Source organism: Leptodactylus fuscus, chromosome 5 (genome assembly GCF_031893055.1).
Source record: "Leptodactylus fuscus isolate aLepFus1 chromosome 5, aLepFus1.hap2, whole genome shotgun sequence".
Lineage (NCBI taxonomy): Eukaryota > Metazoa > Chordata > Amphibia > Anura > Leptodactylidae > Leptodactylus > Leptodactylus fuscus.
The window spans coordinates 96,436,086-96,580,264 of record NC_134269.1 but is presented as its reverse complement, the minus strand read 5'-3'; the positions used below and the strand labels follow the sequence as shown (position 1 = coordinate 96,580,264).

The following is a 144,179-nucleotide window of genomic DNA, read 5'->3' as shown; positions in this document are numbered from 1 at the left end:
AAATTAGGGGCTTCGGCTTATATTTGGGTCGGCTTTTACTGGAGTATATACGGTAATACAAATGTTTCTTATCTCATCGTAAGTTGACATGCTGTAAATTTAGAATCCACATTACAGGTCAATTTATGTAAATATGCCAATACAGATTTTTCCACTGTGAGTGCACAAAAAGTGCTAAACTCTCATCTACTTTTTCTGTCCACTATTCCACAGTGCAAAATCTGCATTGTATACATCGTTTGCAAAAGTACCCTAAGGCTAAGGGATACACAAGTGTCAACATTACAACATATTCCTGTTCCAGAAAAGTAAATAAGAATTTATTCTCTCATCCACACCTATGCAGTATTTGATGTCTATAAGCATGGAGACACATAGATCTACATAGCAATTATAGAAATAAAACTTTAAAAAAAAAAAGTTAAAGGGGTATTCCCATGCATATAAGCATTTTTAAAATTTGTAGATAATTAAAAGTTAAATATTTTTGCAAATATAACTAATAAAACATTTTGCAGAGTTTTAAAGATTTTCTCTATATATCTTGTGGTCACAAATTGTTGCTGTGATTGGTTGCCAATGGATACGAACATGAATGCAGGAACTTTCTAAGGTCAGAGAATCAGCCATGATTTCCTTATTGTGCCTGGGATATCTTCTAATGTTTGTAGTGTCCTTGTCTGATAACCCAGGTACAATAAGAAAATTATGGCTGGGTTCCTGACAAGTCCAAGACCACAGAAAGCTTCTGCATTTGTGGTCGTATCTGTTGGCAACCGATCAAGATAACAGACTGTCACCACTAAGATGGATAGAATTTTTAACTACTTACCATATATACTCGAGTATAAGTCGACCCAAACATAAGCCGACCCCCCTAATTTTACCACAAAAAACGGGGAAAACTTATTGACTCGAGTATAAGCCGAGGAAGGAAAATGCATGACATTCTGTTTGTGCTCATGTTAATCCTAGCCGGCTTCAGGCCTATATGGAAATATCCCAGATGTCACGTGGTCTGGGATATTACCATATAGGTCCAAAATCCTGTTGTAGTAGTAATAGCCTGTTACTGCTAGAACAGGCTTTGGGCCTGTATGGCAATAGGCTGTTACTGCTACCATAATGCTTTGGGCCTGTATGATAATGTCCCAGACGTCTGAGGCATTATCATATAGGCCCAAAGCCTTATGGCAGCAGTAGCAGCCTGTTGCCATACAGGCCCAAAGCCTGTGCTGGGGCATTATCATACAGGCCAAAAGCCTTATGGTAGCAGTAGCAGCCTGTTGCCGTACAGGCCCAAAGCCTGTGCTAGCAGTAACAGGCTATTACTACTACCACAGGCTCTGGGCCTATATGGTAATATCCCAGACCACATGACATCTGGGATTTTACCATATAGGCCTGAAGCCAACTAGAATTAACATCGGATCCCGGAGAGGTGAGTAAAACTGTTTATTATTTTCTCTCACCTCCCCTGGGGCTCCGATTATTATACTCGAGGGTCTGAAAAGACCCCCAAGTATAATAATAGCGGCAGTGGGATCGCGGCTGGGGCTCGGGCCTACTCACTGCCGACCTCTGCGGCCTATAGTATAAGGTGACGCGGGGGCCGGCAGTGAGCAGGCCCGGGGACAAACAAACATTAAGTTCTCATACTTACCGACCTCACGCTGCTGCTCCCGTTGCCGCCACTGCTCATCTTCTCCCACGGTTGCTTGTCTTCTCCCGCGGCTGCTCCTGCGTCTCAGCGTAGGGGGCGTGATGACGTTGCCTGTGCTGAGACGCAGTAAGATGTCATCAACATACGCCGGGTGCGGGCCTGATCTAACGTGGCCACATCACCCGCTGTGTGTTGTAGCCGGGGGAGGGGGCCGGGACTGGAGCGGAGACTCGCTGCAGCGAGTCAATACGGTCGAGTCAATTACCGTAGTGACTCGAGTGGTAATTTCACTGGTCCGCAGTAAAAGACATCTGTGGGAGGCCGCTGGAACAGCGCTGCTGCCAATAGGTGGTTGGTGAGGCAGCATTGTCTCCAGGGCCGCTTAAGATGTTTCCAAGGCAGAGAAGATGCTCTGGAAACATCTTGGGGCGGTCCTGGAGGCAGCGCTGCCTCACCATTCACCTATCGCTGCTCCAGCGGCCTCCCACAGATGTCTTTCACTTCAGACCAGTCATGTGACATTTTCAATTACCATATTGACGTGAGTATAAGCCGAGGCGCACTTTTTCAGCACAAAAACTGTGCTGAAAAACTAGGCTTATACTCGAGTATATATGGTATATTTGCAAAAATGTTTAACTTTTAATTATTTACAAATATAGATCTATTAATATTATAAAAGTGAAAGTTTGTGAGTTTGGATGTTTGTAGGTTTGTGTGTTTGGATGTTTGTTCCTCAATCACGCAAAACCCGCTCCACCGATTTGGCTGAAATTTACCACAAACATAGTTACTACACTGGATTGCGCAATAGGCTACTTTTCATCAGAATAGCGCACATACGTTTTTCCCAGGACCCCCACAAAACCCAAACTCACATCACTATCCTGCAATCTCACACACTTTAGACCATAGCTAGCCACAAAATTCATATTACCCTCTACAGCAGAGGTCAGCAACCCCTGGAACACATGCCAAGAGTGTCACTCCTGCCATATTTCACTGGCACACCAGCAGCACAGGACCTGCAAGAGTTAAATGAAGTCCGAGCGTCCCTTCAGTGCTCTGCTAGAGCTGAGGCATAAGGACACTCCCCTTTGAGAGGGGTGCAGGAAACCCAGGGGGTGGAGCTTAATCACTCAGGGCTCTGCCTGCTACAGTGATCCTGCCGTCTGCATCCTGCAAAGTCTGCCCGAGGAGGAGAGGAAGCTGCTAGCAAAATGAAAGTAACAAGCACACAGGTACATAGGATTACTATTCTCATTAATGTCAGGCATTTGGGGTTATTAGTGTAGTGTTAGTAACTCCATGTGCCTCACATTAATAGGAATAAACCCCATAATGTCCCTCATATTAACCCCTGTGTGCCTCACATTAATAGGAATTAACCCCATCATGTCCCTCATATTAACCCCTGTGTGCCTCATATAAGGGTTACTAATATGTGTGACATATGGAGGTACTAATAAAAGACCTCAATAATGAAGATACTTAATTATTATCTCCAAGTCTCTCACATATTAGTAACTCTCACACAAGGGTTAATGTGAGGGACATGATGGGGTTAATTGCTATTAATAAGAGGCACATGGAGTTACTAAACTGTCATGCACAGGGCCAGACTTTTATCTACAATTGGTCCTGTATATTTCAATGGGCCCAAACACATAGATCCTGTTTTTGCCGCTGTGTGTCCGGGACAAATTGAGCTGTAAAATATAGAGCAGGTCCTATATATGTCCTATACCTTTCCTACACCTGTCCGTATTTGCAGCCCTGTCAATTTATTTTTAATCTATAGGTCAGTGAAAACCATATCCGTGCCATTTCTGTGCAGGAGGCCTAAGGCTGAAGCACCACGTTACGTTAACACAGAATTACCCGGCGTCCCTTCACATAAACTAGAACTCAAGATTGGCGCCCCTGCTCTACTCATGCGTAATCTGGATGCACCCCGATTGTGTAATGGCACGAGGCTACGTGTCACACAACTAGGAACAAATATCATTGAAGCCACTATTCTTACAGGAGCAGCTAAAGGTGACAGTGTGTTAACCCCACGCATTCCAATTATACCAAATAATTTCCCATTTCAATTCACACGACTACAATTTCCCCTTAAATTGGCTTTTACAATGACCATTAATAAATCCCAAGGACAAACGCTGAAAGTAGCAGGAATACATTTGGCCACACCAGGCTTCTCACATGGACAACTTTATGTGGCTTGCTCAAGAGTATCCTGTGCCCAAAACTTACATGTACTGGCAGAAAATAACAAATCATACAATGTCGTATATCGAAGTATATTCACTTGTAATACCTCTGTCCAAAAGACACTATGTACAGTTTCTCAGAACACCCTATATATAGCAGCTGAAATACAAATTACATTCAACACAAACGTCTCATGTATTCTCAGAATTACAGCTAAAACAAGATACAAAGTTACATGTCATATCCCATCCCTTATACACAGTACGAAAACCTTACCCGTGCCTGTATTTACACACTTCTACAATCACTGCAGACGAAGTCGCGGGTACCAGCTAGTATGATTATATTCATGGGAATACTCCTTTAAGGCTATGGTCTCACGTATTGAGTCACTGCCAAAAAACAATGCAGGAAAAACCGTAGTGGAAACGCATTGCAGTTTTTCCTGCATCGATTTTTCACAGCATTTTCCGTTTTTCTCCAACATCGGTCCTATATACAGTAAATGTGTGTCTATGATGGGAAAATAATGTTCCTTTTCATTTTTTTTTTTTTTTTTTTTTTTAACATTAGGAGTTTTATTAACCACTTCCGGACCGCCCATAGACTATATACGTCCGGGAAGTGGTTGCCTAGTTCTGACAGGACGTACCTGTACGTCCACCAGAACACAGTAGCTGCACGGAGATCGTGTAGCTGCTTTCACTAGGAGCCGGCTTTAACTTCAGCCGGAGCTCCCAGAGAGAAGACAGGGCAGATTTATTACCTCCCCTGCCTTCTCGATCGCTGTGTATACAGCACTCAATGAGCGCTGTATACACGGCTATGGACGCAGCCATAATTCAGCTGCCCTCTGACCCGGCAGACACGTGATCCGCTGGGAGCAGAGTTTTACCAGGGCTGCCGGGTCTCCTGTATCTGAGGTTAAATGTAGCAGCCCCAGTTATAGGAGAAATCAGCCTCCAGTCCAAAAAAATAAGTGATCAGATGTCCCCAAAGGTCACATGGGGTATGGGGACACAATCTGAAAAAAATAAATAAATATATATATATATATATATATATATATATATATATATATATATAATAAAAAAGTTTTAAAAAAATGTAAATAAAATAATAATAAAAAATAAATAAATAATACGCTAATAAAACGCCGTTATTAAAGGTTATAGCCCCACCCCCGACGACACCATACAAAATAAAAATTACCGTAACGGAGAGGAAAAACTATATTATAAAGTTTTTCAGTGACACTTTGTGTTATTAAATTTAAAAAAAAATAATTGAAAACCAGACACAATTTCCCTCCTATTTTGTTTATATTTTCCCAGATATAAAAAAAATTAAAACACATTCGAAAATAAAGATAACATAAAAATAAAGCCCTATATGTCCCCGAAAAAAAACGCAAAAATTAGTTGACTGAGACATACGGGAAAAATGTTACAGCCCTCAAAACCGCACATACAAAATAAACCTAAAATGTGTCTGGTCCTGGACCACAAATTGGCCTGGTACTGAAGTGGTTAAGGTTTTGTTTAAGAATAGAAAACAAATCAAACAAGGTGCCTACAGAGGTGGCATATAAGAGGAGGACAGGGGAGCAGAGGGGAGGGTTGGTGAGAACAAGGAACATCAAGCAGGAGGCAGGGGGGAATCACAATTGTTCACTTTTTTTTTTTTTTTTCAGACTATAAGAAATATGACTTCTAGTAAAGATTACTACTCCTTTGTCAATGGCATCACACATCTGGATTTCTCTGGGAACAATGTGCCATGCAAGCTTCTTCTGACTGGTGACACTGCATTCCCAGTTCTTGTGAATCCTCAAAATCATGTCCTTATTGCTGCCTCAAAGTATGGAAAAGGCCGAATTGTGGTAATGTCCCATGAAACATACATAGACCAGCTTTCATTTATGGATTTTGTGAAGAACGCAATATCCTGGCTGAAACCATCCTCAGAAGCAGTCATTGGTGTTGACACAAGCTTCAAGAATTTGAAAGAGATACTCTCAGCTTCTGGGCACAAAGTTGAGCAGATTTCTGGTTTGAAGGATAATTTAGGAGTCCTTTGTACAACTGGTTATGAGGACAGTCAAGCTAAGGAGATTATCTCATTTTTGAAAAAAGGAGGTGGTCTTCTCATTGGAGCTCAAGCCTGGCACTGGTCCTATACACACAAATCAGAAAATGCTTTGATTCATTTTCCTGGAAATAAAATAACTTCTGTTGCTGGAGTGTATTTTACAGACACTTATGGAGAAAAAGGACGTTTTGATATCAGCAAACAGATGCCATTGACACCATGGAACAATAAGTGAGTACACACAGATCACAAATATGATCCTTCCTTCATTCTTCCCTTCCTGTTTCCTATTAAGTTCTGTTAACATTTCTGAGACTAATAAGGGAGTTAGGGGTAGATACTTGCACCTATTAGTATAAATTATGTCAAAATATACCTTGCGAGATGATTATATCCACTAGCCGCTACGTTCCGGCTAGTGGACATATAGGCGCGATGTGATGACGTCACATCATCACATCGCGCCTACAGGTCTATTAGTGAAACTGCAGAGCGCGGCGGGGGAGCGTTGGATGGTGAGTATAAGTGTTTTTTTGTGTGTTAAAGAGGACCTTTCACCATTTTGCCCACAGGCAGTTCTATATACTGCCGGAAAGCTGTCGGCTTTCCCGATGTGGGCCCGGTGTGAAGAGCTTACGGTCCCGGTACCGTAGCTCTTCTATGGTCAGAAGGGCGTTTCTGACAGTCAGTCAGAGACGTCCTTCTTCACAGCACAGCCAATCGCGCTGTACTGTGGAGCGGGGAGGAATGCCCCCCTCCCTCCCTGATAATGCTCGTCTATGGACGAGTACTGCAAGCAGATGGAGGGGGCGTTCCTCCCGGCTCTCACAGCACAGCGCGATTGGCTGTGCTGTGAAGAAGGACGTCTCTGGCTAACTGTCAGAAACTCCCTTCTGACCATAGAAGAGCTACGGTACCAGACCGTAAGCTCTTCACACTGGGCACAGATCGGGAAAGCCGACAGTGTGCTGAACTCAGCGCACTGTCAGCTTTCCGGCAGTATATAGAACTGCATGTGGGTAAAATGGTGAAAGGTCCTCTTTAAACATTGAGGTGGAATGAAGGTGCTCATGACACTGGGGGCAGACGAAGGGAGGGGGGAGAACGGCATGACACTGGGGCAGAAATGGAGGGACATGAATCTGGGGGCAGAGATGGAGGGACATGAATCTGGGGGCAGATGAAGGGTGTATATGTAACTGGGGGAAAGATGGAGGGGGGACATATAGTTTACGGGTGACTCTAGGAGGATTATACTGTGTGCGGGCACATGAAAAATGAATGGGCGGAGTCAACATAAAAGTGGGTGGAGCTAAATTTGCCGCGGTGCGGCCCGCCGACTGGCTGGGATCTTGCTCTGCGGCCCACATGCTGAGTTGAGTTTGAGACCCCTGTCCTAGAGGATCCAGTAATATTATTGTAAGTGTTATTTCTCTGCCACTGTTTTTCAGACTATGTTTAGACTGTTTTATGACATTAAAAAGGAGATCTTGAGTTAGGGACTTCATCGATTGAGTCAGAAAACATAGGGGCACGACACTTGTAGTACCCTCCTGTTCCTTTGTTTCTGACACTTCAGAGAATGTTTAATGTGGGGCCCCAAGTCGCAAAAACGCAGCATTTTACAATCCCTGCAAAGTGAATGGGATTGACATAGACACTGACAGACACTGCAGAAAAATACATGCAGCGGAAACACTGTGATTTCCAAAGCCATCTTAGTTTCAGAAATGACATCATGTCATTAATACCTATGGAAATACCAGCTGTTTCCCAATAGACATAATGGAAACAAAGTTTCCTCTGCAAACTTTCTGTAAAAAGTGCAGCAGGAAAAAACGCGATTTTACAGATTTTTGCTAAATCCACTTGTTCAAAGATGTGGCCCCGGGATATTTTATATTTAAATTAGCTCTTGTTCTCCAAGTAGTCAATAACCTTTTATTCTCATATAGCACAAAAAGAACTTCCCTATACACATGCATCAGAAGAAGTAAACGGTTACAGGTTTCTGTTAGGGAACAAAAGCTAGTTCACATTGGATAGGCCATCAATATTTTTGTCATAGAAATCACTTTAACTATTACTTATACTGCATACTATATCATTAACAAATTATTATTCCACACTTGCTTGCTTTCACTCCTTGTGAAAAAAAAACAAAATTATTCAAAAAATTACTTAAGCCCAAAATGGTACCAATAAATATTGCAGCTTATTGCACAAAAGAAACAAGCCTTTTACAGTAAAGATGACAAGTTAAAATTAAAGTTTTTTGATGAAGGCGCAACAAAAATTACTTTTTTCCATAAAACATAATATTATTTGCAAAAGCAAAATATAAAAAGGGCTATGAACAGTTGGCATTACCATATTGTAAGTTCATGTATTGTTTGTACTGAACGATAAACGTTAAAGAAAGCAGAATTGCTAAATTATGTGCACCCCAAACTAGTGCCATTAAAATATAGAGCTTGTTCTGCAAAAGAAATGAAAAACATTTCTAAAGTTATAGCTCTTGGAATAAGGCGATGCAAAATTTTCTTTGTTCTTTGGCCCAAATTAGGTCATTACTGAATCAGTGATTCTAGGTTGACACTAGAAATGTCTCTCCCTCGCATAGACTGTTTGTTAGAGGACCAGAACAATGGATAGGCAGACTTCTAAATAGCGGTTACATACAGATCTCTTTGGACACCATTCACTATAATAGGGTCTGTTGGGTGTCCATCGTTTTTAAAACTGTAACCGATGGAGGAAAAAATCCTCAGTGTAGGACTTTTTTCCTCTATCGATTTTCTGTGGACACTGCAAAGAAGTCTCCAGCGCAGATTTCAGTACATGTCTAACTGCTCTGTTTAGCTTTTTGCTAAATGTATGTAATTATTCTTCCTCTACAGTGTGGACTTTTCAACAGAACTAAAGATTCTTCTTGAAGGTATCTCCAGCCTGAACATCAGTGGGGACAGCTTTCCTTCAGAACTTCTGCTTCATGGACCACTGACTTTTCCAGTTGGAATGACTGATGACTATAAATGCTTTGTTGGCGCTGCCTTTTATGGCAGGGGACGTGTCGTTGTTGAGGGACATGAAACATTTGTAACTAAACCTGAACTTAAGACTTTAACTATAAATATTGTTTCTTGGCTAAGTATGGGTAAAACAGGAAAGATTGGTATCAGTAAAGAATTGAAGGACCTTGCTCGGATCTTGCAGAACGAAGGCTTACCATGTGTAGTGTCTGATTTGGTTCCAGGTCTCAGCATCTACTGCTGTACATCTTATGATGATAAAGAAATAGAAACAATCCAGCAGTTTGTGGCAGAGGGAGGAGGTCTTCTAATTGCTGGGCAGTCTTGGAGCTGGTCCGTATCCAATCCAGATGTTATTTCTCAGTATCCTGGCAATAAAATCCTTAACAAGCTTGGAATCACCATTCTGAATAAGACAGTTAAAAGAGAAGACTATAAAGCATTGAATCCTCAGGAAACAGCTAACACCTATCACTTCCTCAGAGCATTGCACCCATTCTTGAGGCATCTTAAGAAAGGGGATGAGATAAAACCACCTCTGTGTTCCTGGCTGTCACAGCTCAGTAGAGATGCGTCAAGTTTTTTAAAGTTACCATCAAGTCCTCTTATTTCAACAATACAGCAAGAGCTTTCAGCAAGGGTTCAAGAATGTAATTTACCCGATGTCAGTAAAAAGAATCCAGTAAAATCCTGCTCTATAGATGGTTTTATCATATCTTTGGTCCATGACGTCACCTGTCTGGGTCATCCAGACAAAGGCGGTATAACATTACAAATTGATGCTACAAATCAAGGTAATACATCTTTTAAGCCAAGGCTGTATAACCTAAGTAAGGCTTGAAGAGAACCTACCACCATGAAAATGCAGTCTAATCTGCAGGCACCATATTGTAGAGCAGAAGGAGCTGAGTAGATTGATGTACAGTTTTGAGGGCTAAGATTCTGTATAAAGCTCTGTTCCCACAGAGTAGCACGCTGCTCATTCTGACACATAAACACATGTCAGAGTGAGGCGCTTCAGAACAGATCCCATTGACTTCAATTGGTGCTGGCTTACGTGTGCTACACATTGAAATCAATGGGAGGCTTTGTAACCCGTTGATTTCAATGTGTAGCGCGTGTATGCCGGCACCCATTGAAGTCAATAGGACCTGTTTTCAAGCGCCTCGCTCTGACACGTATTGACGTGTCAGAATGAGCGGCACGTTACTTCGTGGGAACAGAGGCTACCTTGTAATTTCTCCATTTTTAGTTCAGTGAGCAGCCCTAAGAATGACTTAGAGCCCCCATGAATGTGCATACAGAAATAGCTGTCAATCACTGTTAAGACCACCCACTGCCCTCAATTATTCCCTGTAAGCAGAGAAAGAAAAGCAAAATAAATGGGAAGTTATATAGAAACTTTTCCACATAACTATATAATAATCCTCTCAGTTTTTCCTGCTCTATAATCTGCTGCCTGCAAATTACACAGCACTTTCATGGTGACAGGTTCCCTTTAAGGGTGTTGTTCAATTTATTTTAAAAGAGAACCCAAAATGATGCATTTGATTTTGGGTGTCATATTAGTATAATGCACAGTTCCAGGAACTGATTAGGAGTTATAAAACAGCCATGGAACAAGTCACTTCAACCTACACATAACCATGGGGAGTGTGGGCTCAAGTCTTTCTTACTTCCTAATAACCTATACATTTCCTAGTACAAGAAGGTCCCCAGCATGGCACTCTATAGATCTTGGTCCCCAGCATGGCTTTCCTCTTTTTCTTAGTCAATAGCATGGCTCCCCATCTCATTCCCAGACCCTAACTTGGCTCTTCTTTACATTTCCCCCCTCCATTGCCAAAATTGACCCCACTTGGAGGCCAAATCTGAACTTTAAGGATGAGACCCCACTTTTCAGAAAAAAAACAGCTTTTTTTGTTGCAGATTTTGAGCCAAAGCCAGAGTGGATTGATTAGAAGGGAGAAGAATAAGAACTTCCTATATATTTTCTGTTACCGTTAAAGCCACTCTTGGCTTTGGCTCAAAAAAATGCAGCAAAATCTGAAACAAAAGAAAAGCAGCTTTTCCACAATGTGAGGTCTTAGCATAAGGTCCAACTTTAACATAACACCCATTTTTGATGGCAAATTCCATAGAGTATAATGGGAGAAAAATCACTAGAAAAAATGTTTTTTAAGAGCAGGGTTTTCTCAAAGAGGTTGTCTTCTGGGGAGGCTCCACTGTATTTTATAGAGCTATATCAACCTTAAAGAGGTTGTCTGGAACCCCCATGAATCAGCTGTTTTAAGCAGGCCATGTAATTTCTACTTCACAGGCCATTGGCCACAGGCTAACTCCCATTCAAGTGAATGAAACAAACATTTAAGATGGGAATATCCCTTTCAAAAAATGACTAAGATTCTGTAACAAAACTAAGATATTAAAAAAGGCTCTTAGCAGTGTCTACAAAGAAACATATCAATAGTCAATACTGAAATTAGATTATTTTTTCCCCGAGTTTGTTACTTTAACAAGGTGCATGTAGATAGGTAAAGGAACAAAGGCCTACCAGCCACATAAACTAAGGTTGTTTACTGAAAAAGCTGTAACTCTCAACAATGACTATGAATGACTGATTATCAACCATCATAAAAATATCAAAGGAATTAATAGAAGAATGTGTTTATTGCAGATCTGAGGATGTAAATTCCTTTTCTTCTAATTAATTGAGGACAGATGCAAACTATTGTACCTTATAGATATTAACCTGCCTTTCTCTAGGTTAATATTGTAGTAGAACAGGCTGATTTTGTACCTTTTTAATTGCTCAGAATGTATTCTGGATTCTGCACTTTCAGTAAATAGTGGAGAAAAGTCTTGGAAGCCAGGTACTTCATGTAGTATTACATGGCGGCCATTTCGATGTATGGCTATCCATGTAATATTAGGACAGATTTAGTGTGCCAGAGAAGAAGCTACTCTCTGTTCTAGCTTACAGTAAGTCATCGTGTGTGCCTTATTCACTTTTTTAAATTTGCTAAATGTAGCATGCATCCTCTCCATAAATCAGAGAAAGCTAAAGAAGTTATATACATTATTTAGTGAGCAGACCATTTTAGTTGTGTGCTTGTAGTGAGATATCTTTCTTTATTTTGTATCCAGGTAAAGATGCATGGAGAAGTACTGGACTCTACCTGCCTCCTAAAAAAACAGCAACAATTACATTTCCAGCGTCAGTTGTGGGGAAAGGTCTCCAGGTAAAGGATTAATCTTATTTACACTCCAATTTTTTATGCAAGAGCCTAAATCCAACCATAACCATTAGATTTTGGACAGTTGTCGTGTGACCATCTGATCAATGATGGGATCACTCAAAAAAAAAAAAATATCCACACATCAACATTAAAAACCAGCTGAGCGAAAATCATTGATATTTTTGCTAGACAGCTAACTGAAAATATCTAAAATTGTATTTTCACAGCGAATCATCAGCGAAATGGCTGAAGTAGACAATTTTGGCCTACAAGGATCTAAGGCCTGGTTCACATCTGCATCGGTAATCCATTCGGGGAGTCCGCATGGGGACCCCCCCCGAACAGACTAACGAACGCATAGGCAAGTGGTGTGCAGTGAAAGCACACGGACCCCATAGAATAAAATGGGGTCCGTGTGCTTTCCGCACGGTCTCCACATGAGTCATGCGGACAGGCAAGTACTTCACGATTTACTGTGACATATGACTCGTGCAGAGACCATGCAGAAAGCACACGGACCCCCTTATAGTCTATGGGGTCCATGTGCTTTCACTGCACATCGCTTGCCAATGCGTTCAGTAGTCCATTCGGGAAGTCTCTCTGCGGACTTCCTAAATGGATTACCGATGCAGATGTGAACCAGGCCTAATGTGTTTGAGTAGCTAAATTTAGACCTGCTCAGTGTCAGACTACGGGCTCCTTCACACGAAGTATACACTGGCTGATTATGAACGTGTAAAGGTTCCGAATCAGCGGCGTTTAAAACAGATCCCATTGCTTTCTATGGGAGCCGGAATACATGCGCTCCCCATAGAAATGAATGGAAAAAAGCAGCCCATTCATTTCTATGGGGAGCACATGTATGCCGGATCCCATAGAAAGCAATGGGATCTGTTTTAAACGCCGCTAATTTGGAACGTTTACACGTTCAGAATCAGCCAGCGTATACTCCGTGTGAAGGGGCCCTAAGGTTCCTTGAGCCCATGAGATAATATTGAATAGTACCCTTCACATTTGGGTATCTTCTGTCAGACCATGTGGTAGTGCCTGTGCCCACTGGATGATTCTCTGGTAGGCCAGTTCAACACTGGACATGCTAACTACCAGCAGACCCATGGAGATCAAACAGCTAAGTTTACCGACATAACTACTGCAAAGAAAATTATGTGTGATACAACAAAAGTGCAAATGATTTAGGGATGTGTGGAAAAATACTGCAAAGAGTGCTTTTAAAAACAGAAGTGTTTATTTATATAGTTGTTTATTTTATTCAATTAACCTAATGCAAAGTAACTAAGTAAAAAAGAAATCTAAATCACTTCAATATTTGGCATGACAACCTTTTGTCGTCAAAACAGCTTTAATTCTTCTAGGTACTCCTGCACAAATTTAAAGATAATACTTTTCTTGGCACTGCCTATTGTGATACATTACTTTTAGGTTAAACCAAGCTCTATAATATATTAAAAAGTTAGCTTTTACTTTGTTTAAAAATTTGTGTCAAAGTCTTTTCAGCTTCATAAGATCAGGGATATTACTTGTGTTGTACCTTATGAAGCTCCAACAGCTTTAGAATGTGTTGTTTTGAGAATTGCCAACTAAAGCAATTTAGTAGGATATTGACAGCTTTGGTATAACTGGAAAAATCTGCAACGTCGACACACAGAGCCAAGAAAGGATCATGTATTATTTCATCAGTCACCAGTCTCTGATCTCACCAGGTCTGATCTGCAGCTCATATCTACCTGTGCTTAACAGCTGTAGGTGACCATACTCGCATTATTACCTCTAAACATAGGAACAGTTTTTAAAAATACCTTAATGTGACTCCATTTTTCTTTGTCACTTTTCAAAACAGCATTGTAAAAATAAAGTAAACTAGATGTATTCTGCGATTAGACTGTCATATGTAGTACATTAGTATTAGTCTTATAGCCTTCTTATTTATTGCAGATACAGGTTGGTTGTCATTCAGATGACCTGAGCTCAAAAGAAGAGTTGTGTCGTGCTCCAGTGGTTATACATAGAGAAAATGTTGTTACTCAGACTGTTGTCATATCCTGTATCTTTGGAGGACTTCTGTATGTTATTGTCAAGAAGAAAAGTCAACTAGGAATTGTTCCAGTTACAGTGTATGGAGCAGAACCAGCACCAACATTTATAAAAGGTAAGTAAGGTTTAGTTGGCTTCACTATTGATTTAGTTTTTGTGCAGTTACACATATACTTCTTACTTCAGTTTTAAAGCCATACTTTAAAAGAGAGGATAACTGAGCTGTGAGAGAAGAGGGCTCTGGAGAACTTGTCACTCCCTGCTCTGTAAAGAGGAAAGGGGTCTTCAACCAACCTGTCTTGCAGAGCAGGCCAGGGGTGTAGGAAAAGATCTGTAAACATTGGGGCGCTGGAATAATTTGATATACACACATGGACAAAATTGTTGGGACCCCTCATTTAATGAAAGAAAAACCCACAATGGCCCCAGAAATAACTTGAAAATGACAACAGTAATAATAAATAAAAATTCTATTAAAATGAAAATCAGACATTGCTTTTCAACCATGCTTTAACAGATTTTTTTTAAATAAAACTCATGAAACAGGCCTGGACAGAAATGATGTTTCCCCTGAAAATAATGTGACCAAAGGGACATGTTAAATCTTGGTGTGTCCACAAATTAGCATCACAGGTGTCTACAATCTTGTAATCAGTCGGTGGACCTGTATATAGGGCTACAGATACTCACTGTGCTGTTTGGTGGCATGGTGTGTATCACACTCAACATGGATTAGAGGAAGCGAAGAAAAGAATTGTCTCAGGAATTTACAAAGAAAATTATAGACAAGCACGTTAAAGTTATAAGACCATCTCCAAGCAGCTTGATGTTCCTGTGACTACAGTTGCACATATTATTCAGAAATTTAAGATCCATGGGACTGTAGCCAACCTCCCTGGAGGTGGCCAGAAGGACAAAACAAAAAGAAGGATAATATCAATGGTAACAAAAGAGCCCAGAAAAACTGCTAAAGAGATTAAAGGTGAACCTCAAGCCCAAGGAACATAAGTCCGTCGTTGTTTGAGCCAAAGTGGACTACATGGGATACCAAGGAGGACACCATTGTTGAAAAAAAAACCCATAAAGAAGTCAGACTGGAATTTACCAAACTACTTGTTTACAAGCCGTAAACCTTCTGGGAGAATGTCCTATGGACAGATGGAAAAAATCAAACTTTTTGGCAAGGCACATCAGGTCTATGTTCACAGACAGAAAACTGAAGCATATCTTGAAAAGAAAACTGTCCCTACTGCGAAACATGGAGGAGGCTCTGTTAAGTTCAGGAGCTGCTTTGATGCATCTGGCACAGGGTGTCTTGAATTTGTTCAGGGTACAATGAACTCTTAAGACTATTAAGGGATTCTAGATAGAAATGTGCATCATGGGCAACAAAGCAAACAAAAAGTTTGGGTAAAAATCATGCGAATCATGCAGATAGAAAAGTAGATGATGAACTACTTTCCTGTCCACACGATCCCTGTGGAGACCTGGCAGTAAGCACACCGAACCCATTATAGTCTATGGGGTCAGTGTGCTTTTACTGCATCAGCGTTTGCACTTGCGTTTGGTATTCCGTTCGGGGGGTCCCATTGCAGACTTCCCGGACGGAATCCAAACGCTGATGTGAACGAGGGCTCATCTCTAATTCCTTTAAGGATTGTAACTATAAACACCAGTGCATTTTTGTTTTCTTTGTCCTCCAGGTCAGACCAACCTTTCATCTTGGTTAAATACTATTCGCAAATACCCAGCTCCTTGGGCCGAACTAATAACAGAGAATATTATTTTGACTGTTCCCTCTGATGCGATTCGTTCATTGGATGATCCAGAAGCTTTGTTGTCTGAATGGGACAAGATAATGACTGCAATAGCTGAACTTGCAATGATTCCTAAAACTTTTGTAAATCCTGAAAGGATTGTCACGGATGTGCAAATCTCAGCAGGTAAGAAGGTGCCTTTGAGAGAACATTCAGATAAGATATTACAGTCATATTTGTGTGTGTCCTGATAAGTAACATGCCAGTAACCTGATACGAAGAATAAAGTGCTACAATTAGATGGCAGCTGCATTCTCTTCCCTGCACTGATCTTAAATAACAGTATCCTCCATGTATTAAGGAAAAGAGGGGTGTCAAGGAGCAGCACCCCAGGGCAGGGACTGGTAGTGGCTAAGGTAGTGGGGGGTCTGTGTAGTTTGCACTGCTATGTTATATCTATTGTTCTGTAAGAATTCTATTTTGATCAACCATAAATGTTTGATAGATTTAGCTCTCCAGAGAGGAGCGATCTGTGACAGAAAGGGTTCCTAAAGGCATACCAAATTCTCTCTGTTCTTCTCTTCATAATTGTTCCATCCTCACCTGTACAAACTCCTGCACCACATTGTACAGCACCAGACACGTGTCTGCTCATCATTACCTGCTCCCGTACTCTTGTCATTCTGTGTTAGCATGGGTAGGGATAAATTTTGTGTGCTTGCGATTGACAGCTTATCCGCCAATCAAGCCTGGGACGGGTTCTGGACTTCCGTAAACTGGCCATCAGCCTATACATGGTTGCTGGCTATTATGTCTCTGAACTTGCTAAGTGTTTTCACTTGCTCTTGTATTGTATTCACTGACCTCTGCTTTTTTGACTACTCTTTTGGATTGTAATTTGGTACTGTTTTGTCCCTCTGGTATTACCCTTGGCTTGCGAACTACTCTTCTGTGTTGTGTTGTCTTGTCCTGTTCTGTGTATTACTTATATAGAGTAAGGTTTGTCGTCCACTTGCCCCTGTCATTAGGACAGTTGTGGCAAATAGGAACACAGAGTGGGTAGCGTTTTAGGCCTCATTATATCTGCCTTCTCTTTCCCTAGCAGCATTATTTGGGAATTACCTTGGGGCAATTCAAACAATAATACTGTAGTCTTCAATGCTCTCTCACCATTACCCTTAGATACCCAATCTGACTCAAGGGCACCGATTTTGTGCATTCCTGTTTTTCACAGCATTTATTTAGCTATAGTTTACAAAACACCCCCAAGATTTAGTGTTTCTTACAGTTACATTGTTATTCATTTTCTGAAATTCCTTTATTTCACTGTAGGAGAGATGCATGCTGGATACCCAATAATGTGCCATATACCAACAGCAACTGAAATAACAGATCTTAAGATAATAAAAAAGGGGGGAATATGGGGGCCTATACATGAACTTGGTCACAACCAGCAGAGAGGAGGATGGGAATTCCCTCCTCACACCACAGAAGCCACATGTAACCTGTGGTCAGTATATGTACATGAAAATGTACTGGGAATCCCAAGGGATAAAGCTCATTCTTCACTGAATCCAGCAAAAAGGGATGCCTGTATCAGAGAGTATTTGAAGAATGGAGCAAAGCTAAAAGACTGGGAGGTGTGGACAGCACTAGAAACTTATCTCCAGGTAAGACATAGAACCAATTTGTGGTTAACACTTAAGCAGGAATGTGTGCTCATCCTGACCACATTCCACATTATATCAGATGCCAAGGTAGGTCTAATTTACTAGTAGGGATCATTGTCTAGATTAAATCATTATTATGTCATATTCTAAACAATTTGGGTCACATCTTAAATGCCTGTGTTGGCAGTTTTGTAAATGAAATAGTAATATATAAGCTGATCCATAGTGCAATATCAGTCTTCCAAATAACACAACAGACTACAGTCTGCCAGGAGTAAGTAGAAAAGTCATGTAAAATTAGGTCACACAAATCTAAAAAGCTGCTAAGGCTAGGTACCACCATCGTTTGAAGTACGTTTGGGATTTCTGCCCTTGAATCTGCTTGAGAAATGCAGAGAGAAAAGTCCTGCAAGCATTTTTCAGCATTTTTCAGGTGGAAACCCAGCAAGCCCCTTTATAGTCTGTGAGTAACCACTCTTTAAACGGGTTAGCTTTCTGTTTTTCGAGTCTCCAAGCAGACCCAAAGAGCGGAAATCTGAATGCGAGTATGAACCTAGCGTCAATGTCTGCAGGGACATTCAGCATTAGGTCGAAAACCACAAATATAAGCTACAGCAATATTTGACATGCTGTGTTTTAAAACAGTCTTTGTACTGTGGGTTTTTATGCAGCATGTGGATGGGATTTTGACATCCACTATGCTGTAACTTCAATTTGACATGGGTTCGCTGCTGGCAAATTCATGGTGACTAACCTGTGGCAATTTTGCTGCTTTGTGCTTGAAAAACCTCTCAATATCAGATACAATATATTAATAGGGATTGCCAGCAAACCCTTTTATGCTTTTGCCTGAATCCAAACAGCAGCACTGGCATACTGAGGCCAACTGCACCTCTGGTCATGCTGGCAGGCAATAAGCTGAGGTTTAATTTGTCACATCCCTTAATTAATCCTATTGGTGGAAACGCGTCAGCCTGTATTAAATCCAGATGAGCAAAACCCCCGCACTGTCCTTGTTAGGACAATTAGCTTAACCTCTAGGCCCACTACGACGTAACTGTATGTCGTGGACAGACTTTAATTAGCCCACCATGACGTACAGTCACATTGCGGCTACCGGGACTTTTTCTTGCTGCTATAAGGGCAGAGTATTGGGAGCTCAGCTGTACCCGGAAGCTGAGACTCCCGTGTCACCAACGAGGGACCACTAAAAGCCTTCCCTAGCTGGTGATTGCTGTGATCTGTACAGACCCACCATTCACGGTGCACAACTCGCTGCAGGGCTTGCTATCATAGCTGACAGTGCCCTGGAACAAAGAGATCAGAGTATCAGCTGTTTGAAACAGCTAATACTGTGATCTGAAACGCCGAGGGACCTGTCACATACTTACCTAGCTGGTGATTGCTTGTGGGGCTTGCTGTGTCTAACTCCCAGTCAGATCAGAGTATCAGCTGTTTAATACAGATATTTTGATCTGACCAGGAGTTATAACAACAAACCCCACAAGCAATCACCAGCTAGGTAAGTATGCGGGCCCCGGCGTTTATCCCAGAGGCGCTATAACCCCCCGGCATCCGATGTTATATTACAGCGGATGCCGGTTATGTAAAGATGATAGTGGCCACTCTGCTGCAAAGTAGCCGCCCAAGCAAATGCCCGTGATCAGAGTCCACTCTGATTGCGGGAATTACTACTTCTATGACCCTCTTCCCCCTCTCCTCCCCTCCCCAGGGGGTCCTCATGCGGACTCCTTGCGGACAGGACACATAAGCTAGTGTGAACCGGCATAAGACAGCTAAGGAATACCGGTTAGGCCTGGGAGTTATGATTTATCTAGGAAATATATTATAGAGCGTAGGATTTGTATACTATGGTTGTACAATCTAGTTATTTGTGTCCATCATTAAAGGGGTTGGCCACTTTCAGACCAATGTTGACAAACAAATGTACAATAAAAAGATATACAATTTTTCAATATAGTTTCTGTAACAATTCCTCACGGTTTTCTAGATTTCGTCTTGCTGTCATTCATTCTGTTACTTCTAGTGGATAAAACTCTGACCATGGTCATGTGATCTACGGTCCATGGTCATGTGATGAGCACACAGGTGCACAGCGGATTACTAGGCAGATGTCTGATTATTGTGCTGTGACTATAACGAGCGGCACCTGTGTGCTCATCACATGACCATGGACCGTAAGTCACATGACCATGGTCAGACCTTTATCTACTAGAAGTAACAGAATGAATGACAACAAGCAGAGATCTAGAAAACCGTGAGGAATTGATACAGAAAGTATATTGGAAAATTGTATATCTTTTTATTGTATATTTGTTTGTCAATATTGGTCTGAAAGTGGCCAACCCCTTTAAGCCAATGCTGCAGTTTTGGTCCAAGTAAAAACATAAAGGGGCTTCCTGGCTCCCGCTATTGATATATGCCATTTGGAACATTGGTGCATTGAGAGACCACAACATTATTTGTTCTGTTTGAGTTTGATATCTTTTCTCTCTATGAACCTTGCTCACAGAGTGTAGGTCTATTTTTGGTGAGTGTGTCCTGGACTAAAATATTATGACACTACTCAGGCATTATTTTGGAATGACTAATAAAAGTTGCATTTTAGTTACCACTTGTTTTCTAGAAATTGACTTTTATGTGAATTGTATATATAAAGTAAGGTGACACTACTCAAACAAACAGTAGCCTGCATAGGGGTGATGAAAAACTTGGCACTCACCCTCTGCGTTAAAAGTCCAAACTTTATTGTAGAAGTCCAAATAAAAATATATGGGAGGAGGCAAGCTCAATCAGAGAGAGCAACAGCTGTTTCGTGCTGTTTGGCACTTTATCAAGCTCATTGTAGTCTCTCAAGGTGTGCTACCTTCTACTTATAGCAAGTTACACAGCAGTAAACCAAGACACACTGATTATTAACTCTTTCTTTGCTATGATGCCTGTTAGCACAGAAGAAACACCTTCATAAAAACAAATTCCATAGTGATCAAAAAAGATTAGGCATTAGAAATTCTTCTTTATAATCTATATTGTACACAGCATTGAATAGTATTTTTTAATTGTTAACACATCCTTTAATGTATGCAAAAAACTTTCAAAAACAGAGTATGGAATCTCTAAACTTTGATTTTTATTTTGAAAACTATTCAACCAATCAGCATAAAGCCGACAGTAAACTCCTCCTACTATGGGAGTGTGTAAATAGCAGACCTGAATGAAAACCACTAAACAAGACATCTATAAATAAATGTCCTCTTTGAATAGTATACTGTGTATACAGTATACTGTGTAACTTGCTATAAGTAGAAGGTAGCACGCCTTGAGAGACTATACAGAGCTTGATAAAGTGCCGAACAGCACGAAACAGCTGTCACTCTCTCTCATTTAGCGTGCCTCCTCCCGTATATTTTTATTTGGACTTCTACAATAAAGTTTGGACTTTTAACGCAGAGGGTGAGTGCCAAGTTTTTTCTACCATTATATTTTATGTGGATTGGTCTAGGGTCTAGGAGGAATATAGTTTGTTCCAATATAACTACCCCTCAGAGTAGTAAGTTGTTTAAACATAAGAAACTATAAACAATTTCCTGATATAAATCTGGAAAAATCTTTTCATCTTTACATATTCTCATGGTAACAGTCAGCATATACTCTATGGCCTATACTCCCTACATACATTTGTTGAGTTAGCAAGATCTGCATGGGAACAAAAGGAAATTTCTAATCAAGATCTATATCCTTTAAAAGTATAAGATCACCAAACTAAGGAAGTGTTCACACTACCGTCAGTGTCCGACAGCTAGTGTCCGCTGCTAATGTCCGTTCAAAATCTTGCGCGGACATTAGCATCGGACACTAGCTGTGTCCGTGACATTTTGCATTGATTTAAATGGATATCGGGTGCGTTCTTTTACTATCCATGGGTGTCCTTAACTGTCCGTTCCCAAAGTTGTCCGACTTCTCAAGCGGACAGCAAAAACCTACATGTCGGGTTTTGCTGTCTGCTTGAAAAGTCGGACATTTTTGGGAACGGACAGTTAAGGACACCCACAGACAGTAAAAGAACGCACCCGATATCCATTTAAATCAATGCAAAATGTCACGGACACAGCTAGTGTCCGATGCTAATGTCCACACAAGATTTTGAACGGACATTAGCAGCGGACACTAGCTGTCGGACACCGACGGTAGTGTGAACGCCCCCTTAGAAATCAGAATGACTTCCATGTTTGACTCTTTAACCAAATATTTGTATGTTTAGGTCATTTATTAACATTATATGAAAAGAGATATTCGTATCTCTGCAGTGGATATGTCATAAATATGTTATACATGCTGGAACTATGTCTGGGACCAGCACCTATCTTGAGAACAGGAGTCCATGATACCCATCTTGTGGCCAGTGAGAATGGACTGGAAACGGTGCATCCAGGGATCTCTTCATTTATGTCTGTGGGAGTTTTTAAAATATCTGAGGCTAGCTGCTCTATCATCTGTTATCAGTGCCTTTACCTTTAGTACTGATAGTAGTCAATAGTCAAGTATTTCCTAGCACTGTGCCACTAACACGAAAGTGCTAGGGACCACCCAGTATTCTACTGACTGCTATTAGGTGCCAGAAATAACAATACAGTCATGGTAATTGTCATGTTTTTTGGCACAACCCATCATGTTTTCTACTTTTTCAGCTACAAGAGGGCTTTGGTTGGGACCCTTTCAAGCGCCTTTTCTCGGAGTATCAGATGATGTCCAATGTGAGCAGTGAGAACAAAGGCAAGATGAATCGCTGGGCAGAGAAATTCTCTCAAGCAGTTAATAAAAACCTCGCCCCATTCTTCCAGACCTGGGGATGGCCCATTGATGAAGCAACCAGACAGAAATTGTCCACCCTGCCTGATTGGAAAGAAAACCCCATGAAGACCTATGTTGGGTCCAAGTAAATTCATTAGTCAAAATTGCAAGAGTCAGGTTTGAAAAGGGAAGTAATAAAAAAAAAAGTTTCTGCTTCTTTTTATTAAAGAAATCAGCCACAACATTCCGGTTTATGACCCTATTAAATGGACACAAATTCCTCACACAAAACACATTCTGCTTGATAGGTGCATATGAATCCATCCATTGTTCCCCAACAAGAGATTGTACCTATTGGCTTAATCAGAATTTATAAATATTTAAAGGTAAAAATATAGAGACCCGTGATTTTAGATATCAAATTTTTACAACTTTGAGAGCAAATTTTTTAACACCCCTCCTAGTAAGCGTGCTTCAGTTCATCAATATTTCTAAAATACCTTGTGATTCCACATTATCTTGATAGGGACTCTAATTTGAATTTCCGAAATACCTGACAACAGGCTAGTGTGCCAGAACTGGGGCTCATACAGCAGAGGACAACTTGGTATAGCAATGCTAGGGGCTGGCTGGTGTAACTGAGTTGCAGGGAACAAGAGTGCTGTAGTAAAGCCTGTATATTCAGGCGGTGCCCCACCAGCTATACTAATGTAAAATAACCCAGGCTTGTGATATTATCTATGAAATATTAACAAGAAAAACAATCGTGAGTATGACAGTATAAAAGGAATATATTACACATCCAGTCTTGGTCAATAAACTTGTCATAATTTTATTTATTACATCATACACATATATAAAAGATGGACATTAGAAGGGGAATCTACAAATACAAACTGACTGGGTAAAAGTGAAGTGCGACAGATGGTACGTGGTCCCTTTAAGTATTTACATACAATGGAATGTACATGGATTAAGCTAATGCCAGAAAGGACCTCAGCACTGGGGTCCTTTATACACCGTGTGTGGACATTATATACACATAGCAATAGTATCAATAGCCGCTGAGGTATATATCATGAGTGGCCACTAAGTTATACACATTACCACAACAGCTCAAAGAAAATGCTAGAAGTTTAAAGTTACCATGTGGTCCAATATATGTCTCCTATCCTTTAAAGTAATAGCATTGATACACACACATTGGTGACTATAACAAGATAAGTTAACATGTATCCTATACCACTATATACAGGCTTAATAGCACTGTGGCTTACCCATGTTGCCAATAGGAGGCACTCACTCCCCAGTACAAGACGCGCGTTTCGGCTATGCAGCCTTCCTCCTTTGTATTTGTAGATTCCCCTTCTAATGTCCATCTTTTATATATATGTATGATGTAATAAATAAAATTATGACAAGTTTATTGACCAAGACTGGATGTGTAATATATTCCTTTTATACTAAGTGTCATACTCACGATTGTTTTTCTTGTGGATATTTCATGTGTATGGTGAGGACACAGATTTCTTTAGGGCTTGGTATAGTTTAAAGGAACCCATGCATTTACGCATATACTTTAGGTTGCTTATTTTTGGTTGGTTGTCTATCTTGTGATATTATCTAGTACTATGAGCTTGCCTCCTCACTTCCAGTCATATCTTAACTGAAATACCTTTTTCTTCCTGTACTATGAATATTTACTCAATGTGCTCAATAAAGGACATAAAGGTTACAACTGTTTGGGAGTTATCAGTTTAGTAGGATTGTGTTTGTCTATCATGTAGAACAATGATGTTTTATTAGTAATCACTGCAGAAATCCAGATAATTCCAAAGGGGTGATTGTATGGGATTCCTCCAAGGACGGTCAGACATACTGATATGGAATTTAGATTGTAAACCCTATGCCTGGGATAATGACCCAGCTGCAGGATATGCTGGTATTAAGTAAGATAAATAAGTAACTAAATAAATAAATAAATAAGCGTTCACTTACACTTGCCTGTAACAATAAATGATTGTACAAGAATGACCTTATGGTCAGGGATGGGATGCAGCCAGTTCTCCCTGGTTCGGCAGATCCAGTTGTTAAAACTACAATCAGATTATACAACCATGAGAAGAGAAGCTCTGACCCACTTCTGTAGATGGTAGAGCTGGAAACCACAGGCTTCCTGCCGTACCACTTTTTGACTTGAAGGCCGCCGGCTACATTGGGCCTGTGACCTACAAGCTGCAGGGATTGAGAGATAAGTATATTAGTGTATGTACCTGTTCCTCCTGCTATGTCCTGCTCCCAAGAACAGGCTGGGTGAAGACAAGAAGGTACTAAGTACTAAGCAAATTATCTTGTATGGGGGACATTATACTGTATGAGGGCTACTAGATCGGGACAATATCCTGTATGGGGGCCACTATATGGGGCATTATTGTATGGGAGCCAATATATGAGGACATTATCCTATATTATTGACAATATACTCTACGGGGGCTACTCTATGGGGACATTACTTTATGGGGGCCACTACATGGGAGACAGTATGCTCTATGTTAGACACTATATGCTGTTCTGGGATAGCATGACGACCAGTAATGTTAATATGCCAGGAGCCAGGCTGTTCAGTCACTGAACAATGTGTAGCTGTGGGTTTAGGTACTGTAGCACATTGTACAGCTGGTGAACAGCACAGCTTCAGGCATACTGGTAGCTGCGCTATATCAGAACAGCTGATCAGCAGGGGTTCTAACTGTCAAACCCCTACCGATGTAATATTATTGGCCTACTATTATTGGACAACAATAGTATAAAGGTGGATAACCCATATAATATAATGGACCCATATTTTATATTTTTTATTTTAAGGGGGACAGGAAAAATTATGGGAGACAAGAGGCACTGTATGGGCATGACTTTGTGCTAAAGGGGCTTGGTCTTTCTCTAAGCTGTATTTTAATTTAGTGTTTAATATACCTTTCAACTATGGGACATATTGTCAGTGGCTATCTTTTCTCTAACAGTTGTATTAAAAAACTTGCAACGGGTATGTTAATCCTTTCCACGATTGCACAGTAACACAGCAGAAAATTACACTCAGTGGCCAAAAGTCACAGGAAGGCATGTCCCAGTGCCGGACCAAAAACCCCATATGAACTTAGCCACAGAGTTTTTTGGCGAGGATTTTGGCAAGGAAAAAATCCGCTTCAGGAATTAGGAAATGTTTTTTTCCTCCAGCACAGTGTATAGACCTTGAAAAAAACCAAGCAGTTTTTACCAATACCACGTGGATTTTCCGCCTCCCATTGAATGCGGAGGCCGCCTCAGGTTCCAGACCAAAATACAGGTAGCTGCGACTGGTTGCCGGTGCAGTGCACTGGCATCCGGTCGCGCACTCTGTTCCGGATTGGGTCCAATGAATGGGCCTAGTCGGGAGAAGGGAGTGTCTTCAGGCCGAATTGCAAGGCGAATCGGCCTGAAGAATGAGCATCCCGCTTCTTTTTCCGGGAGCCGGGACAAACCGGCTCCCAGAAAAAAGAACTGACCAGCTCCCATTGATTTCAATAGGAGCTGTCTTTTTAGTCAGGATTTTGAGGCGGATACGGCCTTATACAGCCTGGAAGAAACTCAGTGTCACAATGCAGCTAGTTTTGGAATATACCATGGAACATGCAAAAGTGAATCCACCTGTGTTAAAACACCTGGGTGAAACAAGAGGTGTAACTTGAATCTCCTGGCCAAAATGCAAAATCTGTAATGAGGCCTGACATACTTTGTACCATTTAAAATATTAGTATATTTTATGTGGCAAAGAGAGGGTTGGGGTCCCCTCAGAGTCCATGGCCTTGTCCCTGTACCCCCTTTAGCAACGCCCTTGAGTGCAGTTACTGTACCACGTTACACAATGCACCTGCAAGAAAACACATTAATCAATATATGGCATTTACATGGCAATACAGCGGTCATTAAACAGCAAACAAATACCATAATATACTGCTACACAGGGTTTGCTAACGTCTTGGCCAGGGATACAATATACTGTATGGACATCTACAGTAGCCTACCTAAGATTGCAAAACTAAGGAGGTTATTCTTTACCTCTTTACGGCTGAGGCCCCACGTTGCGAAAATGCAGCTTTTTTTGTTGCAGATTTTGTTACAGTTTTTAGAGCCAAAGCCAGGAGTGCATTCAGCAGAAGGTAGAAGTATAAGAGCTTCCTATATATTTCCCATTTCTGTTGCAGTCATTCTTGGCTTTGGCTCAAAAAACTGCAATAAAATCTGCAGCTGAAAAAGCTGGTTTTCTGCAACATGGTGCTTTAACCTACAGGAACACAAACAGAAACATAGGGATATTACCTATAAAACAATGAAGTTACACTTGTTATTGGGCCCCATAGTAGAATAGAACATGTACCATTTTCATGTCAAAAGCGTGTGCCCTAGCAGACTCAGCCACATTTCAGATATAAGTTGTTTTTGTGGATGATATTTAACATGCAGTCTGTATATTTACTGAGAAACCAAAGGCTATTTTAATCCTGCAATTTGCATGGCTTCTCCACCTAAGCCCATTGAGACATGGAGCACTGAAAAACACTGCATAACAGAAAGTTGCGATTCACTGTAAAACAACTTTTAGACTAAGGTCCCACATAGTGGGGCGCAGCAAAAAAGCACTGTGGAAAAAAACATAATGGTTTTTCCGGCAGCGCTTTTCTCAGAAAGTCCTCTGCAGACGTTCTGCTTTCATTATACCTATAGGAAAACTGTTGAGTGTTTCGGTAGGTACTGCATAATAGACATCCTGTAATTTCCAAAACTGCAACTGTTTTTGAAATCGCAGCGTCTCTGTTGCACATATTTTTCTGCAATACGTGGATGGGATTCACATGAAAAATGCTTCGGTTTTTAGCCACACTGTTTACGCTACATGGGGGTCTGGCCTTACTCAGAATCTATAACTTTACAGAAATAAAGTATAAAATATATAATAAAATATAATTGCCTCTTCCTTAGGAACATAAGACTATTACCTACTGTTAGGGAAGTAAAAACTTTGCTATACCATGAATTGCACCAAGTGACATATTCTGAATACAAGTTATTTTGCAGTGATCACTGCGGCTTTTTGAGCCAAAGCCAGGAGTGGATTGAACAAATCGTAAAAGTATAAGAGTTTACTATATACACATGTGGACAAAATTCTTGGTGCCCCTCATTTAATGAAAAAAAGAAACAAAACACAACGGTCACAGAAATAACATGGATCTGACAAAAGTAATAATGAATAAATATTCTATGAAAATGAAGAAATGAAATTCAGACATTGCTTTTCAACCATGCTTCAACAGAATTTTTAAAGAAATAAAACTCATAAAACAGGCCTGGACATAGATGATGGTTCCCTTAAAGTAGTTTTCCCCATCTCCTTGTTTCAGCTTTGCCTGTAATGCCTGTGTCTCACTTTGTGTATTTCTCTCCCCCCCCCCCCCCCTGCTGAACAGGACAAGCAGATGCAGATCAGTTATTATACACATACCTGTACAAAAGGGACTTGGTGTTATCTGTGCGTTTGCATAGAGAGATAACAGACTTTGCTTTATCAGAAAACTGCAATTAGCTGAAGGATTGCTCTGCTGGGACTGAGTAAGTGATGTCACTTGTCCTATCTTCCAGGTCCGTGGTTATAGCAACGCTGTGTAAATAATGGGAGGAAAGAGGTCACATAGCAGGCAAAGAAAGCACAATTTCTAAAGCAATGTATTTAGGAAAAGTCTTCAATTTACATAAGCTACCAGTATAGATAGGATCCTTGATATGGGACAACCCCTTTAACTTAAAATTTAGTTGCACAACCTTTTGAGGCAATCACTGCAATCAAACGATTCCTGTAACTGTCAATGAGACTTCTGCACCTCTCAGCAGGTATTTTGGCCCACTCCTCATGAGCAAACTGCTCCAGTTGTCTCGAGTTTGGAGGGTGCCTTTTCCAGACGGCATGTTTCAGCTCCTTCCAAAGGTGCTCAATAGGATTTAGGTCAGGGCTCATAGAAGGCCACTTCAGAATAGTCCAATGTTTTCCTCTTAGCCATTCTTGGAGTTTTTAGCTGTGTGTTTTGGGTCATTATCCTGTTACAAGACCCATGACCTGTGACTGAGACCAAGCTTTCTGACACTGGGCAGCACATTTCTCTCTAGAATCCCTTGATAGTCTTGAGATTTCATTGTACCCTGCACAGATTTAAGACACGTGCCAGATGCAGCAAAGTAGCCCCAGAACATAACAGAGCCTCCTCCATGTTTCACAGTAGGGACAGTGTTCTTTTCAATATACGCTTCAGTTTTCTGTCCGTGAACATAGAACTGATGTGCCTTGCCAAAAAGTTAGATTTTTGTCTCATCTGTCCATAGGATATTCTCCCAGAAGCTTTGTGGCTTGTCAACATGTAGTTTGGTTATTATTACTTTTGTCAGATTCAAGTTATTTCTGTGACCATTGTGGGTTTTTCTTTCATTAAACAAGGGGTACCAACAATTTTGTCCACGTATGTAGTTCTCATTTCTTTTGTAACCATTCTTGCCTTTGGTTAAAAACATCGCAACAAAATCTGACACACAAAAAAGTAGTGTTTCCACAACGTGGAGTAGTGGTCACACATGTATACAACCACTTCATTCACACAGACCATTCTCTAACCACCTATATATCTCTAGATAATGAGTGCATATGACTGTTCATTTCTGCCCGGGCTCTGTCTATTTCTATCAGCATCTGTTATCAGGAGACTGTTGGCAGATTATCGTATGCAGCAGGATGTGACTTTGCTCTATATACATATATACACATTTTATATTTTGATGATTCTTTTACTATACAGTTACATATACAGTTTCTTACACAATCCATAAAGCACCTTTATAGGATAACTGAACTGTGCGCCCTCTAGTGGTGTGTGAATGAATCACAGACTGTTCTTACTGCGTCTGCCCCTCAGCACAGCTGCTTGTTCATTCACCAGAAACAGAACACCACTGTGCAGTAAGAAAAAAAAACTTTGACTTCCTCATTTCCAGTGACGTTGTAGTCTGTCCATGTTTTAGTGCCATGTCATGCAGTGCCCGCCCAGATACATTTGCACACTGTGTATGATCACACCCATCTCTACAGTAAAATCTGCGTTGGTGCTATGTTGGCACAGTGGGTGTAGCTTTATCTGTATTCTCTTTGTTGGCCTTCTGCAGTGACAGGTATGTATGTTACTACAGGAGTTATATAACATGTAGTGTAATATCCTTTGTATATTACAATTTATAGTATGTAGTAACTAAATATGTTTTATAATACTCATGAGACTGAAATAATAACGGGGTAAAGATGATTCTACTCAATAGAGAACTTGTTACATAGTATAAATATATAGTGTATACTGGGTTATCCTGAAACAACTCTATTCTTAACCAGTTCTCTTCACTATTAGCATATATTTGTAGGCATGCACTATATACATTCATACAACCCAACCGTGTAAATGTTCAGTGCTTATTTAATATGACGTTAACATATCGTACAGCACAGGTACTAATGACACCCCCTAGGCTACACATTCTTCTGCAATGACGAGTTTTATCATAAGGGGGCCTTGTCATAAGCTGGCTCTATTATAGGGCCATTTTAGCCAGTTTTGCAATAGACAAGTGTGCTACAACATGCACACTACTTATCTCATTAATTTATGGATGACAGAATATGGTGCCTCCAAGAATTTTTTTAAAGTTTTTTTTTTTGAGGTGTTAAAACTTAACAAAAACAACCTAAATTTGCTAATTCTAATGACCTGCAGAGTATATGTAACATGTCCTTTTGCTTGTACACTGAATACTGTGCAAAAAACACCCAGAAGAAAGTGGCGCAAATTCAGTTTTTCTTTAATTTCATCCCATTTTTATTTTTTTCCAGCTTTCCAATACATTGTATAGAATATTAAATGGTTCCATTATGAATTAGACTTTGTCCTGCAAAAAGTAAGCCTTTATACAACTCTGTAAATGGAAAAGCTAACAATTAGAGATGAGCGAGTACTGTTCGGATCAGCCGATCCGAACAGCACGCTCCATAGAAATGAATGGATGTACCTGGTACTTCCGCTTTGATGGCGGCCAGCCGCTTAACCCCCCGCGTGCCAGCTACGTCCATTCATTTCTATGCGAGCGTGCTGTTCGGATCGGCTGATCCGAACAGTACTCACTCATCTCTAGTAACAATGGATTTTTTTGTTTTTTGCCTTTTTCTAACAGCAATTACAAATCAGTTTGGTTGGTCCAGGCCTTTTCTGTTCCGTTCTTGGCAGCCTGTTACTGAAGTAGATTTACTATAGCTATTGAACTGACGTCCTGTACATACCATGAGAAATATCAAAATATGCCTCTCTTGTTTTATAGAGTGTAGACAATGGCTGCTGATGAAGATTATCACTCACTGCTTCAAGGTATCAGTAGCATAAATTTCTCTGGGGGCGCTATACCTTGCAGACTTCTCTTGACTGGTGACAGTGCTTTTCCGGTATTGACAAGTCCTGGGAAACATATCCTTATTGCTGCCTCTAAGTATGGGAAGGGTCGGCTTGTGGTCATAAGCCATGAGGGTTTCTTGAATGTCCCACAATTAATGGATTTCCTAAAAAATGCAATATCATGGCTGAAACCTTCCTCGGAAGCTGTCACTGGTATAAATGGCAACCTAGGTATTTTGGAACAGACATTGTCTGCATCCGGACATAAGGTTGAAAAGATCTCTGGTCTGAAGAAAGATGTAGGAGTGCTTTGTATGAATGGATATAACGATAGTCAGGCACAGGAAATAGTCTCCTTTGTAAAAGATGGAGGAGGTCTTCTCATTGGAGCTCAAGCTTGGTACTGGGCACAGTGCCACAAAGAAGACAATGTTCTGTACAAATTTCCTGGGAACAAAATGACATCTGTTGCTGGAATATATTTCACTAGTCAATATGGAGAAAAAGGAAATTTTAATGTGAGTGAGAAAATACCATGGTGCCCCTTCTACAAAGCGTAAGTACTATTCCTTTACGCTATTTATAATCATCTAGAAAAGTATATATTTGTTGCATGTCCTAATCAGAACTAAAATTATACTTTTTATTTATTTGATTTGATTTCTTTACACAGCGCGAGTTTTTCATCAGACTTAAAGCATCTTTTGCAAGGTGTCAGTAATATGGACATTGGTGGTGTTTCCTCAGAACTTCTCCTTCATGGACCACTGACCTTTCCAATTGGTCTGACTGGCAGTAACCAGTGCTTTTTAGCTGCAGCATATTATGGCAGAGGACGTGTTATTGTGGGGACACATGAAGGCTACCTACTTAGACCACAGCTCAAAACCTTCTTGCTCAATGCCGTCTCATGGCTGGATATGGGAAGAAAAGGGAAGATTGGTGTCAGTAAAAGCGTGGAAGGGTTTGCAAAGACACTACAAGCCGAAGGCTTGCAATACGTAGTGTCTAGTTTAGTCCCTGATCTCAGCGTGTATTGCTGTACATCATACTCTGATGCTGAGGCAGAAAAGATCCAGCAGTTTGTGGCAGAAGGTGGAGGTCTTCTCATTGCCGGCCATGCCTGGTACTGGTCTTACTCTCATCCAGATGTGCTTTCACAATATCCAGGCAACAAAATCCTCAATAAGCTTGGAATCAGCATTTTAGAGAGAACAATTCCACAGGGCATTTACCCGGTTTTGAATCCTCAGGTAGAGGATACTACTTATCATTTTCTAAGAGCAATCGGTGAACTCTTAAGTGATTTGAAGACCGGAGCTGAGCTAAGACCAGCTTTGAGCTCTTGGCTGTTGAATCTCAGACAAGATGGTTCTACCTTCTTGAAGTTGCCAGCCAGTCCTCTTATTTCATCTTTACAGGAAGAACTGGTACGCCTGGTACATGGCTGTGGCGTTCCCAAAGTCAGTGAAAAGTGTCCAGCAAAAAACTGTTCAAAGGAGGCTTTCATGATGTGTCTGGCCCAAGAAGCTTGCTGCTTGGATAAACTTCATGATCTAGATTGTGATGATGGCATATACAGACCGCCTATAGCTGTGCAGATTGATGCCACAAACCCTGGTAGAGTACTTTTCTCATAAGTAAATATATATTGTATATTTACCTTAAAGTAGGTGTGAATGTTTACTGTAAGGACCTGTTCCCACGAAGTAACGTGGCACTCAGTCTGACACATAAAAACGTGTCAGAGTGAACGCTTCAAAACAGAATCCCATTGACTTCAATGGGTGCCGTCTTATGCGCATTACATATTGAAGTCAATGGGATTCTGTTTTGAAGCTCTCACTCTGACATGTGTTTACTAGAGATGAGCGAGGACTATTCGAAACTCCCGTTTCGAATAGCACGCACCCATGGGAATGAATGGACGCAGCCGGCACGCAGGAGATTAAGCGGCCCGCCGCTTCCATTCATTCCTATGGGTGCTTGCTATTCGAAACGGGAGTTTCGAATAGTACTCACTCATCTCTAGTGTTTACTTGTCGTGGGAACGGGCCCTAATTGTGAACATTGTTGCTGTTCTTCCTTTGGTGAAAAGAGCACATATGAGCCCATTGTAATAATCCCAGGCATGCACTGCAGAAACAACACAAATTAAGATGTATTAAACAGATTTTATTGCAAACATTTTTAGCAAAAAACCTGACATATGGTAATTTTATGTCAGTTTTCACTCACGCTTAGTGTGTGTGCATTATGTTTAGTCTAGGTCATTAGACTTGCGGTTGTGTCAGGACTTGCAGCCATAGTACAGGCACAGAAATGCACATGTATTGTACTCATTTGGGATTGGCTAATGGCTGTGTGCATGCAGCTTGTACAGTGGCACACAGTCTCCATGGAGTATATTTTGGAGCTCCATACAGTACAGTCAGCATTGTTTTCAGCAGAATTTACCTCTATACATCTGACATGTGTATTCCGTGCTCAGGTCCTGATGCCTGGAGAAGTACTGGACTCTACTTGCCTCCTCTGAAAACAGCAACACTTGTGTTTCCAGCCTCAGCAGTGGGTAAAGGTCTTCAGGTAACCTCCAGGAATGCCTTTGTTCTATCCTGCGATTTGTAGCCAGTTATTATTCCTATCCCCCTATTATTTTTGTATTGTGAAAGTATGAGTTCTATGCTGTTATATTTTTAGTAGTCTTACAGAATATTTATTGCAGGTACAGGTTGGCTGTCACTCAGATAACCTGAGTGGTGCACAGCAGTTTTGTCGTGCACCAGTGGTTGTGAACAGGAAGGGTGTTGTTGATGAGAAGGTTTCTATATCCTCGGTCTGGGGTGGACTTATATATATTTTCGTCAAATGCAAGACTCAACTGGGCAGCATAGCGATTTCAGTGCAAGAAGTGGAACTAGCGCCTTTGTTCATAAAGGGTGAGTATAGAATGCTCTTATTTCTCTAAAATGTCCCAAATAAATGGTAGAACATGTCTTCTTACACCGCGTTCACACTTATATCTTGACCTGTCTGGCATAATTCTGCCTAAATCCCCAGAAAAACGGCATAGGGATGGTTTGCTAGTGATCAGTTTAAAACCCCATTCATTTCAATGGGTTTTTAAAGCAAACTGCCAGTGTCTGTATGCAGCCTCTCTGCCATGAAACCATTTCTTTGGCACAGACACAAAGTTGGACATGCAGGACTTTGTGTCCATGCATACAGACACCACGGTTTCATTTAAAAACCCAGTGAAATGAACATGTTTTTAAGCTGACTGCCAGTAAGCCGTCCCTATGCAGTATTTCTGGGGATTTAGGCGGAATATGCTTTGAAGTCTGCATTATTTCAGTGGGCTATCTGGGTTTTTTCCGGATAGCATACTGACCCATTCATTTATATGGGTCCATACATAGGAACGTGAAATTCAGTCTGGGCCAACAGTCCGGGCTGCAAAATATGGAACAGGCCCTATTCCTGTCCAATTTAGCATCCCTACTTCCGCGGTTCCTATTCATTGAATCAAAGGGGCCATGGAAGCATGGCCGATGCACAGGCGGCAAACAGATAACATCATTCATGGCTGCTGGTTAACACATGGTCATGTGCAACCAACTTAAAGGCCATGTCAATGAACTTCCATGAATGGTGCTGCTTGTAAATAACCAAACAGTGGTTCCTTTATCTCGCACCCAATATTAATTTAACATCTATTCCATTTTCTTTGCCACTTCCAAGATGCTTAGAGCCACATTATAAACTAGGATGTAGATTTTACCAAAAAAGGAGAAAACGGCCTACTTACGCAATTTCAAGTGGATCCAAAGATATTGACATAACACAATGCACTTGATGTAAACTTCATGGTCGGAGGTAAACAATATAACCGTGAATTGGAAAAACATCCAGCAACCAAGTCCAAACATGCTTGAATGAAACATAGCTTTTAATGCAGCATATATAAAGTGTCCATCAGATAACAAACATAGCCATGTGGAAAAGTAAGTTTGGACTCCGGTTGCTGGATGTTTTTCTAACTCATGGTTTCAGTATGTAGATAACCTGACTTCACTAGACTGTGTTCAGTTTTGCATTATAGACTTAATTTGGAATCTGCAACACACTTTCAGATTTAATAAGAAGAATTACCTTGTATGCAGTGAGTTCTCTATGCAAAATTTACGTCACCCTGCAAAACTCCATAAGGCTGAGGCACAAATGCCGCGATTTGGCAAAAATCACCTTGTTTTACATTAATTGCAAAGTAGATGGGGTTCTGGAGATTACCGCTGGAGGTTTTCATATAGGTATTATGAAAGCAGAAAGTCCACAGAGGAAAACTCTGAAGACTTTCAGTAAAAAGCACTGCAGGAAAAAACGCTAAGTGTTTCCGCCACGGTTGCTCCTGCAGTGCTTTTTGGCAACAGCTCGCTGTGTGGGTCCATAGCCTAAAATAACACAAGTGATGTGAAATTCATAACTCTTTTTAGGTAAGACTGACCGTTCATCTTGGGTGCAAAAAATTCGAAACTACCCATCTCCTTGGGCTGAGCTCATGACTGAAAACCTTATCATAACTGTACCCTCTGATGCAATCCGTACCCTAGAAGATCCAGATGCTTTAATGTCTCAGTGGGACAAGATAATGGAAACAATAGCTGACCTTGCTGTAATTCCAAAGAAGTTTCCCCGTCCAGAAAGATTTGTTGTTGATGTGCAGATATCCAACGGTAAGTAGGATGAAATCTCTCATGTTTCTCACGAAACGCAATTTTTTTTTTATTTTTGATGTTCTGTCAATAGGTTACAACAATGAACAGGATTCTTGAATTTATTTATTTTTTTAATTTTCTTAATGACGTTATATAGAGTTGTTTTAGTAGCACGAGGAGGATCTTGTATAATATTAGGCAAGTGGTTTCAAATGTTATGGCTAATTGTTGTATTTTCTTATATAGTAATTAAAAAAGAACTCAAAGACTGGATATTGTTGGCCTATCAGTAGGATAGGCTATCAATATTAGATTGATGGAGGTTCAACATTCAAATCAATTCAAATGAATGAAGGGTGAGCTGCAAAGACATGGCAACGACACAGTTTAAGCTGTCTGCTTCTGGCTCTGTGTAACGTGCTAAGAACAGCTGATTGGTGGGGGTGCCAGGTGTAGGACACATACTGATTAGATATACAAGACCTATCCTAATGATAGACCATCAATAACCAGTTTTGGACATCAGCACTCCTGCATGGCCACCTCTCAAATCAAAAGGATAAGTAGAACCCCCTCATTCCTAGCAATAGCTGTTAAATTGCCACTATTATGACTTTTTTCATGTCTAAAATTGTTAGTTTGAAAGCCTCTTTAAATTGCCCAGAATATATTGATTTTACAGTACCCAATAATGGAATGCTGTTTTAATTCATAACTACAGGTTGGATGCATGCTGGATACCCCATAATGTGTCATTTGCCTACAGCATCTACTTTAGTAAGCATTGAGAATATAAAGAAAGGACTATGGGGGCCTATACATGAACTTGGTCACAACCAGCAGAGAGGAGTATGGGAATTCCCTCCTCACACCACAGAAGCCACATGTAACCTGTGGTCTGTATATGTACATGAAACTCTGCTGGGAATCCCAAGGGATAAAGCTCATCCTGCTCTCAACCTAGAAGCCAGAGGAAATAGAATCAAGGAGTATCTGAAGAATGGAGCCAAGCTTGATGAGTGGAATGTGTGGACAGCGCTTGAGACTTATCTTCAGGTACCATAAGTAATGTTTTACAATAATACTAAACGTAACATATAGCATATGTCACTTAAAACTTAAAATGCCAATAGTGTTTGTTTTTTTTAACTTCTGTTGCATCTGTTACAAACTAACAGTCGTGTTCTCTGTTTTATTACTGTTGCAATATGTATAGTAACTTACTTTATGTTGTTTCTACTTCTTCAGCTACAAGAAGGCTTTGGTTGGGAAGTATTTAAAAAAGTTTTTTCAGAGTACCACACAATGACAAATGTCAGTAAAGACAAGAATGTCAAGATGAATCTTTGGGCAGAGACGTTCTCTCAAGCAGTCAATAAAAACTTGGCTCCATTCTTCAAAGCCTGGGGATGGCCCATTGATGACACAACAAACACTAAACTATCTGCATTGCCTCAATGGGATAAGGATCCTATGAAATCTTATGTCAATTCAAAATAAACCTAAAACTTCAGAATGTCTGAAAATGAATTGGACACTGCCATTTTATTGTTTATCAGTATGAGTCTTTTTGGAAATGAGCAGTGGTCATTGTTTTGAATACCATTGACCACTGCCTTTACCATTACATTGTTGTACCCAAGCATCCCCAAATATATTGTAAGAGCACCCTTAATAAAGAATATTGGTACAAAAATTCCAGCCTCAATGTAACACTTCCTAGGGACCTGATAGCACGAGGAGTGATCTAAACCAGAGGACTCCAATATCCCTATTCCTTAACACAGCAGGCACCAAGTAAAACAAAGATTGGATAGTGTCAGCAGTTTCCCATATAAGCTTCTCTAGTCGGTGAACAATTGCTTAAAGGAGTCCTTTCACCACCTCCACCAATTCAAGTTCTTACCATCTATAGGTGCTGCTGCACAGACTCCAAGACACCTGCAGCGCTTTTCACAAAGTCCACAGGGGTTTCTTCTGCAGACTTTCTGCTTCAATTATACCTATATGGAAACCACTGGCGTTTCTGTAAGTATAATTGACACACTGTCATTTTCAAAAACAGTGATTTTTTTTTTTTTATATTTTATAGTCATACCTTACCTCTCCTATAAGTGATCACAGAACTGTTCCTCTGGCCCTCTCATATTTCAGTGGTCACATAAAGACCAGCCTTCCTCTCCTTTAAGTCACATAAAACTTTCCTTTAGTACTATCTTGTGTACTCACCTCCAAGAAATCTGCGATGTGCCTTCTGCTTGCAGAAAAATGGACCAACAGACAACTTTTTGTACCTAGCTTCCTATATAGAGAAAAATCTTTAAATGTGCACATGTGTGTGCGTGCGTGCACATGGACACGCACACTATTGTAGCATAAGCCTAATAGGATGTTGACACACCTAATCCATTCACTTCCAAGGTGTGTCTGTTTGGAATCTTAGAAGAAGAGCTATGGTTATACCATATGCAAATCATTATTTTTCGCTAGAAAAACCATTCTTACAACCCTTAGCTCGCTTATTGCTTAGGCGAGGAGGACTGCCACTAGTTCCCAAGAACTCTACTACATTTTGGACATTTGTATTATCCTTATGGCTGTATTGTGTATTGTATAATACATTATACTGTTTGGTTGGGATTGCAATATTGCCCTGTATCTCCTCCATGTTCATCTCCTATACAGGTCATGCTGTTTTTTTCCTTTTGGACTACCATGCTTAGACTTTTCTTTAGGGTGCCAGCCCATGGAGTTGACGACAGTCTCAACTCTGCAGAAGGAGGGAGAAACAGTGTGTGAGAGCTACTTATAGCTGAGGGAGGAGGGGGTATAGGTAAAACACAGACAATTCAGTTTATTCCTTCCGTCTACAAGGCCACCTATGCTGGACTCTCCATCCTGTGTATTACTTCACCACCCTTGTCCACTCACAATGTAACTGCACAAGGAGAGTGCATAAAACCTCCTTACCTTTTGCTCACTACAGCCTTCCTGTTGTAAACTAAGCCAACTGAGTGCTCCATGCAAAGTTTGCATGTTATGGGTATGTTATTTTTACTTGTCCTGACTCCAGATCTCTGTGCCTGGACATAATAATGCTATTTCTTTCTAACTCTAGCTTAGATTGCCAGGCTGCTCCTCTGACCGGTTGCTCTGTCTGTATGAGATGCTGTGACTGTTCTGGTGTGTCAGCACCCCTCTTCCCACCTTCCTAATTTCTACCAGGGCATATGCACCGTGTTTGGTCTCCCAGTGTTGGATTACATTAATGTAAACACAGCAATGGGGTCCCAACATCGTGCTTAGGGAAACCATCTAGTAAGCCTGCAGTAAATGTAATCCAAACTGTGTTATTTCTATTGTCTATTGTTTGCCCAAATGTTATCCCTGAGTTAATTACATCAAATAATCTTGTAAAACTAGTTCAGCTGGCAATAGTCTTTGCTAAGAGACTTCAGACAATGAGCATCTTGTTATAGTTACAATATATATTTAGAAATATTTTGACATACCTATGGTTTACTCGCCACAATTTTATATACAGTGTAGTGACTATAATGAAAAAGTAACATGTTTGGCACTCAATTTGTGCTTCAGGTAACATTGTGTACCTTTTCTATTAAACTTTACTAGTTTTAATCCTTATATGGAAAAGAATTTATAAACTTTGACAGTGCGTTTCACCTTTTGACTGTTTGAGAACAGAGTAGCCAGTGTATTACAGGACATTATGTCACTTGAAGGCATACATAACTATACTGCTTCAAGTCCCTCAACCAGCCCACTGTTCAGGGCAGTAAATGTGGCCAACACCTGAACCATGTGAATGCATGGTTACCTATACAGCCCCAGAATTGGATAGGTGTTGGCAGGAAACTGTGAATCTTCAGTGTGTATCCCTTGTTGCGGTGAGTTGAAGCTTGAGTGCAAGATTGTTACAGATGCATGCACATTGCATACTAGTACAGTGCGTGAGAATTATTTATGGTAATACAGGTATTTAAAAAAACAAACAAACTATGAGATATACCTGACTACATAATGTGCACAATTTTAGAAAATACACTTTGAAAACTCTGCCATAGACTGAAATACAGTTGTACAAGTTATCTAAAGACAGGAGCTTCAAGCCTGCTGGGGGCTGCTAATAAAACAAACAAAAAGTTAACCTCCCCCCCCCCCCCCCCAAACCCCAGTGTCTGTGTGTTTTTTCTGTGTGGTGTTCACACAAATCATGTGGAGAGAAAAGTGCTGCAAGAAGTACTTTTTTCTCCGCATGATTTGTGCGGACACCACGCAGAAAACGCATGGACCCCATAGACTATAATTTTCTTTGCTAAGCCAAGCGGACTCCCCGAACAGCATACTGAACGCAGATGTGATCCAGGCCACAGCTACAGGCATATAAAAATATCAAAAAAGCTGAACCACCATTTATGCCTCACATGTAAATTAGAATAAAAATTAATCAAAATATCAGTCATTCCCCAAAATGGTATAAATAAAAAGTCATCTGGATCTGCTATATATATATATATATATACTCTTTATGTGTGTAAATGTTTACAACTATAGCAATTTTGCTAATATTTCTTCGCAGTAAGAGGTGTCAATCATTTTGTGTGGGCAGAGGAAGTCACAAGCTTTCCATGTGTGTCTTGGTGATGATAAACCAGCTTTTTACATCACAATCTTAAAATAAATCAAATAAATCATATCAAATCTATATTTCATCAAACACAGCATAGGAGACCTGACAGAGGTGCCATAAATATTTAATCACAGCGGATGAAAGAAGGGACACGACATGAAATATTATAGTATCCAATGCAGGCAAATAAGAGTTTAGATATGTGGCCTATGTGGAACAAATGTCATAGTTTTTACAGTTACTTGCCTGATGTTCTAAGAACTTAGAATAATCCCTAAAGTTTTCTCACATGCAATACATGTTTATTTGGCTGCATTATGAATCTTCATGTGTCTGACCATTGAAGACTTCAGTCCGAACCTCTTGCCACATTCTGTACACATGAAGAGCTTCTCTCCTGTGTGTATTCTTTGGTGTACAATAAGGGATGACTTTCGGGTGAATTTTTTCCCACACTCTGAGCACAAGAAGGACCTTTCTGTAGACTTAGCTCTCTTTAGTATTTGATCAGATCCATTCCAAAGATCTCCTCCTGAATTGTGACTATTTAGCACATTTAATATGGGTTGCTCTGAATGGATTCTGTTTTCATCTGCTTTCCCTGAACTGCCTTCAGTGATAGATTCTGAAATGTCAGGCTCATTTTCCCAGGAAGGAGTAGACAGATGTGTGCATAGGTCTTCATTATTCTGGCTCTTGGTGGACTCACCATCTGCAAAAACCAAAAACTCACAATAGTTCATTCATATGTTTGTATGTCAATATTCAAGGCTTACACAATTCACTTTAATATCGACCATTAAAGAAAATAATTTTAGCATTTTCAAACCAAATGCAAACCTGTAGTAGTATCTGCTTTCCATCCTTAACCCCTTAAAGATGTTGTCCTGTATTGATGACCTATAATCGGCATGGGTGTCAAAAACCCAGGACCCCTCTGACCAGCCATTTGAAGCTGCTCAGCATTCACAAGAGCACCATGACCCACTCACTGTTTACATCTCACACCATTTATTTTATAGCAGCCGTGCCATAATATTACAGACTTGTCCAATTCACTTTTATGGGATGAGTGAGGAGGACTGGTCATTAATAAATATAACTGTACAACCCCTTTAAAGGGAGTCTAACCCCCAAGTATATTCAGCTGCTACCTCCACATTACAGTTTAAACAATATACCTTTCTTACTTTTGTAAATTTGTATAAAAGCAACTTTGAAGTTATAACTTTGTGTGGGCCTTGATCTCCTGTGACTCAGGTAAGATAGGTGATATCATATGAGTGGGAGGATTAACTCTTACTATACAGGGTGGTACAGGCAGAAAAGGTAGGGGTCTGAGTAGCAAAAACAGTGCTCCAGAGAGCTGAAGGCCCGCCCCCAGTGCACCAACTTCCTCAATTGCAAAAGACTTCAAAGTTGTTCTTCTCCAAATCTAGAAGTGACATACATAACATCGGCATGTTGTTTATCAGTGTACTTGTGGTCTGTAACATGACTGTGAAACTTCCTTGGTGGACTCACTTTAAACCTCTCCCAACATCCTGGATGCTGGGTCTTTAAAGATGGAGACTTCTCTGCTTACTAGCCACCAGGTCTCCGCTGTTTTGCATGAAAAGCGCATTAGATGCCAAATACAGGAAAATAGAAGCAGAATGCAGTTCTTTTTGATGTTGCAAGGACTTATTTTTCAAATAGTACAAAGTATGATATGTGTGGTGCACCCAAGCAATAGTCTTTGCCAAAAGTGGTTCCTGGTCACAGTGTTTGGGAACCACTGTTATAGAGGAATGTCCCTCACAAACAAAAAGGACAGTATGCATAGCATAAATATGTCACAGGATATCTAGTCTGGATAAAGTAGTGGTCTTTTGGGGTGTTTCTACTGTACATGTCAGTATTTATGTACAGATACAGTATTGGTTGCATTTCAACATTACATTTTACTACATTAGATGCCATTATTGTGGTACCAAACATTGTTGCCTCCATGCTTTATGGAAAGTTTTGCATTTAAACAAGAAGTACATGTAAAGAAGTAAATGCCAAAGAGGCTGGACTTGCTTTTTATCTGTCTGTAGCTCAGTGCTCCCTCTCTATGCCCTGTACTGGTATTAGTAGTTACTCACCTGCAGAGGGAGTTTCAGAAGTCTCTTGTTTTATATTTAGTGATCCTTCTTGTATGTTCTCTTCAAATTGTGGATCAAAATAGTCCCTTAAAGAGGACCTTTCATGATTTTCATGGTAAACACATGGACCCATTACAGTCTATGGGGTCTGTGTGGTTTCATTGCTCACCGCTTTTTAATGCGTATAGGTTTCATCAGATTGGGCACAGGCAGTTCTATATACTGCTGGAAAGCCGACAGTGCGCTGAATTCAGCACACTATCGGCTTTCCCGATCTGTGCCCCTGGTGAAGAGCTAGCGCTGTGCTCTGAGACCGGGGAAGAATGCCCCCCTCCCCTCCTGATAATACTCGTCTATGGACGAGCTGTGTGAGCAGAGGGAGGGGGCGTTCCTTCCCGCTCACACTGTACAGCGCTATAGGCGCTGCTTGTACAGAAGGATGTTCCTGACAGAGTGTCAGAAAAGCCCTTCTGACTATAAAGCGCTACGGTACTGGCACCGATAGCTCTTTACCCGGGGCACAGAGTGGGAAAACCAACAGTGCGCTGAATTCAGCGCACTGTCGGCTTTCCAGCAGTATATAGAACTGCCTGTTCCCCAAACCATGAAAAGTCCTCTTTAAAGAGGACCTTTCACCATTTTGCCCACAGGCAGTTCTACACTCACCGGCCACTTTATTAGGTACACCATGCTAGTAACGGGTTGGACCCCCTTTTGCCTTCAGAACTGCCTCAATTCTTCGTGGCATAGATTCAACAAGGTGCTGGAAGCATTCCTCAGAGATTTTGGTCCATATTGACATGATGGCATCACACAGTTGCCGCAGATTTGTCAGCTGCACATCCATGATGCGAATCTCCCGTTCCACCACATCCCAAAGATGCTCTATTGGATTGAGATCTGGTGACTGTGGAGGCCATTGGAGTACAGTGAACTCATTGTCATGTTCAAGAAACCAGTCTGAGATGATTCCAGCTTTATGACATGGCGCATTATCCTGCTGAAAGTAGCCATCAGATGTTGGGTACATTGTGGTCATAAAGGGATGGACATGGTCAGCAACAATACTCAGGTAGGCTTTGGCGTTGCAACGATGCTCAATTGGTACCAAGGGGCCCAAAGAGTGCCAAGAAAATATTCTCCACACCATGACACCACCACCACCAGCCTGAACCGTTGATACAAGGCAGGATGGATCCATGCTTTCATGTTGTTGACGCCAAATTCTGACCCTACCATCCGAATGTCGCAGCAGAAATCGAGACTCATCAGACCAGGCAACGTTTTTCCAATCTTCAATTGTCCAATTTCGATGAGCTTGTGCAAATTGTAGCCTCAGTTTCCTGTTCTTAGCTGAAAGGAGTGGCACCCGGTGTGGTCTTCTGCTGCTGTAGCCCATCTGCCTCAAAGTTCGACGTACTGTGCGTTCAGAGATGCTCTTCTGGCTACCTTGGTTGTAACGGGTGGCTATGTGAGTCACTGTTGCCTTTCTATCAGCTCGAACCAGTCTGGCCATTCTCCTCTGACCTCTGGCAGCAACAACGCATTTCCGCCCACAGAACTGCCGCTCACTGGATGTTTTTTCTTTTTCGGACCATTCTCTGTAAACCCTAGAGATGGTTGTGCGTGAAAATCCCAGTAGATCAGCAGTTTCTGAAATACTCAGACCAGCCCTTCTGGCACCAACAACCATGCCACGTTCAAAGGCACTCAAATCACCTTTCTTCCCCATACTGATGCTCGGTTTGAACTGCAGGAGATTGTCTTGACCATGTCTACATGCCTAAATGCACTGAGTTGCCGCCATGTGATTGGCTGATTAGAAATTAAGTGTTAACGAGCAGTTGGACAGGTGTACCTAATAAAGTGGCCGGTGAGTGTATATACTGCCAGAAAGCTGACAGTGCGCTGAGTTCAGTGCACTGTCGGCTTTCCCGATCTGTGCCCGGTGTGAAGAGCTTACGGCCCGGTACTGTAGCTCTTCTATGGTCAGAAGGGCGTTTCTGACAGTTAGCCAGGAACGTCCTTCTTCACAGCACAGCCAATCACGCTGTACTGTGGAGCGGGGAGGAACACCCCCTCCCTCCCTGATAATGTTCGTCTATGGACGAGTACTGTGAGCAGAGGGAGGGGGCGTTCCTCCTGGCTCTCACAGCACAGCGCGATAGGCGTTGCGAGGCAGAAGGACATTCCTGGCTGTCAGAAACGCCCTTCTGACCATAGAAGAGCTACGGTAGCGGGCCGTAAGCTCTTCACACCGGGCACAGATCGGGAAAGCCGACAGTGCGCTGAACTCAGCGCACTGTCAGCTTTCCGGCAGTATATAGAACTGCCTGTATGCAAAATGGTGAAAGGTCCTCTTTAAGGATGATGCATTTGGCTGTAGATACCCAGTAGCACAAGGCTGCAGGTTCTGTTGTAGACTTGATTCTTGTTCCTTCATTGAAGGCACAGTAACATCACCTTTATGTGCACTCAGAAACTGCTGCATGTTAGATTGCAATTGACCTAAATAAGATTAAGACCAAGTTACAGCAGCTTGTTGCTTAAGAAGACAAATACCACTGATATAATTTGGAAGGTACAAAACTGTGTATGAGTTGCAAACAGCCTTCCTAAATATAAGGTGGTCATACACATTAGATGTAAATCAGCTGAAATTTGGCAGAAGAGTGAAAATAAAGTGTATGGAAACATGCCAGCCCTCCACTCACAGCCTCCATAATCAGTGGCAGATTCCACCCTGATTTGGCTGATCGGTAGGGATCCTGGGTGTTGGACCCTAACTGATCAGCTGTTCTGATCCCTCTCTTCTTTTTTAAAGTTCCCACTTAGACCCTCCAAGATAACAGAAACACATTTGTTTTTTCTAATATACTTTAGCACATTACTTACCGATATGATTCTCTAAGTGTAATAACAGATCGCAGTATCGACTAAAATATATGCCACATTCTGAGCAGACATTGAGCATCTGCCCAGTGTGGGCCCTCAGATGTCTTACTAGGGAGGATTTAAAGCTAAACCTCTTCCCACAGTATGTGCATATAAAACGTTTCTCTCCAGTGTGTATTCTCTGATGGACAATGAGAGATGACTTGCGAGTAAAATTTTTCCCACACTGGATACAGTGGTAGGCCCTTCTGCTGCTCGACAACCTTGGCTTGCAAACGGAGTCATCAATTTCAGATTTCACTACTGTCTCAGATTCTGTGGCTCTTGACACCGCACTATACATGTCTTGACGCTTTGTTTTTTTCAAGATGACTTCTGGTGAAAGATTGCAATTGTGTTCTGCTTCTAAATGAGGAATATTAGAAACTGCATCAAACTCCAAATTTGTATCACTGGACAATTCACTGTTACCTGAAAAGCAATCAGAACATTGTTGACTACACTTCTTGCTTATAAAAATCAGACAGCTAGGCAGATATCTAATCGACAAAACAGCATTCTGACACCTATCATTGCATATTGACATGTCCCTTTAACCATATAGCTGATCACCAGGTCAATTTCATTTAAGAAAGACTGCCAGCAATCGCTAAAATTGGACCCACTGGACAAGAAACTGTTCTATCACTTATCAGGGCTCAGCAGCTGAAGATAATATGCAGAGAGAGGGAGTGAAGAGAATATCGATGACCAGGAACAGAGACTGAGTCATTACTCTGACCAGAGAAGTGGTCTGCAACCTAGGAAACAAGTTATGAACATTAAGGAGACATATTTAGCTGTATCTGGCAAATGGAGCAAGATCGATAAAGCAATACATTGAGAAAAACACTTTAGTAAGCTTAAGCTACAGGTCTGCATATGAGATAGGAATAACCCTCAGCATTTTACACTATATGATGGTTAGTTTCTATAACATGCTATAAGAACACTCACGTATATGCGCTTTGTGATGTCTGATCAACAGATGTTGCTCCGTGAAGTGTTTTCCACATTCCAGACATACATGAGACTTTGCTGCACAGCTGTCTCTTATACGTTGGCTCAGTTGGTCTTGGCTATCAGGATCGTGTCCCGGTTCTGATCTGGGATAAAACCTCTCTATTTTATGTGCCCTCTGATGAAACAAAAGTTGTGAAGCTCCACAGAAACGCTTCTCACAATGAGGACATTTATAGGGATTCTCTCTCCTGTGGACTTTCTGGTGCTGGAAAAGACTGGGGTAGCGATTAAAGCTCCGACCACAATCTGAACAGATATTGAGCATTTTTGGAGAGTGAGTTCTAATGTGTCTGACCAATGACGACTTCAGGCTAAACCTCTTGCCACAATCTGTGCACATGAAAAGCTTCTCTCCGGTGTGTATTCTCTGATGTACAATGAGGGATGACTTCCGTGTGAAGCATTTTCCACAGTTAATACACGAGATGCATTTTGCCTCTTTCCTGACTTTCCAGTCTCTATCATTTCCATATTTAATGACAATATAACTCTTTTTATCTATTCCTGGATTTGATCTCTCCGTGACATAAGACTGTTCTTGTTTGGGAGCTTCTGTGTCATCTTTATAAACAGCAGAAATACTGCAGGTTGTTCCAGATTTGGTATCCATGTTAGAAATACTATTGCGGGTATTAAATAGACAACTGTTACCTAATGGCACAAAAAAGGCACATGTTCAGAAAACGATGGCCAATATTCTTAGGGAACACGTGTGATATATGAAATATTTCTGTAGACATTAATTACTGTGTAATTGCTGAATAAGTCATAGTAGAAAAAGGTTGGCATGTCGGGGCGACACGGTGGCTCAGTGGTTAGCACTGAAGCCCTGCAGCGCTGGAGTCCTGGGTTCAAATCCCACCAGGAACAACATCTGCAAGGTATTTGTATGTTCTCCCTGTGTTTGCATGGATTTTCTCCCATTCTACAAAGACGTACTGATAGGAAAAAAAATTAAAAAAATATACTTTGTGATTGCTATATGGGGCTCACAATCTATATTTTAAAAAAAAAAAAAAAGGTTGGCATGAGCATAAGTAGCCGGCATCTACTAACAAGGCCTGGCAAAAATCACTGTCTTCACAAGCCATCTACCAGATATTAGGAATTGAGTGCCAATGAGCTAGGACTCACTGACAATGGACATCTGATCAGTGTTCATGTTCATAATGTCATTGATTTATACATTTCCAGTAATAACAACAGGGGAACTGCACAATACTAATTTTTATAAAGGGTACTTATGGAGACTACAAGTATTCTTCAGAAAGGGGAACTGACAGATCCTCTTTAGTACTTATTAGAATCAATATACATAACAGAAGTACTCACTGCTACACAACCCTAAGGTAACACAGAAACACTCATATATTAAGTTAGCAAGCTACTATCTTCTTGACGTGCTTCTGTTTTTCCCCAAATATACAGGTTCCCAGTTTCCAACATAGGTGCAAGTCCAAGAGGTGGACCTACATGTCTTAGACATGTATGGTTATGCCATAAATGTCCAAATTGGAACTACCCCATGAAAGGATTTAGTGACACAGTGCAGCTTTAGGCTGAGTTCACACAGGGTTTTTTGGTCAGGATTTTGACGCAGAATTTGCGTCAAAATCCTGACCAAAAAAACCCACCTCCCATTGAATTTTAATGGAGCCGGTCACTTCCTTTTTTCGTGAGCAGTTTGTTCCCGCTCGTGGAAAAAGGAAGCAACATGCCCTTTCTTCAGGCGGATTCTGCAGCTGTTTTAGCCCCGGACATCCGCCTTGTGACACCTCCCTCCTGACTAGGCCCATTCATTGGGGCCTAATGCGGAGCGGAATGCTGTGACTGGTTGCCGATGCATTACGCCGGCATCCAGGCATGGCTAGCCATTTTTTGGTCTGGAATCTGAGGCGGCCTCCGTGTCAAATTCTGGACCAAAAACCCCTGTCTGAACTCAGCCTTATGCTAAAGCCCCGGAAATGTAGCTTTTTTTGTTGCAGATTTTGTTGCGTTTTTTGTGCCAAAGTCAGGAGTGGATTGAGCAAAAGGTAAACGCAACAAAATCCGCAACAAAAGAAGCTGTGTTTCCGCAATGTGGGTCCCTAGCCTTAACGTGCCTTTTTCCTTCTTTTCTAGTGATTATAATGTCTTTGGTATCTTTAGAGATGTCTCTTCTAATTCGATACACTGCAGTGTCACTTAAATTCTCCACAAAGGATTATGTGTCACAAACATTTCATGACTAGAATATACATTAGATAATACTTAACCTTTATGGATCCTCTGATGTCTTATAAATGCAGTACGACGTTGAAAGGACTTTCCACATTCAAGACATGTATAGGATTTTTCTGCAGTTTTATCCTTGACATGGTTATTCACTTTGTCTAGAAAGTCAGGGTTTCCAGGTTCTGATTTTGCATAAGATATTTCGGCTTTATGGTTTCGCTCATGAAGCTTTGAAGTTTGGGAGAAGCTCTTCTCACACTGAGGATACTGATAGGGTTTATGTCTCCTGTGCACCTTCTGTTGCTGGAGCAATATTTTTGGAGAGTGAGTTTTCATGTGTCTGACCAGAGAAGATTTGAGGCCAAACCTTTTGCCACATTGTGAGCACATGAATTGCTTCTCTCCCGTATGTATTCTCTGATGGACAATAAGGGATGATTTCCGTGTAAAGCTTTTTCCGCAGTCAATACACAGGACACGTTTTTCTACTTCATGAGTGTTTTTCTTACCATAAAATGACCCATCTTTCGTCTGGTCTACGCCATTTCCTGACTGCAAGGATAGGGGTATATTACAGTCTTCATTTACAATAGAGGGCATGTCATGTGTGACTCCATCATTACTGATAGTGATGTCAGCAGTAGCAGGTTCTAGGACAGAGGAGAAATAAATGTTAACTTCCAAAAGTAAATACAAAGTGGGAAAAAGCCACACTGAATCTGAACAATTTCAGTATAAGTTTACAAACTATACATGACCTAACGCTAGGTGATATCATGCAAGACACTGCCCTTTCTCCATAAGAATAGTACATTAATAGTTTTTACTCTGTTATAAAAGGGTTGGGTTATTAATATCAGATCTGTGGGGGATGACAATCCTAACATTCAGCTGTCAGTTTAGTCCATATTATAGCGACTCTGCCTGGTAATGCCGCTTAATATTATTTTGAATCTGAATGGGACTGAGCTGCAACTTGGCAATCTAACCAATGAATATGGTGTCAATGGCCTGAGAAGAGGAAGCAGCCGGTCAGCTGACAGTCAGGAATTCTGGAGCCTTAAATGAAGACTCTCTGCTGTATCCCTGGCTGAACAGAGGTGAATATACATATTTTCTTATTTTAACCCCCTCTACAGCAGAAATATAGTTACTTGGGACATCCCTTGAATATCTTCTATGAGCAAACCTAACCTATATGGAACACACTGTGAACGGTATTCTGAAGCTTGCTATGTCTAATAACTTGCACACTGCAAGGGCCAAGCAATGCAAATTTTTCATAAAAACCTGTTGGAAAATTAGTTTTTAGCACAAATATATGTAAGGCTACATTCACACTTGCAATTGAGTCTCCATGAAATCCTGAAATCGGCGGATGAAAACGTCCCGTAGAACTTTGTAGATCTTATCGGAGAAAAAGAGTTGTTTTTTTCATCAATACTGTTAAAAACTTTAGTTGTTTTTGTGTATATAAATCTTCCTTGGCTCGCCATCATCCTTCATAAATTTCTAGGGACAGATTTCAGTGATGAATTGGGTAGTTTGGGAGAAAAGGGGATAAGGAAAGAGCCTGATAAATGAAGAAAAGAAGCATTTTTTTCTGATACAATATATTATACAGTTGTGCCTAGACAATGATAATACGTGAAATGTGTAATGCAGCTGGCTGGTGCATCTCAGAGTGCCGTAGGGTGCAATCTTATAGGATTTTTGCATCAATGTAATGTAGAGAATTAAAATGAAAGATATTTGCAAATATACATAATGAAAAATGTTGCTGAATTTTTCTTGATCAGTTGCCAATGGGCATGACCATGACTGGATAAACTTTCTATGGTCTGGGACCTGTCAAAAACCCAGACATGATCTCCCTATTGCAGCCAAGTTATTAGGCATGGTCACTACATACATGAGAAGGTAAGTCGGCCACAATAAGGAAATCATGGCTGAAGTGTCAGACTGCAGAAAGTTCCTGCGTCCATACCCATTGGAAACAGATTGTCACCACTAATATGGTTAGAAGAAATCTTTTAAAAAGCTGCAAGATGGATATTCATGAGAAACCCCTTTTACATGTCCAGTTCCTAATTCTTATTATTCCCTACTCACCATTGTGCAATCTCTGATGTCTCATTACAGCTCTATTCCCTTTAAGGTACATCCCGCACACTAGACATAAGATATTCTTCTGCGTGCTACCTTTGGCCAGATCCTTCCCATTTTCAGTACAGTCAGATTTATCAGGCTCTGGATCCTTTTTGTGAATTTTTTGATGAACTAGTAATTGTGATGCCCAAGTAAAACTTTTCTCACAGGACGGACATTTATGGAGTCTTCCCTTTCTATGAACTTTCTGGTGCTGGAAAAGACTAGGATAGCGACTGAAACATTTGCCACATTCAGGGCAGATTTTTTGTGACTTCGGGGTGTGAGTCCTCATGTGTCGAACCATAGAAGACTTGAGGCCAAACCTCTTCCCACACTCTGAGCACATGAAAAGCTTTTCCCCTGTGTGTATTCTCTGATGTACAATAAGGGATGACTTCCGTGTAAAGCTTTTCCCGCAGTCCATACAATGACATGGTTTGTGGTCATTGGAAGGCTTCTTACTACTTCGAGCAGTTTGCTTTCTGGTGTCAACTACATTTTCATATTTCCCAGTTACTTCTTCTGTCTCTTGTACAATATCGACCTTTTCTTTATCCATTTCCAGATGCCTGTAGCACTTATAACTATAGTAGTAAGCATATGACTGTCAATGTCCAATGCTCTGCTCCTCCACTGTTCATTCTTGTCATATTTGTATATAGAGTATTCTTCTGCTGAAATCATAATTATTATATAATTAGAATAATTCAGCCTATTTGTTTCAACAGATATTCAACAGAATATGTCTAAGTATAACAATGCTCACAAGGTACAGGAACACCGCATGCAAACAACCAGTCAGTCTCTATATACTGTACATATCATACCAGAGAACACAGGTTCATCTCAAGGAAAAGCTCAACAGTAAGGTGTAATAATAATTTGCATACTGCAGAAAACCAGGAATACCACCGAGACGGCGGCGTGGAGAAGACTTCTAAAGGTAGGAGAAGAATAGCCTTTCTTAAGGCTATTCCTACATGTTAGTCTTAAAAAATGTGATTCTAATGATAGAATCCCTTTAGTCTTAACTGCAACTTAGAAAATGTCCTCTTTCATACAACACCAGAATCAGGTTTCTGCATTTTCTAATGCCCTAGATATAACTGTTTGACCCTCCCCCATCTTCATTACCTTCAAGAATGTACACAGTGAAACACAGGAGCAGCTGTCAATAGAGAAACAAAGGGATTTCACAGAAAGGAGACACAATTTGTTAATAAAGTATATTACAGAATTTATTAATGAAACAAATACTGCCAGAACATTAGAAGTTGTTCAAAAGGTTAGGCATATGTTAATTATAAGGTATTTGTTACATAGGAAAGCAAATATTCTTTATGCATTTTCTCTGCTGCAACCCTTATATTGAAGCCCTTCCTATTAACCCCTGAAATCAAGATGATATACATAATGTCAAAGAGGTTATCCGGTTTCTGACACATCTCATGTTCACATTTCTATCTGATAAAAGGTTCTACCCTTAATGTAATTCCCTAAATTTATATCCGATCATGTTACCATTACAGACATGGACAGTGAGGGATTATTAAATGAGTTGTTGGGAAACTTCTAGTTAAGGCTGGATTCAAACTAGTGTTCGCACTCCATTCAGGAATTCCGTCTCCAAATCAGGACTTTTCTGTCCGAATTTTTCGTGTTGTCCCCATTGTAGTCTATAGGGTCCAAGGGTTTCCATGGGTAAGACTGGGTTTCTATTTTTCGAGTTCCCAAGTGTACCCAAAGAACGGAAACCCGAACGCTAGTGTGAGACTAGCGTAACTTACTTTGGCCAGCAGGTTTTTCAGGCAGGACCAGGGGGTTCTGGGTATTTACCTATGTTATGGGGCTGGCTTTGTTATAGTCTGCCAACCACCATAGCACAAGTAACTAACAACCTGTGAAAAGAAGACAGGGGGAAGGATGCAGAGCAAACCAGGGAATAGTTCTGGTCAAGTGAACCAGGGTCTGAACCAGTTTGGAGCATCCCCTCCCCCCAGTACTGCGTGAAGAAACCACCGACCAAAGTTAGTTAAAGGGTTTTCCAGTTTTAAAAAAATATGGGTCAACTGGCAGGATTCATCAATACTTAATATATAGTCATATATATATATATATATATATATATATATATATATATTTTAATATATATCATTGTTTAATATATATTCTGTTTAAATTCAGACCCTTTGCTCTGATTTATTTTCAGGTCAATGACCACAGAGTGATGTTTCATTTGCAAGCACAATACTGCTCCCTGTGAGCAGTTCGGCCAGCAAACAAAATGTAACGTTAGGTAAATAAAACTCAGCATGAAACCTCAGATGTTGGAGTGATTTATTACCGGTGATTTCACTGCAGGGGAGAGTGGAAAATAAAGCCAAGCAAGGGGTGCACAAGGGAACAGTGAGTATGTAGCACTGCTGTGTTTGTATTTGCAGATAGTTTTTGGAAGCTAGCTAGGACAGTCCCTTTAACATCTCCTGGTTGTCTGTATGACTTGGTGGTGGTGTACCCTGCATATCTGCTTATAATGGAGTGGGCTGGGGTCAGTGCAGAGTACAGCATTCTCTACACTACACCTATAGACAAGAGTGAAGCCCTGCACAGGTTACAGGCAGTATACACTGCTCCTATATCATGCCTGTCGCTATATGTGCGTGCTAGCCGCAATCACTACAAACCTCAGTCTCCTCTCCCGCACAAGTAACCGGATTATTTACTTCCGGGTAATGCAGCAAGGGCTGCTGGGAGATGTAGTTCGGCACGACGTAAAGTAAAAGACAGGACAGGACTCTAGAATGACTATAGGCGGTCTGTTCAGTACTACAGCAAACAGCTACAGCGCCAGGGAGGGCAGTACTGAGCAGCAACAGCAGGTCATAGAGGAGACCCTGAGAGAAGCTTCCGGAATGGGGCCGCCCTCCACCAACCAATCAATAGCAAGACTGTAAACACCGTTTGGCATGACTTTGAGTTAAAAAAAAAAAAAAAAAAAAGTGTCATGTGACCTCTCGTGATCATGTGACTTTTACGTCATACCTTCCAAGAGCAAGTCCGTTCTAGACGTGACCGTGAGCGTCCGTCACATAATATGTTAGCGATGACTGCCAGGAGAGCTGTGCCCTGGGGACTGGGTGCAGGCTGGGCCTCTGGGGTGCTGCTGCGGCAGGTCAGACACACATCTTTATAACGCTTGTGCCCGGTTACCTAATCCTTCCGGGTGTACCGGCCACATAACTAGGAAAACGTCGTATAACATTGGGGCAGAGCAGTCGGGTTTAGCTTCAGCTAGCAGCTGTTTTCTGAGAGATCGCACATGAATGCTCCTATAGAACAAAACCCAAGTTGGAAATACCGGGGCAAACAGACAGTGGTTCACATGGAGGAATTGGGAGATAATATTGAGGCAGATTCTACCTCAAAATCAGCTCCAAATTCCACCTGTAATCTGTTTCCTGTACATCTCAATGATAGGCAGAGCAGATTTATTATACCTATCAGAAAGAATAAGCGTTCTGCACATCCTGAGGGCGCATTCACATGGAGCAATCTGCACATCCTGAGGGCGCATTCACATGGAGGAATCTGCCATGTTCTTGGAGGTGGATTCCAGTCAGAATCAGCCTTATATTGTTTTCGGGTATGTTCACACGGCGGAAAATGTTTTACGTCTGTGAACATACAGCGCAGCTAGCCACGGCAAAATGCTGATGCAATGAATCGGTAACCTGTCGTGGCATTCTGCTCCGGATTAGGCCCGAATGAATGGGCCTAATTGGGAGGGAGTTTCATGCCGCGGAATCTGCGACAAGATAGTGGAAAAATTAAGCAAGCGGCTCCCATTGAAATCAACAGGAGCTGTTTTTGGCAGTGGATTTTGAGGCAGATTCCGCGTCAAAATCCACTGCCAAAAAAACTCCTTGTGAACTAGCCCTAACATAGCTGCTGGTTACCAGTTAGTCTGAATTTAGTATCTCCCGATTAGGTCAATTCATTTGGGCCTAATCTGGAGCGGGATGCCGATGCACTGCATCTTTCGCGGCTAGACATGCGCTATGTTCACACACGGAATCCATTTTCTGCCATGTGAGCTTAGCCTTAAACTGAATCTACAACCTCCCCAAAATGTCACCACTAAATTACAGCGTATGTTACAGTGATAAACAATATAAGAGAGAGGAAGTTCAGATGACTGTTCAACGGCAACCTTTGAGATATCCTGTTTATCCTGTCACATTAAAGAGGACCTTTCATGGTTTGGGGCACAGGCAGTTCTATATACTTCTGGAAATCCGACAGTGCGCTGAATTCAGCATACTGTTGGTTTTTCCCAATCTGTGCCCCTGGTGAAGAGCTAGCGGTGCCGCTACTGTAGCTCTTCACTAACAGAAGGGTGTTTCTGACGGTCTGTCAGGAACGTCCTTCTTCCCAGCAGCGCCAATAGTGCTGTACTGTGTAAGCGGAGAGGAATGCCCCCTCCCCTCCTGATAATGCTCGTCTATGGTCGAGTACTATTAGGAGAGGGAGGAGGTGTTCCTCCCCGCTCACACTCTACAGCGCTATAGGCGCTGCTGTGGAGAAGGACATTCCTGAAAGAGTGTCAGAAACGCCCTTCTGACTGTAAAGCGCTACAGTAGCGGCACCGCTAGCTCTTTACCCGGGACACAGATCGGGAAAGCCGACAGTGCGCTGAATTCAGCGCAGTGTCGGCTTTCCAGCAGTATATAGAACTGTCTGTGCCCCAAACCATGAAAGGTCCTCTTTAATAATAACAACACTGTTCCGTTATATTTTTGAGCACATGTGAACTACCATAAAGCTCTCATTATTTCATAACTATGATCAGTAATGTTCACCAGTAACCTTTATATCAATCAATAGTATAGGCTTCTTTCTTCATATATCTGGCTCTTTTCCTCATTGCCTCCCTGATAAACTGATATACACTCCAAAATTTCTGCTGAATACCGTCTTGCTAGAACAAAACAGAAAGAAGGTCACAACTACTAGTCTGGGGAGAGATAGGAGTGAATAGAAGCCCAGTGACATGGAGACATGTGCAGATAAGAGTCATCTTTGTATTCCACTCCATGCGTTCATTCATATTAGCAGGGCTGTGGATTTGGAGTCTTGGAATCAGAGTCGGGACCAATTTTGTGTGGAGTCAGAAAAAAGTTATCAACTTTGGCTTCAAAATTAAATGATTTAGGTAGAAAATTCTTGGTTAGCCATAGCACATTTCACTTGGGAACTTGATAGAGTTGTTTGAGACAGACTGACTTCTAAGGGGACCATGTATTAAATACAATAACATTATGCTCTGTACATACATTAAAAAATGGATTAGTAGATGACCCACTGATTCGTTTTTAGAATATACGGCATGTTTGTATGTGTATTGAATAATGATGTACCTGTATAGTGCCAGAATGTATTTATTGAAGCTCATATATTTGACAGGTCAGCTCTTTACCGAACTATTCTTTTCCTAAAGAGGTAAAAATTGTGGAAGTGGGACCGAGGGACGGACTGCAGAATGAAAAGGTATTTGCCATCCTTCATTTTTATAATTCTTATGCTTGTTATTAATGAGGAACATATAAAGCATTTTAATTTTAGCTGCGTGTACTATTTTACTTCTACTTACACTTGCTGAGAATTATGTATCTCTTAATATTTTGCAGTCTCTTGTTCCAACTGAAGTTAAAATCCAACTGATAAACATGTTATCTGAGTCTGGACTACAGGCAATAGAAGCTACAAGCTTTGTGTCTCCAAAATGGGTCCCACAGGTATGTAGAAAAAAAATCATAAAGGGTTTGTCCACTCCAGAAACTTTCTCTATTACCTGATGGCTGAAGGATATAGTAGCAGTGTTGCAGGAAAAGTGCGTCATCACACTTCACAATATAATAATTGGGTGTCTGTAATCCATGGATAACATTAATACTCTAGACTCTGTATAAGGCACCCTTGTGTTGCTTCAGTCGCTCACCCCATCTTATTTCTATATGTTTTTATGGTAACATAAGACTTGCAGGACTGTTCACCCTTTTCGTCTCAGCTGTTTCTGCTTCTCTGCTTGTGAGTTACAAGCATGTGCCAGCTCCTGGCATCTTAAAGAGACTGTGCCCTAGAAGCCCCTGACTCCAGCCTTCATAAGGGACCATCATCATCATCATGTTTGTGTATTTCATTGCATCCAACCATCTACTTCCATCCTGACTTTTGTCTTTCTACCACTTATTACTGAACTTGTACCTCAGTAGATATAGACATTGCCTTTACCATGAGAGATTATTTATTCTGATTACTAGAAATCTAATATAAATGCAGATAAAATAATATACACAGTAAATGTATATTACATAATACCGGTTTGAAAAGAAAAAACCTCCATGTTGCCAGGACAGATGGGATTGCAAGTATAATGCAATTATATTAAATCATATGTTTATTTCTCTCACTTAGATGGCAGATCATATCAAAGTAATGCATGGAATAAAGAGATTTCCCAACGTCAGCTACCCTGTGTTGACTCCAAATCTCACAGGATTTCAGAAGGCGGTAAGTCTCAATTGACTTTTGCATTGAACAGACTAAGGCTGTATTCACACATCTGGAATTCACAGCCGAGTGCTGTCCGCATTCTATGAAAAAGTTGAAAACGCTCTACTTTTTGACAGATCATTAGCACTGCTCTGTATTCTCCGACTCGACTCTACCAATGAAAGTCAATGGATCTATAAAAACAACAATGCGACACAGGCTGCCAACTCGGCTGTGAAAAACACATCATAGAATCAGCATGGCTTTTTGAATATAATATTAGGTGTAGACTTTTTACCCTTCTTTCTTTCTTCAGGCTTAGTAATAAGTATTTTAAGCATTTCTCAGGACCTGTGTGAATGGCATGTGACAAGTATTCCATTATTCCTAAGTGTTATGGAGAGACATGCACAGGCAGCCATTCTCATGGCCTTTTTTCAAATAATGTCTTTATTGAATTTTTATATATAATACTATTAACTAATGGGAATGAAGTTGGTCAGAGAAGCAAATTGGTCACTATCACTGAAAGTAGACAAAAATATGATTGTTCCACACGTAATGTTTTGTATGGTCTGTTCACACATGGAGGAACAAACTGAATCTGTATTAGCAGAGGAATCTGTAATGTACAATATCATGTGCAGACTGTGAAATAGCATTTGGTGGGCTGAATATGTCTCCATTGCTTTCTAATTCGTCATCATCCTTTTCTTTTAGGTTGAATGTGGCGCCAAAGAAATAGCTATATTTGGTGCAGCATCTGAACTTTTTAGTAAAAAGAATATTAATTGTACCATAGAAGAAAGCTTACAGAGATTCAAGGAAGTTACAGAAGCAGCTAAAGAAGCAAACATTCCTGTACGAGGGTAAGACTCAGGGTTATGGCAATGTTAATGTGCATTATTGTGGAGAAAACAGCTTTTTATTGTGTCTTCTTGCCTACATGGGTTATTTTTGTTGCTAAAACAATGTGTAGTGTAGAATTTTCCCTTTTCACATTAAATATTACAAAAAATGTAGTGATAAGGTGCTCAAAAACTTGGGTGGATCACAAACATTTGTTTATAGTATGTATCCATACACTATAGCATCCACAGTGGAATGGAAGTTGGTACCTGGAGTTTTCTATGACTCCTATGTTATTGTCTTTTACCCTAATAAAGGGAGACATTTGCCCATATATTCTGTGATTGAAAAGAAACGAGTAACAGTACTCAAACCACCGTTATGATGACTCCTGTGCTGTCTGCATTCATGGATTAAAGGGGTTGCCTGACAGGATTTTTTTTCACCAGCTCCTATTGCTGCTGTTTGGATGCCGCTGCTGTTTACGTCCCCTCTTTCTTTTTTTTTTCCACACATAGGAAATGACCACTCAGTTAATCGATGGGCTCAGTGGTGTCTCACCCCATTATATGCAGTATGGGGCTATTGGGAGATTATGTGAGAGGCAGAGGAGGTCAGGAAGGCATTTTCGCAGAAGAGATCAGGAAGAAGAATGGGGTGGGATTTGCTTAATAATAATAATAATAATAATAATAAATTTTATTTTTATATATAGCGCCAACATATTCCGCAGCGCTGTACAATTTGTAGGGTTCAGATACAGACAGATACAAAACAAAGAACGTCATTTCACACAATGGGACTGTGGGCCCTGCTCACGAGCTTACAATCTATGAGGTAGAGAGGATGACACAAGAGGTAGGAGGGGCGGCATTGCTTATACAGTGTTCAGACAATTTTGTAATAGAGGTTGCAGCCATTACACAAACAAAGCTTTATGGGCCGTCACTAGTAGTGTCCTTTAACATGTGGATAGAGCATGGACAAATATGTTAGGATGAAAAGGCATCAAGAAGGGTTTGCATTAGGAATTGTGATAGGCCTGTCTGAAAAAATGCGTCTTTAGTTTGCGTTTGAAACTGTAGAAATTACATGAATCTAAAGTCGTATGGTGGCTTTCAATAATATCTGCAAAGAGCAGAAACAGACCTTGTGGTTTCACAGCAAATCATGCTAAAATAAAGAGGTCGCACCGTGATCATGTGACTTACTGAACTAGGTGAAAAGCAGCATAAGGAAAGATACTGTGAGTGGACAACTAGTAATAGTAAGTGGATGGTCTTTCATACAGAATGATATACAGTATAATGTCACATCATCTGAGAAGACATTACTATATCATGGGTCAGTATTAATTCTGTTACATCTGCTATGTTGCTCTGTGCACGTGTTCCCTTTTTTATCATGACTATATTGAGCCTCATTGCAGAATAATACTTTAAAATGGACATTGGTTTGGTTTGATTTGTATAGCAGCCGTTTGGCTTACTTGCAGCTGTCTGGAACTAGGTGTTGACACATTGGTGGATGACAGCAAGATATTGCTTGACTTTTGTTATCAGTCTTTTTGAGAGTACGAGTTTGTTCATGTTGAGGTTTGTGGTATATATAAATTCACCTATTATTTTCTGTGTTCTGTGTGTGTCAATGTATGATTGAACATCAGTTTTAGGTGAAATATATATTTTAATGCATTTTTTTTCCAAAAGTAATGTGTTTTTGTCAAAAAGTTACATGAAGGTGGATATGGCTATTGATAACCCATTAAGACAAACGTAATCCTCAGGTTGCTTACTTTCAAGAAATATATAGGGTTTAGGGGTGCACTTGCTTTTTACGGTCTGTAATCAATACTTTATAGATTTTTTATCCATACATTTTATAGATTGGTAACGTTTCTAGGTTAAAAACCAAGTTCTGGGGATCTTATAAATATGTATATGCAGGTGTAGACCTAAGTGATGTAAATAAACTCATGTGTGTTCAATGTACATGCGTGGTACATATCACTTTTTGTGTTTTAGCAATAATTTAAATTTATATATATATATATATATATATATATATATATATTTTATTTATTTTATTTTTTTTTAAGTAAAACATACACTTTAAATCAAAATTGCATGAAGGTGCCTGGTCATATACAGTGTTGAGTGTCCAAATGTTGCAGCTGCCTCCTTTCAGAAAATATAAATTCGGCAGCATTTTCAGCATGATCCTAACGCAAACATGTAGAAATGCTGCAGTGAGCACAGAAGTTAATATTCTACTAGAGCGGGTAGGGCATAACAATCATGTTCTACTGGAGAAAGAACAATGCATGATGGCTTCTGCTCCAGCCAGTTGTCTTACAGCCTGTCACCAGATAGCAAGAACGTTAAGGGGGCATGTCTGAGCTCCTGGGTCACCCACAGATTTATTTACAATTTTTTTTTTTCAGTTTTTTACTGTTATATGAGATCTAATAGGACTAAGATAAAGCAGGAGGCGAAGAGAAAAATTTGGGAATGTTATTTTATTTTTGCGTGCTTTTTCTATGTTTAGTGTCTTTTTAAATCAATACTTTTTACTGTAAGCTGCAGATCACATATTGCAGATTAGGTCAGTTTTTTTCCCAGTATTTTAAAGTCTAAAATCAGAAGAAGAGAAATAATAGAATACACTGTATTTTCCTTAGACTAAAGGCAATGTTCTTATGGTTTATTCCTCTTCATACACAGTAGTTTCAGGAGCTGTTGTAGGGATGGGTGGTAGACATGACTCTTTTAGTCAAGTTTTTTTAAAACATCTTTTAACATTTGATTTAGGTGACCTAACATTTTAGCAACACAACTAAGGTTTTCTTTCAATATGAAGCTGTTCACATGGTGCCTTTACCTGACTTCTGTTTATATTTCAGGTATGTCTCTTGTGTTCTTGGCTGCCCATATGAAGGGAAGGTGTCTCCTAGTAAAGTTGCTGAAGTAAGTTGTACAAAAAAATTCTGATACAATGGCATAAGAATCTTTGAGTTCCAGACCTAATAAATCTGTACGTTTCCCACTGAATCTACAATTTTGAAGAGCTTTTGTGTGTTGTGTTCCATTCCTATGTTATGCCACCTAGAAAGCTATGCAAGTTAAAAGAGTTGTCCAGGATAACTCATTTTTTATTATATATGAGGCCGGGAGAAGGTAAAAAAACAAAAAAAACAACATGCCTATTCCCAGTGCTTCAGTATCTCCCACCACAGTCCGGTCCTGCTGTTCCGGTGTCTCAGTGGACCTAAGGAAAGGACACAGAATGTCACAGGTGACTTATGCTGGTTCCTTTACTCAGGCCGGTGAGGGCCTCAGCTGTTAAATGCGAGGACTTCTGCTAAAACAAGACACCGGAGCAGCAGGACAGGATTGCGGTGGTTGATACCAGAGCATCAGAGACAGGTGAGTATGTGTTTTGTTTCTTTCACCTTCCCTGGCCTCATATCAAAGAATAGGTTATCTTGGACACCCCCTTTATTCCCATTGCGTCACAGCTGTCCTTACACAGTCTGACACCACAATGGCACCTGTCCCTGTCACCGTTGTTTTTACTCTGTACTACATTGCTAAAGGGGTTGTCCGGGATTTAACTATAGCATGGAGTCCACTGCTTCTGGCTCCATGTAGCGTATAGGCTGGTTCTTGCAAGGACTGCTCCCACGTTCAGATATTTATAGCTTATCCAACCTCTTTAAACATTTATTGATTATCCCCTGTTGCCACTCATACTGTGTGGCCATTAACAGGAGGATGGGCAATAATGAAAGTGTTTAACAATGTAAATGAAAACCTTGACACGGCCAGTGCCTTATTTTACTTTTATTGATATAGTCTAATTCATTTGTCTGTGGAAACTAGGGCCCCACCAAAAGCAAATTTTCAAGGTCCAAAGTTCCATCCCATGTTATTGGAACCCCTTATCAAAACAAACCGGTGCTACAAGATAAAACTAATTTTCTGTGGGTCCATGTACCATAACTGTAGGTGAATGTAAACAGAGATCAATTTGTAAGTGTCGCTGCCTTTAGAGATGAGCGAGTACTATTCGAAACAGCCGTTTTGAATAGCACGCACCCGTAGGAATGAATGGAAGCAGTCGGCACACTGACTTTGTCGGCAGCCGGCCACTTAACCCCCTGCATGCTGGCTGCGTCCATTCATTCCTATGGGTGTGTAATATTAGAAATGGGAGCTTCGAATAGTACTCGCTCATCTCTAGCTGCCTTCAGTTGCCTGAGCTCTGGTCAGCTCTAGATTCTTAGCTCTAGATTCTCAGGCAAAGCTTTTTTCCTTTTATGAATAAAACAGCAACTTACATGGCTCCAAAACTGAACAGATGTTTATTTGGAAACTGTGGAATCACATCTACACGTTACTCTGTCTAGGTGTATAACAAATTTACTGCTGACAGACTCCCTTTAAAACTCCACCTAAACATTTTATAGGGAACTGCATTATGAAGAATTGTTATATTACTGTTAGATTATATACATTACGTTACACTTAGGGTATGTACACATCTGTTTGGAGGCTCCTAAGAAGAGTCTGTCTAAAATTGTAGACAAAAAAGTCCTGCAAGTACAACTTTTATGTCCAGTAAAGCAGACAGATATCCAACGGACCCCATATAAATCAATTGAGTTCATCAGGATCTGTTGTCTGTCATTAGACAGGTCTGTTTTAATGTTTAGTCTGTTCTTCTGGTACTATGTTGGAACAGAAGAAGGGATAAAAATAACAATGTGAAATTTGTGAACGTTGTGAATGTTCTTTTGTGAACAGTAGCTAGTTGTGTTAGGTTTCCCAGCTAGGATGGTTTACTGTGTGTCCTGTGATTGTAGAGATCAGAAGGAAGGGATGTTACAAATTCCTGAATTAGACATCGTGACAGCCAATTAGTTCTCTCTATTCACATAAACTGTATTCTGCTGTCTGAACATACAAGAAGGTTATAATAAATAAATAAAGTTCCATGACACTAAATGCCAACTTGTATTCTATACAATAATTGTATTGTACTTGTTTATTGTCAGGTGGCACACAAAATGTTTTCCATGGGTTGCTATGAGATCTCCTTAGGGGATACTATCGGAGTAGGGACTCCTGGCAGCATGCGAGAAATGTTGACAGCAGTTCTTGATGTGATTCCTGCCAAGGCGCTAGCTGTTCACTGTCATGATACCTATGGACAGGCTCTGGCAAACATACTTGTGGCTCTACAGGTAATGTGCGATGTGACGTCAATATATTTGTCCCTTCTTTAGAAAAAATAAAAATAAACATTTCTTCAGCATAAAAACCATAAATGAGGAAAAATAGTTTTTGTTATGCTATTCTCATTTCTGGAGATGTTTTTCCTTATTGTTCCCAAGCACCCTATGTATTTATAATAAGGCTCACTGTGTTTAGTAATATTCCTTACATTGATGCGTGGTAGAAAATGAGTCAGAATTTCCACCTAGGGCGGGTTCACACCTGCGCCCGGTCTTCGCTTTGTGGGTTTCCGTCTTCTGCCGACAGGAGACGGAAACTCGACGGTCAGTGTCCGCCCGTGAGCGTTTTGTGTTCTCCGTGGTGAAACCGTTTTTTTTTTTTTTTACACAGGACACAAAGTCCTGCATGTCCAACTTTCTGTCCAGTTAAAAAAAAAAAAAACTGTTTCGCCCTGGAGAAAACAAAACGCTCACAGGCGGACATGTTGCAAACCCATTCAAATGAATGGTTTGAAAAGTGACTGCTGGTTTCCATCTCCTGTCCAGTTTCTTGGGCAGAAGACGGAAACCTGAAAGCAGAGACCGGGGCGCAGATGTGAACCCGGCCTTAATCAAATAGCTTTCTGCCTAAATTTCAGAAATGCTATGCATTGATGTGTAATGGCATTTGACATTTGCTTCAGGGCTTATCTAAGCATGCAGAGAAGCCTTGGTGTACCAGTGTAAACAAACCATTACATCTATAGCTTCCAAAGTTGGCACCTGTGTCTTCTCCTGCACAGGTGCAGACACAGGGAGGTTATGGAGACCTTGTATCTGTGCTGACTGCTTTCCGTATTTGTCCAAGAAGGTACACAGCTATCAATTGTGTCATTTCAGTTACTACCTAATGTTTTAAGGGATATTCCTGTCTCAAGGATTCTATCTATACTGCTAGCTTATATAAATTCAGGAGTTTTCCTAAATACATTGCTTTAGCAATGCTGCTTTGTTTGCCTGCTATGTCAGATTATTCCCCCGATTGTTTATACAGCGTTTCCTTGGTCCCCGTTCTGTCCTGTGAACAGGACGGATGACATGAGTTGGGATAGGCTGACAACAATGCTGATAACAGCTCTGTGGTCAGGATAACCAATTCAGCTAATTGCAGTTTGCTGATAAAGCCCTGTCTTATCTCTCTATGTAAGAACAAAGATAACACTGAGTCCGTTCTCTGTAGAAGCATGATAATGCATATTATTTGATCCTCATTTATATGAGATTTCCTTAAAGGGGCTCTATCACTGGGAAAAGTCATTTTTAACTAATCACATCCTTGCATAGGCTTTAGAAATACTATTTCACACTTACCTTTAGTATGTAGCTTGCCTCAGTGGTTGCTGAATAAGTCAGTTTTTATTCATATGCTAATGAGCTTCCAGCCAGCACAGGAAGTTCCCAGCAGCCTCCTCTCTCCTATTATCTCCTATGTGTGTGAGGAAAACAGGAAGCTGAGTCATCATCAGCAGGCTCCCATAGGAAACAACAGGAGAGCTGTGCACGATGTATTGTGCAACAGTCTAATTAGCATATGAAAAAAACGGACTTATTCAGAAACCACTGAGGCAATCTACATACTATAGGTAAGTGTGGAATAGACTTTCTAAAGGCTATGCAAAGATGTGATTAGTTAAAAATGACTTTTCCTAGTGATAGAGCCCCTTTAATCATATTAAATAATATATCATGGTAAAGTCAATATGTCTATATCAAGTAAGGTACTTCATAATGTCCTGTCGATTAAACAGTCAAAGCCCATCCACCAACTTGTGGAAGAATACAGGAAGTGAGAAGTAGAGATGGCAGGCAAAGCTGGGACAGAGAGATGGGAAAACCCCTTTAATTTCCACAGGAAAATTGTCTACTTAGAGCATATCCCAGATGAGGCAGGCTATCTAAAGCAGCCCCTCAGTTTCCTGCTTACATACTTTAAGTTGAGGAATGAAACCATAATGACAGTGTCTGTTGTGCTATGATGGTAATATAGTATAACAAGGAGCTTTTTGCAGTATATGTTGAGCTGTTTACCTTTTTCCTCAAGTGGTGAATGTTCAGTAACATCTTGTGTTTTCCTTTGTCACAGATGGGAGTGCAAGTGGTGGATTCCTCAATTGCTGGTTTAGGTGGGTGTCCATATGCACAAGGAGCTTCTGGGAACGTAGCCACAGAAGATGTTGTTTATATGCTGCATGGTCTTAGCATTCACACGGTATGTACAGACCTCTTTACACGATTGTCTTGTTTGTGGCACTTTGGGTTATAAGAAGGTATATTTAGACATTGTCTTTAGCTGAATTGCCTGAATTTTTGCTTTTGCAGGGCGTTGATTTAAAGAAGCTTACAGAAGCTGGGGCCTTTATCTGCAAAGCTCTGGGAAGAAAAAGTAGTTCTAAAGTGGCACAAGCAATGTGCAAACTGTGAGCTTAACCAATGGGGGTGCACAAGGACCTTTCTGGATTCCATGAAGTCTGTTTTGGTTGGATCAAGGGATGACTTTCCAGAAAGTAGATTGTTCAAGAACCCACTCCTGACCACAGGACTAGTTTGTGATTTGTTTTCCTTTTAATAAGAACTTTTAATAATCCCAATGGGATAATGTGTCAAAGACAGTGAATAATATTTACTGATGATCATTAAATGAAGACATGTATAAGAATATTTCACCAAGAAAGTTCTTGTTGTAACATTGCATAAAACATACTGTGCTAAATTTAAAAAAATAGAGAAAAAGCCCAAAATTACAAAGATATGGAAACGGTTTCTGTTTGTACATATTTTATATATCAATACAGTATATATGTGTGGTCATTAGTTTACACATAACAATAAATCTTCCCCAATGTGTTTTGTTTGTATGTATAGATGTGGCAGCTGCCAAAGGAGAGATCAATTCAAGTAGCTTTATCTCCAGTTTTATACATCCTAGAAAAGTGCTTCTGGTGTAATATGAAAGCTGAGATTGCAGTGCTAGATGTGAAAAAAACAGATATCTCTAGCTAAAAACACAATGAAGAGTTTGAGCTTTATATACGTACAGCAGTTCATGCTGCATACAGAAATCACATTCCCAACTGTGATTTACCTAGTGATAGCTCCATTTTTGTTATAGCTAGAACTACAATCCTGGTGGCAACATGAGAATCTCAGCATTCATACGACACCAGAACCAAGTGTATATAAAACTGGAGATACTGCTATTGGAAATGCCCCTCCCTTCACTTGTGTATGGATTTAGCAACACCCCCTTACACAATATGCAAAAAAATAAAACGTGAAACAGCAATTAAGCAGTAAATGAATATTTATATTATATATAATAATAATTTTTTTGAACATATTGTATGCCAGCATGAGGTTACAATACTCCCTTTTCAGCATCAAAGGTTTCATGTGTTAAAAGGCCCAATATTACAACCTATTGCCTATTTGACAGGTAGGAGTTCATAACTGGCACACTCTCTAAGGAGACTTTTCTTTGTATTTATTATACATTTCTTATTTAATTATCACAACTAAATATATATTTTTGTACATTAAATGCATTACCAAGTAAAAAGAGCGAAGCCTGTTGTAGTGATATATCCTTTTTAAGATCAAAATGGTCTTGGTCAAGCCCAGAATAATTACCCCAACTGCCTGTCATTTACTGGCCTCAGGAAGAACCAAGAAAGCTGCAGATGGTTATGCCATGCTGGAACTTGTAGTTGTACTGAAGAACCACAAACCCACTGATTTATATACAGTATCGTTATTGTAGTGCAATATGAATATACTGTTATATACAGGCTTATGACCACCATATATATGGATTTTCCAATACATCCTGCATTTTATTTGATAGTTAACAAGAAAATGTAATTGATCTTCTACAGTAGTAGGCTTCTATATAGAGATTAATTTCTAGTTCATATAGCAGGCACTGTAGAGTTCAGAGAGTCAGACTGTGGATCACATAGTACGATGGGGGAATGGAATGGAACTGATAAATACATCAGCAATAAAGCACCCACTAATAAAATAAACTACACAGCTCATTACTCATTACCTGGTGTAATGTACAAGTGGTGCCCATGATAAAAACATTTCCCAAAGTATTTCTTTAAATGAACACCATGATAGCCTACTGTACAGAATAGTAGCACAGAAAAACAACAGCTGTTCACACAGACCTGTTTATTAAAGGGATTCCACCATTAAAATCAAATTTTTTCTCATTGACACGTAGGAATAGCCTTAAGAAAGGCTATTCTTCTCCTACCTTTAGATGTCTACTCTGCGCCGCCGTTCGGTATAAATCCCAGTTTTCATCAGTATGCAAATTAGTTCTCTCGCAGCACTGGGGGCGGGCCGCAGCACTCAAACAGGACTGAGGTCGTCCCCAATGCTACGAGAGAACTCTCCAGCGCCGCCTCCATCTTCTTCAGGAACGGCCTCTTCACGCTTCTTCGTCCGGCGCTAGTGGTCAGACTTCTAGGCCTCGGGCAGAGCCGACTGCAAATGGCCATTTACTGTTTAAGCGGCCATTTTTCTTGTGGCCGCGGGCATGCGCAGTCGGCTCTGCCCGAGGCCTACAAGTATGACCACCAGCGCCGGAAGAAGACTTGTGAAGAGGCAGTTTCTGAAGCAGATAGAGGTGGCGCTGGAGAGTTCTCTCGCAGCATTGGGGACACCCCCAGTGCTGTTTGAACGCTGGGGACCGCCCCCTGTGCTGCGAGAGAACTAATTTGCATACCGACAAAAACCGGGATTTATACCGAACGGCGGCGCGGAGAAGACATCTAAAGGTAGGAGAAAAATAGCCTTTCTTAAGGCTATTCCTACGTGTCAACGAGAAAATTTTTTATTTTAATGGTAGAATCCCTTTAAACATTTATGGGATAGTTCAGCATTTCTATTACAGGAGAAATAACTCAGTTCTGTTTATTTTTGTAGCTGCTGTTCAAATCTTCAAAATGCTTCTTCAATGACTTTGAATCCAGGATAAAGTAGAAAAGAAAGTCTGGCATAAGGCTCCAAACATAATTCTGTAAAGAAAATATGTATATATGATAAATGTTAAAAGGTAGGGAAATTTGTACTCCAGCTGCACCTATGTATCACTATTTTAGGAATGTTGCTGTGTAAAGAATACATTGAACTCCCCTTGTATGTATTACTATTATTATAGGAATTTTACTATGTAAAGGGTGCAATTATTAGTATAAGATATATTGGAATTTCTTTTTATGTCTTTCCCTTATATTAGTGTAGGTAGTTAGACAACAGAAAAAAAAAAACATAGTGGGCATGCTCAAAATACTGAAATGTTAAAGTATACATATATGTTTATTCTTAACCTAGCTTGAATTTGGTTAAAAGGATGGGCCACTTCGAATTAACTTTAGATTGGTGTGTGTATAGGAATAGGAGCTGTCACGTCTTATGTGCACTCTTGAACTCTCTGAGTAGTGTATATATGGTCACATGCTGATGTTATGGATGGGAGCATTATCCACACAACCCAGTCAACCAGCAGAATGGCAGTGCCAGCCCCTATGCGTATAGGAATCTACAGTTAATTTAAAGCGCCCAACTTTTTATGAAATACATTTAATACAGTATTGAGACATGCTAACAAAACCTTTGTTGGATCAGAAGTACAAGTCACAAGAGCACCACTGCGCACAGACATATATAGCTTAGACATCTTATATGAGTATTGTATGTTTTGTTGTTTTTGTTTTTAAACTGGCCATCTTGATCTACACATTATAAAATATGTTGATCCAAAAAAGGTAAGGAAGGACACGTCTACATGGCCAAGAAGAATGATGGTTTTACCTGTATAGTGTGTGACAGGCATCCATTGGTTCTTTCAGTGTATTCAACAGTGTTCAAAGCTTCACAGGCAAATGCATCAGCAGATTTCACCAAAATGTTTGTATTCATATTATATGTCATGTCTGTTGAGACGAGCAATGGCATCACGCACTGTGGATGGAAAAGAAGTATTTCCCGTTTCTTTCTGAGGTTTAGGAAAAAGCAGGCCAACTATCTTGTCTATTACATGTGCCTGCCCTATTAATGAAATCACACTTGCTATTATTGAGGAGACTTTCATTAATATGGAAAAGCAAGAATGGAGCTAGATTTTCTGAAAATTTCAGTTTTTATTCAGGGTTAAGGGGATATCGACATTCTTTAGGGAGAGACCACCATGTAGGTGTGTGGAGTCTTATTAAGCCATAGACGCTCCACTGTGAGGGATCATGGGAAAAATATGCAAATCTGTCTTCCATGATGTAAATAGGAAGACTGTGCCTCAGTCATGCAGCCCACTAGGGGGTGCTCCATTTAACATCATGCCCAACCTTCCCAGAGGCCTTTGCTGCAATGATGTGGGATTTTACCAAGTACAGTCTCTCAGCCGAGGACATCTGTTTCGATCTATTTGGATCTCTTCAGCCCGATGTAGAGAAGACTTATTTGGCAGAGGTGAGAGGCTTCTAGACAGGGTTAAGGGGATATCGTCACTCCTTAGGGAGCGTCCCCTAGTGGTCTGCATGACTGAGGCACTGTCTTCCTATTTACATCATGGAAGACAGATTTGCATATTCTTCCCAGTTTTTATTCAGTCAGTAACTTTAAAGGTTCTTCCAAGAAGGTGATCGCTCCTGATGATTTTCCCTGAACTTTTTTCTTAATTTTCTCGCTTTTATTCTTCAATGACAAATAGGAATGCAACACAAAGTGCAGCCTATCTGGAGTATTATACATAAATGTTTCTTGTTTTGTTTTTTAAAAGAGGTCTTTATTCATAGACTGAAATATTTAGAAGCAGAACAGTGGTCATCATGAAAAGGGCATCATCTTGCACAACATGCTATGGGTTTTCCCTGTTATGTGGAGCAGGACTGGGGGTCGATCAGTGGTTTGCCCCTAGTGGCTATATTTTCAAAGATACTGCTAACTAGTCCCATACACAGGATCAGTTAATGAAATAGTGTGAACTAGTGCGGGATAATTATTGCCAAAAACTAAAATACCTATTTTTATTCAAATTTCTGGGTGATTCTTTATTCTCATGTTTTTGTTTGAAGAGACTACAATGTTCAGTGAAGTGGTATGACAGGAACAAGTTTGGCGTATCTGATAGGGGCGTCCTTGTCCTACCACACATCTGTTGACTATAGTGAAGAAATTTCTGATAACTGTTTGCAGCAGGAGAAGATCGGGACTATATCAGACTCTGGGGCAGGCCTTACAGTGTTCTCAGGATTCTGATGAAAACTAAAGTCATGACTCTTTGAAATGGCAAATTAATCAAATTTATTTGATTCTTTGCACAGTCCTAATGAGAACATGACCGTAAAAGAGATTGAACCTTGGAAAAAATACTGATATAAAGGTGAGTGAATGTCATTTCACATTTTGAAATGACATAGTAGTTGTCTAGAAGACTATATTATACTGTGTTAGTTATCTTATAGAGTTGGGATTCTAACCTGCACGGTTATTCCTTTAGATCTGTATTCCAAGTCCAGACCACGAGAAAAATAATCCACAAAAACCTGACAAAGAATAGATAAAAATCACATGGTTATATAACTCTCTGACATGCCTTACAATTTATAGATTTTTTTTGTAGTAAGAGATAAGGGAACAACTAAAAATGGTTATAACAATAACTGTAGATTTAGATTCACACAGAGCAATAGGATGTTAGTTCATAGAGCACACAGTATTTTTAGGATTAAAGAGGTTTTCCTATGACCGACAGGATGTATTATAAATATCTGACAGATGTGGGTCCCATCTATCAGTAAAATGATCCTCCCTGGCCCCTGTGCCCTTTTACTTACCCGGCCGTGACCTTGCTGAGAAGACTTACCGTATATACTCGAGTATAAGCCGACCCGAATATAAGCCAAGGCCCCTAATTTTACCACAAAAAAACTGGGAAAACTTGTTGACTCGCGTATAAGCTGGGGGGGGGGGGAAATGCAGTATTAAAATGGCCGCAGTTTTTGGGTGCAGTAGTTGCTGGGTGATGGGGAAGGGGAGGGGGTGTTTTGGTTGTCTGTCTGCCCCTTCCCTGAGCTTGAGGACTGGGTTTTTTCTCCCCATTTGGAATTCAGCCTGGCTGAATATAGGGTATCTGCTGTGCTCCGATTAACCCCTTCCTGACGGAATAGGAGCACTGCAGATACCCTATATTCAGCCTGGCTATAGTCAGACTGAATTCCAAGTGGGGGTGGGGAACCCAGTCTCAAGGAAGGGGCAGTTAGACAACTTTTTTTTTCCAGCTACGGTGTTTACCGTACAGAAAAAATATTTTTATAGATTTGTAGAGCAGGCGTTTTCAGACACAGGGATACCTAAAACGTGTATGTGTTTCACAGTATTAGTTCTATATGTGTTCTAGGGAAAGGGGGGGGGGGGATTTGAATTTTCAATACTTTTTTTTTTTCTTTACTTTTTTTTTTCTTACATTTATTAGACCCCCTAGGGATCTTGAACCCCAGGGGGTCTGATCAATAATGCAATACATTGCAAAAATCGTCAAAGCGGACCTGCCTGCGGTCAGTCCTTATCACCGTCTCCCTGTTATCTAAAGGCAGTGTTTGCTGCTATGTCATAAAATCTAGCCCCTGATGAATCTGCTATAGAGGAAACGTGTAGGAATGTTTCTAGTTAATGGTGTTGGTGCAGTTGTTTTAAAGTGTTATCACCAGTGCTTTATTGGTGGCATGTTAACCCAGTACTGCTCTGTTGGCGTGGCGGTAGGCCAGTAACCTCTGAGGACCTGGGGGATACAGCCACTTGAAGTTATATAGCTTCTGGATTGCTCTCAATTTTGATGACCAAACAACAGCAGCAGGCTCTGACAGCGTGTCACCTATTTTTTTGTGTTTAGTAGACATTTTAATTAATGAAATAAAAGTGAAGTTTTAGCATTTATAGATATCCTCTTTGACACATTTTTGTCTTTTCTGTAATACTTTATACAAGGATATCTGGGGTAGTTTTCTTAATTCAGGAGAAGAGTAAATTAGCAGGATTAGGATGAATTTGCATGGCCATAATACAGCTACAAATCCTGTCCTAGTGATATGTTTATTCAAGGGAGTTTGTTTCCAAAACCCAGCATATAAACTGAGCCCCACAGATAGATAGGTGAGGATCTCTGTGAATTGTTGCTGAAATATTGCAATTTTTGTCAATACACAAATGAGCTATTTGGAACAACAAGGGCATTGCTGTGACACCAAAGAGGTAAGTGACAATGCTTTTGTTGGTTCTAAGATCTCATTTGCATATCGAAAAAAATAGTTATATTTTGTCAACAGAGCCTTCATTTAACAAGGGGAAAACACTGTTTGATTCAAGTTGTCCTAACCTGTCCATCTGCGCATACCTGCGGCCACAAGAAAACTGACCACTTACACAAGCTGTGTAAGCGGCCATTTTCTTGTGGCCTGTAGGCATGCGCAGTTGGCTCTGCCCAAGGCCTAGAAGATTGAACCCAGCTCTGGAAGAAGACGCGCAGAAAGGCCATTCCTGAAGAAGATGGAGGCGGCGCTGGAGATTTCTCTCGCAGCATTGGGAATGCCCCCAGTGCTGTTTGAGCGTACTCATTTGCATACCGAGAAAAAAACGGCATTTCTACCGAACGGCAAGAAGACATCTAATATTGACCTTGTTCCTGATGTGACATATCAGCCTGGCAGTTTCATTACCCTAAAATTAAAAAAACCTGATTTCTGTACATTAGTCCTTCATGAGGCTTCATCCATACCTTGGAAGCACTGTACATCAGTCCCAGTGGCATGATACGTTGTCCAGCTACTGAGGATATATTAATAATCAGTCCCTTCTTCCTAAGTAATAGTAGTAAAAACTAGATTAAATGTTGCATGTTGTGTTAATATTTCTTTTTTATTCTCAATATCTTTGAAGACGTTTAGCCACTTAAATTTTTTTAAAATGATTATATATTTACATCGACCTTTACCAGGAAGTCTCAGAACAAGAGTGATTGTGTCAGTATTACTGACATGATTATTAAGGCATTATTTCTTATAATATTTTAAGAAATTCGGAGAGGTTTTTTCTTTGTGTAAATTGACAGACAACACCTTAAAGTTTTCTCAAAAACACTTCATATTAAAATTACCTTTGTACCATTTGAGAGAGAACAATCCGGGTCATCTGAAACAAAACAAGATCATTTCTTTTATAAACTGTTTTGTCATTGTGGAGACATGTACCAGTCTGAAACCATGTTCTTGAGGCTACATTTAAATTGAAGCTACATTCACATTGAAATCATGTGCGTGCGCAGTAGTGCTCCCTCTGGCGCACTACTGCGCATGCTTCAACGCCAGCTCGCAATGTTCTGTATGGGAAAATGGCGCTGGAGTGTGCGCAGTAGCGTGCCGGAGGGATTTCAATAGAAACCCCCGACGATGGAGGCAGTGAATAAGCAGGAGGAGGAGGGGGGGGCTTGGAGGCACAAGGAGAGCGGTGGGCATCCAGAAGCTATGACGCTAAGGGGTGCACAGAACACCCACTGTGCATGATCAAGCTCATTTGCATATCAATTTCCACAGTAATTGACAAAAACGGGGGGTCTTTTTACAAACTAATAGCAGCACCTGAATAGCCTTTTTAAAGGCTATTCAGTCATATCTTTAGCTCATAACACGTAAATCTAGTGATAGAGCCCATTTAACCCTTTCACTGCCAAGCACATAGCTCTACGTCCTCCCAAGGTTGCACATCAGTAGCGGAAGACGTAGCTACTACGTCCTCCCTACTAATGCCGATATCTCTGGACTGCATGAATATATCTTTATTCTTTAAAATGCATTTTAAAGAGGAGAATCACATCTTTAAAATGATACCAAGAACTTGATAATACAACTTACAGTTTTGGAGCGATTCACTGTTGAAAAGCTATTTGGCATTGAGATCCAACTGCAGATCTCAATTCCCGACAGCATGTCAACAGTAAATTTCTTCTAAACTATAAGTTGTAACATCAAGTTCTTGGTGGTATCATTTTAAAGATGAGATTCTCAAGATATGTTGATGCAGTCCAAAGATATAGGGCTCTAAAGTGTCCCGTCCCCCCCTCATGTCTAAGCAAGCAATTTGCGAACTGTAACAGCAAAGGGAGGGGGGCACAAGCAGCCCAGCAGCTGCACAGAGACAGAGAAACAATCTGACTCTGTGCATAACTTGTATGTGGCACCAGGAGGGGGGTGGCAGGGACTCTTCTGTCCCTATTAACCCTTCTCCTGCCAATCAGAGAGCATACTATACTTTTGCAACTGATTGTCACATACAGGTATAATTTAATTCCCCCCTGAGCTTTACTAGTGGGGTATTCTTATGTTATACCCCCTGAACATAACCAGGAAGTTTATTGGCGCTGTCACCCAGACATTTACCATTGTCCAGGTCGCAGCGCCAAAATAAAGTCGTAAAAACTTACACAACATATACACAAAGTCATGAATAAAGTTTACATTTCACCCAATCCCTGTCCTGTCCATACCTGAGCTTTCTACAGTAAAATACGTCTCTAGTGATGTCTGTTACATGCTAAAATAATAGTAATAACTATTATCACTAGAGATGAACATATAGATTGCTAAAATTTTTATAGGGGAATGGAAAATAACATTTTTATGTAAAGTCCTATTTAATTTGCCTGCACAAAATGGGATGGTGCATTTCTGCGATTTTGGCGTTTCTTTAACACCCACCCCTGTAAATATATACATGTGCGGTATGTATGAACTTCTCATATCTTACAGTTTTTGGAAAGTACATTATGTTTGCAGTAAGGGATTGCTTGAGCCGCACTTAAGTGGCAAATTTGAAGGTGGTTGTATATATGAAACATTAAATTGTGTTTTTCTATACGGTTTGCTGTGTAATCTGATAAAGGTTAGATTTAGGTATCACAGTCACAGTTTGGAAGGTGCAGTATAGCTTTTTAACATATTAGTGAATAACAGCAAAATCCTGCTTGTCTTCTGTATTAGTGTTTTTGGGAGTCTGAGCTCTTGTTGTAGTTGATGTTTGCGGTACATATATATATATATATATATATATATATATATATATATATATATATATACACACACATTGTCTACACCTTAAGTTATTATTTTAAATGTATTTTGTTTATGAATCTGAGATTGAACATGAGTTTTAGGTGCAAATATGTGTTTTGGCGCATTTCTTCAAAAAATTATTTGTGTTTGTCACAAAGTTGCATGAAGGTGTATGTGGCTATCGATGACCCATTAAGACATTTGTAATGTTCAGATTGTCTACTTTCAAAAAATATATAGGGTTTAGGGGTTCACTTACTTTTCTTGGTGTGTAATCACTACATTTGATACTTTTTTAACATTTCCAGCTTCAAAGCAGATTTTTGTTCCTTCCAGTTCTGGTGATTTTCTGAAGACATGTGCATGTGGGTGTAGGCCATAGTAATATGTATGAACTCTGCACATGTTGAACTTATTTTTAGGAGGTTTGGTGCATTTAATTTTTTGTTTGGTTTCCGCTTTTAGCAACTAATATACATTTATTTGCATTTTTTCATAAAACATTCACTTTAAATCAAAATTGCATTAAGGTTCCTGTTCGTATACAGTACCAACTGGCATCGAGACAATGCGGCAGGTGTCTACTTTAAGAAAATATATAGGTATGGGGGGGTTGGATGCTTTTTTAATGTTGCAATTTAGGTTTGATTTGTCCATTTCAAAACTGTGAAAATTGCTCTGGCTACTGGAAGTGCAAAATTTCCAGAGACCCTTGGCAGCAAAAGGGTTAAGGTAGGTCAGTGCTTCCTTACCCATAAAAAGTGTCAAAAAATAATAAATGCGCCTTAATATTGACCCGTATTCTGGCGGAGGTCACTACCTCAACAATATATGTACAAAATATAGAATAATGTAGCCTATGGTAAAGTATATGGTAAAATTATGGACGGGGTGTATATCTCACCTGGTTTCCTCAGCCAGGCAGGATTGCGGAAATCCAGAAGATAAATGCCGCAGTCTGCTAGGGCTCTTTATTTAAGTGACATGGGCTGGATTTTCTGGACTGGAGGACAGGTTGGTAGTGGGAGTCTTCCAGTCCACACCTCTAGGCCACTATGGGGTTTTTCCGAGTCCCAGGTGTTCTCAGGTGAGGCTTCTTGATAGTCATTGCTAAGGAAGGAAGCCTGGCAAAGGAGGGCTGACAGGTTTACAGCCTGAGCGAGGGAACCCGTGAAGTGGGTGTTATAGACGATTTGCTGCTGTATTTGATGATACATACTTGACCTACACGAGATTAGTGAGGTGTGCTGCTGTATAGCTACAGCGTGACAGGCTTAGGTTTTATTTTGTTTGCACAGTGTTCCTTTTTGTTTGCGCTGAAACTTCAGAATAAAAACACTGTTGGTGTTAGAAACCTGCTAACAGTGTGAACTCTGTCATTTCCGACCCCACTGTGTGAGCTGATCCCTATAATTGGTGGAGGATGCAGGCAACTGTTGCTGGGGCAACAGCATGGCAAAATGGTGAAACTGAATATTGTGGCCATTAAAAAGGCCAGAATCATATGTCCTGGCTGATAACAGTTATAGGCATGCAAGGTCCATCCAGCACAATAGAGGAGGTAATAAAGTAGATGATACAGGCTAATCTGAGACATGAGCAGACCATGGAACAGCAACAAAAGTTTCATGAAGAGGCTTTACAAGCACAGCAGCAGACCAATATTCAGCAACAGGAAACAAATTGCATACTGTTTGTGCTGAAACTTCTGAATAAAAGCACCGTTGGAGTTTGAAACCCGCTAACAGTGTGAACTCTGTCATTGTCGACCCCCGCCATGTGAGCTGATCCCTACAAGGCTTACAATCTGATGTACTTAATACAGTACTGATATTTACCTGGACAGCTGACATTATGTTGCAGTTTATTATACTTTCCACCATCTGATAAAGACACAAATGAATGTCAGAAGTCAAATAAATTATAAGATATTTTCAGGCCAAAAAACATGATGTTCAAAAATGTATACATTCAACTATACACATGATAGATTGTACTAGGACATACGAAAAACAAGTTTTGTTTTTAGTTTCATAATATTTTTGACACTCAAATTGTCTTGTTTCAGTTGATGACTACATTTTGCAGCGCAGTATTGTATCAATTGAATTTATTACTTTACCATAATTTTGAGGAAAAAAAATGGTCCAACATATTTTTTTAGTACAGTGTTTGAATACTTAGGTGATTTTACAGGATATGCTGCTGTGTGTGCACATAAGAAGTAACACTATATCTGGTCATTATATGGCTTATAATCTATAGTTTTTAGCAGTTTCCGCCACTACATATTACATCTGGAATTTGCAATCCTCTCTTAACTGGTGGATTGAGACTAGCTGCCACACACAGCACACAGTGAATAGAGGAGAATCTGTTCTATACATCTATCTATCTATCTATCTATCTATCTATCTATCTATCTATCTATCTATCTACACATATATCTCTTTGATATATATCTCTTTGATACAATGATCTCTCTCTCCATAGACTTCTGTTATCTGTTTCCCTATCTCCTCCACCTTCGCATGTCGGAATTCCACTATGCCGACACATCAAAGGCTAACAGCCCTAGAATTTATTTCTTTTTTATGTCATTCACTGTGTGGTATTAACAACATGTTTCTATTCTGAAGGTCAGTATGATTACATCACTACCTAATTTATATAGCTTTAATTATGTTTTACACAATGAAATCACGATTAAGAAAAAAGATAGAGAGCCACCATTTTTTGAGGATCATAGCTGTGTGAATATGATGAGTTTAACATTTCATTGGTACCATTGTGAGGTACATACAACTTTTTGATCACTTTTTATGTGTTTTTATAGGAGGTGAGATAACCAAAACACAGCAATATCAGCATTGTTTTGGTTTAATTTTTAGACCATTGCCCATGTGGTGTTATTGACATGTTAACTTTATTCAGCAGGTCAGTACAATTCCATTTATACCCAATTAGCGCTAGGTTCACATTAGTCTTTGGGTCTGTGTGTGAAACACCCCGTGCTTAAAATCAGCTGTTTTTGACAGAAAGCGGGGGACCTTATTTTAGTCTATGGGGTCCCTGGATTTCCGGGTGTAACTAGTTTTTAAGCTGATAGAGTTTCCGTCTTTAAAGTTTCTAAGCAGCCCAGAAGGATGGAGACCCAAACACTAGTGTGAACTAGAGATGAGCGAGTACTATTTGGAACGGTAGTTTCGAATAGCACGCTCCCATAGGAATGAATGGGAGTGGCCGGCGCGCAGGGGGTTAAGCGGCAGGACGCCGGCTCTGGCTGCATGCCGACTGCGTCCATTCATTCCTATGGGAGCGTGCTATTCAAAACTACCGTTCCAAATAGTACTCGCTCATCTCTAGTGTGAACCTAGCGTTACATAGTTTTATTTATCTTTTACTCCTTCAACAAACTTGATCCTCAGTAACACTGATATTGAAAAGGGGGGACAAAACCAGTGGCATTGAGCTAGTCAAGACCTATAAGTACCTGGCGGTGCTCCTCAATAATAAGCTGAACTGGGCTGATCACCAGGATGCGCTGCACAGAAGGGTCACAGCAGGCACTACCTGCTCAGGAGGCTGAGGGCCTTTGGATTCCAAGGGACACTTCTTAGGGCCTTTTCCAGCTTTGTGGTAGCATCAGCCATATTCTTCGGAGTGGCCTGCTGGGGGAGTAGCATACCAGACAGGGACAGGAATAGACTTGACAGGCTGTTTAGAATGGCCAGCTCTGTCCTGGGAAGCCCTCTGGACCCAGTAAAGGTGTTGGGTGACAGAATGATACTGTCCATAGTGAGTGGTGAGCTCCATGCTGGAGAACAACTCCCATCCCATGTATAAGACCGTGACAGCAATGGGCAGTACTGTCAGTGACTAACTGCTTCAACCCAAGTGTGAGAAGCAGCGCTATCAGAGTTCCTTCCTCTCAACTGCAGTCAGGCTGTATAATCAACATCAGGCTAAGCGGAGATCAATCTGCACAGAGAACTAAATGATCCTGAGTCTTTTTTTCCTTCTTAGTTGCTATGACTACTAATATTTTTTCTATCTGCTATAAACTTGTATATGTTCTTTCTTGAATGTATTACTGTACTATCCACGCTGCAGTAACACACTGAATTTCCCCATGGTGGGACTATTAAAAGAATTATCTTATCTTATCACACTGGCTCCAAGGAGATGTCAGTTTTGCTTGAATTGCGTGCTTCTGGATGGTGATGGGTAACATGGGGTAAAGAAAATTGGTTCACCAGTAGGCATGTGGTGAACCTCAAGAACCTCAATTGCATTTATATTGAAAGTGGTTCTACTGTTAAATAAAAAATAATTAACACTCAGAAAAGTTATGTTTGCAGTACTTGTACAATGCCCTACACAGCACTGTAATGGGTAATGATTTTGGAACTGGTAGACTTACATTTAGGTGACATACACCCCGTGCATGTCGCCTCACCATAATTGAATGGCACACGAACTTCCGTCTGCCACTCAAGACCCATTCAATGAGTCCTGAGTTTTTCTCCCGTCTCACTGCCCCATACCTGACACTGTAAAATAATTTTTTGAGAGAAGTCCTCAGTAGTTGATACCTTTTTTAATGGCTAACTCAAAAATTTTTTTGATGACATATCAAGCTTTCGGGACTACTATAAAGGTCCCTTCATCAGGATGGTATAACACAATGTCTGAAGGTATTCAGACATTGTGTTATACCACCCTGATGAAGGGACCTTTATAGTAGTCCCGAAAGCTTGATATGTCATCAAAAAACTTTTTGAGTTAGCCATTAAAAAAGGTATCAACTACTGAGGACTTCTCTCAAAAAATTTCTTTCATTTCATATCCACTGGCTAACACGGTACAAGGATATATATATTTTCTTTTACACTGTGAAAATACACATAGAATCTAATGGGTCAGTGTGCTAGCTGTGAAAAATTCAGTTAGCACACTGACTGTGCACATGGTCAAGTGCATGTGGCCTAAGCACAGTTCTCTTTGACTTATAGTATCACAAGCACTTGAAATATATATATTTTTTAATAGACAAAGCATACCTTTTTAAGATCTGGTGTATCCAGAAATTTAGAGGGCACCTCAGTTATTTGCATACCTACATTGTTTACTGGAAAGTAAAAAAAAAAAAAAAAAAAAAAAAAGGTTAGCACAATAATTTACTAATAATAGGTTAATAAGTTTTATGCACTGACACAGAAAGTCATAAAACAAGAAAGCTTAAAGGGGTTGTCGGGGATAAACTCAAATTCTTCCCCTAAACTAAACCACCCAACCCCCACCTAATTTCTAATTTACTTGTTTTTTAAAAAAAATTGTATAATTACCTATATTCCTGGGGCAGTCACCTTTCTGATAATCCAGTGAAATTCCGTTTCGCTGCTTCCAAAACGGAACGTCGCCCATCTCCCCCAACCCCATCAATACTTACATGTCTTCCTGTGTCTGGGATAGCTCCTCCTCTCCTACTCTCTTGAAGTGCCTACGCAGTCTGGAGGTGACTGCAAGACATGTGCAATAGAGAATGCAATCCATCTCTACTGCACAGGCCTCACAGGTACTTTTGGTCTGTGCGCAACGTCTCCAGCTTACGCACAGTGAAGAGGAAAGGTGGAGCCATCTCAGAGATCGGAAGCTAGGTAAGTATGATGCATGTAGGTGGAAACTTAGTTACTTGAGAAGGGACAGCAGTGGGCTGGATAACTTAGCTAGGGAGACAGGGAGGGAGGACAGAGCCTAGTAGTGGGTGGAATAGCTTAGCTAGGGAGGGGGGGAATGTAACACAGTGAGAGAGGAGGGGGGGGGAGCAGTGACAAGGAGGTACATAGTAGATAGCTAACACCTTGTAAACAAATGCAGAAGATACCACAGGTACCTAGAATTCACTGCTAAAAGTATATGGGTGCACTTGTAACCAATTAATAGCACTAACAGACTTTTTTTTATTAAAAAAAAAAAAAAAGATTTTTTTTGCCCAGAAAATCCCTTTAAGCATGCCATTCTGCTAACAGGTTACAAAAAATGGACCCAAGTGAACATTGACACCACTCACCAGGTGCATCATATGTTTATACGGCTTCTGAAAAAATCCTCCAACTTGTCATTTGATCTAACCTGTCGATTCACACGTCAGCCCCAAGTAGCTTTTTGTTAAGCTAGTCTATGACAGCCTGAATGTTAAGCTGCGTTCACATGGAGTTGTTTTTGCAAGGGCCACTATTGGGCATAATACTGTGTGCAGGGGCCACTATGGGTGTAATAATAGAAAGTGCAGGAATGTGGGATGGGGTCGGTTGGGGTCTTCGGTGGGCGTCGGTTGGCGGGGGAGGGCCCCATGTCAAAAGTTCACCACAGGGCCCTGCCATTCCTAGTTACGCCACTGATTATGCCCCTAGTCTACTATGGGTTTTTCCCTAGTCCCAGGTGAGGCTTCCTGATGTTGATAACTGAAGAAGGAAGCCTGGGAAAAGGAGGGCTGGCAGCTGTGCAGCCTGTGTGAGAGAGAGCACACTTAGGGCCCCTTCACACAGAGTATACACTGGCTGATTCGGAACGTGTAAACATTCAGAATCAGCAGCATTTAAAACAGATACCATTGCTTTCTATGGGAACCGGCATACGTGCACTCCCCATAGAAATGAATGGGAAAAAGCAGCCCATTAAGTTCTATGGGGAGCGCACGTATGCAGGCTCCCATAGAAAGCAATGGTATCTGTTTTAAATGCTGCTGATTCTGAATGTTTACACGTTCCGAATCAGCCAGCGTATACTCCGTGTGAAGGGGCCCTTAGGCTGCGTTTACACTGAGTTTTTTGGTCAGGAATTTGGTCAGGAAACTGACTCAAATGCCTCTTCCTAAAAACGCCTCACCATACAGTCCTATGGGGAGGCGTTTTTAGGAGGAGGAATTTGAGTCAGTTTCCTGACCAAATTCCCGAGCCAAACAACTCCAAACCAGGGACTTCTATCTGGTGTGTGTACTGGCCCGACAGGCTGTCAATGACATGACTTGAACGGGGACTAATTTAGAAGCTGTATAAGGTAAATGATGGGCCTGAAGAGTGGCTGCATCACTCACTGTACATCACTAGAGTCTGTACTACATTGTTAGAGTTTATCTTTCATTTTGTTACATTATCAGTCTGTTGTTCTGATCCTATAACAGGTCAAAACAATGGACAGAAGAAAGCAGTGTGAATGTAGCCTTACTTTGTAAATACTTTGATCTTCTTATTTTTCACTGATTCTGAGTTACATGATGATTTATTTCTCTAATCATATCTAATATGATAGTGGGAACTCAGATGACCAGTTCATTAACCTAGGGGTTGCAGTATTTGGTCTCTACACAGCCCATTGACGTCTGACAGCAACAGTCACCCTTTAACATGTAGTAGTCTGGTGTCTACAGTCAAGGTGTCTTCTGGATCATCGCTGTAAAGAGTAGTAAATGTGAATTACCCAGAACCCCAATTTCCAAGCCTTTAAGTTCCTCTTGAATTGTATGGTAGATATTTGATCCGTTTGTAAAGTCTGCCTGTATATATTTAATCTTGCGTCCTGATGCTTTTTCTGTGGATGAATAGTACAACATCAGACACAAATAGTATCTTCATGTCATATACATACTGAAAGGAGAGAAGCAGACAAAGCATAGAGGGAGCCACTATACATAACAAGAATGAAGGAAGAAAGTTACAAGTATATACAATATGCTATTTCAGGAAGCAGAAGCAACATATTAGCTGTCGATCACTGATATGGCCACCCCATGGATTTTCATGGTGACATGTTCTCTATAAGGCCGGGTTCACACGATGTATTTCGGCACGTAATGTGGCATGTAGATGCCGCTGGAGGTTTTGTGGGCTGTATACGCTCCCATTGTTTTCAATGGGAGCCAGTACCGTAAACGTGGCGCTATTTTGCGGCCGCCGCAAAATCACGGCTGCAAAATAGCGCCGCGTATACGGTACCGGCTCCCATTGAAAACAATGGGAGCGTATATGGCCCGCAAAACCTCCCGCGGTGTATACGTACCACATTAAGTGCCAAAATACATTGTGTGAACCCGGCCTTATACTGTTCCATGTTATACTCTACACTTACCTATCTCAGCAGCCACTCTTTTCAGTTTCTCCAGGGTTCTACTTATCAGGACAATGTCCAGGCCACGCTTTGCAAGCTGAAAATGAAGTCAGTCGAATATTTATATAAACAAGAAAAACACCATCCACAGCTCAATATTAAACAAATCAGCTAGACGTCATGTGCTTGAATAACCTCCCGGTCCAGGTAAGTAATCCACAAAAAGAAAGGGGTTTTTTTTAATAAAAATTCAGCACCATGAAGACTTTGTATGCTGAATAAAATATAACTTTTAATTCATTCGTAAATGTCCATAAAAAAGTAGATAGAAAACCACCAGATACAAGAATATGAAAAAATGTCACAAAAAAACTTACAGAGACATCAGCGCGGCAAATGCAATAATGTGATGCACCAGAGTTGAAATAAGCATACGTGTTTCGAGGCGTACGCCTCTTACTCATGGCGCTGAATATTTCAACTCTGGTGCATCACATTATTGCATTTGCCACACTGATGTATCTGTAAGTTTTTTGTGACATTTTTTCTTGTATCTGGTGTTTTTCTATCTTTTTTATGGACATTTATGAATGAATTAAAAGTTATATTTTATTCAGCATACAAAGTCTTAATGGTGCTGAATTTTTATAAAAATAAAATTTTTTTTGTAAATATTTATATATAAATACATAACACATAATAGTTCATTTTACCATACTAAGGCCCCATGCACACAACTGTGTGTTATTTCAGCGTGTTATCTTGTTTTTAAGTGGATACCACACTGACCCATTTATATTAATGCGCTAATGCATACTATCTTATTTCCATGGGTTCATGTGCAGGCCACGAGTCCTATGGAACACAGATGTAATTTGTGTGGTGTCCGTATTTTAGAACAGTTACCTAGCTATTCACAGAAAGGTTTTTGCAAATCTGCAAAAATGGGTGAATCTGTGATGCAATGCTGACCATTTTTGCAGACATACAGCATAGATGTTGAAGACACATGGACTGCTAAAACTGAACACTGAGCCGTATTTTGCAGACCACAAATTGCATATGGTCATGATGCTTTAGGCTTCTTGCTCACACCTTGCACATTATCACGGCCAGTGCACAGGCAGCATGCGGATGTCATCTGTGTGCTGGCTGGGCTTCTGTGGCCCCATCAGCGCCACACCTCCCATGAGGCGACCTGAATCGACCGCTTCAGGCGGCGCTATGCTGGGGCCCCGGGGGAGGGCGGCACTTTTGCTGACCTAAGCCAGTCCAGGACAGCTTAGCGTCACCGTCACCGAGCGGTGGATTGGGGCGGCCCTGTGGACACAGCGCTGCTCCAGCGGCCGCCCCTCACGCTCAGGCAGAGAGGCGGGGGGGGGGGGGGGCGGCTTTCTGACATCTGCCTCAGGCGGCAGAAACCCTAGGTTTACCCCTGGGCCCCATTCATTCAATAAGTGGGAGCTGCAGAAGTACAGCCGCAGAACAGGAATAGGACCTGTCCTGAGTTTCGCTTGCTGGACTGTCAGACTGCATGTGGATCCGTGTACTACATGGTGGTGTGCATGGAAAAGTAAGAGAAATTAATGGGTCAGTGTGCTATATAGGAAAAACCTGGATAGCACACAGGAATCTGCAAGGGGCTTAATGGTGAGGTATTGTGAAATAAACCACAAATAAAAATAGATACTATTTCTCTACTCTTAGAAGGGCTCATCATGACTCAAGGGTGCCATTGAGATCTTCCCAACAATAAATACAGCACTCTCATGAACTGGAAGAATGCGACAATGAAAGATAACAGAAAAAGTCGCCATGTCCTGAAGTAGTTTCTCTAGGTTTACACCTGCGTTCAGGTTTCCAGACCCAATACGCTTAAAAAGCGGTTACCTATGGAAACCCATGGATCCCATAGACTATAAAGGGTTCTGCAGGGTTTCTGCCTGGTTTCCGTGTGGAAAATATGGAGAAAAAAGTCCTGCTCGCATTTTTTTTGATTGGAATGAGGGATAGTACTTCCAAACGGGCAACGAGCACAAAACTACAAGGATTAGTATGAAATCAGTGTAGAACAGGAAAAGGAACTGGTTTTTGCCTCAGTCATTATCATTTTCTTTTGTGTCTTGTACAGTTACTTTACTATGTCTACAACCAATATTACTAGCAAATAAAATGTATTTATACACCTGCAATCACTGACCTCCAGAGCATACGCTTTTCCTATCCCAGCAGTAGCACCAGTCACAACTGTAAAGAAAAAAAAAGGCAAAAATTAGATACTAAATGAAACCTTAGAGAGTCTGATCAAATGTAACCCCTGGTGCCCACAGACTTTAGAATGATCCCCTTTTGGTCCCCACACTATAATACCCATTATTGCAGCCCTCTGCAGTATAAATAATACGCATTCATTGTGCACCCACACTATAACGCCCTCTGCTTGTGGTCTCACACATTGACTTCAATGACATTTTTTTACACGTGTAAAAAAACACATCATAATATACATGAAAATACACATGTAAAATGTCATTGAAGTCAATGGGAGTCTTATTTTTACACGTGTATTCTTTACACGTGTATTTTGCCAAAATGAGTGCGCATTTACTCAGTGTGAATGGACCCTGAGGGTCCATTCACACAGAGGAAAATGGTGAGGAATTTGGTGTGGAATTTCAGCGCTGAAAAAAAGCCTCCCCTTGACTTCAATGGGTTCCTTTTTCTGCTAACACCATTTCCCTCCGTGTGAATGGACCCTTAAATGCACAAAAAGAAAAAAGGGGATTCTCAGTTTGCCTTGCTCTCCCAATGTCTTTACCAGTTTCCTTTAGCAGGCACCTTGACATCATTACATCACCCCTTCCTGCTTCCAAGATACTGGCAGGAGAGATGGGGCTGGAAGGCCTCAGTGGTCCTCTTTGTAGCGTAATTCATGCATTTGCAGAGTATTTTTTACTGAAGCAGACCTGCTAGAATGGACTGTAATACAGAGGATGAGAAGTAGATGGAACTGCACATATGTGTAATACAGAAGAAGTATATAAGTGTTAGGCCCCGTTCAGACATCGTAAAATTAAAAGGGATTCCTTTTCCTTTCCTACCAGCCAGATTTCCACTGCTGATTAGGACCTGGGTCCAATCATCAGGGAGTCTTGAGCTGCAGACTCCATGGCTGAATCAGCTGCAGAATCTGTGGCAAGATCGAGCAGGACGCTTAATTTTTCAGTGTCTTGCTCCAATTTCTAACTTCTATCTAAAACATTGGGAGTCAGAATGAGGGCTGAATCTGCCACTAGTTGTGGGGCGAAATATATTTAAATCAGTGCCGCTCGGTTTCTCTTTATGCACAGAAAATCACCGTACAAGCAAATGTTCAGTCTAAGGGTGCTCTATCACACACAGGCTGAAAAGCTGCCAGCCCTCCTTATCCCAGACTTCCTTCCCCAGTTACCAACATCAGGAAGCCTCACCCGGGAGCACCTGGGACTAGGAAAAAACCCCATAGTGGACTAGGGGTGTGGACAGTGGCTTAACTAGAAACGGCAGGGCCCTGTGGCAAACTTTTGACATGGACACACACCCCCCCCCCCCCCCCCGACCGGTGCCTGCCGAAGACCCTGACCGTTCCCCCCCTCACATTCCTGTGCTCTCTATTATTCCCCATAGTGGACCCTGCACACAGTATTATGCCCCATAGTGACCTCTGCACAGAGTATTATGTCCCATAGTGGCCCCTGCATACAGTATTATGCCCCACTGTGGACACCCATGAACAATTATTATACTCTTGGGTCCTTTAAGACCCTAGAATATAATAATCAGAGACCGAGAGGGGATACAAACATAAAAAAACAATGTTACTTACCTACGGCTCCGCTGCAGTCCTCGGTGGTGTTGGCCTTCTTCAATGACGTCCGGGACATCACATGACCCAGGATGTCACATGGCCGGGTCAGGTGATGTCAGGGAGCGTCCAGAAGTAGGCCCGAACCTGCTCGGAGCGCGGAAAGGTAAGTAATATGGTTTGTAATGTTCTCTTACCTTTCCTGGACCTCTGATCATTATAGTCGAGGGTCTGAAAAGACCCCCCCAAGTATAATAATGATGTTTGTGGGGCCCGTGGCATCACTTACCAATCCTGGCCACTGCCAGGATTGGTAAGTAAATAGGGCCCCTTACTGGCTGGAGTAACTCCAGCCAGTAACGGGGGGGGGGGGGAGGGGGGGGACGCAGTGGTAGCGGCTGTCGCCGGGCCCCTAGTGTCCCGGGCCCTGTGGCAGCCTCTACCCCTTCTACCCTGTTAGTTACGCCACTGGGTGTGGACCAGAAGACTCCCAATACCAACCTGTCCTCCAGTCCAGAATCCTTCTGGATTTCCGTTATCCTGCCTGGCTGAGGAAAACAGGTGAGATATACACCCCGTCTACAACTTTACCATAGTGGTATAGTATATATATAGTGGTAAGGTATATGGTAAAGTTGCGGACGAGGTATATATCTCACCTGTTTTCCTCAGCCAGGCGACATAACGCCTCTCTCTCTCTCTCTCTCTCTATATATATATGATAAGATAAGATAATCCTTTAATAGTCCCACATTGGGGAAATTTCAGCATGTTACAGCAGCATAGTAATACAGGTACAGGATTATACACAGTAATATATTACAGACGTAGACACACATAAGCTGAGAAGAGAAGATATACTAGGAGTCCATAGCAGCTAAGGAAAAACGGAAGAGAAAGAGGAAGACCTCATGGTCATCGTCATAATCATTAGTTCTCTGTGCGGAGTGATCTTCGCTTGGTCTGATGTAGATTATACAGCCTGATTGCGGTTGGAAGGAAGGACCTGCGATAGCGCTCCTTCTCACACTTGGGGTGAAGCAGACGGTCACTTACAGTGCTGCCAAGTCCCTTCAGGGTCCCATACATGGGGTGGGATTTGTTCTCCTGCATGGAGGTCACCACAGACAGTATCCTTCTGTCACCCACCACCTGTACTGGGTCCAAGGGGCTCCCCAGGACAGAGCTGGCCCTCCTGATCAGCCTGTCAAGTCTATTTCTGTCCCTGGTTGATAAAGATGGCTGAGGCAACCACAGAGTTGAAAAAGGCCCTAAGAAGTGTCCCCTGGACTCCGAAGGCCCTCAGCCTCCTGAGCAGGTAGAGTCTGCTGTGGCCCTTTCTGTGCAGCGCCTCCAGGTGATCAGCCCAGTCTAGTTTATTGTTGAGGATCACGCATAGATACTTATAGGTCCTGACTATCTCAATACATGTTCCTTGGATCTCCACTGGGGTCGGAGCACCTCTCCATTTACTAAAGTCCACCACCATCTCCTTGGTCTTCCCAGCGTTAATCCTGAGCTGGTTCTGCTGGCACCATTCAACAAAATCCCGGTTTAAGTCTCTGTATTCCCTATCGTCGCCATCAGTGATAAGGCCTACTATTGCATAGTCATCGGAGTACTTCTGTAAGTAACAGCTGGATGAGTTGTGCCTAAAGTCAGCAGTGTACAGTGTGATTAGAAATGGGGCAAGAACTATACCTTGTGGTGCCCCCGTGCTACAGATCACAGTGTCAGACACACCGTCTTGGGCTCTCACATACTGAGGGCGGTTTGTCAGGTAGTCTAGTATCCAGTTGGACAGGTGGTGGTCCACACCACCAAGGTTCAGCTTCTCCCTCAGTAGCCCTGGCTGAATGGTGTTGAACGCACTGGAGAAATCAAAGAACATTATTCTCACAGTGTTCCCGGGTTTCTCTAGGTGAGAGAGAGCTCTATGAAGAAGGTGGATGATGGCGTCATCCACCCCAATGCCTGGCCGATAGGCAAACTGGAGGGGGTCCAGAGCGGAGCTCACTAGGGGGCGTAGGTGTGTCAGGACCAGTCTCTCTAGAATCTTCATCAGGTGGGATGTCAGTGCTACAGGTCAGTAGCTACAATTCCACCTAGCTGGTCACTGCACATTTTAAGAACTCTTGCGCTTATACCATCAGGTCCTCCCGCTTTGTATGCTTTAATCTTCTTCATTTCCTTACACACTAGAGACTCCTGCAGGGTCAGATAGTCATATTGCAGTTTACCACCGGTCGGTAGGGGTTGGGTCTTGGTGTGTGAGGAGAGGGGGGTTGGCTGACATGCTGGTGGAGGGAGCATTGGCTTGGAGTCGAATCTATTGAAGTATAGATTAAGCTCGTTAAGCCACTTCCTGTCCCCTACTGTTCGATGCCCTGTTTTTTTTTGTTGTGTCCTGATATTGCCTTAAGGCTGTTCCACACCTCCGAGATTCTACCCTCCCCCATCTGTAGTTCCATCTTCCGCCTGTAGTTGGCTTTCCCTTCTCTGATCAATTGTCTTAGCTGTTTCTGCACCTCCCCCAGGCTATTTTTGTCCCCAGACCTAAAAATTCTCTTTTTTTCCTTGAGAAGAGTTTTAATTTCAGAGTTTTCCGCGTTTTCTACATTTTCTTATTAGTTCGTGGGGGACGGTGAGAGCATGCTTGCCCTGTAGCTTGTCCTGCAGCATGCTTCTAAGGTGTAATAGTGTCTCCTTAGTGTAGACCAGTCTTCCTTGTATGTGTGGAGGCATACCTCAGACAAAAGGCTCAAAAAGGATTTCTTTAAAAGTGTTTCTGCATCAAATTCCAGCCCACAGTAAGTTCTTATACTAATGTTCCTTATAGTAATAGAAAAGAAGTGAAGAAAAAGGACGAGATAGAGAAAGATCAGTTTAGTTTGTAGCAGCTGTAACACAGGCAGGCAGCCACACAAGGCGCCAGGAATATATATATATATATATATATATATATATATATATATATGTATATATATATATATATATATATATATATATGTACATTTCAAGTTAAAATAAAATACACATGTAAAAGCATAACACAAATAAAAAATCTCCAATAGCTCCCAAACGTTGAAGAGAAAGATGTCCCATCCCTCTTTTTTTCCTCCAACCCTTTATCCAGCGATGAGTGAGCACTAAAGCCCTTGCACTATGTATTACTTCTTTGGTTTGTGGCCACAAAGATATGTTTCTGCTACTATTGAAAGGACCTATACAGTACTACAGTATTATTGGCTTGAAAGGAATTTTGGATTTTGCACTATAAGAATAGAGTGGGGTTATGTGGTTATACTTGCCATGGCCTTAAACGCGGCAGCAGACTCAAACCAACTAGGACACAGTCTTTCCACAAAACCCCAGAAATACATTTGCTGTTCTTTGGCTAAAGCTCTCTCTGTAGTTGCTACACACCAGGTGCTGTATATGTGGAATATGTGCTTCACACTCTCTGTCTAGATAGATGCCTGGTTCATATACTCTTATGTCACATCTAGGTCACTGCATCTTTATGATGGTCTGATGGTAGTCAATCTCCAACTATATCCTAGTTGGCTAAACATTTTTTGGTATAATAAAGTTATCACACAAATATTAATAATACAGTACATTGTGTAACATTAAGACTCCTGACATGACACATTGTAGCTGTCACCCACACTGAAAGGCATACAAAATATCTCTCCCATGTACAGTACTTGATGCATTCATCCCTGAAAAATTACATACAAAGCTTGCAAGTAAAAAGTAAGTGTACCACATATCACCATCAAATCACTAAACAATGTATCATTGTGTAGTATCCTGTATATAAGAACGTCCTCATTACCTGCCCACCGTCCATACTTTGTGAGATCTGTCCTCCACCACTGGGATAACACGTGGGTCCTTAGCCCGCGAACTGCCCTCCATGTCTGTCTTATTACTATATAAGCTGCTGTCAGTATCCCCAACAGGGTGAAACCCTTTGTATACAGACAATTTTCTTCTGCCATGCTGCCTCTGAATACAGAGCTAAGACAAGCTGGGAAGTGCTGGGAAAGGACCTCCTCTCTGTACTGTGCCAAACACTGCCTCCTTATTTCTCATGTGATAGACACGCCAATGCACACATCAATGTACAGGAAACTCACATTTCCATGTACAAAGTTCACCATGCAGTCAGTGATATGAATAAGGGCATACTAATAGGAATGACAGCTCTACTCTAATAACAGAACTGGTAGTAATTATATGGTGTCAGGAAAGTGGCAAGGAAAAGACTTGTTTACATTTTTGAATATCTTTCTCCTAAGACACTTCCCCCATATCTAACACATAGAATGGGAAAGAATAAAAATTGTTTATACAGAATGATGGCTGCACAAATGTAAACAGAAAGCTAAATCGCTTTCATGGAAATGCCTCTTAGACTGACACACTTGACCCTCTGCATGCCAGCCTCTGAGTGACAACTGTATTTAATGAATGTTATACAGATTCCCCATATAGGTCCTTTGCATATGAGCACCACCATAGCTATTATCTAAGTAGTATAAAAGCTATATGGAATACAAGAACAGTCCTGCTATACTCATATGGTGAATGTTTTCTATGTGCACTCCCCATACTCAATATTATAACAGGAAAGGCAGAATGAAAGGTCTGAGCGCCCACCATATTCAAATATACAACATGCGCCATACTAGACAACCCTTACGTAAACTTGGCCTACACAACACGTGAGACCGAAACCTCGGATACAGAAAAGTGAAATAAAGGCTCAAACAGAGGAAAAAGTGCCAGAGGTAGAACAAGAGGTGGTAGTAGATATCAGCGATCAGGGAGGAGCAGAAGATTATCTCCACTAAATAGTGATGAGTAGGGATGAGCGAATCGATTCTGCAGAAGTGGAATTCGATCTGAATTTCAGGAAATCTTCAATTCACCCAAAATCCAGATTTCTTCACGCTTCGATGAATCAAATCGCATTTTATGTTCAAATGACTGCTGCACATGTTAGAAGAAGGGGCAGGGAACTCTGGGAACGCAGGATCACCCACAATGCCAAGCATGTCGCTAATCAGTAGCCAGCCGCCACTGTGATGTCACAGCCCTATAAAAACCAGCGGCCATTTTAGGTGCAGTCATTTCACATCGCTCTTACTACAGGGACAGCCGTCAAGCAGGAGCTAGGGAACGAGTTAGGAAACAAATAGAAGTTCAGTGATTGCAAGTATAGAGAAAGTATGAGGAGGAAATCAAAGACGACTTTGGGGTGGTTGCAGCGTCATCAACAGAAAGAAACGTAATACATATTGCAATGCTCACTGCCTCTATACTGCTGCTCATTACTCATGTCTGTGTGTTCAAGGTGGTACTCAACAAGAGTTTTACAGCAAAAACCAATGAATTATCTTTGACTAATCATAGCAGGAAAAAAGAACAAAAACAGGAGGACACTCACCACATGGCAGAATATCTTCTTAAAACACAGTCCTTAATTTAAAGTGCATTAAAAGCATCTCCTGGGAGGGAGCCTTGCCTGTGTGATGGACACATTATCTACAAATCAAGTATGGGGCAGCTCCTGCGCTTCCTATATACAGGTTGACAACTCACACAGGCTTGCTGGCTATTGTTATTCTGTCCTGTGATTTTGTCCCTGTTAAGCTCCTCTTTCTGCTCCTATTGTATTACTGACCTCTGACCTTTGGCTTATCTTGTGACTTCTCTTTTGGATTACGATTTTCTACTTTTTGTATTTCAGAGAAGGGACCGTCGCCAAATTGCTCCTGTTATTAGAACAATGTGGCAAACAGGTATGGACAGGGACTGGGTCAAAATTAGGGCTCACTGTCTCTGTCTTCCTGGTTTGAGTAGCAGCACTAGGGAACTGCACAACTAGCAATTCCCTTACACTTACATATAGGGATTAATTTCTAGTTCATATAGCAGGCACTGTACAGTTCAGAGAGTCCGACTGTGGATCACATAGTTCGATGGGAGATTTGGACTAGGAATGGAGCTGATAAATACATCAGCAATAAAGCATCCACTAATAAAATAAACTACACAGCTCATTACTCATTACCTGGTGTAATGTACAAGTGGTGCTCATGATAAAAACAATTCCCAAAGTGTTCCTTTAAATGAACACCATGATAGCCTACTGTACAGAATAATAGCACATACATACAACAACTCTTCACACAGACCTGTTTATTAAACATTTATGAGATAGTTCAGCATTTCTATTGCAGAAGAAATAACACTCAGTTTGCTTTATTTTTGTAGCTGGTGTTCAAATCTACAAAATACTTTTCCAATGATTTTAATCCCAGGATAAAGTAGAAGAGGAAGTCTGGCAGGAGGCTCGAAGCATAACTCTGTAAAGAAAATAGGTATATACGATAAATGTTAAAAGGTAGCGAAATTTGTACTCCAGCTCCACCTACAAGGGGAGTTCAATGTATTCTCAGTATAGGTATGAAGGAAAAAGCCGAATATTCTGAATAAATTTTATTTTTCAATATAGTCCCCCATAACCACAATTCACTTGTTTGATCTGGAAACTAACTTTTCAATACCCTGTAAAAAATAATTATCCTCTTTGTCTAAAAAATCATTACTAAATCGCCCCAATACCGAGAATACATTGAACTCCCCTTGTATGTATTACTATTATTATAGGAATGTTACTATGTAAAGGGTGCAATTATTAGTATAAGATATATTGGAATTTCTTTTTATGTCTTTCCCTTATATTAGTGTAGATACTTAGACAACAGAAAAAAAACATAGTGGGCATGCTCAAAATACTGAAATGTTAAAGTTTATAAATATGTTTACTCTTAACCCAGCTTGAATTTGGTTACCACTTTGAAGTAACTTTAGATTGGTGTGTGTATATGAATAAGAGCTATCACGTCCTATGTGCACTCTTGAACTCTCTGAGTAGTGTATATGGTCACATGCTGATGTTATGGATGGGAGCATTATCCACACAACCCAGTCAACCAGCAGAATGGAGGTGACAGCCCCTATGTGTATAGGAATCTAAAGTTAATTTAGGCTGAGGACCCACGTTGCGAAAACACAGCTTTTATTGTTGCAGATTTTGTGGTGGTTTTTTGTACCAAAACCAGGAATGGATTGTCCAAAGGTAGAAGTATAAGAACTTCCTATATATTTCCCATTCCTTTTGTAGCCATTCTTGGCTTTGGCTCAAAAAAAAACCAGAACAAAATCTGCAACAAAAAAACTGTGTTTCTGCAATGTGGGGCTTTAGCCTCAAAGCAGCCAACTTCTTATGAAATAAATTTAATACAGTATTGAGACATGCTAACAAAACCTTTATTGGATCACAAGTATGAGTCACAGGAGCATCACTGCACACAGACACATATAGCTTAGACATCTCATGTGAGTAGGGTTGAGCGATCGGGATCGGAAATGTTCGGCTTCTGATCGTCGATCAAGTAAATTTCACGATCGCGATCAGAATTCCGACCCCGATCTTTTCTGGTGGGATCGAGGTCGGAGGTTATTTCCCAAAATGCTTGGCTACTGGCCAATCATTGTGGAAAAGCTATAGTATCAGATGAGCGAGTACTATTCGAAACTCCCATTTCAAATAGCATGCACCCATAAGAATGAATGGAAGCAGCAGACTTTGCCGGCATCCGGCCGTTTAACCCCCTGCGTGTCGGCTGCGTCCATTAATTCTTATGGATTTACCGCAGCCTGCCACTCTTCTGCTTCGTCCTTGTTTTACCATATACTCAGCTCTGCTACATCTGAGATGTAGCAGAGTCGAGTATATGGCACAGCAGGGAGGAAGAGTGGCAGTCTGCGGTAAATCACTCTGTGCTGCGCTGCTGTGAGGACGATGAGGCACTCGCGAGTGGATAGATACTACTGTACATTGACTTGTCTATCTACTCTTCTTCTTTGTCCCTGCTTTACCGTATACACAGCTCAGATGTAGCAGAGCTGAGTATACAGGAAAACAGGGATGAATCAGAAGAGTAGATAGACAAGTCAATGTACAGTTATGGAGATGTAGCAGAGTCCAGTATACGGCACAGCTAGGAGGAAACAGAAGAGTAGATAGTATCTATCTACTCGCGAACTTCGCTCAACTTACCTGCACAGATCCGCTGCCACTCCCCATTCTTCTCACTCCTCTTCTCTCTCATTGACATGCCTTCAGAGCACCCTGCGTGCCCCCTCCTTCCTAGACTAGTGTTAGAGATGCTGAGAGACGGAGGGGCTTGTGGCTTAGGAGAGTGTGGGCCCTACCTACTCCCATCATCTCTAACACTAGCCTAGGGAGATGGGGGCACGCACGGCGCTCTGAAGGCATGTCAATGAGAGAGGACAAGACCGAGAAGAATGGGGAGTGGCAGCAGCAGCGGATCTGTGCAGGTAAGCGGACACCAGGTGGACTAAGTAGCTGCGGGATTTTTTTTTTTAATCACCACACAGCGTGGAATCCAAAAATTTAAACAATTTTTGGACTCCATGCTGTGTAGTGAATAGGATCTTTTTAAATCTGATCTTCGATTATTAAAAAAAATCCCATTGACTTGCAATGAGATCGGAATTGGGATTGAGAATCGGGTTCGAATGGAAAATGATCGGAAATCGGATTTTAAAAACGATCCTGAAATTTCAAGATCGGCTCAACCCTACATGTGAGTATTGCATGTTTTGTCTTTTGTTTTTTTGTTTTTTACATATTATAATATATGTTGATCCAAAATAAAAGGTAAGGAAGGTCATCTATATGGCCAAGAAGTATGGTAGGTTTTACCTGTATAGTGTGTGACAGGCATCCACTGGTTCTTTCAGTGTATTCAACGGTGTTCAAAGCTTCACAGGCAAATGCATCAGCAGATTTCACAAAAACATTTGTATTCATATTATATGTCATCTCAGTTGAGACAAACATTGGCATCACACACTGTGGATGGAAAAGAAGCATTTTCTTTCAGATGTTTAGGAAAAAGCAGGCCAACTATCTCGTCTATTACATGTGCCTGCGCTATTAAGGAAATCACACTTGCTATTATTGAGGAGACCTTCATTAACATGAAAAAGCAAGAATTGAGCTCTATTTTTCTGAAAATTTCAGTTTTTATTTAATCAGTAGCTTTTAAGCTCCTTCCAAGAAGGTGATCGCTCCTCACCTTCTTGGGAGGACCTTGAAAGCTACTGACTACTTTCTTCACTTTCTCGCTTTTATTCCATTATGACAAAAAGTGCAGACTATCTGGAGTATTAAACACACTGGGTCCTGGACTCCTTGCTTATCAGGTACATAGTCCAAGAGGGAACATTGAGGAGGGTATATCCTAGTGTTGTGTCATCACTTATAACCCTAGAATAACCACTGTATTTTGTTTGTGTTGTATTATGTAGTTCTTTTTATTAACTCATTTAAAGGGGATGGTTTATAAAGATAATCACTGTGACAGTGTCTTATATGGGATCCTCTTCTATGACCCAGAATATAGAGCCACTCTATGCAAGCAGATACTTGTAATACATTAACAGCAATTCCTGATACTACATTTACTCTGCAGCAGGTATAACTATGGAAATGCCTGGTTGGCTATGGGTTTTCCCTGTTATGTGGGAGCAGGACTGGGGGTCGATCAGTGTTTTTCCCCTAGTGGCTATATTTCCAAAGATACTGATAACTAGTCCCATACACAGGATCAGTTAATGAAATAGTGTGAACTAGTGCGAGATAATTTTTGGCAAAAACTAAAATACCTATTTTTATTCAAACTTCTGGGTGATTCTTTAGTCTCAAATTTTTGCTTGAAGAGACTACAATGTTCAGTGAAGTGGTATGAGGGGACAAGTTCGGCGTACTGTATCTGATAGGGGCGTCCTTGTCCTACCACACATCTGTTGACTATAGTGAAGAAACTTCTGATAACTGTTTGCAGCAGCAGAAGATCAGGACTATATCAGACTCTGGGGCAGGCCTTACAGTGTTCTCAGGATTCTGATGAAAACTAAAGTCATGACTCTTTGTAATGGCAAATTAATGAAATGAATAAGATTCTTTGCACAGTCCTAATGAGAACATGACAGTAAAAGAGATTGAACCTTGTTGGAAGAAATACTGATATAAAGGTGAGTGTAACATTTTGAAATGACATAGTAGTTGTCTAGAAGACTATATTATACTGTGTTACAGTTATCTTATAGAATCGGGATTCTAACCTGCACGGTTATTCCTTTAGATTTGTATTCCAAGTCTAGACCACGAGAAAAATAATCCACAAAAACCTGACAAAGAATAGATAAAAATCACATGGTTATATCACTCTCTGACATGCCTTACAATTTATAGATTTTATGTAGTAAGAGATAAGGGAACAACTAAAAATAGTTATAACAATAACTGTAGATTTTGATTTACACAGAGCAATGAGATGTTAGTTCATAGAGCATGCAGTATTTTTAAGATTAAGGCCGAGGCCCCACGGGACATAAACGCTGCGATTTTCCAGCGGCGGAAACGCTGTAGGAAAAATCGCGGCGTTTTACAGTGCAAGCAAAGGGGATGGGATTCTTGTGAATCCCATGCCCACGGGTGTTCAAAGTCTTTCATTTGTTAATCTTTGTGTCATGCCTTACTTGTAATGTCTTTACAGCCTCGCAATCACTTCATTATTTAGCTACCATGCTTCCACTTGTGTATTTGGCTACACGTCTGTATTCCTTTATGCACCTACACTAAGTTCTATCTCTATTTAGGGGTATTGCTACTATATTTATTTTCATTTTTGTGCATATACTTTTTAGCTAGCTGACACATTATTATCCTATTAATATTATAAATGTGAAAGTTTGTGAGTTTGTGGGTTTGTATGTTTGTGTGTTTGGATGTTTGCATGTTCGGATGTTTGTTCCTCAATCACGGAAAAACCGCTCCACCGATTTGGCTCAAATTTTCCACAAACATAGTTAATACACCCGATTGCACAATAGGCTACTTTTCGTCACAATAACGCACATACGTTTTTCCCAGGACCCACGCAAAAAGCCAACTCACATCACTATCTCTGCAATCTCACACACTTTGGACCATAGCAAGCCCTAAAACTTCACATTCCCCTCTACAGCCTTGCCCTTAACCCCACACAATCACATATACATATACTTTACCACTTTGCCCCTCACCTTAACGATACTCCAGGAGGCTCTCTTTAACGCTCCGGAGCAGCCATGTTTGCCGCCCCCCACCGCTCTGAAAATCCGTGACCCCATTCTGAATTTTTTCCCTGCTTCCCAGTACATTATATAGAATAAAAAATGGTGGCATCATGAAGAAAAATTTGTCCGATGAAAAATTAAGACCTCATATGACTCTGGGAACGGAGAAATAAAAAAGTTATGGGGTTTAGAAAGAGAGGAGTCAAAAACGAAAAATGAAAATCAAAAAATGCCATCGGCGGGAAAGGGTTAACTTCAAATACTTCTGTCCCAAAGTCACTATGTAAAGTTTCTCACAACACCGTATATATAGCAGCTCAAATACAAATTAACTTCAACACAACAGTCTCACGTATTCTCTGAATTACAGAAACAACAAGATACAAAGTTACATTTCATATCCCATACCTTATACACACTACGAAAACCTTACCAACGCCTGTATATACCCACTGCTACAATCACCGCAGACGAAGTCGCGGGTACCAGCTAGTAATATTATTGTTTTATACACTTTGTTACACTTTTGCATGCTTATATTTTACTGTTCATTGTTGCCTGCCACTCACTGTACTTTGTGGTGTGTTGGTCCTCCTATATTTAGCCAGTATTTTTGATATTTATATGAACAACAATTTTGGTGTTTTTTTATATTTGATTATTAATAAATACAATATTTTTATGGTGATCCTGTCTTTTGACAATTTTTCCTTATCAGCAATTGGGTTTTCACCTTTATCTAAGCCTTTGTTTGCTTTTGTTGTTGTATGAGAAAAATGTTACAGCCCTCTAAACCGCGCATACAAAATAAGCCGAAAATGTGTCTGGTCCTGGACCATAAATTGGCCTGATACTGAAGTGGTTAATTGATTTTTACTTATTTTTCTATATTTTCTACATGTCATCTATGTGTTCCCTACTGCGTCCATATATAGGCTACTGATAACAAAGATCATGCAAGGGCCAAGTCACAGCCTTTAATTTACATGAGGCCGGTAATAAGGGGTCAACAAATCTTGTACCATCTAAATTCAATGATACATAGAGCGTCCAGTAAATTCTTAGCTCAAACGTTGACCTTGTTCCTGATGTGATGTGTCAGCCTGGCAGTTTCATTATCCTAAATAAAACTGAACTCTGTCTGTACATTAGTCCTTCATGAGGCTTCATCCATACCTTGGAAGCACTGTACATCAGTGCCATTGGCAAAGGACGACGTCCAGCTTCTGAGGATATATTAATAACCAGTCCCTTCTTCCTAAGAAATATTAGTGAAATCTTAGATTAAATGTTACATGTTGTGTTAATATTTCTTTTTTATTCTCAGTATCTTTGAAGACGTTGTCCAGCCACTTAATTTTTTTTAAATGATTATATCACATTTACATCGACCTGAACCAGGAGGTCTCAGAACAAGAGTGACCGTGTCAGTAGGATATTATTTCTTAGAATACTTTAAGGAATTCTAAGAGGTTAATTTATGTAAATGGACAGACAACCCCTTAAAGTTTTCTCAAAACACTTCATATTAAAATTACCTTTGTACCATTTGAGAGAGAACAATCCGTGTCATCTGAAACAAACAAGATCATTTCTTTTATAAACTGTTTTGTCATTGCGGAGACATGTACCAGTCTGAAGTCACTATCTGAAACCATGTTCTTGAGGCTACATTCACATCTGTATTGGCGTATCCATTGGACACTCAGTTACAGTCTCCACCTGAAATTGATGGATGAATAAAGTCGCTTTCAGTTTACAAAACAACAGACGGTGAACTGGTCCATTGGGCTCCAATGGACCAGAACAAGTGACAGTCCAGCACAGATGTGAACTTAGCCTGAGTCAGTGTTACCCACAACAACCATTCAGTGTTTAGCGATCAATTTTCCAAAACAGGATTGTTGTATATCAGTAGTGTATAATATTTTGTAGACTTAAGTCACAACTGGCTCTATTATTGTATATTAAGGTAGGTCAGTGCTTCCTTATCCATAAAAAAGTGTCAAAAAATAATAAATACGCCTTAATATATGTACATAATATAGAATAATGTAGGCTTACAATCTAATGTTATACTTAAAGGGGTTGTCCCATCACAAGGATCCTATCTATACTGCTGCTTAATGTGGATGTAAGACTTTTCCTAAATACATTGCTTCAGCAAAGCTGCTTTGTTTGTCCACTATCTTACTTTATTCACTTCATTGTTGACACAGCCCTTGACTTATCTGCTCAAAAGTCAAGTGATGTATCAGCCTGCTCTCAGGGGGGAGGGAGGTGGGGCTAAGTGCACAGGAGCGAGCCTGTGTTTCTAGCTATTCCTGTGTCTACACCACAGGACCTAGCTCCCTGCTATCAGATAGAGGAGAGGAGCTGCTTTCATTTCTTCTGTTCTCCCAGTTATCAGGCTAGCTAACTCATTTGTGTTCATTATGGCAGAGACAGGCAGTCTCTCTATGTAACACAGAATGGAGTTGCTGCTGCCTGTATTTCATAGTCCAATATGGGTGGGCGGAGCTACACACAAATTTGGTTCGGAGCTAAATGGCAGGTTGCATGTGAAACCCCGCCCACCAAATGATGCAATAAACCAGGAAGAAAGATGATTTTACAGCAGTGAAGACTGCTGAGTATGCGACGTGGGAATACCCCTTTAATACAGTACTGCTATTTACCTGGACAGCTGACATTATGTTGCAGTTTATTATACTTTCCACCATCTAATAAAGACACAAATGAATGTCAGAAATCATATAAATTCTAAGATATTTTCAGACCAAAAACATGATGTACAAAAATGTATACATTCAACTATACACATGATAGATAGTACTAGGGCAAATGAAATACAAGTTTTGTTTCTTAATATTTTTGACACTCAAATTGGCTTGTTTCAGTTGATACCCCCATTTTGTAGCACTGTGTCGTATCGATTGGATTTTTCACCTTACTGCAATTTTGAAAAAAAAAAAAAAAGGTCCAAAATATTTCTTTAGTACGGTGTTTGAATACTTAAACTTATCACCTGTCGTTTCAGGTGATTTTACAGGATAAGCTGCTGTCTATGCACATAAGAAGTAACACTATATCTGGTCATTATATGGTTAATCTATAGTTTTTAGCAGTTTCTCCCACTATATGCTACATTTTGAATTTACAGTTCCTTCTTAACTGGTTGATGGAGACTAGCTGCCACACACTGCACACAGTGAATAGAGGAGACTCTGTTCTATACCTCTCTCCCTCACTGAGAAATAGCCCCTGGAACATGCAGGGAACGTCCCCTCTCCATAGACTTCTGTCATCTGAGCCATGTGATCAGCAGTTTGTCTGACTCAAGAGAGCAGTCTGTCTCAAGACAGATACAGCAGTGATTTTCACAGTGAAAGTCATTTTAGCACAAGCTTTTCAAAACTTCCTAATAAAAGATGTCATGCTGGAGAGGGGCCCCATGCGGCTGCACAAACGTACTGTATGATAAGTATACATGTAGTGTAGGAAATGTAGTCAGAAATAATATTACAAAGTAATAAAACTTACATAGCTGCATAGGGCATTTTATACGTTTAGCAGGCATACCTTTGCTGTATGTAAACAATTTTTCATTTCACAAAAGAAAAAGACTTAAATTCTCTTGCTACCAAAGCAAGTTTTGGTCTCTATATCAAAGCCTCATTTTTCAAATGTGACATGCCGTAATGACTTTATCATGCATTAATTCTGAGAATGTTTTTGTGAAACATTACACCTTATGTTGGTGCTAAATTTTGGATGTTATGCTACACATGTATTTATTAAAAAAGCTCAGTTTACTGCAAAGTAAAAAAAAATATATAGCATTTTTTCACATTTTATGTCTACTCAGCAGCCATCTTTAGACTCCTAGTTCTCACACACTCCATCTCCCTCTCTCACACACACTCCTCTCCTTGTTTCCCTATCTCCTCCGCCTTCACATGCAGGCATTCCACTATGCCGGCACATGTATTGAAGGAGTTGGTGCTTCTGGTAGTGACCTCGTGGCTCCCGACCGGAAACAAGAGGTGAAGGAGGTGAGTATAGATAGGGGTGTGCCAGCATTCTGGCACTATTGCACATGTGAGGGGCGCCGACACATGCAGAGAAGAGGAGGTGAACTTGTGAAGATAATGTACTGAGTAGCCACCTTTTGCTTTGATTACAGCTCTGCATACTCTTGGCATTCTCTTGATGAGCTTCAAGAGGTAGTCACCGGAAATGGTTTTCACTTCACAGGTGTGCCCTGTCAGGTTTAATAAGTGGAATTTCTTGCCTTATAAATGGGGTTTGGACCATCAGTAGTGTTGTGTAGAAGTCGGGTGGATACACAGCTGATAGTCCTACTCAATAGACTGTTAGAATGTGTATTATGGCAAGAAAAAAAGTAGCTAAGTAAAGAAAAACGAGTGGCCACCATTACTTTAAGAAATGAAGGTCAGTCGGTCCAAAAAATTGGGAACTTTTAGGCAAAAACCCCACATTGCTTTTTTTGTTGTGGTCTTTTCAGACAAAGCCAGGAGTGGCCATTCACATTTCAGAGCTATTCTTGTCTCTGAAACGTGAGACCTTAGCCTAAATCTGATTTTTTTGAAAGCTAGGTAACCAAAAGTCAACAGCTCTGGAATTATTTATTGGCTTTGTTTTTTATGGTATTTACTGTGTGGTATTAACATATTTCTATTCTACTGTAACATTTTAATAATATCAAACATTTTCTAGTTCAGGTAGCCACATGTATAACAATACCAATTTTGTTCGGGTCTTTTTTTTTTTTTTTTTACTTTATACTACAATCACTCAACGGACTTGATCCTCAGTAAACCTGTTATTGAAAAAGGCGGCCATGACACTGGCTCCAGCAAGGGGATGTCAGTTTTACATGAATTGGGTTCTGCTGGATGGTGATAGGTGACATGAGGTAAAGAAAATTGGCACATCAGTAGGCATGTGGTGAACCTCAAGGAACCCAATCGCATTTATATTAAACGTGGTTGTACTGTAAAATGAAAACATTTACACTCAGAAAAGTTATGTTTGCAGTGTTTTTATAATGCCCCACACAGCAATGTAATAGGTAGTGATTTTGGAACTGGTAGACTTCCTTTTAGGTGACATGCACATGTGCCTCCATGACCCCATTCACTGAGATCAGTATGCATGAGCCGCAAAACAGGAATATGTGCATATGGAGTGTGTTTTTTAATAGGTGTCTTCAATAAAAAATCGTGTTTTTGAACATTGGTTCAGCGCAGTTATCTATATATTTTTTTGGGTTTTACCCAATTGGTCTATTGTTGATTTTGGCAAAACAGGAATATGACCTGCTAGGGCTCGTACACACGGAGCAAGAGGGGGTGGATTCTGACACTGAATCCACCTCAGAATCCTCCCCCTCACAATAGAGGTCTATGTAGACTGCTAGCTTTCTTTTTTCCGTGAGCGGTATGTTCTGGCTCACAGAAAAAAAAAAAAAAAAAGCTGTCCTTTCTTCAGGCGGATTCCGCGGCTGAGTCAGCCCAGGCGCCCGCCTCACAACAGCACCCTCCGGTCTAGGCCCATTCATTTGAGTCTACTCCGGAGGGGGAATCCACGACTGTTTCCCACATCAGAATCAGGACCAAAATACGCGGTCCCGTGCCCTGTGTGAATGAGGTTTAATGAGTTTCACTCCCGGCTCACTGCCCCATAAATGACACTGTGAAAATATTCATACACATAGAAATTAATGGGGCTTTGTAAATGTGAAAAACCACAGCACTGACTGTGGGCACAAATTTCTTTTACTTATACTATCACAGGCTCTTGAAAAATATTTTTTGATAGACAAGACATACCTTTTCAAGGTTTGGTGTATCCAGAAATTTAACGGGCAGATCAGATAATTTCATACCTACATTGTTTACTAGAAAGTAAAGAATAAAGATTGACATAATAATTTAGTAATAATAGGTTAATAAGTTGTATGCAGTGACACTGAAAGTCAGAAAACAAGAAAGCTTAAGCATGCCATTCTGCTATAGCAGGTACAACATTCCCAACAAAAATGTAAGAAATGCACAAAGGGACTAGTACCAACAAAATAGTGGAAAGCTGAGAATACTAAAGAACTGAAGAAAGAAATTCACACATATAATATAATATGATGATTTGTGTATATACAGTCCTATGAAAAAGTTTGGGCACCCCTTTTAATCTTAATCATTTTTAGTTCTAAATATTTTGGTGTTTGCAACAGCCATTTCAGTTTGATATATCTAATAACTGATGGACACAGTAATATTTCAGGATTGAAATGAGGTTTATTGTACTAACAGAAAATGCGCAATATGCATTAAACCAAAATTTGACCGGTGCAAAAATATGGGCACCTCAACAGAAAAGTGACATTAATATTTAGTACATCCTCCTTTTGCAAAGATAACAGCCTCTAGTCGCTTCCTGTAGCTTTTAATCAGTTCCTGGATCCTGGATGAAGGTATTTTGGACCATTTCTTTCTACAAAACAATTCAAGTTCAGTTAAGTTTGATGGTCGCCGAACATGGATAGCCCGCTCTCAAATGATCTGAAAACAAAGATTGTTCAACATAGTTGTTCAGGGGAAGGATACAAAACGTTGTCTCAGAGATTTAACCTGTCAGTTTCCACTGTGAGGAACATAGTAAGGAAATGGAAGACCACAGGGACAGTTCTTGTTAAGCCCAGAAGTGGCAGGCCAAGAAAAATATCAGAAAGGCAGAGAAGAAGAATGGTGAGAACAGTCAAGGACAATCCACAGACCACCTCCAAAGAGCTGCAGCATCATCTTGCTGCAGATGGTGTCACTGTGCATCGGTCAACTATACAGCGCACTTTGCACAAATAGAAGCTGTATGGGAGAGTGATGAGAAAGAAGCCGTTTCTGCACGTACGCCACAAATCGAGTTGCCTGAGGTATGAAAAAGCACATTTGGACAAGGCAGCTTCATTTTGGGAACAAAAATTGAGTTGTTTGGTTATAAAAAAAGGCGTTATGCATGGCGTCCAAAAAGAAACAGCATTCCAAGAAAAACACTTGCTACCCACTGTAAAATTTGGTGGAGGTTCCATCATGCTTTGGGGCTGTGTGGCCAATGCCGGCATCGGGAATCTTGTTAAAGTTGAGAGTCGCATGGATTCCACTCAGTATCAGCAGATTCTTGAGAATAATGTTCAAGAATCAGTGACGAAGTTGAAGTTACGCCGGGGATGGATATTTCAGCAAGACAATGATCCAAAACACCGCTCCAAATCCTCAGGCATTCATGCAGAGGAACAATTACAATGTTCTGGAATGGCCATCCCAGTCCCCAGACCTGAATATCATTGAACATCTGTGGGATGATTTGAAGCGGGCTGTCCATGCTCGGCGACCATCTAACTTAACTGAACTTGAATTGTTTGTCCAAAATACCTTTATCCAGGATCCAGGAACTGATTAAAAGCTACAGGAAGCGACTAGAGGCTGTTATCTTTGCAAAAGGAGGATCTACTAAATATTAATGTCACTTTTCTGTTGAGGTGCCCATACTTTTGCACCGGTCAAATTTTGGTTTAATGCATATTGCGCATTTTCTGTTAGTACAATAAACCTCATTTCAATCCTGAAATATTACTGTGTCCATCAGTTATTAGATATATCAAACTGAAATGGCTGTTGCAAATACCAAAATATTTAGAACTAAAAATGATTAAGATTAATAGGGGTGCCCAAACTTTTTCATAGGACTGTATATATATATATATATATGTATATATATATATATATATATATTTATATTCACCATAAGTGAGAAAAAATATGTCTCAAATCACTTATATCTAACCCATAATAAGTGTAATCATCACGTGGGAGAAAAACACTGCCAAACAAAAATCAAGTAATATGAAAAAAGCAACCACGATGAAAGGCAGGATGTCACGTGCCCCAATGTGCGATATGCCCAAAAGGCTTCACATGTAAGGTAATTTTCACACAATAAATATTTCACATCAATATTTGTAAGTCAAACAGAAGAGGAACCTACACTGTAATGGCAAATTGGGTTCTAGACCCATGCAAATCTTGGTACACCCTTCAGATGCCTTTACTGTGTTGGTCAGTTTCGTAGTTAATCTGGTCAATAACATTATTAGTAACTGAGGTTGGACACCCATTCAAGTATTACTTTCCCTTGGTTTGTTTCTATTTTTGTTTCTTCATAGTTCCTTTCATTGTTTGGCGATTTTTGAATATTATGCCTGATATTCCTGAATGAGGATATTGCAGACATCCACATTTTTCAGTTCTGATTCTGCCCTGCAACGCTTCCTCCAAGGGGGAATATGCTTTAGTTTATGAACCTGTTTGTTTATGTTTTGTTTTTGGTTTTTAATTATTTGAAAACTTCAATAAAAATTAATCCTTAAAAAGAACTGTAATAAAAATATTTGGGCCTTTTCCATGTTTTGGAACCATTACTGTTTTCCTCTTACAAATACTGAAGCAAAAAAAACTGACCAAAACAAGCTGTACTACATTAATAATGCCATATTCTGAATGAAAAAAAAACAAAAAAACTTTTTAAGTCTTCAGTAGGTGATACCTTTTTTAATGGCTATCTCATAAAGATGACAGAATATGACGTTTCGAAGCTTCCTCTGAGCTTCTTCTTCAGATATAACTAAAAAACACTTTCTAGAGGCTGCATATTTATGTACAACAGGACACATAGGGATAGGATTACAGGAGGGAGGGTGGAAGAGGCTTGTTACTATATACTTATAACAACAAACAATCAATTGCCAGATCCCTGGTTCTTATCTTAATGGCTGTCTTAATGATTTGTATAAAAAGACATAAACCCACGTGAGATGTTAATTCCATTGTCCAGTGTCTGGAATAGGGTCATGGCCTTGTACTCATAAATCAATCGCTGTTTCCTTGATTTAAAGTTCCCTTTTAAGATCAAGATTTTCATGTCATTGATGATGCTGTGGTCTTCCTGGCAGAAGTGTTTTGGCACGGGAAGATCAGTTCTCTGTTGTTTGATTGTATGGCGATGTGAATTAATTCTCATTCTGAGTTTCTGACCAGTCTCTCCAACATACAGATTTTCAGTGGAACATTTGGTGCAAATGATCAAATACACCACATTAGGTGTGTTACAGGTGAACACACCTGGGATTTTATATTCCCTGTTAGAGTTTGGGATCTTTATCCTGTCAGTGGTCAGTATGTGCGGGCAGGTCTTGCACCTCTTCTGTCCACATGGGAATGTTCCTTTGTTATTTGGAGGTGACAGAGAGCTGCTAATGATCATATTCCTGAGGTTTGGTGGCTGTCTGTAGCACAGGAGAGGGGGGTCCGGAAATATGGATTTTAGACGGTTGTCTTTTTGCAGTAGTGGATGTAATTTGCGTGTGATTCCTCTCAGCGTCTCCAGGTGGGGGTTATATGTGACAACCAGGGGCACCCGATTGTTCTCCTGTTTGGTATTGTATTTTAATAACTCCGATCTTGGTATTCTGGTGGCCCTGGTGATTTGGTTATCAACTGATCTTGGATGGTAACCCTGCCTTAAGAATGTGTTTTTGAGGCCCCCAAGGTGCTTGTCTCTGTCCACCGGATCTGAGCATATGCGATGGTATCTGATGGCTTGGCTGTATACAATGGAGTTTTTTATGTGTTTAGGATGAAAGCTATCCCATCTTAGGTAGGTAGGGCGGTCAATTGGTTTCCGATACAGCGATGTCTCAATTTTGTTGTCCTGTATCTTGATGACTGCATCCAGGAAGTTTATTTCGGAGAAGGAGTGATTGAGCGTCAGGTTGATGGTGGGATGGAACTGGTTGAATTGTTCATGGAAGGTTTTCAGCTGTTCCTCGGATCCGGTCCAAATGATTAGGATATCATCAATGAAACGATAGTAGGCCAGAGGTCTGATGGTGCAGGTGGAGAGGAAGTCACTCTCCAGCTTGGCCATGAAGAGATTAGTGTACTGTGGCGCCATTTTGCTCCCCATTGCGGTGCCGGTCTGTTGTAAATAGATGCAGTAACCAAAGGAGAAGTAATTGTGGGTGAGGATGAATTTTGTGAGTTTCACCACTGATTCAGCGTTCATACCTCGCTTTTCCATGAAAAACTGGCAGGCATTTATACCGTCCTGGTGTGGGATGTTGGAGTACAGGGATTCTACATCCATGGTGGCCAGGATAGTTCCATCTGAAAGGGGACCTATAGTGGATAGTTTATTTAATAGGTCTGTGGTGTCCTAAAGGTAGCTGGCTGTATCCTTCACTAAGGGTTTAAGAGTACCCTCCACCCATCCAGAGATCTGTTCAGTGAGAGTCCCAACACATGAGATGATTGGTCTCCCTGGGTTCCCAGGTTTGTGCAGTTTTGGAAGCATATAAAAAGTCCCTGTCCTTGGGCTTGCTGGTATGAGGCTGCTTAGGCTTATTGCTCCATCAGATAGGCTGGAGATAACCTTTTTCAGTTTTTTAGAGTATTCCACTGTGGGGTCTGAATCCAACTTGGAGTAGTAGTGCTTGTCAGCTGTCTGTGTGCCTCCTGTATGTAGTCTGATGTGTTCATCATGACTATAGCGCCACCCTTGTCCGCTGGTTTAATGATGATGTCGTTATTATTTCTCAGAGATTTTATGGCCCTCCTCTCCCGGGCACTGATGTTAGACGGCAGTGCTTTGTTTGTATCCAGTATAGTGGATTTGACCATGTGTCTGAAACAGTCTATGTAATTATCCAAATCAAAATTTCGGCCAGTTGGAGGTGTCCAATCAGATGTCTCCTTTTTTGCTAAGATTGGAACCTCTGAAGGGGTAGGTTGGGTCTCCTCTGTGTCATGAAAATATTCCCTCAGGCGCAGTCTCCTGAAAAAATCTTCCATGTCGCTGCACAGTTCACACAGTGCACAGAAACTTAGAATGAGAATTAATTCACATCACCATACAATCAAACAACAGAGAACTGATCTTCCCGTGCCAAAACACTTCTGCCAGGAAGACCACAGCATCATCAATGACATGAAAATCTTGATCTTAAAAGGGAACTTTAAATCAAGGAAACAGCGACTGATTTATGAGTACAAGGCCATGACCCTATTTCAGACACTGGACAATGGAATTAACATCTCACGTGGGTTTATGTCTTTTTATACAAATCATTAAGACAGCCATTAAGATAAGAACCAGGGATCTGGCAATTGATTGTTTGTTGTTATAAGTATATAGTAATAAGCCTCCCCCCCTCCCTCCTGTAATCCTATCCCTATGTGTCCTGTTGTACATAAATATGCAGCCTCTAGAAAGTGTTTTTTAGTTATATCTGAAGAAGAAGCTCAGAGGAAGCTTCGAAACGTCATATTCTGTCATCTTTATGAGTTAGCCATTAAAAAAGGTATCACCTACTGAAGACTTAAAAAGTTTTTTGTTTTTTTTCATATTTCATAACCACTGGCTAACACGGTACCAAAACAAACATTTTCCTATATTCTGAATGGTGAAGGATGTCGACAAAGTAACCCCACTCCAGTGAATTTTAATAAATTGTAGCAATAATTGAAGGTGTACAATGCTACAATTAAACATACCAAAACTAATTAGCATAAAATGTATGCTAATTAGTTTTCGTGAATTGTAGCAATGTAGTACAGATCATAGAAAGTGAACATTGCCACCACTCACCAGGTGCATCATATGTTTATACGGATTCTGAACAAATCCTCCAACTTGTCATTTCATCTAACCTGTGACTTCACACACCAGCCCCAAGTTGCTTTTTTTAAGCTAGTCTATGACAGCCTGGATGTTACACTCTCATAGACTTACATAGAAACCAGGGACTTCTATCTGGTGTGTCTATCAGCCGTGCAGGCGACCGATGACATGACCAGAACGGGGACTAATGTAGAAGCTGTATAAGGTAAATGATGGGCCTGGAGAGTGGCTGCATCACTCACTGTACATCACTAGAGTCTGTACTACATTGTTAGAGTTTATCTTTCATTTTGTTACATTTTCAGTTTGTTGTTCTGATCCTATGACAGGTCAAAACAATGGACAGAAGAAAGCAGTGTGAATGTAGCCTAAGGGTGCATTCACACAGAGTAACGTGCAGCGTGAGCTGGCACGTATACGCCGTGTGAGATTTTGAGCGCCGTATATGCTCCCATTGATTTCAATGGGAGCCTGGATCGTATACACCGCGTTATTTTGTGGCCGCAAAATAACGCGGCGTATACGAGACTAACTCCCATTGCAATCAATGGGAGCGTATACGGCGCTCAAAATCTCACATGGCGTATACGTGCCAGCTCACGCTGCATGTTACTCCGTGTGAATGCACCCTTACTTTGTAAGTACTTTGATCTGATTATCTTTCACTGATTCTGAGTTACATGATGATTTATTTCTCTAATCATATCTAATATCATACAGTGGGAACTCAGATGACCAATTCATTAACCTAATGGTCCAGTATTTGGTCTCTACACAGCCCATTGACTTCTGACAGCAACAGTCACCCTTTAACATGGCAGAGATTAGTAGTCTGGTGTCTGCAGTCAAGGTGTCTTCTGGATCATCGCCGTAAAGAGTAGTAAATGTGAATTACCCAGAACCCCAATTTCCAAGCCTTTAAGTTCCTCTTGAATTGTATGGTAGATATTTGATCCGTTTGTAAAGTCTGCCTGTATATATTTAATCTTGCGTCCTGATGCTTTTTCTGTGGATAAATAGTACAACTTCAGACACTAATAGTATCTTCATGTCATATACATACTGAAAGGAGAGAAGCAGACAAAGCATAGAGGGAGCCACTATACATAACAAGAACGAAGGAAGAAAGTTACAAGTATATACAATCAGTGTCGGACTGGGGTGTCTAGGGCCCACCAGTGGAATTATTTCTAGGGGCCCACCATCAGGATCCCTGCAAACCAGCGATACCAAGACAGGGCGGTTGAAGGTAATAACATATCAGGAGCCATGCTGCTTTCCCGCCATACGATGTGCAACACTGCACTACCTAAACTTATTGCCACATACTGTATGGAAAGTGAACAGCGTGGCTCCTAGAAATGTTAGCATTACCTATAGCTGTGCTGTCCTGGAACAGCTGATCTGCAGAGGTCCAGGCTGTTGTGTCATCACAGATGTAATATTGATGGTCTATCCCAAGGACAGACCATCAATATTACAAAGATGGATAAACCCTTTAAAGATTTGTCCAGGAATTGGAGCGACCCATGTGCTGGGAGGGAGGTGTAAAATAAAAAATAAAAAGTGCCTTCACCTGTTCCTGTTGCTCCGTTGTCCGCTACCAGTGTCCATTCAGTCTCGCGCTGGTGCCTCCATCCTGGGAGTCCTGCACCTCATGGGACCACTGACACCAATTAGGTCTCATTTCTGGAAATCCTGTATCTAACAGACACAGGTGGGGACAACGGAGTGCTGGGGACAAAAGCTCAATGAAAAACACTGTGGAAAAAAATATATTGAGATTCACTGCAATTTTTTCCCACAATGTTTTTTTAGCTGCATCTCGCTGTTGTGCCTAATCCTTAAAGAAGACCTTTCACCATCTGGGGCACATGAGGTTTAATACACCGCTAGAAAGCCAAGAGTGCCCTGAATTCAGCGCACTACTGGCTTTCACGTTCTGTGCCGGTACCGTAGATCTTCATCGTCAGAAGTGCGTTATGACAGTCAGTCAGGAACGCCCTTCCTTACGGTAGCGTCTATAGCGCTGTACTGTGAGAGGGGTCGTTGCTTACCAGCCAGCGATGACACTGAGCGCCTATAGCGCTCTCACATTACAGCACTATAGAAGCTGCTGTGAGGAAGGGTGTTCCGGACTGACTGTCAGAAACGCCTTTCTGACAGTGAAGAGCTACGGACTGATAGCTCCTCACCGGGGGCACAGAATGGAAAAGCTTAAAGTGCGCTGAAATCATCGCACTGTCAGCTCTCTAGCAGTGTATTATACCGCAAGTGTCCCAGGAGGTGAGAGCTCCTCTTTACCATCTCAACATACTGCACGCCACACTATAAGGATAATGCCTAACACAGCGTCCCACAGCAAAAAAGCGCTGCGGGAAAACCCCCGGCGCCGACACATCAGTTTTTCCTGCAGCGCTTTTTGCAGAAACTCCACAGAGGTTTCCGTTTCCGCGCTCGTTTTGTACACGACACAGGACTGGGAGCAGAAAGCTTCATCCACTGTATAGTTGCCTGGCAGATTCACTGCAGCTCAGCTCCCACTGACTTCAATAAGTGCCGAGATGCAGAGAAGGTGCCGGCTGATATACAGTGGACAGAGCTTTCTGCTTCTGGCCCCGTATTGTGTACAGGACTGGTACCAGAAGTAGCTCCATACAGCTGATCGGTCTGAGGGCTTGGTGTGGGCCCCCTACAGATCAGGCATTTATAGCCTATTCTGACGATAAACCATAGAAAATTATGCCTGGACAACCCCTTTAATTTCCCCCCAAAATGACCCACACTTTAAAGAGGTTGTCCAGCATAATTTTTTTTTTTTTGTTAATTAGTCCTGGGAGGTGAAAAACAAAGTACACATAAAAAAACCCTGCACTCATCTGTTCCCAGTGCTCCGGTCCTGCAGTTCTGCTGCTAGTTACATGCCGGACTGGACCGCACTGGGAGACACTGAGACAGGCAGACTTCCCCCTGCACACTCCGATCGGCAGTGTGCTTAAAAAAATAGAAAGTGTTTTTAAGGGCTCATTCACATCTGCGCCCGGGGTCTCCGCCCTGCAGGCATTTTTCAAACCCATTCAAATGAAGTGTGCGTCCGTAAGCTCCTGTGAGCGTTTTGTGCTCACCGTGGCGAAACGTTTCTTTTTTTAACCAGACACAGAGTCGGACATGCAGGACTTTCTGTCTGGTTTAAAAAAAAAAAAAACGGTTTTGCCGCAGAGAGCATAAAACACTCACCGGCGCTCACGGCCGGACTCAAACCGATAGGTTTCTGTCTTCTACATGCAGAAGATGGAAACCTCAGAATGGAGACCAGACGCTGGTGTGAACCCAGCGTTAACTGTGTTTTGCTCAGTAGGGCCTAATCCTTAGTGGCCCCTGCACACAGTACTATCCCCCATAGTGGCCCCTGCACACAGTATTATGCACCATAGTGGCCTCTGTACACAGTATTATACCCCATAGTGTCCCCTGCATACAGTATTATGTCCCATAGTGGCCCCTGCACACAGTATTATGCCCCACAGTGGCCCCTGCACACAGTATTATACCCCATAGTGGCCCCTGCACACAGTATTATACCCCATAGTGGCCCCTGCACACAGTATTATACCCCACAGTGGCCCCTGCACACAGTATTATACCCCATAGTGGCCCCTGCACACAGTATTATACCCCAGAGTGGCCCCTGCACACAATATTATGTGCCATAGTGACCCCTGTACAAAGTATTATGCCCCATAGTGGCCCCTGCATACTGTATTATTCCCCACAGTGGCCCCTGCACACAGTATTATACCCCATAGTGGCCCCTGCACACAGTATTATACCCCACAGTGGCCCCTGTACACAGTATTATGCCCCATAGTGGCCCCTGCACACAGTATTATACCCCAGAGTGGCCCCTGCACACAATATTATGTGCCATAGTGACCCCTGTACAAAGTATTATGCCCCATAGTGGCCCCTGCACACTGTATTATTCCCCACAGTGGACTTCCCGAAAAGGGAAGATGTGAACCAGGCCTAATACATATAACATACATTTACACACATACATTCATATACATACACACACACTTATCTACAAATATACAGGACTCACACAGTATATCAGACACTTTACACAAATATACACACATTAAATATACATATTTTACCCAAAAAATGTACTTACATTTGGCTGTGTCCTGTCTGTCCTGTCTGGCTGTGGTGAAAGCTCTGTTTACAGCAGCCGGCAGACGTCCCCCTGCACACTCCGATCTGTGTGGGGGAGGGGCAGCACAGCTCCTGCTAGTGACGGCAGTGTGCAGTGCAGGGAGCAGAGACACACACTCCCAGCGATTGGTACAGGGGCCCATTTTGGCACGGTCAGGATCCCGATCGGGCCCCTGAAGATCCCGATCGGGCCCCTGACAAGTGTATTTAGATAAAATTAATAGTCAGGCTCGGGGGCCCACCGGGGAATCCCCCGGTGCTCCGGCGGGCCAGTCCGACCCTGTATACAATATGCTATTTCAGGAAGCAGAATTAACATGTTAGGGCTCATTCACTTCTGCACCCGATCTCTGTCTGTCGGGTTTCCGTCTTCTGCAGACAGAAGACAGAAACCCGACAGACAGTGTCCGGCTGTGAGCACTGGGGAGCGTTTTGTGCTCTCCGCGGCGAAACCGTTTTTTTTTTAACTGGACACAAAGTCCTGCATGTCCGACTTTGTGTCCGGTTAAAAAAAAACGGTTTCGCCGCAGAGAGCACAAAACGCTCATCGGCGCTCACGGCCGGACAGTTTCCAAACCCAATCAACCTGATTGCAGGTTTCAAACCCATTCAACTTGACTGCAGGTTTCCGTCTCCTGTCCAGTTTCGGGCAGGAAACGGAAACCTGCAAAACAGAGGCCGGGGCACAGATGTGAAACCAGCCTCAGCTGTCAATCACTGATATGGCCACCCCAAGGATTTTCATTGTGACAGGGTCTCTATAATGCTGTTCCATGTCATACTCTACACTTACCTATCTCAGCAGCCACTCTTTTCAGTTTCTCCAGGGTTCTACTTATCAGGACAATGTCCAGGCCACGCTTTGCAAGCTGAAAATGAAGTCAGTCAAATATTTATATATAAATACATAACACGTAATAGTTCATTTTACCATACTAAGGCCCCATGCACACAACCGTGTGCTATTTCAGCATGTATCCTGTAGTGATGTCATCACGCCCCATCCAGTCCTGTCTTCTACATAGTCATCTGTGTCAGTGCAGGGACTTTATAGCTCCCCGCGCTGACATACATGTTCATAGTATCAGCCTGCTATGCAAGCCGATACACTTGCTAAGGGTGCACTGATATGGGTCACCAGACCAAACATCTGGTGCTGCTGATCCGGGGACGCCTTAGGAGACGGGGGCCCTGGGCAATTGCCCAGTTTGCCCCCCCTAACGCCGGCCCTGGCCGCAAAACAGGAATAAGATCTGTCCTGAGTTTCACTTGCCAACATGTATTCATGCACAATCACTTACCTCCAGAGCATAGGCTTTTCCTATCCCATCAGTAGCACCAGTCACCACTGTAAAAAAAAAAAAAAAGGCAAAAATGAGACACTAAATGAAACCTTAGAGCAGCAGTTCTCAACCTGTGGGTCGTGACCCCGGCGGGGGTCGAACGACCAAAACACAGGGGTCGCCTAAAGCATACCTCCCGACCGTCCCGGTCAGTGGGAGGTATGTCCCGGTTTCAACTTATCGACGCCCGGAGGACGCTGATGAGTTGAACACACAGGCGATTAAAGCAGTAGCTGTCACAGCCAGCTCCTACTTTAACGCTGTGCTGCGGCTTCTGCATGTGTAGCCGCGATGTGATGTCACATCGCGCCTACAACTATGTGAGTAAGCGAGACTGCAGGGAGAACGGCGGGGGAGCGTTGGAAGGTGAGTATAAGTGGTTAAGCTGGAACATAATTAAGGGGCAGATGAAGGGGGGGACGGCATGACACTGGGGCAGATAAAGGGGGGGAACGGCATGACACTAGGGGCAGAGATGGAGGGACATGAAGCTCTGGGCAGAGATGGGGGGAACATGAAACTGGGGAACAGATGGAGACATGAAACTGGGGGAAGAGATGGCAGAAATGAAACTGTGGGCAGATGAAGGGGGGGTACGGCATGACACTGGGGGCAGAGATGGGGGGACATGAAACTGGGGGCAGAGATGGAGGGGGGGACATGAAACTGAGGGCAGAGATGGAGGGGGGACATGAAACTGGGGCAGATGAAGGGGTTATATGAAACTGGGGGAGAGATGGCGATATCTCATCTCATCTCATATAATGTACGGGTGTAGGAGGATTATACTGTGTGGGAGCACATGAAAAATGATTGAGAATGGGCAGAGTCACATAAAAGTGGGCGGGGCTAAATTCCCTGCGGCACGCGCCGCATATTTTGTACCTCTTTCTAATCTTCAAAAGCTGGGAGGTATGCCTATAGCCATCACAAAATACATATTTCCGATGGCTTTAGCCACTCAGAAGCAAGCACTACTGTCTGCAGCAACACTATTCAGCTGGAACGCACACCATTATGGATGCACATTCCAAACTGAATGGGGTCACCGCAACATGAGAAACTGTATTGCGGGGTCACGACATTAGAAAGGTTGAGAACCACTGCCTTAGAGAGTCTGATCAAATGTAACTTCATCATGGTATGCTACTTCTTGAAATCTTTCAGTGCTTGATATAAATATGCACATGGCTGTTTTTCTTCTACTTAATTGTCGAATATTTTCTCGCTAACACATAGGAATAGCCTTAAGAAAGGCTATTCGTCTCCTACCTTTAGTTGTCTTCTCTGCGCCACCATTCCGTAGAAATCCCGGTTTTCGCTGGTATGCAAATGAGTTCTCTCGCAGCACTGGGGGCAGTCCCCAGCACTCAAACAGCACTGGGGACGTCCCCAATGCTTTGAGAGAACTCTCCAGTGCCAGGATTTCTACGGAACGGCAGCGCAGAGAAGACATCTAAAGGTAGGAGACAAATAGCCTTTCTTAAGACTATTCCTACGTGTTAGGGAGAAAAAAAAATCAATTTTAATGGTAGAATCCCTTTAATGACCCTAACATGGTATAATGTTACTTTGTGGTCTGACACAGTTTAATGTCTTTTAATGTCCCCCTTGTGCCCTCAGAGTTTATAATGATCCCCTTTTGGCCCCCCCACACTATAATATACATTATTACAGCCCTCTGCAGTATAAATCATACACAAAAAGTGCATAAAAAGAAAAAAGGGAATTCACAGCTTGCTTTGTTCTCCCAGAGTCCTTGTCAGTTTCTCTGTTGCAGGCACCTTGGGAGCTGCAGATGCAATGTATTGATATCACTGCATCCCCCACCTGCATCCAAATTGCCGGGGGAGAGATGGGGCTGGAGGGTCAGCTCCAGGTTGCGTGGGCTCTTAGACCACAGAGCCTCAGTGGTCACCTTTGTGGTTCTATTCATGCATCTGCATGGTTTTCGTCCAAAAGCTCGGCAGCAAACAACACCTGAAATTGGGTATTTTTTTGCTATGGCAGACTTGCTAGAATGGACTGTAATACAGAGGAGGAGAAGTAGATTGAACTGTATATACGTGTAATACAGAAGAAGTATGTAAGTGTTAGTCCCCGTTCAGACATCGTAAAATTAAAAGAGATTCCTTTTCCTTTCCTGTCAGCCAGATTTCCGCTGCTGATTAGCCCCTAATGAATGGGTTCAATCATCAGGGAGTCTTGAGCCGCGCACTTCATGGCTGAATCAGCTGCAGAATCCGTGGCAAGATCTATTATTTTTTCAGTGTCTTCCTCCGATCTCTAACTCCTATTGAAAACAGGCAGAATAAGGGCTGGATCTGCCACTGATTGCGGGGCAAAATATATTGCAAAATCAGTGCCAGATTCCTCCGTGTGAAGAATGCCATTCGGTTTCTCTCTCTCTCTCTCTCTCTCTCTCTCTCTCTCTCTCTCTCTCTATATATATATATATATATTTGGCTGTGTGAAGGATATAGCAAAAACGTCTGTCATGCGGCTGTTTTTCGCATTCAAGAGAATAAACTCTTAGTGGAAAAATAGTGTGGGATTTGCTGCACTCACTACTGGACCAGGGTTATCACCTCCATGTGGATAACTTGCACACCAGCATCACACTCTTTTAGCATCTCATTTGTAAAGTAACTGTGAGACAGTACACAGAAATCATAAATGCTTGTCTAAAACAGGGGGTGCAGCCCCTAAGAAAGGATGAGAGCAGGGAACCATGTAGTGAGAACATGTTTTTGGTCAAGTATAAGGACAAGAGGAATGTCCTTGTACTGACCCTTATTCATGGTGACAGCAGCACCCTGTCCTTCTATGATGTACCAACACCACTACCTCAAAGTCTGGCCTATAATTAATACATGGGAGAGGTTACTATCTGTGTAAGTGCTTAAGCCATATAGTGGCATGAGGAAAGCAAAAATGTGATAGAAAAAGTTGGCTGTGCACATCGTACTGATGACACCGCACAACATCTTTTCAACTACTCAGACATCTACTCAAATCCTAAGCAAATACAAGATTTATAGACCACTAGCTGGTACCCGCGACTTCGTCTGCGGTGATTGTAGAAGTGGGTATATACAGGCGCGAGTAAGGTTTTCGTACTGTGTATAAGGTATGGGATATGAAATGTAACTTTGTATCTTGTTTTTGCTGTAATTCAGAGAATACGTGAGACTGTTGTGTTGAAGTTAATTTGTATTAGAGCTGCTATATATACGGTGTTGTGAGAAACTTTACATAATGACTTTGGGACGGAAGTATTTGAAGTCAACCCTTTCCTGCCGATGGCATTTTTTGTTTTTGGTTTTTCGTTTTTGACTCCCCTCCTTCTAAACCCCATAACTTTTTTATTTCTCCGCTCCCAGAGTCATATGAGGTCTTAATTTTTCTGGGACAAATTTTTCTTCATGATGCCACCATTATTTATTCTATATAATGTACTGGGAAGCAGGGGAAAAATTCAGAAGGGGTGGATTTGAAGAAAAAATGCATTTCTGTGACTTTCTTACGGGCTTTGGTTTTACGGCGTTCACTGTGCAACCAAAATGACATGTCCCCTGTATTGTGTGTTTCATTACAATGCCGGGGATACCAAATTTATATGGTTTTATTTACATTTTGACCCCTTAAAAAAATCCAAAACTGTGTTAAAAAATTTTTTTTTGAAAAGTCGCCATATTCCGACAGCCATAACTTTTTTATACGTGCGTGTACGGGGATGTATATGGCGTCTTTTTTTGCGGGACCGGGTGTACTTTTTAGTTCTACCATTTTTGGAAAATGTTATTGCTTTGATCACTTAGTATTTAAATTTGTATCAGAATCAAAACAGTGAAAAAACGGCGGTTTGGCACTTTTGACCATTTTTCCCGCTACGGCGTTTACCGAACAGGAAAAATATTTGTATATCTTTGTAGAGCGGGCGATTTTGGACGCGGGGATACCTAACATGTATGTGTTTCACAGTTTTTAACTACTTTTATATGTGTTCTAGGGAAAGGGGGGTGATTTGAATTTTTAATCCTTTTTATTTGTTTTTATTTTTTTTTTCACTTTTTGTGAAACTTTTTTTTTGCATCTATTAGACCGCCTAGGGGTATTGACATGGGTGGGCGGTGTCGCGGATTGTCAGAGCGGTGGGGGTCGGCAAACATGGCTGCTCCAGAGCGTTATAGAGCGCCTCCTGGAGTATCGTTAAGGTGAGGGGCAAAGTGGTAAAGTATATGTATATGTGATTGTGTGGGGTTAGGGGCCAGGCTGTAGAGGGAAATATGAATTTTGTGGCTTGCTATGGTCCAAAGTGTGTGAGATTGCAGAGATGGTGGTGTGAGTTTGGGTTTTGTGGGGGTCCTGGCACAAACGTATGTGCGCTATTGTGACGGAAAGTAGCCTATTGCGCAATCGGGTGTAGTGACTATGTTTGTGGAAACTTTCAGCCAAATCGGTCGAGCGGGTTTTGCGTGATTGAGGAACAAACATCCGAACATCCAAACTCACAAACCCACAAACTTTCACATTTATAATATTAATACGATATACATGACTCTACCATACACTTTCTTGCAAATCACAGCCTTCATTCAGTTAAAATGCGCATTATATACAAAACCACAAAAACAGATGTGAGTTACTTCTAATTCACTGAAACAATGGATTTTCTTCTTCAAACGTGTACACAAAGACTCTAGCTTAGGCCTTCTATTGTTTACAGTACACTTTATTCAAGGGTGGAGGGAACTATCCAAACACACTTTCTTACAAGGCCAATTCCTTCTGAAACGCTTTGCTTAGTGAGAATCATCCCACTTTTACTCTATTCCACTCCACTTTTCAAAATGCAAGTACCCATCTTTTGCTATAGCACATGCAACTCTATGCCATGCCGGAGCGCTCCGTAACAGTCTGTCATCCTCTAATATACCTCCTTTTATCAGTATGTCTTTGGATTATGGGAGTAAATCCATACAAACACAGGGATAACATACAAACTCCTTGCAGATGTTGTCCTGCAAGGCTGCAGTACTAACCACTGAGCCAGCTTGTTGCACTTGAACATGGACTTAAAGGAGTCCATCGTTGGTGCTGAATGATCACGATAACCAAGGTGATAGAGAGATGCAGTTTTCCATAACTCTGCGTCCACTCAGGGGGGCAGCAGACTGACTGACCTTTTCCCTCACTGGCAAGACTGGGCTAGTCCCAATATCATCACTGGGCAACAATCTACAATCCACTGACTATGCAGTAGTGTCCTATATACCGGTCAGAGACTGACGGTCTAACCGGTCTTTTCCCTCACTGTCAAGACTGGGCTAGCCTCAGTGTTGTCAGTGGGGCGTATCCTTTACTCATAATCTACAATCCACTGACTATGCAGCAGTGTACTATACACCGGTTAGAAACACGAAAGTCATCACAATTTCCCTAACTCTGTGTCCCCAGGGGGTGGTCTGACCAGCCATTTCCTTCACTGACGACACTGGGCTAGTCCCAATGCCGCCACGGGGCGTATCCTTCAATCCACTGACTATTTTCTGGTGTACTAAATACTGGTCAGAAAACACAAAAGTCCTCACAATTTTTCATAATTTTCTCTGCGCGCACAAGTTATTTATCCTCTGTATTTCTCAGCTGTGAGTTGTTTTATAAAATTGTTGTGTATTTTGTGGTGGTGTTTGTCTGGAAATTTGAGCCGGTGTCCTGTGGCTCTCTGGTTGTTCTCTTTGCCACTGAGCTGTTCATTTGGTGGTTGAGTATCTGCCTCAGTATATACTTGAGCTCCGTAGATGCGAACTCCAGGTGTTTGATATTGTCATCAACCTATCAAGTTGTTCCGGGGTCTGTAAAAGGCTTACTGCTGGCTTCAGTCCTTGCTGGTTTTCGTTGCTACCAACTAGGATTCTTGACCCAGTTTAGTAGGAGTGTTTTGTGGAGTTGCACGGTCTCTGGAGCTGATTTGTAAGTGGTGTAAGTTTTGTCTTGTGTGAGAGTCTGTTTTACCCTCAACATATCTACTCAATCCCTGTCCTGCATTTCTGGTTGCCTGTCACTGTTTTGGTATTAGTGAGTTTTTGTTTAGGGCTTCAGGTTTATTTTTGCCCCTTGTGAAGGATCTCGCCTCGTCAAGGCCACTTTGACCCAGCCTCTGGCCTAGCCACGGGCAAAACTGCGATCACCTTCTTACCTTTACCGTCCGCTCTCAACCTGAGAGAGGGATTGGGTCTTATAGGATAATATGAGACGAGCCTTCTAAAGTTTTAAATTTATTAACCCAAGAGGGTCGAAACTAGACAACCAACATACATAGAGATATATGCTAGCGGATACAAGCTTATATGGTTACAGAAAGGTATGTTACAGTGCAGTAAGATAAAAGAATAAAAGATTAGAAGCACTTCGTGACACATCCCAGCAGTCCAGAAAGAACAACAAGAGCCCGGGGTCTTGTCATGTGTGACAATATATCTCCACTCAGCCCCCTCCCACGATGAGGTCAGCAAGGTGGGCAGCTCTCCCCCTCACCTGGTACCAGTATGACTATATACACTCATAACTCTTTGAAAGTCTCCTATGGAGTCAGCTTGTCTGCTAAAAGGTGATAGCAAGGCTCTCAGTCCACTGATCACAGGCACCCCCTGCTAAGAATAACGAAGTTAGCACAATCATGACAATGCTGTGCCCCGGTTGAGACAAAGGGATGAGCCAAGCTACCTCCAGGGAGAATTAGGCTTGGACAATATATCTGGCATCTTGCTAATCAGGTCAAGTAAATTAACAGGGCAAAAGGGAACTATATCTGAGAAGGCAGTGAAAAAAAAAACATAACTCTGGGCCATTCATCACACCCCTGTCCTGTGAAACCCTTTCCTCACTATTCCACTTTTCCTCTCCTCAAATTCCTGTTGTGTGTTTATGGTTGTGCTACGCCTGTTAGTTCTCCAGCACGTCCCATCCCAGTTGTTACCGTTTGCAGCTGCTGTTTTTTTAGGGGTGACCGCCTCTAGTATCCCAGTCCCTAGCCTCTATCAGCTCTCACCCTATCTGTCTGTTAGGTCTCTGCGTTTAGAGAGTTAGTAGTTGTCGGGGCCAAGCTTAGCTTGGGTACAGCTGACCAATACCCTCAGGCAGGGCCTAGTCAGCCATCATAGCGCCAAGAACAGCGTTCCTACCCATATTTCCATAGAGGTGTTAGCAGCATTTGGTATCACAGTTGCTCGGGCATTGACACAACCAAGACAACACAGCACCAAAATATATACAGCCAATAGTCAGTTACACACGACTACAAATATCAAGTTCTTTGGATTATACAGCGGGGAGGGGTCCAGTCGTGCTGGCCCTCAGGATCGACACCCAAAGACACACGGTAATCAGGCTCCAGTTTGGGCGGCTCCTGGTCGTTGGGTAGGACATCTGTTCGGTCCAAAGGGTCTCCATTCCCTCGAGTGTGATCCGGATCACGGTATCAAATTGTCAGAAACAGGGGCCATTGTGGTCGCCTGCACCAACTATATCTGTGACTGATTTGGCTGGCCAAATTCAAAGACTAAGTGCTAGCATTGAAGAAATCACACCAGACAACATGTGTTGGTTTAAGCTCCTAAGCAGTGCACACAAAGAGACCTTTATTCAATATGTGCAGGTTTTTTATATTCAATTACAAGAAGTAAACAACAGCAAGCTCTATCATGAAATTGATTGGTTGGTCAGGGTATCCGCCTCCTGTGACATCAGCTCCAGGGCACTGCCTCCGGGAGGGCAGTGACCTTCTGTGACACCCTTCCTGTGATGTCTCTTCCTGTGATGTCACTTCCTGTGGGAGTGCCAGACTCTGCCATGCTCTCATGGGAAACCCTATAGAGTCTCCTTATGTCCACATGGTCAGGCCTACATCTGAGCACAGTATAGAGGCCATTTTGTTATGTAATATATTCAGTTTCAAACATAAGTAATTATACTGCATTTAGTTTTAAGGATAACAATGTTTTTGTGATTTATATATTTACAACCTACACATTATATTGATGAACTGTTCCGAGGATAGTTACATAAATAGTGTGGTAGTGTGGGGAAGGTAGCTCGGTAGCAGCAGTGGTACGAACAAAACCAGTCAGGGATAGGGACACAAATCTTGCAGCAAAAAAACAGCAAAATAAATAAATTTTTACATGAGGCACAAAAAAGAACAAAATAAAATACAACCTTAACTTCAGGCAAAATAATGTCAAACCAAAATCCTGCTCATCTGAGCGCTAACTAATCAGAAAATGCTAACGATATTAACCAAAAAAACACCATACACAAGGCTCTCAATGGCAGGACAGCCCCAGACACTTCCTCTCCTCCCAGGATCTGCCCTGAAGTGCAGGATCTGCAGCCTTTTATGGCCCAGTAATGAGCCTATGACCCACACTTGAGGCTGAAGCTTACTCCAGACCTGCCCTGGACCACACATATGTCAGTAATCTGGGGCTGATATAGTGTTATTCCAGCATTTTGCCTTTCACCCTCTCACAATAGCTATATATAGAAAAAGGGACTGGAACTTTAAAACATCATAGGGATTTATCATGTAATAAGTTCCAGTCATTAAACCCAACCTAAAGAGGCAATAAGCAGCAAATGGGCACCAAGTCCTTTACACTACAAGACTCTACTGGTGAAGGGCATCACAACTAGATTCTGCATGGGGCACTGCCACACCTAAAGCTGTCCCTGACTACAACCACCAGAGACACAAGGAACCAGCTGCCCTGTTCAGAGCTCATGTAGATTGCACCAGGCTCTAGCACAAAGGCAGCGGTGATACATTATATTATATAGAGCTACAACAAGAGCATTGGCTGTAATTCTAAAGCACTAAAAGCCCTTGCACCATGCATTACTTCTTTGGTTTGTGGCCACAAAGATATGTTTCTGCTACTATTGAAAGGACCTATACAGTACTTTTATTGGTTTAAAAAGAATTTTGGATTTGGCACTATAATATTAGAGTTGGGTTATGTGGTTTTGCTTGTCCTGGTCTTACACGTGGGAGGATGCTGAAAACTGTACAATTTCTATTTCAATTGGCAGCAGACTCAAACCAACTAGGACACAGTCTTCCCACAAAATGCCAGAAATACATTTGCTGCTCCCTAGCTAAAGCTCTCTCTGTAGTTGCTACACAGCAGGTACAGTATATGTGCTATGGCTAGTCCAAGGAATATGTGCTTCACACTCTCTGTCTAGATAGACGCCTGGTTCTCTTATTTCACATCTATGTCACTGCGTCCTTGTGATGGTCAATCTCCAACTCTATCCTACTTGGCTAAACATTAATTGGTATAACTCCCTGTGTTATAGTAAAGTTATCATAGGAATATTATAATACATTGCATAACATTAAGACTCTTGACACGACACATTGTAGCTGTCACCAACACTGCAAGGCATACAAAATATCTCTCCCATGTACAGTACTTGATGCATTCATCCCTGAAAAATTACATACAAAGCTTGCAAGTAAAAAGTTAGTGTACCACATATCACCATCAACTCACTAAACAATGTATCATTGTGTAGTATCCTGTATATAAGAACGTCCTCATTACCTGCCCACCGTCCATACTTTGTGAGATCTGTCCTCCACCACTGGGATAACACGTGGGTCCTCAGCCCGCGAACTGCCCTCCATGTCTGTCTTATTACTATATAAGCTGCTGTCAGTATCCCCAATAGGGTGAAACCCTGTGTATACAGACAATTTTCTTCTGCCATGCTGCCACTGAATACAGAGCTAAGACAAGCTGGGAAGTGCTGGGAAAGGACCTCCTCTCTGTACTGTGCCAAACACTGCCTCCTTATTTCTGCCAAACTATCCACTCATATGATACGCCAATGTAAACACCTCTGTGGACTTTCTGCTTCCTTCATACCTATACATCAATATACAGGAAACTCACATTTCCATGTACAAAGTTCACCATGCAGTCAGTGATATAAATAAGGGCATACTAATAGGAATGACAGCTCTACTCTAATAAAAGAGCTAACACACTTGACCCTTTGCATGCCAGCCTCTGAATGACAACTGTAATTAATGAATGTTAGGCTGCATGCACATGGAGTTACGCCGGGCTTGTAAAAATACTCATTCACAGCCGTAGACGCGAGCGCTGCAGACGGCTCCCGAACACTTCCCATTCACTTCAATGGGAGCGCTCGTAACGCCGTGTGCATGCAGCCTTATACAGATTCCTCCTTTGCATATGAGCACTACCATAGCTATTATCTAGCACAAAATTCATAGAAACAGCAGTATAGAAGCTATATGGAATTCAAGAACACTCCTGCTATACTCATATGGTGAATGTTTTCTATGTGCACTCCCCATACTCAATATTATAACAGGAAAGGCAGAATTAAAGGTCATCATAAGACAACGGCTTCTGGAAATGGAGTAAGTATGGCACCATTAACTTTAATAGATATGTCAGGTAGGGGTTGTGTGAGGAAGATGATGAATTCCCTTTTCTCCATATTTAATTTAAAGAATGAGGCTAAGGATGCTAGACACTCTAACCCTTTAGATAGCAAAGCAGTTATGTCTGGGATACAGAGCTGCCAGTGAAACAATGGTATTGATGAGTTAGGACTGTATGAGTTGGCTAATGTTGAGATGGAAAATATTGGGGGTCCCTGGACTGAGCCTTGAGTGACACCTACAGAAAAGTACCTTTATTGTTCTCCACCACATCCAAAATCAGCTTAAGGTTAAGACCCCACATAGTGGACCTCAGCAAAAAAATAAGCAATGTGGGAAACACTGCAGTTTTAGGATGCGTTCACACAATGTAAAATGGAGCGCAAGCTGGCACGTATACGCATGTCAGCATTTTGTGCGCTCAAAAATATCCTATTGATTTCAATGGGAGTTACGAGCGTATACACCGCAAAATTACGCGGTGTATATGCTCGTAACTCCCATTGAAATCAATGGGATCTTTTTGAGCGCGCAAAATGCTGACATGCGTATACGTGCCAGCTTGCGCTCCATTTTACATCGTGTGAACGCACCCTTAAATGCATCCCTGTAGCGCTTTCACACAAAATCTGCAGAGAAAACCTCTGTTGACTTTCTGCTTCCTTTATTCCTATAGGGAAACTGTCAGCGTTTCAGTAGGTATAATTTGCATGCCGTGATTTCCAAAACCGCAATGTGTCCACTGCGTGTATCCTTTCATAATCTGGATGGGATTCCCTGGGATTTGCAGTGACTGTAAAACAACGCGCTTTCTGCCATGTGGGCCCCAACCTACATCACAGTGCACCAAGGCATGTCCCATTTCCAGCAAGTGCTTCAATTTTTGCTTTAGAATCCTGATTAACATCTACTTCTGTGCCCCAATAACCATATTGCAGCACTAGTAGTATAAGTAGTTGGAAGTTTTATCTTGAGGGAGCAGTACAACCTATGGTTTGTGTCACCGCTTCTTTCTATAACTGACACAGTGCCAGTGTGAACGTAATGCTGGTGGCTTGTTATGGTGCAATCCTGGTTATTCCCTCAGAGCCGTGTTCCAAATACAGTTACAGAGATGATGTGGATGAGGGAGCAAGTGGGGGAGGCACCGAAATTTGAAAAATAATAAATGTATGCACACTGCCACTCACCATGAGACCGGAGTTTGAAGGGTGCACGACCTATAAATTCCCGGACTTCAAGGAACGATTTCCATAGAAAACAATCTGTACAAAAGGTCCGCAGCACTTCAATCCGGTTAAAATATAACCTTTATTTTGTGCTTAAAAGTCCATAACCAAAATGTGCCAACAGACAACGAATAACATAGAACAAACGCATAAAAAACGGCGTTTTTTATGCATTTGTTCTATGTTATTCGTTGTCTGTTGGCACATTTTGGTTATGGACTTTTAAGGACAAAATAAAGGTTATATTTTAACCGGATCGAAGTGCTGCGGACCTTTTGTACAGATTGTTTTCTACCGAAATTTGAAGCAGATTTTTTTCTGCTTGACAACCATTGAAGATTTTGAACTGGATTTTGACATTGCATGTGAAGCGTAATTTGGATAAGAGTGCTGCTGTATTTTTTTTATATATATGTGAATACCTCCTTAATGTTACATGAGGTGGCTTCATGGGTCTCAGAGTCCACCATTAGGACTGCAGTTTTCATTGCTCAGCTTAATCTTATTTACCAGACTTAGCATCTACATTATATCCTATAGAGACTGAGTCCGCCTTCAGGGCTCATACATAGCAGCGTATTATTGCCCACATCAGCACTTTGCTGAAGACTATGTGACAGAGTCCACCATGTGGACTCTGTCACCATCATTTTAACAGCCCATATTCTACCTGTATTTGTCACAGCCTTTAATCTCAGTATCTAAGCTGATAATGGGTGAAATGGGTGGAAACCCATTGAGGGATGATACTGAATGATTTATGATATGGCATGAATATGTTTAACAGTTTGCAGATAGACATGTATTCAATGAGTCAGTCAGGTTAGTGTATCTTATAGTTTTGGGGTTGGAATCAAAGACTTTCTTTTATTATTTATTGGTATAGGTATATAAAATTCAGCAGTGAAGTAAGACTTTACAACTATACGTGAAATAATGGAAGCCCACTGCTACCATTAGTATCAATGTGGGGTGCATGGGATTATTGGAACAGGACTTCTCTTCCCGCTGTTTTGCTGATTTTGGTTTTGTTGGATGAATGATAGTCGGTATAATCTCTTTATTACAGTAACTGTTACAGTTTTCATGCACCTGAATAAGGTTAACTGTGTTGAATTGGGCACGAGGACAAGAAGAAACCCATGTGTTGTGTGCTTACTAGAAGGGGGACTGGATTACACTGGTTAACAGCCAAAATGGTTCGGGCATCAAACCAGTTGTTCTTAACTAATTTTGGGGTGCTGAGATTGAAATTGATGCTAAAATTTTAAAATTGGCTTTACTTTTCATGATATAGACATGCATTTTATATTTCTGACAGCATGTAATACAATACTGAGAAAAGTTGGCATCATCAGTATTGCATCATCCACTGGCATATTTGTTGGAATATAGTTATTGTATGCAACAACTACTGCTGTGATTGCATGTATAAGCATTTGTCTAGTGAGGTTGTTATTGTTGATAAAGTTAGGCTGTTTAAAAAAAAAAAACTCTGCTAGTGAAAGAGTCTGGGAGGAGACATCTTATACATCAGGCATGTCAAACATGCGGCCCACGGGCCACATGCGGCCCTTTACAGGCATATCTGCGGCCCACACAAAAGTCTCAAACTTTGTCTCTAAAGTTTAGAGACAAAGTTTGAGTCTTTTGTGCGGGCCGCAGATGTACAAAACTCACACTGCTACTCGCTGTGTAGACGTCATGTGACGTGATGACGTCACATCGCGTCTACAACTGTTAGCGTGCGAGAGAGAGAGTGCGGCGGGGGAGCGAGGACTCGGAGTCGTTGGAGAAGGTAAGTTTAATGTGTGTACACATAGAGGTGGAACGTGAAACTGGGGGAAGATGAAGGAGGGGACGGCATGACACTGGGGGCAGAGATGGGGGGGCATGAATCTGGGGGCAGTGATGGAGGGACATGAATCTGGGGGCAGAGATGGGGGGCATGAATTTGGGGGCAGAGATGGAGGGACATTAATCTGGGGGCAGAGATGGGGGACATGAATCTGGGGGCAGAGATGGAGGGGACATGAATCTGGGGGCAGAGATGGAGGAGGGACATGAATATGGGGCAGAGATGGGGGATATGAATCTGGGGGGCAGAGATGGAGAGGACATGAATCTGGGGGCAGAGATGGAGGGGACATGAATCTGGGGGCAGAGATGGAGGGGACATGAATCTGGGGGCAGAGATGGAGGGGACATGAATCTGGGGGCAGAGATGGAGGGGACATGAATCTGGGGGCAGAGATGGAGGGGACATGAATCTGGGGGCAGAGATGGAGGGGGGGCATGAATCTGGGGGGCAGAGATGGGGGGATATGAATCTGGGGCGCAGAGATGGGAGGGACATGAATCTAGGGGCAGAGATGGAGGGATATGAATCTGGGGGCAGAGATGGGAGGGACATGAATCTAGGGGCAGAGATGGAGGGACATGAATCTGGGGGCAGAGATGGAGGGGGACATGAATCTGTGGGCCGAGATGGAGGGACATGAATCTGGGGGCAGAGATGGGAGGGACATGAATCTGGGGGCAGAGATGGAGGGACATGAATCTGGGGGCAGAGATGGAGGGGACATGAATCTGGGGGCAGAGATGGAGGGGACATGAATATGGGGGCAGAGATGGAGGGGGGACATGAATCTGGGGGGCAGAGATGGGGGGATATGAATCTGGGGGGCAGAGATGGGAGGGACATGAATCTAGGGGCAGAGATGGAGGGATATGAATCTGGGGGCAGAGATGGGAGGGACATGAATCTAGGGGCAGAGATGGAGGGACATGAATCTGGGGGCAGAGATGGAGGGGGACATGAATCTGTGGGCCGAGATGGGGGGGCATGAATCTGAGGGGCAGAGATGGGGGGATATGAATCTGGGGGGCAGAGATGGGAGGGACATGAATCTAGGGGCAGAGATGTGGGGACATGAAACTGGGGGCAGAGATGGAGGGGACATGAAACTGGGGGCAGATGAAGGGTGTATATGTAAACAGATAAATTTCTTTTATGAAACTAACAAAATCTTCTCAGAGAACAAGGCTGACTGATCACCACTTATCATGTTTGATCAAAGTAGGCACTGCGTTGTCATTTCAGCCTGATATACCAACAATTGTTAGCACCAAGAGGTGTCAAGCCTCAGGACAAAACACTAAAAAAGATTGAAAAAAATGATAGCAAATAAATGTTTAGTTTTTAATTGCTGTATTTTTGTTAAATATATTAGTTGCTGTTGCGCACTGCAAATATATATTGCTGTTACATATTACTACTTCATATCTTGTTTTCATGACTGCTGTTAAAATACGTGTGTGACATTAGCTGCTGTGTGCAGCCCTCGCAACAACCTCTTGTTACTCATGTGGCCCTCGGGGTACCCTGAGTTTGACATGCCTGTTATACATCTTAGTTCGGCTTATAGGCCTATCGTTCAGTCTATAGATGTTCAGCGATGCCTCGGACTTGCCGTAACAAAGCAGATAATTTCTGCTATATATGTGGCGAAGTGACGTTTGCGTCACAGAAGCGAAGTCTGACTCCTATGGTTAAGAAAGCCTACCACCTGTATTTTGGCTGCAAAATAGGCGACCAGGACAAGAGTTGGGCTCCACACATATGCTGTAATACATGTTCTTCAAATCTCAGACAGTGGTTGAACCGGAAGAGACAGTCTATGCCGTTTGCAGTGCCAATGGTCTGGAGAGAGCCATCTAACCATAGTGACAATTGCTACTTCTGCAAGGTGCCTCCAATTGGGAAAGGAATTTCAAAAAGAAAGAAGTGGACTTTACAGTATCCGAATATTCCATCTGCGATACGTCCAGTAGCTCATTCTGAAGAATTGCCAGTTCCAAATGCTCCAGAAACATTCTCGCTCGATTCCACTGACGAGGAAGAAGAAGGAGTTTGTCATGAACCATCTACCTCGTCAGATCCAGACTTTCCTGCATCACTCTCCACTGAACCGCACCTTATATCGCAAAGTGAACTTAACGATCTTGTTAGAGATCCTGCCCAAGAGTAAGGCCGAGCTCTTAGGTTCCAGACTTCAACAGTGGAATCTGTTGGCAGATGATGTTCGAATTTCTTTCTTTAGGAACCGTCAACAGTCTCTTGTCCAATTCTTCTTCCTGGAGGGTGATCTTGTTGTATGCAATAACGTTTGTAGTTTAATGGATGCTCTCAAAATCAGCTAGAACCCCGATGAGTGGAGGCTATTTATCGATTCATCAAAGCTAAGTCTTAAAGCTGTCTTACTTCACAATGGCAATGCACTACCATCAGTTCCAATTGGTTATGCTGTTCACATGAAGGAAACCTATAACAACATGAAAGAGCTCTTGAGATGCATAAACTATGATCAACATCTGTGGTGACTCTGTGGTGACTTGAAGGTGGTAGCGCTAGTGCTTGGTCTACAGGGAGGACACCAAGTACTGCTGCTTCCTATGTGAGTGGGACAGTCGTGCAAGATCAGAACACTACAAGAAAAGAGACTGGCCACTCAAAGTGACTGCAGCCAGGGACTAAAAATGTTATGCATCCAGCACTTGTTCAAGCAGGAAAGATTCTGTTACCTCCTTTACATATCAAGCTTGGTCTTATGAAGAATTTTGTAAAGGCAATGGATAGAAATGAAGTGGCATTCAAATATCTCCTCTGTAAGTTTCCAAGATTGAGTGAAGTGAAGATAAAAGCAGGAGTCTTTATTGGTCCTCAGATTCATATGCTTCTTCAAGATGACGAGTTTTACCATTTGCTGCGTGGCAAAGAAAAGACTGCATGGGAAGCATTCAAGTTAGTCGTGACTAATTTCTTGGGAAACACCAAAGCAGATAATTATGAAGAGTTGGTTGAAAATCTCCTGAAGGCATATAAAAACCTGGGATGTAACATGTCTTTAAAGATTCATTTCTTACACTCTCATCTAGACTTCTTTGCACCAAACTGTGGAGCGGTGAGCGATGAACATGGTGAACGATTTCATCAGGAAATTGCGACTATGGAAAAGAGATATCAGGGTAAATGGAACCCATCAATGCTTGCAGACTACTGCTGGACAATTATCAGAGACAATCCCATGTCTGAATACAAGAGACGTGAGTAAAGGAGCCGAATAGCAATTCAATAAGGATCTACGTTCCAAAGTTCAATAAACATACTTCATTTGTAAAAAATTCTTAGATATGACTATAAATTATAGTTGATTTTAGATAGAACTAAGTTTCCTAAGATTATATTTCCAAAATTTTAAGAACAGTAAACTTGCACCTCTATTATTGCAGAAGTAATAAATATGTATCATATTCTATACAATTCACAAAACAGTAAAATGAGAACTCTTCGATATCATAGAAACTAGAGCCAATTGACAGTTTTCCTTGTGATATTTGAATTCAGCACATAAAAATCATTAGGGAATGACTCATTTCATTTCAGAAACAAACAACTTTTGAAAATTTGTTGACCAGTGTTATCTGCTCATCCTGATCATTATTATATTTGGCTTTTGGAGCTTGAGATTTTATAGGAGAGAATAGAATTAGGGTGTTTTTACCCGTAGTCCAGTTAGGGCACACAAACAATATATATTAAAGAGGACCTTTCATGTCCTCGGGCACATGTGGTTTTATATACCGCTAGAAAGTCGTCATTGCGCTGAATTAAGTGCACTGTTGGTTTTCCCATTATGTGCCCCTACTGAAGAGCTATTGGTGCAATCAATTACCGATAGCTCTTCAATGTCAGAAAGGCGTTCCTGACAGACTGTCAGAAACATCCCTCCTGACAGTAGAGTCCATAGCCCTGTTAGAGGGGGCGTTCCTTACCGCCCAGCCATGATGCTGAGTGGTGAAAAACGCCCCCAGTACTCGTCTATTGACTCATCTATTGACGAGTACTGTCAGGAGTGGGGGGGACGGTAAGAAACCTCCCCTCACAGTATAGCACTACGGACAGTACTGTCAGGAGGGGCGTTCCCAGCTACACTGTCAGGAAAGCGATCTCTGACAGTGAAGAGGTATTGGTAATTGCACCGATTTCTCTTGCCCTGGGGACAGATAACGGACAGCTTTCTTGCAGTATATAAAACCACATGTCTGGAAGGACACGAAAGGTTCTCTTTAATAAAGTTATGTTTTATTATTTATTTCTTGCCCATTTATCAGTGAAGCAGTTAGATGATGTAGAAACTGAGACAATAATTTTTCAGTGTGGCAATATGACTGAATGTAATACCAGAATTCAGGTATGTCCAAATACTTTTGTCCTTATAGTGTATGTTTTTTTTTTTCAACAATACTATCAATGTAACTGCGTAACTATTATAATATTATTTCATTAAATATTTCGATTAGCTATAAGATTTTTTTCTACTCTAACGACACAAATATAACAACAAATAATAACAATGCGCTAAGGCATCATGCACGTGCACAATGTGTAAGTTGTGTTCCCCAAAATATGACTCAATGTTCAGTTTTTGCAGTCCGCATGTAATCAGTTGTTCTTTAGCATCAGTGGCATATGTCTGCAAAAACTGTCAGTATTACATCAGTGTGTCATCATTATTTGTGGATCTGCAAAAAAAAAACCCTGTGGGTAGCTGCGCAACTGTTTGCCCAAATACAGACATCACACGGATCAGACTGACAGGTCTGAAAAGCCCCCAGAGTATAATAAATGTTCATGGTTGTGCACAATGGGGCATAATGCTGGGTGAAGGGGCCACTATGGGGTATAATAGTGTGCACGGGTATGCGGGGGGTTGGTCGGGGTCTTCAACATCGGGGGGGAGCATGTCAAAATTTTGCCACAGGGCCCCATCATTCCTAGTTATGCCACTGATTTACACCCAATTAACAACATAATGCAACCCTTCCCCCCTCCTTCCAGTGTAATTTATAAGTAGTTCATGTTTTCAGTTACACAACTATCTATTGTAGGGCTTTTTGGTAAACAATGTTTCCAGTTTTACCTTCAGGTTCCTACTTGTATATGATAAGAATTTTTACCCACTCTAAAGCAAGCAACGTACAACTGTCCATGTAAAAAACACGGGCTCTCCAAATTAAGGCCGGCTACTTTAAGTGATTGACCTTGTGCTTTGTTTATGGTCATAGCAAATGCAAGTCGGATTGGGAACTGCAGACACTTAAAATTGAAGGGCATGTCGCTTGCTAGCAAAGGAATACGTGGAATAAAAACATTTACTCCCTTAGAGTTTCCCATAAGAATAGTGGCTTCAATAACATTGGGCAGGAGACTCTTAATGCACAATCTTGTGCCGTTACACATTTTTGGTGGGTCAAGGTTCCGAAGCAAAATTATTGTGGCTCCTATTTTTAAAGTGAGCTTATGCGGTGGCATTCCAGGAGGCTCCAAAGAATTCAGGAACTTCAGTGCATACGTTACGGCTTGTTCACTCTCCATGACTGAATCAATGGACATGTATGTGGTTGCTAGACCAGGCAGCCTTCCCTGAATTAGTAGATTTATGGAGCTGACACTATCATTTTTAGGCGCAAGGATTGCACGTTCACAAAGCCACTGATGGTTGTTAAAATATCAGGGAAAACTTGGTCAATAAGTTTCATTACCAATGTTGTCATTTCACAAAAATCTTTCAGAAAGGAAAGGAGACCAGCAGTGGAATCAGTAGGGAACCTGTCATTTCCAAGACATAGTAGCTGGTGTGTAAATTTGTTCGCAGTTGTATTTCCCATCAAATGAACCCGCATATTAGTAGTAAGAGTTTGCTTCTGAACATGTATCCACAGATAAGAAGATGTCAGGCATTCAGCTTATCTGACGGTGTTGCTCCATTAAGAACAGGTAACGTCTGGCAGAAGTCACCTGCAAAAATTACAGCAATTCCCCCATTAAACAATTGGTTCCCTGCAGATCTTTCAAGGTGCGATTAAGGACCTTGACCGCTTTCTTGTGTGCCATGGTACATTCATCCCAAACAATTACTTTGCAATTTTGAAATACCTTAGTTTTCCCAGAGCCCTTAGGCTGGGTTCAGATGGGATTTTTTGGACCAGATTTTGACGCAGAGGCCGACTCAGGGTAAGTTCACATGTTTTTTTTTAAAACCAGCATACAGGTTCGCCGGCATCTAGTCACGCATTCTGCTCTGAATTAGGCCCAATGAATGGGCCTAGTCGGGAGGAGGGAGTGTCTTCAAGCCGCTTCTTTTTCTGAGAAAGAATGAGCATGTTGCTTCTTTTTCCAGGAGCCGGAACAAAACGACTCCCGGGAAAAAGAACTGACAGGTAGATACGGCCTCAAAATCCTCACCAAAAAACCCTGTGTGAACTTACCCTTAGGCCAGGGCCCCACGGACCGGAAACATTGAAAAATCGCAGTGTTTTACATTACTTGCAAAGTGAATGGGATTCATGCAAATACCATAGCCACTTTGCGGAAAAAATCGCAGTGCAAACATGCTGCGATTTCCAAAACCATTGCGGTTTAGAAAATCGCAGCATGTGAATTATATCTACGGGAACGCCAGCAGCTTCCCCGTAGATAGAATTGTAACAGAAAGTCCGCGGAGGAAAACTCCGCAAACTTTCTGTTGTAAGCGCTGCAGGAAGAACCGCGATGCATTCACGTTCAGTTGTTCCCGCAGTGCTTTAGTGCTGCGTTTCCGGCCCGTGCTTTAAAGTCATAGCAAATGCAAGATGGATTGGGAACTGCAGACGCTTAAAATTGAAGGGCATGTCGCTTGGAAGCAACATCTGACACTGATAAGGGATATAATAGGAGGAATAGTAAATACAGAGCAGCCCTCACACAGTATTAGGGTCCCTTCACACTGAGGAAAATGACGCTGTATTTGGCGCTGAATTTTCAGAGCTGAAAAAAAGCCTCCCATTGATTTCAATGGGTTCGGATAGCTTTTTTTTCCCACTCACGTAATTTTCTACTAGCTGAAAATTCAGCACCAAATACAGCACCATTTTCCTTTTCTGGCACTGATTTTAACGTTGAATCCGCATCAGAATCCACGTCAGAATCCACGTGGAAAAAACTCCTCCCCATAGAGTTCTGTGTTCCACTCACTTTATTTCTCCACTTGCGGAAAAAAAAGCTTTCTTTAGGCGGATTACATCTGCAAAAAATGGGTGGCGTAAAATCCACGTTGTGGATTTGGGTGCAGAATTGGCAAAAACCACATGGAAAAAAATGCTAGCTTTTTTTTTTTTCAAGGTCCATGCATTGTGCTGAAGGAAAAAAAAATCTCAAAAAATGCTCCAAAAACTGCTTCAAAAAACCATTTCTTAATTCCTGCAGCTGATTTTTTCCTCGCCAAAAAACTCCATTCTAGCAGAAAAAAAGAAATCATTGAAGTCAATGGGAGGCTTTTTTTTCAGCGCTGAAATTCCACACCAGATTCCTCACCATTTTCCTCTGTGTAAATGGACCTATACTATGACTTGGAGGAGCTGGCATCTGAAGGAGCTGACATCTCAGTAATGAAAACTGCCTCACACGCAGACTTGTGGAGTTGCCCATAGCAACCAATCAGAGGTCAGCTTTCACTTTACCTCAGCAGGTTCAGTGATGAAAGCTCCCTGTATAGTCAGCAATAATGACAATCTTACTATCAGGCAGATTTCGCCTGACCAATATGGCTGCTTGCACACTACAGGATTTTTCAGGGGTCTCCGAGCCGTGGATTCTACAGCTATATAGACTTCTATGGAGCCTGCAAAATTCACAGCTTTGTGCACAAAGAGGTCTATGGAACCGCCAAATCCATGGCCTGGAGGCCCATGAAAAATACTGTAGTGTGCAAGAAACCACTAAGGATACCAGACATGTTTTGTCAGTGCGTGCATGTATGTGTGTGTGTGTGTGTATGTGTGTGTGTGCACGTGTGTGGTCCGTGTGTGTTTCTGTGCATGCGTGTAATCCATGTGTATGTATGCTGTGTGCATGCACGTGTGTGGTCCATGTATATGTATGCATGTATGTGCGCGTGTAATCCATGTGTTTGTGCGTGTGCAGTGCTAGTGTCTATGCGTGCAGTAGTTGTGTGTGCTCTGTTCGTCTGTGTGCATGCATCTGAGTGTGTTTGCATGCGTGTGTGGTCCTTGCATGCGTGTGTGCACTCTGCATGTGTTATTTATGGGTTGGTGTTTGTGTTGTGTGTGTCTAAAGTAGTCTGGTATTTGTGTGGTGTTGTGCTTATGGATTGGTGTATGTGTGCTGTCTGTGTGATGTTTATATGGTGTTTGTGTGTTGTGTGTGGTGGTGCGGCCCCTTTAGCGGTGACTCTTTGGCACCGTCACTATAATTCGTCCTTGTCAGTCACAACTGTTGTTTTCCCCTCAGCACTTTCATTTTCACTTTTCCCCATTATATGTATAGGGCCTAACTTTGGGGGCCCAAATCTCATGACGGGGGGACACTAGCGAGATGTAATGTGCGCAGTATTCTGCTCCTGTGGGTGGAGAGAGGGCGTGCCAAATTTCACCCAAATCGGGTGAGAACTGTGGATTTCTATAGAGCAGACTACTAAAGAATTTGAGTTTTATGTATATAGATTGAAGGCATACTGAACCAGCATGGCTACCACAGCATCTTGCAGCGGCATGCTATTCCATTGCATTTAGTTGGACCATCATTTATTTTTCAACAGGACAATGACCCCAAACACACCTCCAGGCTGTGTAAGGGCTATTTGACCAAGAAGGAGAGTGATGGGGTGCTATGCCAAATGACCTGGCCTCCACAGTCACCAAACCTGAGCCCAATCCAGATGGTTTGTGGTGAGCTGGACCGCAGAGTGAAGACAAAAGGGCCAACAAGTGCTAAGCATCTCTGGGAACTCCTTCAAGACTGTTGGAAGACCATTTCAAGTGACAACCTCTTGAAGCTCATCAAGAGAATGCCAAGAGTGTGCAAAGCAGTAATCAAAGCAAAAGGTGGCTACTTTGAAGAACCTAGAATATAAGACATCTTTTCAGTTGTTTCACATATAATTCCACATGTTAATTCATAGTTTTGATGCCTTCAGTGTGAATCTACAATTTTCATAGTCATGAAAATACAGAAAACTCTTTGAATGAGAAGGTGTGTCCAAACTTTTGGTCTGTACTGTATATATGTATTGCAGGGGTAGGCAACCTTTTTTGTTCGGCGTGCCGATTTAAATTAAAAAATCAAAGATGAGGTCCTCGGAGTGCCGGGCAATAATCGTAAAGCTGACGACACCTACACTAAAGTCATATAGCACAAACCACAACATAGAGGTGCTGTCATTCTGTGCTCCCAGCCACATGCACTTACCACTATTTGCCTGGATACACATGTTCTTTTCCTTTAGAAGCAATGTAAGTACATGCGTAACCCACAATTAGTGGTAATGTATGTGACTGGGAGCAGAGTAAGGTCATACCTGTGGCAGTGGACACTAGCTGTCGGACACCGACGGTAGTGTGAACGCTCCCTAAGTGAAACGCAGATTAATTTCAGTCACTTTTAGTTCCTGGTGGTGCAGTAACAGCAAAACCCCAGCCAGGAATTAATCGGTGTCACACTTTCAACAAAGTGAGTGCACTGGTGCCCAGGAACTGGATTTGGCTTTAATTGCATCCAGTTACAGTGTCACCACCCAATAGAATCACACTAAGGCTGAGGCCCCACATTACAAAAATGCAGCTTTTTTTTATTGCAGATTTAGCTGCAGTAGATTTAGGAACGGGAAATATATAGGAAGCTTCTTATATGTCTCCTTCCTGCTCAATCTACTCCTGGCTTCGGCTCAAAAAAAACAGCAAAATCTGCCACGAAAAAAAGCTGTTTCTGCAATGTGGGGCTTTAGCCTAAGGCCCCCACGTTGTTGGAACACAGCTTTTTTTGTTACATATTTTGCTGTGTTTTTCTGAGCCTAAGCCAGGAGTGGATTGAGCAGAAGGGAGATGTATAAGAAGCTTCCTACATATTTCCCATTCCTTCTGTAGCCATTTTTAGCTTTGGTTGAAATAAACCGCATCAAAATCTGCAACAAAAACGCTGCATTTCTGCAATGTGGGGCCTCAGCCTTGCGCCTCCTGCATACAAATGGCACGGATGTGGTTTTCACTGACCTATATGTTAAATTGAATTGACAGGGCTGCAAATGCAAACAGATATAGGGGATGTATAGGACAGATATAGGGGATGTATAGGACACATATAGGGGATGTATAGGACAGATATAGGGGATGTATAGGACACATATAGGACCTGCTCAATAGTTTTCAACTCTTCAATTTGGCCCAGATACACAGCCACAAAAAGAATGGCTGTATATATGGGTCAATTGAAATATATAGGTCTGTATTTTATCCACAGTTGTAGATAAAGAGTCCGGTCATCTGCATTGCAGGTTACAACTCAATGTGCCTCATATTAATAGCAGTTAACCCCATCATGTCCCTCACATTAACCCCCTGTGTGCTTTACATAAGGGACACTGATATGTGAGACATATGGAGGTAATAAGTGAATATCTTCATTATATAGGTCCTTTATTAGTACCCCTTATGTCTCACACATCAGTAACCCTTATGTGAGCCACACAGGGTTAATGTGAGGGACATGATGGAGTTAACTGCTATTAATGTGAAGCACATGGAGTTACTAAAACTAAAGTAATAACCCCAAATGCCTGACATTAATGAGAATAGTTAGTAACACACACGTACCTGGTGTTTTTACTTTCACTTTGCTCCCCTCCTCCTCAGGCTGCAGACGGCAGGAGCTCCTCACATGTAGCAGCAGGTCCAGGGAGCCCTTATCCTGTGCAGTGAGAGGCTCACCTCTGATTGGTGGCAGTGAGAGAAGGGGGCGTGTCCTACACCACAGCTCTATCAGAGCACTGAAAGGACGCTCTCTCTCAATTAGTGTATGAAAGTTGCGGGCTGGCTGGCGTGCCAGCAAAATATGCCTCGCGTGTCAGTCTTGGCACGCGTGCCAGGGGTTGCCAACCCCTGATGTATTGCATCACAAACCAATACTAGCTGCAGATAGATCAACTTGATACATTAGAAAAAGAATCAATATATAATAACGATGTAATAGTATATATGGTTTGGTTTTTCTCTCCTGCCATGAAGAAGGAACTTCCTCATAGTGAGAAGAAAAAAAACTGGATGAGATTAAGAACGATCTGTTAACTTTATCGGATCAACTGAAACCTTTTGAGAATGATGAGAACTATGTTACACTTAAGAGCAATATTGAGAAAAAATTACATAATGCTGAACAACAAATGATGAACATTAAAAAGAAAAAGTTTATTAGAGACACTCATGACTACACCACGGGGTATGTGTGTCCGAAAAAGACGCGACCTACTAATTCAACACCGAGATCTTTCCTCAAACGGAAACAACTAACAGGACCTAATAAACGCAGGGTATCGTTCAGATTTGTCTTCATCCACATATAGCAATGCTTCCGGCATTGATTCCTCTTCATTTCAATCTAGTTTGTCATCTACACCATTCAACAAGAGGGAAGAAGAGAAGTTACCAAAAAAAGACTACGACGAGCGGGAAGAAAACACAAGAAGCAATCGGCGATATCTTACCCACAATCACTAGACATTTTACTATAAGTAGATACCAATCTCTTGGACAATTACAATGTTGTCAATTTATCATCTCACTTCTTTTCCCAACAGGAACTGGTTGTTCTTTCTAAAGGTTTAAACTTTGTTACCAGCCAAAATTTAGATTTTTTTTTTTTTTTTTACACTATTTCAGATATCAACAGATTTATCAGTAAGTTGAATGTTAACAGAGACATTTCTTTTGAAATTGTAAATAATGTTCTCCCACAGGATAAGTCTTTATCGCAGGAGGAAGACAAATTTGGTTTATGTAATAACATCTGCTATGACACTCTGTCAGCTGTTTTATTAGTCATTAGTTAAAAAAAAAAAAACATTTAATACCATCTGTGTTGTGACTTAAGTATAAAATGCTGGTGATTTTCTTACTTTGATATATTTACTTGAATGTTTAATTCTGATTCTAATTAAATGTTTTTTTCTGGTCCGGGATGGGTTAGGGTGAATTCACACTGAGTAAACGCTAGCTTATTCTGAACGTAAAACACGTTCAGAATAAGCGGCGTCTAAAGCAGCTCCATTCATTTCTATGGGAGCGGGGATACGAGCGCTCCCCATAGAAATGAATGGGCTGCTTCTTTCACTCCGTGCAGTCCCATTGAAGTGAATGGGGAGTGCCGGCGTATACGGCAAGCTCTGCTCATGCCGGAGCGTACACGCCGGCACTCCCCATTCACTTCAATGGGACTGCACGGAGTGAAAGAAGCAGCCCATTCATTTCTATGGGGAGCGCTCGTATCCCCGCTCCCATAGAAATGAATGGAGCTGCTTTAGACGCCGCTTATTCTGAACGTGTTTTACGTTCAGAATAAGCTAGCGTTTACTCAGTGTGAATGCACCCTTAGGCATTTGATACTGATGGCCTATCCTCAGCTGCCTGGAAGAGCTGAACAGAGCAGGAATAAATAAGGCCTCGTTCACATCTGCGTCGGTAATCCGTTCGGGGAAGTCCGCATGGGGACTTCGCTTTAGTTTGGTTATTTATTCCTTCTGAATTACTTACCTGCTATTAAACTACTGTTATACCAGTTAATAAGCATTGTGGGTGATTTATAATGATTTGCTTTTAAATTTGAATCTTTAATCATTATCATAAAAACGTTGTATTATATACATTTTTCTATTAGTCCTCATGCACATATACTAATATAAGTCCTTACTAGTGGCCAAAAAATGTTAAAATGTAACTTCTATTAATTCCTTTAAAAACCAACTCCTACAATCCCCCCCATAAATAGTTAAATCTCCAAGGATATCTCAGGAGATCAAACAATGGGTCTGGTGGAAATTTTTATGTTTCACAATGGGATGTGCCTCTTGAATGGGTCTAAAAACCAGCCTTTTATGCCTCTAGACCGATCCTCTATGCATCTATCAACCCCATGAAACCCATGACTCCTCCAGCCACAATGATGAATCAATGCACATCAGTGCTGCATGTAAGACTATACATAAAGTATCCACACAAGGGGTCCCTTTGCTATTCGATACAGTGTAACAAGCTCTGTCAGTACCATAATAGCGCCACTCTCAATATAAGTAGCCCCAGTGGTCCCTTACTAATTAATCATTCTAACAACAACCTCAACGCGTTTCCCTTCCTTAGAAGTTCGTCAGGAGGTGATAAAACCGCAGCAATGCACAGATGTAATGATATACGGTAAAATCCGCAGTTCGCAAGACCATAAAAGTTGGCCCCGCTACTTAGGGATTGACGCTGGTCTATGGTGCCTCCCGACTCTAAATAGCAAGAGCCAGGGCAGCTCCGCCCCTCTTGCCGCGGCCCACTCCCTGCGCGCACCAATTACAGCGCGCAGGGTGAACCATCCCTTTAGTGGGCGGGGCTGGTATCGGGCCATGCTGACAATAAACCTCGCGCATGTGTGAGTACTTAGTGAGACACGGCCATTCCCGTCATTTAGCCTAATAGTCGCAGTCATGATTCATAGTTGTTGACCTAGAACGATACTGGACATAGAACTCCTAGCAATCCAAAATGGATGAGCAACCCTATTATATGTTGGTACATCTAAGATCTTGTGTCTCAACTCGTGACAGAAAACCGTCTCTTGCTGCAATTACAGTTCCAGGGTAGAGAAATCAATACATAAATACTGTACATATTTTTTAATTATATTTATACACAGTTAGGTATTGACCTTAAGCTATTATAGCGTTAAAGGTGAGGGTGGAGTCAGGATACTCAGATGTGTTTTATAAATGTTGGAGGCTTGGTTTTTCTCTCATGCATGAGGAAGGAACATGTTAGTTCCAAAACGCGTAGCTTTCTGTACCATGAGACAACTGACTCTTTGTAGTTACTATGTAACTCTTTATATTGGTCACTGAATAAAAGTTATATTTTATACCTACTGATGGATGGAGTTCTACTATCCCTGGTTGATGCTGGATTTCAACATTACTTAGGGGTGTATAACCAAGTATTACTTAGGGGTGTACAACCAAGTATTACTTAGGGATGTGTAACCAAGTATTACTTAGTGGTGCATGTATTGCTGCACAAGCTGTGTATTCTGTTCCTTCTTTTAAATTGCAACAAGTAAGTTGAAAACCAATATTATATTGTAGTATTACTTTGGACTACTAATTGAAAAAAAACATGAGGATATAACTTTGGTACGTTTCCATTTATTTGTGAAGATATTGTAAAGTCTATGAAAAAAATGTTG

At 41.4% G+C, this 144,179-nt stretch overlaps 6 protein-coding genes across 7 annotated transcripts; 3 read left to right on the top strand and 3 right to left on the bottom strand.

The window, feature by feature from the left end:
• Window positions 1–5,585: 5,585 nt before the first annotated feature.
• On the top strand, window positions 5,586–22,682 carry LOC142203248 (TRPM8 channel-associated factor homolog). The gene is made up of 7 exons (XM_075273817.1): window positions 5,586–6,202; window positions 8,872–9,797; window positions 12,151–12,245; window positions 14,196–14,409; window positions 15,998–16,237; window positions 17,384–17,721; window positions 22,431–22,682. Exons 1-7 carry the CDS (start codon window positions 5,586–5,588, stop codon window positions 22,680–22,682), a joined length of 2,682 nt encoding a protein of 893 aa, XP_075129918.1.
• Window positions 22,683–29,480: 6,798 nt separating this feature from the next.
• On the top strand, window positions 29,481–37,454 carry LOC142203225 (TRPM8 channel-associated factor homolog). 2 transcript variants are annotated; one of them, XM_075273774.1, is made up of 8 exons: window positions 29,481–29,781; window positions 30,973–31,599; window positions 31,717–32,663; window positions 33,535–33,629; window positions 33,775–33,982; window positions 35,537–35,776; window positions 36,480–36,814; window positions 37,007–37,454. In XM_075273774.1, the coding sequence occupies exons 2-8, from the start codon at window positions 30,983–30,985 to the stop codon at window positions 37,256–37,258; spliced, it is 2,694 nt and encodes an 897-aa protein (XP_075129875.1). In that variant the 5' UTR covers window positions 29,481–29,781; window positions 30,973–30,982; the 3' UTR covers window positions 37,259–37,454. The 2 variants fall into 2 exon arrangements, with proteins under 2 accessions (XP_075129875.1, XP_075129874.1); XM_075273773.1 differs by having other exon boundaries at window positions 33,769–33,982.
• Window positions 37,455–40,530: 3,076 nt separating this feature from the next.
• LOC142203223 (uncharacterized) lies at window positions 40,531–53,565 on the bottom strand. The gene is made up of 6 exons (XM_075273772.1): window positions 53,545–53,565; window positions 50,822–51,534; window positions 48,751–49,359; window positions 46,430–47,146; window positions 45,434–45,904; window positions 40,531–41,121 (listed from the first exon to the last, which is right to left on the bottom strand). The coding sequence occupies exons 2-6, from the start codon at window positions 51,417–51,419 to the stop codon at window positions 40,712–40,714; spliced, it is 2,805 nt and encodes a 934-aa protein (XP_075129873.1). The 5' UTR covers window positions 51,420–51,534; window positions 53,545–53,565; the 3' UTR covers window positions 40,531–40,711.
• Window positions 53,566–53,906: 341 nt separating this feature from the next.
• On the top strand, window positions 53,907–66,846 carry LOC142204917 (hydroxymethylglutaryl-CoA lyase, mitochondrial-like). The gene is made up of 9 exons (XM_075276246.1): window positions 53,907–54,032; window positions 56,324–56,407; window positions 56,548–56,655; window positions 57,335–57,430; window positions 58,133–58,281; window positions 61,164–61,227; window positions 63,318–63,506; window positions 65,620–65,745; window positions 65,856–66,846. The coding sequence occupies exons 1-9, from the start codon at window positions 53,955–53,957 to the stop codon at window positions 65,955–65,957; spliced, it is 996 nt and encodes a 331-aa protein (XP_075132347.1). The 5' UTR covers window positions 53,907–53,954; the 3' UTR covers window positions 65,958–66,846.
• Window positions 66,847–68,436: 1,590 nt separating this feature from the next.
• On the bottom strand, window positions 68,437–91,603 carry LOC142203286 (17-beta-hydroxysteroid dehydrogenase type 3-like). Its single transcript, XM_075273870.1, has 11 exons — window positions 91,438–91,603; window positions 85,953–85,999; window positions 83,774–83,849; window positions 83,126–83,236; window positions 80,707–80,774; window positions 77,482–77,526; window positions 73,693–73,727; window positions 73,315–73,396; window positions 71,021–71,086; window positions 69,357–69,506; window positions 68,437–68,560 (listed from the first exon to the last, which is right to left on the bottom strand). Exons 1-11 carry the CDS (start codon window positions 91,601–91,603, stop codon window positions 68,447–68,449), a joined length of 960 nt encoding a protein of 319 aa, XP_075129971.1. The 3' UTR covers window positions 68,437–68,446.
• A 2,222-nt stretch (window positions 91,604–93,825) lies between these two features.
• LOC142203273 (17-beta-hydroxysteroid dehydrogenase type 3-like) lies at window positions 93,826–125,975 on the bottom strand. The gene is made up of 11 exons (XM_075273853.1): window positions 125,752–125,975; window positions 116,099–116,145; window positions 115,591–115,666; window positions 111,475–111,585; window positions 104,681–104,748; window positions 101,504–101,548; window positions 100,364–100,398; window positions 100,002–100,083; window positions 97,830–97,895; window positions 96,406–96,555; window positions 93,826–93,976 (listed from the first exon to the last, which is right to left on the bottom strand). Exons 1-11 carry the CDS (start codon window positions 125,915–125,917, stop codon window positions 93,863–93,865), a joined length of 960 nt encoding a protein of 319 aa, XP_075129954.1. The 5' UTR covers window positions 125,918–125,975; the 3' UTR covers window positions 93,826–93,862.
• Between the last annotated feature and the right edge of the window lie 18,204 nt (window positions 125,976–144,179).

Bases quoted from the DNA above. Each gene is read 5' to 3' on its own strand.
- LOC142203225 (XM_075273773.1), top strand. From the start codon at position 30,983: ATGGCTGCTGATGAAGATTATCACTCACTGCTTCAAGGTATCAGTAGC. The intron at 31,600-31,716 runs GTAAGTACTATT...TTCTTTACACAG, and splicing joins TGGTGCCCCTTCTACAAAGC to CGCGAGTTTTTCATCAGACT. The intron at 36,815-37,006 runs GTACCATAAGTA...CTACTTCTTCAG, and splicing joins CGCTTGAGACTTATCTTCAG to CTACAAGAAGGCTTTGGTTG.
- LOC142203248 (XM_075273817.1), top strand. From the start codon at position 5,586: ATGACTTCTAGTAAAGATTACTACTCCTTTGTCAATGGCATCACACAT. The intron at 9,798-12,150 runs GTAATACATCTT...TTTTGTATCCAG, and splicing joins AATTGATGCTACAAATCAAG to GTAAAGATGCATGGAGAAGT. The intron at 12,246-14,195 runs GTAAAGGATTAA...TATTTATTGCAG, and splicing joins TTGTGGGGAAAGGTCTCCAG to ATACAGGTTGGTTGTCATTC.
- LOC142203223 (XM_075273772.1), bottom strand. From the start codon at position 51,419: ATGGATAAAGAAAAGGTCGATATTGTACAAGAGACAGAAGAAGTAACT. The intron at 47,147-48,750 runs GTTAAGTATTAT...TTGTGCCATTAG, and splicing joins ACATCAGAGGATCCATAAAG to GTAACAGTTGTCTATTTAAT. The intron at 45,905-46,429 runs GTGAGTGTTCTT...ATTGCTTTTCAG, and splicing joins ACATCACAAAGCGCATATAC to GTAACAGTGAATTGTCCAGT.
- LOC142203286 (XM_075273870.1), bottom strand. From the start codon at position 91,603: ATGGCAGAAGAAAATTGTCTGTATACAAAGGGTTTCACCCTGTTGGGG. The intron at 80,775-83,125 runs GTAATTCACATT...TTTACTTTCCAG, and splicing joins CTTGGAAATTGGGGTTCTGG to TAAACAATGTAGGTATGCAA. The intron at 73,728-77,481 runs GTAAATATCAGT...GTTTTGTTTCAG, and splicing joins ACATAATGTCAGCTGTCCAG to ATGACCCGGATTGTTCTCTC.
- LOC142203273 (XM_075273853.1), bottom strand. From the start codon at position 125,917: ATGGCAGAAGAAAATTGTCTGTATACACAGGGTTTCACCCTATTGGGG. The intron at 111,586-115,590 runs GTAAGTGTAGAG...ATTTATCCACAG, and splicing joins AAGAGTGGCTGCTGAGATAG to AAAAAGCATCAGGACGCAAG. The intron at 93,977-96,405 runs GTAAAACCTACC...TTTTCTTTACAG, and splicing joins GCCTGTCACACACTATACAG to AGTTATGCTTCGAGCCTCCT.
- LOC142204917 (XM_075276246.1), top strand. From the start codon at position 53,955: ATGTTAGCGATGACTGCCAGGAGAGCTGTGCCCTGGGGACTGGGTGCA. The intron at 56,656-57,334 runs GTATGTAGAAAA...TCTCTCACTTAG, and splicing joins CTCCAAAATGGGTCCCACAG to ATGGCAGATCATATCAAAGT. The intron at 61,228-63,317 runs GTAAGTTGTACA...GTTTATTGTCAG, and splicing joins CTCCTAGTAAAGTTGCTGAA to GTGGCACACAAAATGTTTTC.